The sequence below is a fragment of the Loxodonta africana genome, chromosome 1 (genome assembly GCF_030014295.1).
Source record: "Loxodonta africana isolate mLoxAfr1 chromosome 1, mLoxAfr1.hap2, whole genome shotgun sequence".
Classification (NCBI taxonomy): domain Eukaryota; kingdom Metazoa; phylum Chordata; class Mammalia; order Proboscidea; family Elephantidae; genus Loxodonta; species Loxodonta africana.
The window spans coordinates 9886562-10010000 of NC_087342.1; the positions used below are offsets into that span (position 1 = coordinate 9886562).

The following is a 123439-nucleotide window of genomic DNA, read 5'->3' on the forward strand; positions in this document are numbered from 1 at the left end:
AAACACAGAATGGCCCAGCTAAACCCCATAGTACCTTTTGGCTTAAATAGTTTTGCCGTGATACCCTTCAAAGGAGTCCTGGTAGTGCAGTGGTTCAGAACTGGGCTGCAAACCAAATGTTGGCAGTTCAAATCCACCAGTCGCTCCTTGGAAACTCTACGGGGCAGTTGTACTCTGTCCTATTGAGTCACTATGAGTTGCAATTGACTTAACAGCAATGGGTACCCTTCAGAAAGAGCAGACCACGGAGGAAAGGTAGTATTTCCCTAGTGGTAGAAGCCGCTTCCCTAGAGGCTTAGAGAAGCTGGAGAGTTGGAAAGTGATAAAGTGATAAACCTTTGCATGGCCACCCGGCAGAGCTAAGCTGCCATTTCCCCGTCCATCAGGGCCCCAGGGCAGCGTCTCCGACTTGATGACTAGGCATCATTACAGGAGCTGTCCACCAATCCTGATGGACCACGCCCCTGAACACACCCTGAAGAAAAGCCTACCCCTGATGTGTTTCCTCCCCATATATGCCGCCCCCCCGCCCGCCCCATGCTCATCAGGGAGTCATCTTGGCAACACAGGTCCTGGTGAGCTCCTTTGCTTGGCCAACCAAATGAGGTTCTTTTTCCTCCTCTATTTTTTATTGTCTTACTCATGCCTCAGTGTTGTGCCGAGGAGACCTGGAGGTCCTGTAACGGTGACGAGGAAGTGACAGTCAAAGTGCTGAGGTGGAACAGCAACAGTGTGAGCAGTAGCCAAGAGCCCGGGGACTTTCTTGAGGTACAAAATGGCAAAGAGAACCTTTGAAGTAAGTCTCCAGTCACTAACTCCAGAAGGCAGCGATGGCGTTAGTGAAATTTGCCTGTTACCACGGCCTCACCTACAGGCTAGTGAATACCGGGGAATTTTATAACTTATTTCACTAGTGTCTGCTCTGCTCTTCCCCCTTCCCCAATTCAGGTCCTCCCTCACCCCCGAGTGATTCTGAGGTCATCTTAAGCATACGTTTTTCTGCATGTAGGCTAGAAAGATTGCACAGCCATTTTGGGGGGCTTTCAGGCCTTGGCATTTATCCTTGTGCCTACCCCTGCAGCATCCTGGAGCCAGGGCCACGAGTGGGGGATCTGAATTCTTCACTGAACCTCCACGTGCCAGACACCGTGCTAGGTAGGTCCTGGAGAGACCGAGATGAATAAACGTGTCTCTGACCTAAAAGTAAGTCTACTAAGATCAGGAAATAAACGTGATGCAGTGTAGTAAGCGCTATGATGGGTACTGAGTCTAATCCTGTCTCCCTGACACCGGAGAAATCTTGGTGGCTCTGGCACTCATTTAGCCCCATAATCCTGAATCATCACGTCTCTGGGCCTCATCTATAGAATTTCCGGTTATCAAGTTCCAGAATTTGATTTACTGCAGTTCTACTCTGTCCTATACGGTCGCTATGAGTCGGAATCGACTCGACGGCAGTGGGTTTGGTTTTTTTTTGTTTGTTTTACTAAGGAACGGGGCAATTTATCCACTCTGGTGGCACGTGTTTGCATTCTATCTAAAAAAGAGTATGTTTGATGCCAAGCAAGGATTCAATGAAATTACACAAACCAGTTTTAGATTATTTTAAATGCATGCATATGGATAAAAACGATACTTTGAAACCTAAGTTAGCAGAGACTGTAGTGACTGCTGGGCTATGAAACGCCTGATAGGAACTCCAGAGAACATGCTGCCTTTGGAAAAGCGGCAAGCAGATAAACTAAGGGAAGTGAAATCCACCCTGTGAAGAATTGCCAAAAACTGATTCTTCAAAAGAAAAACGTGTTTTGGAAATGCCGGTGTAACGGCCACCGTGAGCCGCCTTCGATGCCACCCCCGTTTCCGGAAACCGGAACTGACAGAACACAGACGGACGCGCCCGCCTCCCGGAAGGATTCCCGCGCTGTACCAGCGTCCTTCTCTCCCCGTACTGCACTTGCATTGCCTATTGCACTTCTTAACCTTCCTGAGATTTCTGGCGTTTTAAGTACGCTGAATTACTTCAGCCTATGGTCACGCCTCGCCGACTAGAACCCGCCCTAGACCCGGTTTCCGCAGGCCCAGGCGGGGCCTGACGGCGTGGGCGCTCTAGCTCGCACCGCCCATTCACTTCCGGGGGAGAGCCTGGGAAGGCTACGAGCCCCACCCGCCTCCACCAGGAGGTGCTTTCAATTCGGGCTCCGCCTTTGCCCCGCCCCTTGACCTTTGCCATGGTGGGGGCAGGACTTCCTGTCTCGTGTTCCAAGGACTTCCGAAGTCAGGTCGGGCTTTTGAGCATCGAGCCGTGGAGCTCTGTGGCGGTTCGCCCTCCTCCCGAGGCGCCTGCGGGCGACCTTGGGGTCCTGAAACCCCGGTGTGTCTGTCCGCCGGTCCGGAGAGGGCCATGGAGGAGCCTCCGATGGCGCCACAGAGCTGTCTCTGCAGGGCGTTCGGTCTTTTCCCCCGGGTCTTTGCTGCCGGAGCTGGGGTCCCCGACTCCGAGGCTCCCGCAGAGGGACAGCTGTCTCCTTATTTCCCAGAACCCCATGGCCCGGAATCTGGATGGGACCGCCTCCGGAAGCTGTTTGTTAAAGAGTAAAAGTGCCTAGGGTCTGTGGGGAGGGGACGCGAAGGAGGCGTGTTTTAGCCTGGGTAACCCCGGGACAGGGACCCCCGGGTAACCCCGGGACAGGGACCCCCGGGTGGTGTGGTTTATATTATTGAATGGGTTTGAGGTTCTGATATTTGAACCCTGAGCGTGTGTTCTGACATTGCCATTTGGAGGTTGACAAACAGACCGATTTTCAAATAGTAAGGGTCAGACGCGTTAAAAGTAAGACCTTTTGGTGTAGTCTCCTCCTTTTACAGACTAGAAAAGTTGTGCCAAGCTAGTTAGTGGCAGAGTTGACCCTGGAACCCGCCCCTTCCAGTATTATTTCTCGCATTTCAGTTGATCGCAAACTGAGGTTATTTATTGACCTGTAACCGCTCCCCCTCCCCTGCAAAATGAATGTTGGGAAGGGAACAGAGAGGGTGTCAAATTTTTATTTTGCAAATAAGGAGTAAAAAATAGTGGCAACTATTTTCTCGTCATTTTATAAAAAAAAAAAATTAACTGAATTAAAAAATAAGGATATGATTTAAAAATAAAAGATAACCCAATAAATTGAATTAATTCATTTTATCTAATAAAAAACTCAGAATAGTTCATTCATTCATTCATGTATTCATTCATTACTTACTGGTGAGAACTGTGCTCTGGACCAGCGTTCATAAAGTACTTTACCATACTACTCAATTTTCTCAATTGACTAGATTAAAACTGAAGCTTTATTAATGTTGCTGAGATAGTTGAGGGCAGGGGAGCTGGTGGTGTTTCGTTCAATTACTTTAGGTATTTAAGTTTCATCTTTATTTTAAACATAACGAGGCAGCATTTCTCTGGTCTTTCCAATATCTGCGATGCTTGCGAAAGGCCTTGTGTAGTATGTAACCAATGACAGTTATTTTGATCATATGTATAAACCACGGAAGTTGGAGCTTAAAGAAACAAAAGATAATCTAGTGTACCTTCATGCTTTCCTCTATATCGTAGATTAGGAAACCAGGGTCCAGAGAGATTCTGATCTTGGCTGCATGTCACTTAGCAGTGGAGTGACAGAACCAGGGCTACCACCTTATTTTATAGTCTAGATTGTAGCCTAGACTCCATTGCTATGCTGCCTTTTTTTTTCTCCACCATTCACTAGTTGTTTGGACCAACCATGTAACTTCTTAAAGCCTCTTTCTTCATCTGTAAAGTGGAGGTAAATAATTGTTCAGAGGGTGAAAAAGAGGCAAAGTACATACATCTTCTGGTCTATTAAATCTTAAACTTTACATTTGTGAGCCCTACCATCGGTAACAGTTTTAATGTAAATATACTGTCTTATTCATTATATAAAATAGTTCAAATTATAGCTGTTTTTCCTATTGATGTAACTATAAAAATTAGTTTTCTAAGAGATTTTATTTAAATTTCTCTTGTTGCAGAAACTGTACAGACTGATTCTTGTTTCAGAGGTTTTGTGGTTATTGACAATGAGACATGAATAAGCACTTGTACAGTTCTCTGAAGAAAGCAAATTAGTAATTACAAGTAACATTTAGTACTTTACTTACCTAGGAAAGCCATGATTTATAGTAACTTAACACTTAAAATGTAGTGATTTTTTTTTTTAGAGCAATTCTAAGGATATCTTCGGTTCTATTTTCTTATGCTTTTGGGAGCAATAAATTGAATTCAGATTTTTAAACAGCAGCGTTTCCTTGTTTTAAATTGCTCTGTGTTGCCCACTGCGTAGTGAGATTTCTTAATGCTTTTTTACTGCAAACGCTTTTTTTTAAATACCAGGTTTTTATTCTTGCAGACATTGTCCTAAAATCCCATGAATCTGTGGAATTTCTAAAAGTTAGTTTGACATTCAAGAAGGAAAATATTGGTCTCTACATCCAACTCACAAATTCTTCCTGTTTCTAGGGGTGTGGTCTAGGGGTAATAGTCAACAAAGAAGAGCAACTTTTCAAAAATGTTTTTGTTGGAATGTAGTATGCATTTAGAAAAATGTACATACCAGTACTAATCAATGAATTTTCACAGACTGAAAATCGTGTATAGCCAATACCCAGAAAGAAATAAGACTATTACTGGCCTACCAGAAGCTCCCCTTTTCACCCTTCCAGTCACTACCTACCCAAGACTAACCACTCTCCTAGTTTCTAACAGCATAGACTAGTTTTGCCTTAAATTTGAGCTACCTTTAATATAACTGCACTATTGAATTCATCAGAGGGTTTAATAAATTCAACCCGTGATAAAAAAGATATTTATGTGGTGGTGTTAGCATTCGGGATAACACTGATCATTGTGTGTTTTGGAGAGGAATATCCATAAACTAACCCCAAACAACATTGTCTTTTTGGTGTTTTAGTGAATGGCGGAGAGCTGAAGAACTTCAGAGTATTTATAGGGCAGCGATTTCAGCAGGCATCATTGGCTTTGCATATGGGGGAATTCCAGGTTTTATTCATGCTAGACGACGCTACGTTGAGCAGAGCCAAGCAGAAATTTATCATAACCAGCTTGATGCTGTGGTATGTACTGGTAGTTTAATAGTATTTTGGGAACACAGTAATTTAGTTAGCACTTAGCATTTAGTTAGGTCATGGGGTTGAGAGGGCCTGTGTCAGAGTAATAACAATGCAAGTACTAATGCTAAAATGTGTACCTGTGGCTGAGATCCTTTCCATGTCTTTAGAATGGGGCATGTTTGGGATCACCACTATGTCTCTTCTGTGAAATCTATTTCTACTCCCCTCAAAAATCATCAGGGCTCAGCTGTAGCATATTTACCTCGTTCACAAAGCATCCATGGACTATGCTAAACCAAACAAACCAAACCTCTTGTTGTTGAGTCGATTTCAACTCATGGCGACCCCCTGTGTTACAGAGTAGAACTGCTCCATTGGGTTTTCTTGGCTGTAATCATTACAGGTCTTTCTTTTTCAGTGCCACTGGGTGGGTTTGAACCACCAACTTTTTGGTTAGTCCAAAAACCCAAAACCAAACCCAGTGCCGTCGAGTTGATTCTGACTCATAGTGACCCTATAGGACAGGGTAGAACTGCCCCGTAGAGTTTCCAAGGAGAGTGCCTGGTGAATTCGGACTGCTGACCTGTTGATTAGCAGCGGTAGCACTTAACAACCATGCCACCAGGGTTTCCTTTTGGTTAGTAGTAGAGGACAAACTTTGTGGCACCCTAGCTCTCACTAAAACACTAGTTAGCGTTTATGTAAAAATCAGTCTTAAATACAACTGGAGTGCTCCTTAGAAGTGCGAACAGTGAGACTATTTTGCTTACTCTGAACATATTATCAAGAAAGATGAGTCACTAGGGGAGGACATTGTGTTTGGTAATGTAGAGGGTCAGTGAAAATGAGGAAAACTTTCAATGAGATGTATTGACACAGTAGCCTCAACAGTGGGCTCAAACTTATCAAAGATCACGGAGATGGCGAGGGACTGGGTAACTTCATTCTGTTATACATCAGGTCACCGTAAGTCGGAGCTGACTCAGTGGTAACTAATAACAACAACAAGTAGAACTTTATAGTTTATAGATTGCTAACTCATTTGTTATCCAGTCAGACCTGCACATCAACTGTGTTGTATAGGTGAGGAAATCAAAGCTCAGAAGTTTTTTTTTTAATTTTTTCTTTTGAAATTATTTCAAACTTACAGAAAAGTTGCAAGAACAGTAGAAAGAATTCTTATATACCTTTCACTCAAATGATGTGCCGCCAGCTCCCTTGCCTCCAACTATCTCAGCAATATAATAAAGTTTCAATTTTAGGTCTTTGGGTTTAACCACTTGATAACATTTTACCACGTCTGCTTCATCATTCTCCCTCTGTATAATATACACTTATTTTTTCTGAACTGCTCAAGAGTAAGTTGATGCAGTATTTCAATGTGTATTTTTTAAAACTAGGACATTCGCTTACATAAACATAAGCCCAATATAATTGTTAAAAGCAGGAAATTAAACTGATATAGTACTATTAGCTATAGACCTTATGTAAATTTTGCTAGTTGTCCTACTAATATCATTTATAAAAGAGAAAAATAACTTTTTCTGGTCTAGGATCTACTGGACCCCACATTGCATTTGGCTGCTACGACTCGTTAAGCTTAATCTGAAACTGTTGCTATCTCTTTTTTGTCTTTATGACCTTGATATTTTTGAAGAGTGTGGGCCATTTACTTTGTAGAATGTTCTTTAATTTGGGTTTCTCTGATGTTTCGTCATGATTAGTTTCATGTTATTTATTTGGCAGCAGTATGATAGAATTGCCGTTGGGTCCTTCTGAGGTCATCATGTCAGGAAACACGTCCTTTTATTGGTGATATTTACTTTAATCACTTGGCTAAGATGGTCTCTGCCAGGTTTATCTGCTGTAAAGTTATTATTTTCTTCCTTTGTAGTTAATCTTACAGGGAGATACTTTGAAAGTATGTAAATATCCTGTTTTTTCCACCAGATTTCTTTCATCTAGTTTTGGCATTCAGTAATGATTCTTGCTTGAAACAGTTATTACCGTAATGTTGTCAAATGTTCATTTTCTAATTCTGTCATTCTTTCTACAGTTGTTGGTTGTATTTACTGTAAAACCAAAACCAAATCCGTTACTGTCAAGTCAATTCCAACTCATAGTGACCCGGTAGGACAGAGTAGAACTGCCCCACAGGGTTTCGAAGGAGCAACTGGTGTATTCGACTTGCCGGTCCTTTGGCTAGCAGCCGAATTCTTAACCACCATGCCACCAGGGCTTCTTATTCTGCTATAAGGAAGAATTTTTCCTTTTCATTTATTTAATATTAGTATGGACTCGTGGATTCTTATTTTATTTTGAGAGTTATAATCCTTTACTATCATTATTTATTTTGATACTGAAATTGTTCTACATTTGGACGGTTGAAGCCCCTTCAAGTTAGCACCTGTGTCCTTTTGATATGTCCTCATTAATTCTTTGAGCATGTCTTTACTTTCTGGCCCAGCAAGATGTTCCTGGCAAATCTTTTACTTTTCCAGCCTCAGTCCTGAAATTAGCCATTCCTCCAGGGAGCTCTAGTTTTTTAGCGGAGAATGGTATTTAGAAACTAAGACCTGGGTGCTAGACATGCTTATTGCTCCTGAAGTATCCCTGCTTCCAGGACCGAGGCAGACATAGTTAGGAAATGTGTGTGTGTGATGTGTTCATTCATACACATGTCTGTTTATATATCTATCTATTAAAAACCGTGAGTCCATACTGATTCCTCTCAGAGAAGTTTTAACTTGCCCGAGATGCCTAGGTATTCTCTTAGATTCTTTAAAAATCCAGAATTTGCCTTATAATATACCAAACTTGCCTCATGATGGTCTAGTGAAAATGGGCTGTGGAGGCAAACAGACCTACCTTTCAATTCTGACTTTATTCCTTACTGGTTGGGTAATGGTGGTTAGAAATGTCCTCTCTAAGCTTTGGTTAAAACCTGCTTTAAGAGAATGTTGTAAAATTAGATGACATAGTATATAGAGGAGCCTGGTGGTACAGTGGTTAAGAGCTTTTCTGCAAACCAAAAAGTCGGCGGTTCAAATCTAGCAGTTGCTCTTTGGAAACCCTGTGGGGCAGTTCTGCTATAAGTCAGTGTCAGCTCAGTGGCAATGGTTTTTTTGTTTGTTTGTTTTAGTCTGTCAAAATGCCTTTAAAGTAGAAGTTACCAAAAAAATACCAAACCTGTTGCCATTGAGTTGATTCTGACTCATTGTGACCATGTAGGGCAGAGTAGAACTGCCCCATAGGGTTTCCAAGGCTGTAATCTTTATGGAAGCAGACTGCCACATCTTTTCTCTCTTGGAATGGCTGGTGGGTTTGAACCACCAACCTTTTGGTTAGTGACCAAGCACTTAATCACTGTGTCACCAAGGCTCCTTCAGTAAACATTAGTTCCTTTTTCTCAGTTCCTTTCCTGCACATCTATATCACTTTAATCCTTAGCTTTTAATTTAGTACTTAACTAGTTGTTCGTCTTTATTTTATGTTGTTCTCTCTTCCTTCAGTAAATATTAGTTCCTTTTTCTCGGTTCCTTTCCTGCACACCTGTATCCCTTTAATCCTTAGCTTTTAGTTTAGTACTTAACTAGTTGTTTGTCTTTATTTTATGTTGTTCTCTCTTCCCCAGGATTTCTTGGCTATAGAAAGCATGTCTGATACTGGTTTTATATCTGTAATGGTGGTTGGCACATAGATTCTTAATAAATACTTATGAGAATTCTCATAAATTCTCAATAAATACTTTAATTGATGGTTACTTGGTTCCTTTTCTAGCTCCTGGTAGAATTGGATGCACATGGTACTACTGGCTGAGCCTCAATTCTTAAAGAAGGCTATTTCTAGGGATTTCTTTAGTATGCTTGTTATTTCTATCTGTTCGGGTATACCTGCCTAATCCATAGCTGACATTCTGCCTAATCCATAACCGACATTTCTCCACCACAGTTTAAGAATAAGAAAACTGTCATGCTGTGGTAGAATCTCACAGTCTTTTTATTTCCTTTAGCAATCTGCCCATCGTGCTGCCACACGAGGCTTCATTCGGTATGGCTGGCGCTGGGGTTGGAGAACTACAATGTTTGTGACTATATTCAAGTGAGTTTTCTTTGACTCCTGAGAGAGGGTCCTGGTTTTCTTTTAGGAGCACATCTTTTGAGCAAGTGGGATTATAAAAATTGAGCACCCACATTAAAGTGATTCATAACGCCTCTTTCACAGGAACTTTTGTCTATCTATATGGAAGACTATTCAGTTGTAGTTTGGCATCTATTATGGTGATTTACCAGTTAGTCGTTTTTTTGATACAAGGCGTCTAAGTAAGAAAAATTTTGCGAAACTCTTCTTTGCATTTCTATTTCTAAGTGGATATTTATTCCAGAAATTTTATTATTCTTTGGTCCATTCTTCAGCAGAAGGTCTGCCTAGAAAACCCAGAGGCGTATTAGCAATCTGGAGCACATTGAAGGGGCTTAGACTTAGACCAGAGGTTGACCTAGTAGGCTCTTCTAAATTAGTACCTATCACTTTCATGAAAACAGCAGTCAGGAAGGTAAGTAGGTTATGCTTTAAATCTTATGGTCTCCTCCTTCTCCCTTCTTCCCAGCGCAGTGAACACTGGTCTAAACGTCTACCGAAATAAAAATGCCCTAAGCCATTTTGTCGTTGCAGGAGGTAAGATTGATTTGTTCCTGTTTACATTTTTAATGTTTTTAAGTAGAGTTTAGTAAATACATAAGGACTTATAAATCAGAGCAACTAAACTCTTTGGTTGGTTTCTCATTACCCTTTATTCAACATTCTTGTAAAATGTATGTATGGAGAGTATTGTGCTTGGCCCTGGGTGTTCATGGTGAGCAAAATAGAGATGGCCCCTGCCTTCGTAGAATTTTATGGGCAGGGTGAATGGGAAAAACAGGTTACTGTGGTAGAAAGTAACAAATAGATGGGGCAATGGGATCTAAAGTGGTCAGTGAAGGCTTTCCTAGGAAGTAACATTTAAGCTGATACCTGAAGGATGGGAAGGTACCTGAAATCTTGCAAAGACTGGCCCAGACAGAGGGAACATCAAGGATGAAGACACTAAGGCAACAAAGTCCCTCCAAAGCAGATTAGTATGACTGGAACATAGTGAGTGAGGGAAGGGTGACTTGAGATGAGACTGATGAGGTGAGGTAGGAAGGAGCCACATTTTTCTTTGTTAAGAGTTTGGATTTTTTTTTTTTTAAAGTTACCTGCCTCTGGTAGATATGTCGTCTTTAAAATGAGCATTGAATTATTTCTGAAAATGTAAATGAAGTTAACGGCCGTAGACACTCAGTCACTCTCTTAACTCATGTATATTCTCTCACGCACAAAAGCACACATACACATGCCAAACATAACATTTTTTAAAACTTTTCATTTGGAAATAATTTCAACCTTACAAAACGTTGCAAAAATAAAAATAATGCAAGGAACACCATTTGCCCTTTATATACGAAGACTCAGCTGTTAATACTTGACCCCGTTTGCATTAGCACTCGTGCCGTCTTGTTCTTTGGTACGCTCTCTATTTCTCTACGCATATGCATACACACACAGGCAAACACATACATGTACATAATTGGAACTTAACATTTTAATAAAAACATTAAAAAATATAAACTACAAATAGGCATTAACAGCCTTGGGGGGGGAAGAAAACCAGTTGCTGTCGAGCCAATTTCAACTCATGGTGACCCGATGTATTTCAGGGTAGAACTGCCCGCCATAGGGTTTTCGTAGCTGTGACCTTTTGGAAACATTACCAAGTCTTTCTTCCATGATGACTCTGGGTGGGTTTGAACTACCAACCTTTTACTAGTAGCCCAACACTTAACCGTTTGTGCCAGCCACCCAAGGAGCCTCTGATTTTTAACAGCATTGGAGCAGCTAGAATTTGCCTTTTTCTAATTTGCAAACATTTTTGCATGGGTATTTCATAGGCTCGGCTGCCTTTATCCAAACCAAACTTTTGTCTGCTTTCTCCTGTCTCCATACTGTCTCCTGCTGTTACGTTCTCAATCAGCTACCTTGCTAAGTGCTAAAACCACAAACTGGGGAATGATATGGCTCTTTCCAAATTCCTAGTCCTATCAATTCTACTTCTTAAATATACATGGAATCTCCTGTCTCCTCGTGATTCCTACTGCGACCACCAGGTCATCCCTGCGTCTACCCTTGGCCTGCTCCATCTCCACTGTTGCCTTAGTTGCTTCTTTGAAAAATGGATATGATTATACCACTTCTCTGCTTGAAATTCTTTAGTAGGTACCCGTCCCTCTGAAGTCAGGTTTTTTTGTGCTTTAGGTGGAAGTTTCAGTTCATGTTAGTTTCTCATGCAAAAATTAATACACACATTGTTATTTGACCCTAGTTGCTCTCCCTAAGATGTGACAGCCCATGCCTCCTTTCCACCCTGTATTTCCCGTGTCCATTCAGCCAGCTCCTGTCCCTCTCTGCCTTCTCATCTCGCCTCCAGACAGGAGCTGCCCATTTAGTCTCACGTTATTTATTTGAGCTAAGAAGCACACTCTCCCCAAGTATCTTTTAATGTCTTATAGTCTAGTCTGGTCTTTGTCTGAAGAGTTGGCTTCAGGAATGGTTTTAGTTTTGGGTTAACAGAGAGCCCAGGGGCCATGTCTTCAGGCATCCTTCTGGTCCCAGTCAGACCGTTAAGTCTGGTCTTTTTACTAGAATTTGAGTTCTGCACACCACTTTTCTCCTGTTCCAGCAGGGACTCTGTTGTAATCCCTTACAGGGCGGACATTGGTGGTAACCAGGCACCATCTAGTTCTTCTGGTCTTAGGCTGATAAAGTCTCTGGTTTATGTGGCCCTTTCTGTCTCCTGGGCTCATATGTTCCTTGTATCTTTGGTGTTCTTCATTCTCCTTTGCTCCAGGTAGGTAGGGACCGGTTGATGCATCTTAGATGGCCACTTGCTAGCTTTTAAGACCCCAGGTGCCACTCACCAAAGTGGGATGCAGAACATTTTCTCAATACACTTTGTTATGCCAGTTGACCTAGATGTCCCCTGAAACCATGGTCCCCGCTTCTGCTACTCTATTCCTCTAAGTGTTTGATTGTATTCAGGAAACTTCTTAGCTTTTGTTTTAGTCCAGTTGTGCTGACCTCCCCTGTATTGTGTGTTGTTCTTCCCTTCACCTAAGATAATTCTTGTCTATTATCTAGGTAGTAAATTCCCCTCTCCCTCCCTCCTCACCCTCTTAACCATCAAAGAATGTTTTCTACTGTGTTTAAACCTTAACTTGAATTCTTATAACAGTGGTCTCATAGAATATTTGTCCTTTTGCAACTGACCAATTTCACTCAGCATAATGCCTTCCACATTCATCCATGTTATGAGATGTTGTGCGGATTCATTGTTGTTCTTTATCGTTGCATAGTATTCCATTGTGTGAATATACCATAATTTGTTTATCCGTTCATCTGTTGATGGGCACCTAGGTTGTTTCTGTCTATGCTATTGTGAACAGTGTTGCAGTGAACATGGGCCTGCATATATGTATTCGTCTGAGGGCTCTTATTTCTCTAGGATATATTTCAAGGAGTGGAATTGCTGGAACGTATGGTACTTCTATTTCTAGCTTTTTAAGGAGGCACCAAATTGATTTCCAAAGTGGTTGTGCCATTTTGCATTCCTACCAGCAGTGCATAAGTGTTCCAGGCTCTCCACAACTTCTCCAACGTTTATCATTTTGTGTTTTTTGGATTAATGCTAGCCTTGTTGGGGTGAGATGGTATCTCGTTGTAGTTTTGATTTTCACTGCTCTAATGGCTAATGGTCGTGAGCATTTCCTCATGTATCTTAGTGACCTGGATGTCTTCTTTGGTGAAATGCCTGTTTATATTCTTTGCCCATTTTTTAATTGGGTTGTCTTTTTGTTGTTGAGGTTTTGCAGTATCTTGTAGATTTTAGAGATTAGACACTGATTGGATTTGTAGTAGCCAAAAATTTTTTCCCAGTTTGTAGGTTGTCTTTTTACTCTTTTGGTTATCTAGTTTCTCTTATGGTATTTGTGCATTGTTATTTATGGTTTGTATTCTGTTTATGCCAAGTATTAGGACTCCTAGCATTGTCCCTATTTTTTCTTCCAGGATCTTTAATTGTTTTAGATTTTATATTTAGGTCTTTGATCCATTTTATTTATTATGGTTATATCCTCCTGGTATATTGTCCCTTTAATCATTAGTGTGCTTCCTTATCCTTTGTGGTGGATTTTCCTTTAAAATCTATTTTGTCAGAAATTAATATTGCTGCTCCTGTTCTTTTTTGATTGTTGTTTGCACAATATATATTTTTTCCATCCTTTGAGTTTTTGTGTTTTTAAGCCTAACGTGTGTCTCCTGTAGGCATCATATAGACAGATTGTGTTTTTTAATCCATTCTTCCACTCTCTGTCTCTTTACTGGTGCATTTACTCCACTTACATTCAACGTAATATGTACAGGTATGAGTTTAGTGCTGTCATTTTTATGTCTTTTTTTGTGTGTTATTGACAGTTTCTTTGTTCCACTTCATTTTCTGTGCTGAGTCGTTATTCTTTTTGTATTTCCTTTTCATCATTTTCATTCTTGTTGATTTTGTATATGCTGAGTCTTTATGTTTTTCGTGTTTTTTATTTTGGTGTATAGGATTGTTAGTTTCTTTTGTGGTTACCTTAATATTTACCCCTGTTTTTCTAAGTTTAAAAAATCTTTTATTTCTTTGTATCACCTTGACTTCGTCTCCATATGAAAGATCTGTGACTACATTTTTTATTCCCTGTTTTTTGTTTTAATGTTGTCATCTTTTACATAATGACATCTCTGTTTCCCTATTTTCAGTGTTTTAAGCTTTGATTTATTTTTGCAACTTCCCTATGTGGGTTGCTATCTGGTTGCTCTGTACTGTGTTCTAGTCTTGGGTTGTTAATCTGATATTAATGGATTTTCTAACCAGAGGACTCCCTTTAGTATTTCTTAAAATTTTAGTTTGGTTTTTGCAAATTCCCTAAACTTCTCTTTATCTAGAAATGCCCTAATTTCACCATCATATTTGAGAGACAGTTTTGCTGGATATATAAGTTTTGGCTGGCATTATTTTCCTTCAAGGCTTTATATATATGTCATCCATTGCCTTCTTGCCTGCATGGTTCCTGCTGAGTAGTCTGAGTTGAGTCTTATTGACTTTCTTTTGTAGGTGATGTTTCGTTTATCCCTAGCTGCTCTTAAAATTCTCTCTTTATCTTTGGTTTTGGCAAGTTTATCATACTATGTCTTAGTGACTTTCTTTTGAGATCTACCTTATATGGAGTTCAATGAGTGTCTTGGGTAGATATCTTCTTATCTTTCACGATATCAGGGAAGTTTTCTGCCAACAAATCTTCAACAATTCTCACTGTATTTTCTATTATCCCCCCTGTTCTGGTACTTCAGTCACTTGTAGGTTATTCCTCTTGATAGAGTCCCACATAATTTTTAGGGTTTCATCACTTTTTAAAATTCTTTGACCTGATTTTTTCCTCAAATAAGTTGGTATCAAATGCTTTATCTTCAGTCTCAGTAATTCTGACTTCCATTGCTTTGGTTCTGCTCCTGTGACTTTCTATTGAGTTGTCTAATTCTGAAATTTTATTGTTAATCTTCTGGATTTCTGTTTGCTGTCTCTCTATGGATTCTTGCAGTCTGCTAAATTTGTCATTGTGCTCTTCTGTAATCTTCTTAAGTTCCTCTGCTGCTTTGTCTGTGTGTTGCTTGGCTCGTTCTGCATTTTGCCTAATCTCCTTCCCGATCTCTTGAAGAGTTCTGTATATTAATCTTTTGTATTCTACCGCTGGCAATTCCAGGAAATTTTCTTCCTCTGGAAGATTTCTTGATTCTGTGTTCTGGGAGCCTCCTGAAGCCGTCATGGTCTGCCTCTTTATGTGATTTATTATTGGCTGTTGTCTCCAAGCCATCAATAAGTTATTATATTTATTTATTTCATGTTTGCTTACTGTGTCCTAGTTTCTTGTTTTGTTTTGATATGCCCAAATAGGCTGCTCATGAGAGCTAGTTTGATTACGGGCACCTTTGAAGCTCTAATGTCCTATCACCTGGTGGTTAGACCTGTTACTAGGTATGTGAACCCAGGAGTCCATTTGCTTTTCTAGTATGGTTGCAGCTCAGGTACCCAGACTGTCGGTCACTAAGTGTGTGGTACAGGCTGTCACCTACAGCCCTAGATGAGCAAGGGTGTTTGGTGTAGGCACAGGTATCGGGCTGCAGTAGAGGGTCACGTGTTGAGCAAGGCAGGGGGCTGACAGCAGCCCCTGAGTGTCTGGGAGGAAAGCGTGTCCCTGTTCCCTACGGTGCGTAGGTGGGTGGGTTTTGCAGCCAGACTATGGGCACCCAACGCTGTTGGCTGTAAGGACTGGGAGGCACCACTTATTCTTGGACCCATGTCATGGTGGCTAGGTGTCGTACGTGGAGCCACCAGTCCTCAGCCCCCTGATGTTGGTAGGTGAGGACTCTTCTTAATAGGCAGAGCAGTGTCAAATATCATGAACTTGCCTCTCTGCCATATAGGTGATACAGTTGAAGTCAGGCTTCAGGTATATACCATGTTGTACTGTGCTAAAGAGGGCCTACACTGTTGAAATGGGCCCACACAGGTCTATGCAGGGGTGAAAGGCATTCAACGTCCATGAACCCCTTTTGCCTGTGCCTAGGCAAAGGAGCTGTGCCTGCCCTGAGTTCCTGGCTTAGGGGAGCCGGCAGATTATTTTTTCCTGTTTGTTAATTTGTTCTCTCTCTAAGGCTGGGAGAGTGGCTCAGGATGTGTGATAAGTCCTACTTCCGGCCCAGGGGACACAGCAATCTGTGGAGCTGGCTCGAGACCCAGTGTAGAGTGGGGAGGGGTCAGGTAAATGGGAAAGAGGTTTTTCTGAAAGGGGTGTGTTTTGATCTGCATGGTAGGTTAGACACATGTGCTTTTGCTGATTGGGCACTGCTTTTCACTGGTTCTGGAGGCGCGAGGAGACTGTACCACTCAGTCTCCTCTGACGTGGAAAACTCGCCCCAAGCACCACTGCTTGCCTCACCGCACACAGCTGATCTGGCCTACAGGGCGCTGCTTGCTGCTTCTGAACCGTCTCTCCGTCCGCCTGCCGCTCAGTCCAGTTCTTCAACTTTGCCTTTGATGTTCAGGGATCCTAGATTGTCAAATGTAATCGGTTTGCTTGTTTTTTTGGGTCTTTGTTGTAAGAGGGACCGCAGGAAGTGTCTGATTACTCTGCCATCTTGGCCCTGCCTCTGAAGTCAGTTGCTGATCTGGCCCCAGTGTACCTCTCTTTCACTCCAGCCTTAGGAGTCTGCTTGTATTTCCTAAAGTCATCATATTCTTGCTTCCTGTATACTGGTGCCTCTTATTGGACCCACCGTCCCACTCGTGCAAGTAGTTTTGTTTAACTCCGTCTTTATCATTCAAGGTTCAGATCATTTGTCAGCCTCAGCTTCTGCAAGGTGTCCTCCTTAGCCTCCATTTTCCTATCTTTAGGTCTGCTTAAGTGTCTTTCCCCTGTGTTTCCATAAAGGACTATAGTTTTACCAAAACATTCGTAACACTGTATCGCAGTTGTTCACCTGTTTTACTTCCCCACTAGATGACTTTTCTGAATTCAGAAAAAAATGTTTGTTGTTTATATCCCAGGCACTTGGTACATAATAGAGTAGAATAAATGTTTCTTGGTAGAATGTAAAAATAATTAGTAAAATAAGAATAAAAAATATATTGATGCATTATGATTTTTAACTTGAATCCACATCACTTAATGGCGTAACACTAATTTCCCCTGAAGTCAGAATCAGGTCAAGATGTCACCCCTTACCATTATCATTTGGCATTGGTCCGACATTCGTAAAAATATATTCAGTGCCTGAAATGGCTGAATGAAGAGCTTGACAAGTTCTCCCCCGCCCCCTCAAAAAAAAAACTGGACAGAGTTATCAATAACAACTGTCTAAAGATGCTGGAAATTGACCAGAAGCATACACCAAATTGAGAAGCATTTATTCAGGAGTATCTGCTGAATCTTGGTGAGAGCAGTGGTAGTCTGTGGAGTTTTGGCCTGGGGCTTTTCTTACCCTCTAGCCCCCAGGTCCATGGTGCAAAGTGCCACAAGGGCAGGGCAGGCCAGGAGGGCCAGCAGTTCTGCTACTGGAGTGGACTTTATTTAGAGCAAAGCACAGAAAATTCCACATCTAGAGGTGTTACTGGAAGCAGCTAACCTGAGGTTTTAGATGCACAGTGCTTAAGAGGTATGGCTGCTAACCAAAAGGTTGACAGTTTGAATGCACCAGCCACTCCTTGGAAAGCCTGTGGGGCAGTTCTGCCCCGTTTCATAGGGTTGCTCTGAGTCAGAATCAACACAATGGCAATGGGATTTTGGGGGCAAGTAATAAACCGACAGACAAAGCAGAAATGTATCAGGGTATCCAGGTAAGAAGACAGCCAGAGGGGACTTTAATAAGATCCTACCTATCCCTGGCACTCTGGAAGGCTGTGACATGTGTAAGTATTCACACACACTCAAAAAAGACTGGTGAGGGCCTTAGTGAGCTACTTGTCTTTGGCTGAATGTGAGACCTTGCCAGTGCAGAAAATAAAAGCAAGGGAAGACTTGTAAACTGCATGAACTTTGAATGCATTCCCTGAGCCACAGACAGATACACTGGCAAAGGGTGGGAAACCTTACTGGCTTAAGATGTTTAAGCACAATCTCTGATGAATCATTGGCTGATTACTAAGCTAGGACAGTTCTGGGAAGCCAAACATAAAAATAAAAACTGAGTAGAGAGGATTTGCCCGGGCAAATCACTACATAAACAAAACCACAACCACACTGCTGAGGGTTGCAGGGAGGTTGCAACGTCAAAGTTGCTACAGTGTACTATCTAAAACATCCAGTTTTTAACAACAACGGTAACAAAAATTACAAGACATGCAAAAACAGAAAAAAAGCAGTCAGTGGGAACTGTCTTGGAGGGGGCCCATCTATTGGACATAGCAGACAAAAGACTTCCAAACAGGAAACGATGTGTAAAGGTGACAATGACTAAATAGAGAATATTGATATCTTTTTTTTTTAGTTGTACTTTAAATGAAAACTTAAGTTCAAGTTAGTTTCTCCTACAAAAATTTATACACACATTGTTATGTGACCATAGTTGCTCTCCCTGTAATGTGACAGCGTGCTTCTCCTTTCCACTCTGGATTTCTCATGTCCCACCTGGGATTCAACCAGCTCCTGTCCCTTTTTGCCTTCTCATTTCATTTCCAGATAGGAGTTGCCCACTTAGTCTCATGTATCTATTTGAGCTAAGAAGCACTGTCTTCATGAATATCAGTTTATGTCTTATGGTCCACTCTAATCTTTGAAGAATTGACTTTGGGAATGGTTTCAGTTCTGGGGCAACACAGTCCAGGGGCCATGCCTTCTGGGGCCCCTCCAGGCTGAGTCAGACCATTAAGTCTGGGCTTTTTATGTGAATTTGAGCTCTGCACCCCACTTTTCTCCTGCTCAGTTAGGGACTCACTGTTGTGTTCCACGTCAGGGTAGTCATTGGTGGTAGCTGGGCACTATCTAGTTCTTCTGGTCTCAGGCTGATGAAGTCTCTGGTTTATGTGGCCCTTTCTGTCTCTTGGGTTAATATTTTCATTTTGTCTTTGGTGTTCTTCATTCTTCTTTGCTCCAGGTGGGCTGGGACCAATTGATGCATCTTAGATATCCGCTCCCTAGGTTTTAAGACCCCAGACACCACTCACCAAAGTGGGATGCAGAACATTTTCTTAATTAACTTCGTTATGGCCGTTGACCCAGATGTCGCCTGAAACCATGGTCCCCACCCCTGCTGCTCTGTCCCTCTAAGTGTTTGGTTGTATTCAGGAAACTTCTTAACTTTTCTTTTAGTCCAGTTGGGCTGACTTCCCCTGTATTGTGTGTTGTCCTTCCCCTCATCTAAAATAGTTCTTGTGTCTACTATCTAGTTAGTGAGTTCCCCTACCCTCGTAACCATCAAAGAATGTTTTCTTCTGTTAGATGACACATTTCTAAATAACCCATAAGTCGAAGAAGAAATCACAAGGAAAACTAGAAAAGTTTTGAGTTGAATTAATATGAAAGCACAGCATATCCAGATTTATAAATGCAGCCAAAGCAGTACTTCCAAAACAAAAAAACACAAACCCACTGCCATCATGTCAAATCCAGCTCAAAATGACGCTACACGACAGAGTAGAACTGCCCCACGGGGCTTCCGAGACTGTAAATCTTCATGGAGGCAGGCTGCCACATCTTTCTCCCTGGAGCGGCTGGTGGACTTGAACATGTCAACCTTCTGGCTAGCAGCCGAGCGCTCAGCTACTGCGCCACCAGAGCCCCTTAATCAGTACTTGGAAGTTATGGTAAATTATAGTTATAAACCCTTAGAAAAGAAGAAAGATCTCAAACGAGTAATGCACGCTTCCGCCTTAACAAACTAGACAGTGAAGAGTAAACTAAACCCAAAGCTAGCAGAAGGAAGGAGATAATAAAATTAGAGTGGAAAGAGACCATGAAGAGGGCACTTGTTCATAGTAAGAGACCTGCAGTGTCCCTTTATGAGACCAGAGTGTCCCTGTAGTCAGCCTCAGCTGGGAGTGTGTACATCAGGCGACTCGAATTTTTCGCTGCTCTGTGCGTGTCTACGAGTGACGAGGGAAGTGCGCCAAGTATTGATTGTGGGGTTACAGATTCTGGGGAGCAAGTGAGTTCACGAATAATGAGTCTGAATAATGGGACCTACTGTAAGTGAACGCGTAAGTGATCTCTGGGTAGAAAGATATAAATAGATAATATTTTTAAAGTATAAAACTAAACCATAGAGGAAATGGTTAACAGACTTCATGAAATTTTTAAACTTATCCACATCATGAATACCATGTTGTTGTTGTTGTTCGTTGCCCTTGAGTTGATTATGACTCTACACCATTGGAGACACTAAACAATAAGCAACAGAGAAGTAATAATGTGTGCAGGTAACGTGTAAAGTTCCTCACACGTTAGAAAGAGAGGACCCCTCACCTGAACAGTGGACAAAGGACATGAGTTTGTAACTCACAGAAGTGACACAGCTGAGGCTTAAACCTAAAAAACTGCATTTCTGTGCTGATTTAGAGAAATGAAAGTTAAAACTTGATCCCATTTTTGGCCTCTCTAAACAGGAGAGAAAAAATGAGAGGATACAGAAGAACAGGCACTCACATGCTCTCCACGGGCAGCGAGATTTGTCCGCCCTTTTTGGATAGCAGTTCAGTAACAAGTCAAAAGCCTTAAGAGTGTTTATATCCTTTGACCTAGAAATTCCACTTTTATGAGTTCGTCCTAAGGAAACACATTTATAAAAAGATTATATACAGGAATTACCATCACACCCTTACTGAAAACAACCTCAAATACAAAAACCTAAGTGTTGGTCAAAAATTGTGATATATGCATGCAGTGGATCTGTGGGAAAAAGTTTTATGATATGGAATTTAATAACGTGTTTGGTTAAGATAAAAATTCATTATTTACAGCATGGCCCTGATTTGATTTTTAAAAATAATACGTTTGGAAAAAGATGAGATATATACTCAAAATATATTCCTATCTCTAGGTAATGGGATTAAAGATGATTTTTATTGTGATTTTAGAAAGTTAAAAAAATTAATATATGGTATTTTTCATAATAAAAAAACGCAGGCATTATTTTAGAAGATGTTTCCACCTGAGACTGCATTGGTTGCCTTGTATTTGGGTGTAGTAGAAGAGGGTAACTAATGAACGTGAATGCGTGCCCAGTCCCAGTGGGAAGAAAAGAGGGTCTGTGCACCGGCCGCCAGGTGGCAGTGTAGGCCACACGGTACCAGCTGCAGGCCTGCCTGAGAGGTGTAGCGTTGAGCAGTACAGAAAGTGAGAGGCTGGGGGAAGGCCTCGTGAAGATTTTCTTTTTTCATTTAGGGAAAGGCTTTCCTGAAGGAAAGAAAGAGGCGGAAGGGAAGAAATTGCAGATTTTTAAGGAACGTGAGCAAAAACGAAGCCGGATGAGAAGATACTGGATCCATAGAATGTACTGAGGATTTAGCTTTGTAAAAAGGAGCCCTGGTAGCACAGTAGTTAAACACTTGACTGCTAACCGAAAGGTCGGAGCCTGGAACCCGCCAGCTGCTCTGCAGGAGAAAGTTGTGGCAGCCTGCCTCCATAAAGAGTACAGCCTGGTAACTGGATGGGGCAGTTCCACTCTGTCCTGTAGGGTCCCTGTGCACAGGAATGAACATGATGACAGTGAGTAGCTTCGTAAAGGAGCGTTTCTTCGTTTAAGCCTGCAGAGTGAAGGAGAAGCTGGCTGTATGGGCATTTTAGATTCAGGAAATTCAGGTCGTGCTGGCGTGTTAATATCAGGTCCAGAAAGCTGACTTAAGGGTTTTGTCCTTTTTTAGAAGGAATTTTTAAAAATGGAATGCTAGTATTTAAAGATGACTTAATAAGTTAGCTTTTTTGGTTTGTTTTTAAATAGCTGTCACAGGAAGTCTTTTCAGAATAAACTTAGGCCTGCGTGGCCTGGTGGCTGGTGGTATAATTGGAGCCTTGCTGGGGTAAGTATTAACATGGTTTGATTCTAAATTGACACAACTTCCTTAGAGTCTACAAAAATTCTCTAGGCTGGGAAACCCTACGGGGCAGTTCTACTCTGTCCTGTAGGGTCGCTGTAAGTTGGGCTCGACTAGATGGCAACGGTTTTTGTTTTTTTTAAGCCTGGGGTGGCTGTAGCTTTGATTGTCCAATTCTAATTCTACCGCAGTTGTTTATTTTACTTCCAGTTTTCACTGGGTAAAAACTGTTTAAATATCATTAATACCAGGAGCTATTCATAGTGTGAACAAAGGTGCTTAAAGGGAGTAGGGAAAAGGAATAAGAAACAGTTAACAAGCACATTCTGCTAAAAAAACTTTTAAATGAGATTTTGTTTATCTCATTAGCTTTTTAAATTTTTTGTTTTTGTGTTTAGTTTCCCAACTTTTTATTTTGAAAAAATTCAAGCCTACAGAAAAGTTGAGTGAATTAGTACATTGAACACCCACACGCCCGTCAACTAGGTTCACCGGTTGCTACCGTTTTGCCGTGCTTGTTGTAGATCTTTCTGTACATGTGTGTTATGTGTATATAAAGCCCCAGTGCCCTTCTTCCTTTTCCTTTTCCTTTCGGCTGAACCACTTAAGAACTTCTAACACTACCTCTAGATGCATCGGCGTGAATCTCTCTGGATGAAGAACGTTCTCCAGTGAAATCACACTGCAGTTACCATGATAAATAATTTAACAGTGATTCAGTACAGCTGTCTGATATACAGAAGCCCTGGTGGTACAGTGGTTAAAGCACTCGGCTGCTAACCAAAAGGCCAGCAGTTCGGACCCACCAGCCACTCTGTGGTAGAAAGATGAGGCAGTCAGCTTGCTAAAGATTTAAGCCATTACCCCGTTGCTGTCAAGTCGATTCTGACTCACAGTGACCCTATAGGACAGAGTAGAACTGCCGCATACCGTTTCCAAGGAGCTCCTGGTGGATTTGAACTGCCGACCTCTTGGTTAGCAGCTGTAGCTCTTAACCACTACACCACCAGGGTTTACCATAAAGATTGACAGCCTGGGAAACCCTATGCATCAGTTCTACTCTGTCCTGTACGGTTGCTAGAAGTCGGAATTGACTCTACAGCAGTTAGTTTTTGGTTTATGTAATATATGGTCCGTGGTTAAATTTCCTCAGTTATCATGATACTGCCCTTTATCGCATTTTTTTCCTTTATCCAGGATCCAATCGAGTATTTTACGTTGCAATTCGTTGTGATATTTCTTAAGATTCATTTAAGCTAATTAGCCTTTTTCCCCCCAGAATGTTTCTCAGTTTTGTCTGATTATCCCTTCATGATTAGTTTCAGGTTAAATGTTTTTGGCAAGAATACAACACCAGTGAAGTTATGGTTCTTCTCCGTGTACAGCATCAAGAGACATGTCACCCATTCTAAGTGATGTAAAGTTTGATTAGTTGGTGTTTTTGTTTCCATGGCTGTGTGAGGAATTACTGAAGATTTAGCAGCGTAAAGCAACACTCAGTTATTACCTCACAGTTCTCTGTAGGTTTGAAGTCCAGGTGGACTCAGATGGGTTCTCTGCTCAGGGTTTCACAAGACCAAAAGCAGGATGTTGGCCAGACTGGGATCTTCTCTAAAGGATCTGGGGAAGAATCTGCTTCCAGCTTTATTCAGGTTATTGACAAAATCCAGTTCTTTGAGGCCGTAGATCTGAGGTCCCATTTCCTTACTGGTGTCGGCCAGGGACCACGCTTTGGTCCTGGAGGCCACTTGCGTTCCTCCCTGTCCACTTCCATCTTCAGATGAGCAACGGCACATCAACTCCTTCTCATACTTCGAATTTCTCTGGCTTCCCTGCTGCCACTGGCTACAGAAAACTCTGTTGATAAAGGTCTTACCCAGATAATCTCTTCTTTGATTAACTCAAATTCAGCTGATTGGTAACTTTAATTATATCTGCAGTATCCTTTTTGCTTGTAACATAATCACAGGCATAGTAGCCCATCATATTCATAGTTGGAAGGTTAGGGCAGGAAATTTTAGGGGGCCATTTTAGAATTATGTGCTTGTCATGGATTGAATTACATGCCCCAAAAATACGTATATCACTTGGCTAGGCCATGATTCCCCATATTGTGTGATTGTCCACCATTTTGTCCTCTGATGTGGTTTTCCCATATGTTGTAAATCCTATCACTGTGATGTAATGAGGTGGATTAGTGGCAGCTCTGTTGATGACATCTGCAAGATTAGATTGTGTCTTAAGCCAATCTCTTTTGAGATATAAAAGAGAGAAGTGAGCAGAGAGACAGAGGGACCTCATACCACCAAGAAAGCAGTGCCGGGAGCAGAGCGTGTCCTTTGGATGTGGGGTTCCTGTGCTAAGAAGCTCCCTGTCCAGGGAAAGGTTGAGGACAAGGACCTTCCTCCAGAATTGACAGAGAACGCCTTCTCCTGGAGCTGACACCCTGAATTTGGACTTGTGGTATTTGTTATAGCAGCACTAGATGACCAACACATGCCTATTACACTTGATGAAGGTAGTGTTTACCCAGTTTCTCCATTACAAAGATATCTTTTCCCCATTTTAATTAACAAGTAATCTGTACAGTAGGTGTGCAAATATCCTGCTCCGCAGCTATCTTTCACTTAGTAATTTTAGCATTCATTGATGACCCATGCTGCAGGTAGTTTTTAAAAGGTGGTTGTAAAATGTTGATTTGCTCCTTCTGTCTTTCCTTCTGTTTTTATCAATTGTCAATGTTTTAAGTAGAAGAGCTTTCCTCTCCCCTCCAACTACCCACCCCCCCCCCCCTTTTTTTTTGGCGGGGCACCTATGTATAGCCTTACAGATTCTCTCTCTTTTTTTTAATTCAGCAGGTCATATCCATTGCTGACATTATTTTTGTTGTCATATACCAGCAGGATTTGAAGAGAAAAGTTGAAGTTAGCAGCAAAAGTAATCTTTAAAATGAGGCTGCTTTAGTTGTAGCAGAGGGAATTGACATTATATCAGATTCAGGAGTTTGTTCCCTTTGAGAAAACACTGACCAAATCCTCTGCAACACTATAACAACTGTAATCTAAATGAATGTCTCAGTGGGTGACTATTGGCATTTTGGGCACCAGACTGTTGAATTTTAATATTTTGGTGGCCCCACTCCCCAAAATCAGTAGTATCCCTTCCTCGCAAATTAAAAATGCCCTCTACCTTTCCAGCTCCTACCATTCTAAACCATTAATCTCATTTCTGAGAAACCTGCAGTATAGAGCTACTCACTAGAACTTGACATAAATATACGTATTTCCCTTCTTGTCCTTATTTATTTATCATTCATGACTAAAAAAAAAAAAGAGGCCAATTTATAGATCTGTTGTTTATACCAGTTGACTTTAGAGATTTGCAGTGATTGTTGTTCAGACCAGGAGAGAAATTGCCTCAGCATTTTTTCTTTATTTGACAAGGACGCTTTAATTGTCAAATGTTGGCGTAGCTGTTTATGAACAAGTGGCTCAGTGGAGTTGATTGTGCCTTAGCTGGTCTGGTGGCTTTTTTCCTAAGCTTTCCCCTGCTTTCCCCTCAGCACTCCCATAGGAAGCCTGTTGATGGCATTTCAGAAGCACCATGGAGAGAGTGTTCAGGAGAGAAGACAGAAGGACCGACAGGCACTCCACACGCTGAAACTGGATGAGTGGTAAGGGGCATGCTAAGCCTGGGGAATTTGACTGTTCTGGCCTCATATGGTGATGGTCTGTTAACCACAAGTACTTTTAACTGCCACTCATTCAAAGAAGAGTTTATTTTCACCAAGACCTTAAACGGACTTTCTTTGTTGTTTTTAATTGTGCTTTACGTAGAAGTTTACAGCTCAAGTTAATTTTTCATACAAAAATTTACACACACATTGTTATGTGGCACTAGTTGCAATCCCTGTAATGTAACAACACACTCCCCCTTGCCGCCCCGGGTTTCCCATGTGCATCCAACCAGCTCCTGTCCCTTCTTGCCTTCTCATCCTGCCCCCTGACATGAGCTGCCCATTTGGTCTCGTGTATCTGCATGAACTAAGATGCATACTCTTAACGAGTATTATTTTATGTTTTATAATCTAGTCTAATCTTTGACTGAAGAGTGGGCTCCGGGAATGGTTTTAGTTCTAGGTTAACAGAGCATCCAGCCATGCCTTCTGGGGTTCCTCCAATCTCAGTCAGACCATTAAGTCTGGTCTTTTTACATGAATTTGAGTTCTGCACCCCACATTTCTCGTGCTCCATCAGGGTCTCTCTGTGTGTTCCCTATCAGGGCGGTCATCGGTTGTAGCCAGGCACCATCTAGTTCTTCTGGTCTCAGGATGACGTAGTCTCTGATTTGTGTGGCCCTTTCTGTCTCTTGGGCTCATAATCACCTTGTGTCCTTGGTGTTCTTCATTCTCCTTTGCTCCAGGTGTGTTGAGAACAATCGATGCATCTTAGATGGCTGCTTGCTAGCGTTTAAGACCCCAGATGCACTGGCAAGCTTTTAAGTCCCCAAATGCCACTCACTAGAGTAGGATGCAGAACATTTTCTTAATAAACTTTATTATGCCAATTGACCTAGATGTCCTCCATTTTTTTTTTTTAATAGACTTTATTTTTTAGAGCAGTTTTACAGAGTTCCTCCCACACACAGTTTCTCCTATTACCAACATATTATCGTGGTACATTTATTATAATTGATGAGCCAGTATTGAGACACTGTTACTGTTGATTCAATTTCTTTAATAGATAACAGACCTATAAAACCAAAAAACAAAACCCATTGCCGTCAAGTGAATTCTGACTCATAGCGACCGTATACGACAGAGTAGAACTGCCCCATAGAGTTTCCAAGGAGCACCTGGTGGATTTGATCTGCTGACCTCTTGGTTAGCAGCCGTAGCACTTAACCACTATGTCACCAGGGTTTCCATAGACCTATAGGTTTTTTTTTTATATATATAGATTATGTATTTATACTTGTATGAATTTTGTAAGATAGGTCCATTTCATCTAAGTTATCAAGTTTGTGGGCATGTTGTTGTTAGGTGCTGTTGAGTCAGTTCTGACTCAGTTTGTGGGCATAGAGTTGTTCATAATATTCCTTAATTTTCCTTTTAACATTCATGGGATCAATTGTGATAGCCCCTCTTTCATTTCTGATGTTAATAAATTGTGTCTTCTCTCTTATTTTCCTTGGTTAAATTTTATCGATCTTTTCAAAGAGCCAGTTTTGGTTTTGTTGATTTTCTCTATTAATTTCTGGTTTTCAGTTTAATTGATTTCTCTAGTGTTTTTTTTTTTTTTAAACTCCGCTTTGTTTGAATTTAATTTGCTCTTCTTTTTCTAGTTTCCTAAGGTAGAAGCTTAGATTATTGGTTTTAGATCTTTCTTTTTTTCTGATATGTGCATTTAATGCTATAAATTTCCCTCTAAGCATTGCTTTTGCTGCTTCTTACAAATTTTTGTAAGTTGTATTTTTGTTTTCATTTAGTTCAAAATGGTTTTTAGTCTCTAGAATTCTTCTTTGACCTGTAAGTTATCTAGAAGTATGTTTAGTCTCTAAATGCTTGGGGATTTCTATATTTCTGTTATTGATTTCTAGTTTAATTCTATTGTGTTTTGAGAGCATACTTTGTAAGATTTTATTCTTTTACATTTGTTAAGGTTTGTATTATGGCTCAGGACGCAGTCTGTCTTAGTGAATGTTCCCTGTGAGCGTGAGGAGAGTGTGTATCCTGCTGCTGTTGGACGCAGTATTCTGTGTGTGTCAGTTAGATCACATTCATTGATGGTGCTCTTCAGTCCAGCTGTATCCTCACTGGTTTCTACCTGCTCTATCTGTCAGGTGCTGACAGACAGAGGGGTGCTGACGACTCCAGCCATAGTGGTGGACTTATCTGTTTCTTCTTGCGATTCTTTCAGTTTTTACCTCGTGTATTTTGATGCTCTGTTGTTGTTAGGTGTGGAAACTCTGGTGGCGTAGTGGTTAAGTGCTACGGCTGCTAACCAAGAGGCCAGCGGTTCGAATCTGCCAGGCGCTCCTTGGAAACTCTGTGGTGCAGTTCTACTCTGTCCCACAGAGTTGCTATGAGTCGGAATCGACTTGATGGCAGTGGGTTTCATTTTTTTTTTTGGTCGTTAGGTGTATGCACATTCAGGATTGTTATGTCTTTTTGGAGAATTGACCCTATAATCATTATTCGTTCTCCCCCTTTTTCTCTGATGATTTTCCTTGCTTTGAAACCTGCTTTGTCTGAAATTAAAATAGTTATTCCTGCTTTCTTTTGATTAGTGTTAGCATAGTGTATCTTTCTTCGTTCCTTTATTTTCAATTTATCAGTGTCTATATTTAAAGTGGGTTTCTTGTAGACAACATGTAGTCAGGTTTTATTTTTTATCCACTCTGATAGTCTCTGTTCTGTAATTGATGTATTTCGGCCATTCAGATTTAAAGTGATTGTTGATACAGCTGCATTAACATCTACTATATTTCTCAAAGGGCCCTGGTGCTGCAGTGGTTAGTGTTTGGCTGCTAATCAAAAGGTCAGCAGTTCGAATCCACCAGCCACTCCTTCAAGACCCCATGGGGCAGTTCTACTCTGTCAGACAGAATCGACTCTACAGCAGTGGGTTTCTATTTTTAACTGTTTTCTGTTTGTTGCACTTGTTCTTTCTTTTCATTTGGCTTTCACTCTTTTCTGCCTTCTCTGGTTTTAACTGAGCCTTTTATATGATTCTGGGAACCCTGGTGGCACAATGCTTAAGAGCTGTGGCTGCTGACTGAAAAGGCCATCAGTTTGAATCTGACAGGTGCTCCTTGGAAGCCACGTGGGGCATTTCTGCTCTGTTCTGTAGGGTCACTATGAGTCAGAATTGACTCGATGGCAACGAGTTTGTTTTTTTTTTTCCTTTATGTAGACCCAGCGTTTAAGCGCTAGGCTACAAACCAGGAGGTTACCGGTTTGAACCTACCAGCTGCTCCCCAAGAGACAGATACGGCAATCTGCTCCTGTAAAGATTTACAGCCTTGGAAACCCCGTGAGGCAGTTGGAGTCTCTGACCTATGTTACTTTCCTTCTTTCTGAGGAACTTCTTTTAACAATTCTTGAAGGGCAAGTCTGCTGGCAACGAATTTCTTCAACTTTTATTTGTCTGAGACGGTGTTTCACTTTCATTTTGAAGGATAATTTTGTTGGATACAGAATAGGCTGGTGGGTATTTTTCTGCAGCACTTTAAATATTTTGCTTCACTCTCTTCTTCTTGCTCTTCTATAGGTATGGTGTTTTTTTCCTTCTGATGTGTTTGAAGATTTTCTATTTTTGATTTTCCACAGTTTGAATATGATTTGCCTACATGTAGATTTTTAAAAATATGTGTCTTGCTTGGTGTCTTCTGAGCTTCCTGGATCTATGGTTTGGTATCTGTCAACAGTTCTGGAAAATTCTCAGTCATTCTTACTTCAAATATTTTTGCTGTTCCTTTCTTCTTTCTTACAGTATTTCTATTATGCACAGGTCACACGTTTTGTAATTGCCCCGTGGTTCTTGGCTATTCTGTTTAGCTTTTTCATTGTTTTTTTTTTCCTTTTCAGTTGGGGAAGTTTCTATTGACGTATCTTCAAGTTCACTGATTCTTCTCTGGGCAGTGTCCAATCTAGTGATGGGCCCATTAAAGGCATTCATCATTTCTGCTGCAGTGTTTTTCATTTCTGACTTTTTCTTTTGATTCTTTCTTAGAGTTTCCTTCTCTTTGTTTACATTACTTGTCTGTTCTTGCATGTTGTTTACTTTTTTTAATTCGAACCCTTAGCATAATTAATAATAGTTATTTTAAATTCCTAGCCTGGAAATTCATTAATCTCCATCATATCTGAGTCTGGTTCTAGTGCTTGCCCTCTTGTCACACTGTATTTTTTTGCCCTTTAGTATGCCTTGTAATTTTTTTTCTTGAAAGCAGGGCATGTTTTTTACTTGTCGCTTTTTTTTTTTTTTTTTTTGCCTGAGCTAAATAGGCCTCTGGTGTGAAGTTTTATGTTTATCTACCTAGAAGTTAGGTTGTATCTTTTGTTTGCTGTAGCCATCAGAGGCTAAAGTTTCCTCTGGTATTCTTGTTTTTGTCTCCCCTGTTGTCCTGTAGAGCCCTGGTGGCACAGAGGTTAGGAGCTTGGTTGCTAACCAAAAAGTCGGCCATTCGACTGGTGGCAGCCATTCCTTGGAAACCTTATGGTAGCAGTTCCACTGTGTCCTGTAGGGTCACTATGAGTCAGAATCGACTTGATGGCAGTGGGTTTGGTGGTTTTTTTTATTGTCTTTGGGTTTCCCCAGGGATGACTTTTTAAGTAAGACCTGAATCTCACAGTTCTCTCAGTTGTAATCCTGTTATGCAGGATCCCTGTTGATGTGGGAGTAAGGCATGGAGGGTCGGAAGACTATAATCCTGTGACGAGGGTTCAGCTCTTGGCGAGCCGCAGTCCCTGGGGTGTGGTCTTCATAGTGCTTCTAAGCTTTTATTTAATCACTCCTTAGGTGTGAGACAAAGGCTGGAGAGGACAGGAATCGGTATTTCCCTTCCCTCGCATTAATGGGTAGATGGGACTGAGCTGGGTATTTCCCTTCCCCCATTCCCCCATGTCAGTTTGGTTCTGGTAAAACCCAGGTTGATCAGACTCTGGTAAAATAGCCATTGTTAAGGAGAACAGAGTGGTCTGGGCATTTCAAAATGATTACTTTTCCCCTCTCATTGCCGAAATAAGGGGATTTTTCTCAGATCTTCAGAGCCTGGTGGGGTGCCAGCAGATGACATCTGCTGCCGCCTTGGTAGTTAAATTGATGAGCAGTCATTTTTTCCAGCGTTTTTATCTGAAATGTCCACTTGTGCTAAACACACACACACACACACTCTCTCTCAGGAAATTCCTTAGTGTCTGTAGGCCTGCTGTCCAAGGACCCAAGGTCTACAGGAGAAAGAGCATTGATTTTGGAGCAAATGACGCCTTAAAATTTGGCTTTAAATCCCAGCTATGCTATTAATTCTCTGACCTTAGATATTTTCCTTAACTTTAAACTTTCCGTTTTCTTAGCCACTCTAAGGGAAACACTGGTGGTGTAGTGGCTAAGTGCTATGGCTGTTAGCCAAAGGTTTGGCAGTTCGAGTCCGCCAGGCACTCCTTGAAACTCTATGGTGCAGTTCTACTCTGTCCTACAGGGTCGCTATGAGTTGGAATCGACTCGATGACAATGGGTTTGGTTTGTTTTTGTTTGCCACTCTAAGGGCAGAATGGTACCGCAGCACTCAATGTATGCTTGTTTCATTCTTCATCTGCATGGTCAGAGGGTAAGTGGGGTATGCAGATATCTAGATTGTAGGATGAAGCACTTAAAACGCTTAATGCCAGCATAAATTTGTTATTATGGAGAATTCAGTTCATGAAGGCATTAGCATATTCCTGGTTCTCCGGGTGACATAAGAGACTTTTAAAAAGGAAGTTTTGAGAAAGGGCTTGGAAGAATACAGAAAACATACTGGATATTTGAATGTGATGTAGGAAGTAAAGGAAGAATTAGCATTTGGGAAAATACAAGTAATAACTGTATTTCAGTTAAAAAGAATAGGAAGTCAGAAAAACTAAAAAAGCTGATCAGTTATTTAGAAATGGAAAACCTTGAGAATGGGCAAGAACAATAACTTGAATTATAATAATGAAAGAATACTTTGGTTGGCAGAAGGAAATAGTGTCAGGAATGTAATATGTGTGTGTGTGTCTGTGTGATATTGCTGAGGTTAGTTAATTCAATAATTAGTAATTCTATGTCTGCTTCTTTGCTTAGGAATAACTAAGGAAATCAAACAAAACGAGAGTCTTAAAAATTGCCTCATTGAGTAGAAAATATAGAGAACTAGCAGTAGAGATATAGAAGAAGAAACGTCAAATCTAGTTGTGAGGAATTGAGAAGAAAGTTATATATGACCCCTTTTAAAGAAACCAAACCCGTTGCCGTTGAGTTGATCACGATTCTTCGTGACCCTATAGGATAGAGTAGAACTGCGCCATGGGTTTTCCAAGGAGCAGCTGGTGGATTCCAACTGTCGACCTTTTGGTTAGTACCTTTAGCTCTTAACCACTGTGCCACAAATGCTAATACTGTAGAAAAAGAACCGATCTATTATTTGGAGGGACCAGTCCCTGGAAAAGGACATCATGCTTGGTGACATAAAGCATCTGCGAAAAAGAGGAAGACCCTCAACGAGATGGATTGACATAGTGGCTGCAACAATATGATCAAACATAGCAATGATTATGAGGACAACGTAGGACGAGGCAGTGTTTCATTCTGTTGCACGTAGGGTCACTATGAGTCAGAGCTGACTTGACCGCACCTAACAACATTAGGTTGTCAGCAACATTATTTGGAATTATATTTTAACTCTTCATTAATACAGTATACATCTGTACTGCTGTCCTATTTATCTCTTTCCTACCTATATTACCATTTTTATAGCCTTTGTCCAGTTCCTACAAGGACTGGCAACAGAAAGTTTTACAGAGAGGCAGTGTGGTCACATTCCCCTGGCCCTGAGGCAAGAGAAAACCAGGCAGTGAGGCTCACACCTCAGTGCAGGGTGCTTTAGCTCCCTCACATCACTCATAACTCTAGGACCCAGCATTCTGGGGTATCTTAGGGATCAGAGCTAGAACAGGTTAGGAGAGAGAAGAAAGTCAAGTTTTTAAAGTACAGATAGCAGTGTTTACTTCTGAGTTCTCCTACCGAAGCAGGGAGAGTAACAATACTGTTTTTTTGTTTCTTTTTTTAAATCTCTGTGGGAACTAAAGAAATGGAATGGTACTTGATATATCCTTTTTGTCCTTTGATTACAGGAAAACCAGACTACAAATGACTGAGTTCATCCCTGAAGAGATTGAAAGTAGCTTACAGAAAAATCGATCTGAGGATGATGCTAAGAAAATTGAAGCACTATTAAACCTTCCTAGAAACCCTTCATCAACAGATAGAGAAGACAAGGCCTAAAAACGTTCTGGACTTGAAAGCCACTGGAGAGTTGAAGGGAACTGTGTTCTCCTGTGCGCTGGCACCAGTGGTCGGGCCGCGACCCTGTCTAGTAAACGCTGGTACCTGTAGCAGCAGTGACTTAACTTTTTTTTTTCAACCAAGAATTGGGCTGTTGTACCCTCACTTTACTTAGCCTTAAATTTAAATACATATTTATATCTAACCAATAGGGATGTAAATATGTATCTAAATTTAAGGCTAAATAAAGTGAGGGTAATATATATTAATACGTATGTTAGTGTATGCCTCTTTTCAGTGGATTTTACAAAAGTAAATAAAACATTTCCCAAAATATCCAAGTTGAATTGTGCATGAATGTATTTATCCATGTTGCCCTTTAAATGGTGTTCTGGGAGTCCCTAGGAGGAGGAGAGGAAAGAGGCAGGTAAGGCAAACGACCTGCGAAACCCTTTTGACCTTGAGACCTGAAAGCAGTGTACGCTAAATGTATAACAGTGTTCAATTTCGTTTTATTAGAAATCGAAGATGCTTCCTGTGCCATTTGAAATAAAATACAAAGTTAACAAAAAGGAGGTAGATAAGCATTATTAAAGAAACAGCAGGACTTTGTTTCCTCTTAGTTAATTTATTATTAATATGGCTGACCAGCCATCTACCCTGTAGTATGCAGGAGTTACTTAGAAGAGATACACAGCCTCTACACTCCAGGAGCTTGCTGCATAAGAAGGAAGCTGTCCTGCAGATTGTAACTTTTACTAAAAGGGAAGAAAAAAAATTATCGAACTAAAATAAGTGTATCGAGTAGGAGAAAACTGCTAGTATTTTGTTTTGGTGTTAGAGTCTGTGGTGGTTAAGGTTGTGTGTCAATTTGGCTGGGCCATGATCTTTAGTGGCTTGGCAGTTATGATGTGGTCCGTCAGCTTTTTAATGACGTAATTAATCACCTCCATGATGAAATCTGTTGTGAACAGCCAATCAGTCGGAAGGGAGCTTCCTTGGGGATGTGGCATGCATCCGATATAGGTGGACTTTCCACCAAGGCTAGCTGGCTTTTGCTTGCTCTGGATCGTGCAGCTGGCTCCTGTTCATTTGACCTCCAGTTCTTGGAACTTGAGCTAACAGCTTACCTGCGTCTTACTGCCGATCTTGGGATTCATCGGCCTACACTGCCTGTGAGCCAGAGACCTCTTGTCTGACCTTCTGATCTTGGATTCATCAGCCCCTGTGGCTACATGAGTCAAGAAAAACCTCCAGCCTGACCCAGGAGCTTGGGACTTTCCAGCCACTACAACTGCGTGAGCCATTTCCTTGATACAAATCTCTCTCTATATGTATTTATACACTGCATTGCTTTTGCTTCTCTGGAGAACCCAGCCTGAGACAGACCCCTTTGTTCCTACTCAGAGGATACCGTTGTTCCACAGCAGCAAGATTTGTGAAGCAGTGTAGTGTAATGGCTAAAACTAGGGCTCTGGAGATATACTAGGGGCTGTAGTTGCAGCCGTGTGGCTTAGTCACCATGTGACCTATGGCAAAGCCATTTTCCTTTAAGTGTCAGTTTTCTCACCTGTGAAGTGAAGTAGTACCTGCCTCTGAGTGGGTATTAAATGAAATGATGCATTTAAAGCCTTGAGCACAATGCCCTGGCACACAGGAAAACAGTTAATAAATATTGGTGGTTATAAGGATTTGGGAACCTCTGCACTAGGATATTGTCATGATTTGCACGTTACCACCACACTGCATAGGTATGTTTTTCTTAATTATAGTATTCATAAATTGCTGACAAATTAGCCTGCTCATTGTTTTATTTACACCCATATGTAGCTTAAATCCTTCAACTAGAAATAAAATTAGATGGTTACTTTTCAGAATTGTTTTCATAAAAACAGTTTATCAGAAAATAAAAGTAAAATATAACTTTTTAGAAAAGTAGTATTAACACATTTATCAAATATGATAAGCAGTAATTTCATGTAAGCCACCTAAAATTTGAGACGTGATTAGGTTGTTCCCTAAGTTTGTCCTCTTTGGTGGCGATTTACTTGGTGAAGTCTTTTTTGGATCATGTCTTGAGGATTATGAATCTTAACTAAATGCATCAATTCCTATTATCTTGTTTGTTTATTTAGGGCTTTAGAGCCCACTACTGTTATTATCTCCAGTGGGTTTAGTGCTGGGGACAACTGTTCACGACCATGTTTCTGCTCCTCAGACTGTATGGCAGAATCTGCCCTTTTACAGCAGCCAAAATTAAACATTTTAAATTGAGCCACATTGGAGAAACTTGGTCAGCTCTTGATGTCTAACTCTAAATTTTCAGATGAAAATGTCTGATCGGCCCAGCTTAAGTCAGATCAACTCCTGTTCCAATGAAGTGTGAAGAGCAGCTTCAGAGAGGGAGGAGTCATGAGGAACATTGTAGGAACAACGGTTGGCCACTTCTTTCTTTTTAATTCTCTGCCGATGTCAGAAGGATTCAGAAATGCCAAAGAAGAAAAGCACTTTGGGGATGAAAGGAAGCCATATGGAATCCTATTGTCAGTTTTCTATAAACAGAGTTGTCTTAGTTATCTAACAGTGCTATAATAGAAATACTACAAGTCGAGGGCTTTAAAAAACAGAAATTTATTCCCTCACAGTTTAGGAGGCTAGAAGTCTGAATTCAGGGTACAGCTCTAGGGGAAGATTTTCTCCCTCTGTCAGCCCTGGAGGAAGGTCCTCATCTCTTCTGAGCTTCTGCTCCCGGACAGTGACGTGGCTTGGCATGTCTCTTCCCCTATCTTGGCTTCCTAGCTTACTTACTTAATCTTTTTATATCTCAAAAGAGGTTGACTCAGGATACACCCTGCACTAATGCTGCCTCAATACCAGAACAAAGGCAGCCCATTGCCAAATAAGGTTATAGCCACTGGCATAGAAGTTAAGAATGACTTATTTTGGGGGAAACTGTTCAATCTATAGGAATAGTTTACTGTTTAGTACCTACACAGTAAAAACAGTCTCATTTTAAATGAGAACTTTCTCATAAAAATATTTTAAAAATAAGTTTAAACTAGCATAAAGCTATTCAAAGAGATTATCAGTCCAATATGAACCAGTAGAGTGTGAATCTTTAAACCAAACTATCCCTCTCCAACCTACTGCTTTGAGATGCATATATAAGTTGTTCACCGTACGTGTCAGAGGAAATCAGGTTTGGATAGCTCTACTTTCTTATGAACCTAATGGAGAAGTGGGAGAGCAAAGAGGGGAACACGATGAAAAAATGAAATATGGCTAAATGCCAGTAATATTCCATTATCCTCTTATATAGGTGTACATACCAACACACTTCCCATACATTAGGCTCATTTTAAAGGCAACATGACATATCTTTCCAGGATCGTATCAGGAAATCAAATCAAGTCTCTAAAGTTGACCTGATACTGGACAAATTCTATTTCCAGAAGCACGCAGAAAGTTTGGCGGTTCAAACTCAACCAATGGCTTCTCGGGAGAAGACTTGGTGATCTGCTCCCATAAGGATTACAGCCTTGAACACCAGAGCCAGGAGATCTGGGCTCTGACTCTGGCTCTGGCCTTCACAAGTCAGGTCACCTCCCTAGGCCTTGGTGTCCTCGTTATTAATGAGACTAGTATTCGCTAATATCCCTCCCAGGACTGAATAACTATATTCCTAAACCCATTTGATCAAGGTCACCAGAGCTACTTCTGTTCCTCCTGTACTCCTCTAGTCACTTCCTGAAATACTGCTGAAGTGAAGAGACTTCTAGAGAGCAGTTATATGAAAGGCCAGGTGGGCAGTCCTGCCATTTGAGGAAGCTCCAAGAAGAGGTCAATCACAGATGCAGGTGGGACCTGAGGAAACAAACAAGTACTTCAAAACCCTAAATTCACAAGGGAGGACAACATTTAAAAATTTTATATTTTCTATCTCGAGATCAAGAGTTTCCCCAATTTGAGGTAACATTGTAGATGTTAATCTTGATGACTAAAGAATATAAAAACCCACTGCCATTGAGCCGATTCTGACTGAGAAGGAGCCCTCGTCGTGCAGTGGTTAAGCACTCAGCTGCTAACTGAAAGGTTGGCGGTTGGAACCCACCAGCCACCCTGTGGGAGAAAGATGTGGCAGTTTGTTTACGTAAAGATTACAGCTTTGGGAACCCTATTGGGCAATTCTACTCTGTCCTACGGGGCCACTAGGGTCAAAATCAACTCAAGGGCAATGGGTTTTTTTTTTTTCTTTTAAATTATGGGAGAACTTGGAACTACCCACATAGTTTTTACTAGATGAAATCTCTATCAAACAAAGTTTATTAAGGATGTGCTCTCAGAAAATAATCAAACATTATTTATTCAGGCACTCTTCGACATGTGTGAGACAAACAATAACGTATAAGGCACGGTTGCTCTTCCCAATAAGCCTGCCATATCATAAAGAATGTAAGACATGACACATGAAAATAAACTCAGGGTGGTATGTGGTGTGGTAGAGAGAGTATATGCTACTGAAACGAGGAGGTCAAAGTGCTTGAACTGGATAAGATGGCCACAGAGGCTTCATGTAGAAGGCTGGAGATGTGGCTTCATTGTGTAGTATCGGCAGAATGAACAGAAGAACTTTTGGAGGGAAATTCCAGGTAATCACAGAACTCAGGGAGACATCCTAGGAAGGGAGTGCTGAGGAGTAATAAAGTTGAAATGAAAAAAGCAGGACAGGAAGTTGGGAGATTGTTTCGAGGAACATATGTATAGGCTGCTGTGGTGGAACGAGTGGGTGTCCTGAGCTTGATGTCCAGCTTGAGTCCTGTTTGGCTCCTTATCTGCATGACCTCAAGCAAATCCCTCAACCTCTGGGAGCCTCAGGTTTCTCTCCTATAAAATGGAGATAGGAAGATCTTGCTCATAGATTATAAGATTAAAATAGATAATGCTTTTGTAAAATGTAAACTGTTGCGTAAATCTTAGGTATCATTTTTTTCCTTTTCCTTCGTATTTAAAGGCAGCTATGCTCGTTCTGGTGTCACCCCAACCTTCAAAAGTCAGAACTGAACCCTTTATGGAGGCGACAACCACGCTGGGCCTCTCATCAGTTTCTTGGATTCCAATGTTTCAATGCTTCTCTTATGTGGAAGCACCTGGTGATTTTAGAACACAAAGTTGATATAAGTTAACAGTATGGTTATGACAAAAGCTAATGCTATGTAAGGCTGCTTTAACAGAAAGAACATTCTAGATCCCAGGAAGTAGTTATGCCTTTGTTTGCTGAGTCAGACCAAATCTAAAGCCTTGGACTCCAATTTGTTGACATCTAGTGTGTTTATATGTGACATCTGGCAACCAGGCCATGTGAAGAACAATTAAAGAACTGAGGATGTTTAGACTGAAGAGATGAGCTGGAATGTGGAAAGTTACAGCTTGAAAAATTTTCCTGTAGGCATTACAGTCCCTTCTCAGTTTTTGAGTGGAAAAATGACATGACAAATGTAATACTCTGTGAAATTTGACTCTGGGTTTGGGATGGTAGGATGACTCTGTGGGCAGGAAGTAGAGAGACTGAGAAGGATGTTACAGTGTTAGTACCCAGTGACCCATAAGCAACCATAATCTGTCCCCATCAGTCCCGGGGGATACACAGAAAAAGAAACGATTGGATAAGGAGTTAGCCTTGGAAGATTCCTTCAAGATGAACTCAGAGTTTTATGGATAATGAAAGACACTGAACTGGCTGACAAGAGGAGAACATTTCAAGATGGCAGAATGGCACAGCAAAGGAAGAGATTGCAATAAGCAAATTGTATGTGGGGAGAAAGGAGAGGAATACCAAGCACCGTGTATCTGTTTGGAGTAATCTGAACGAGGTTTTTTGAGAAGGTGGGGTAGGGGGTCAAAGTTTTAAATTTGGTACTGAAAGGAAGAGAAGATTGTGCCTCAGGCTCCACACAATCCCACTTATCTTTCACATTGATAGACAAGGAGGCGGGAGGAGACTACCTTCAGATGCTCCCTCTACGTCTTGTGGCAGGTCTTCTGAGATAAACGCAAACTAAAATAAAAATGATAGGTGAGTTTTCTTTAAATCATGCCCATATATTTCAGCAAGCCTTTAGACTGGCTTAGAATAGGTTAGAATCTAGAATTAGAGGTTTAATTCGGGGCGATTTACCCCCAGGGAACATTTAACAATAGGGCCCTAGTGGCTCAGTGGCTAAGCTGTTGGCTGCTGACCAAAAGGTTGGCAGTTCGAATCCACCAACTGCTCCTTGGAAACCCTATGGGGCAGTTCTACTCTGTCCTATAGGGTCGCTATGAGTCCAAGTTGACTCGACAGCAACAAGTTTGGTTTTTTGATTTGGTTTGGAGAGACATTTTCGATTATCACAACTGGGACAGGGTGCTACTGACATTCAGTGGGTAGAAGCTAAAAAAAAAAAAAAATTTTTTTTTTTTTTTGCTGCAAAACATCCTACAATGCACAGAACAGCTCCCTAAAATGAAGAGTTACTCTGCTCAAAATGTCAATAGTGCTAAGGTTGAGAAACCCAGAACTAGAGGGTCAAGGCTGGACAGTCCGAATTAGAAACATCTTTGAGCCCACCAAACCCCTTCATCCTACCACGAAGGTGAATTGTTCACAGCAAAGCGTCTCTAGTGCCTTCACTGAGCTTTGATTTTTTGTTTGCTGAAGGTTGAGGAGTTACAAATGTTGGTCTCCCATTTTCATTTGCTCAGTGTATGTGATTTCTACTCCAAGAAGGGTTGGTGTACCTTCACAGCGATTTTGGCCTTACCTCTGGCCTAGCAGTTCTACTTCCACTTTAATTGCAGAAATCCAAGTTAGCATACGTCCGAGTCCACGGATTTAAATTCATAAGGAAAGACATCCTACAAATCTCTCCTCTCCTCAACCACTCCTGATCTCTCATTCAAAGAAATGAGAAAACCATGTAGTTTCTCAACTTCATTAGTGCATCTTAGTCCCTTCAAATAAAATCATTCTTGCTCTCCATACCTTGTCATTCTATCTTTTTTCCAACCCCAAATCAAAGGTTAGAATATCTCTTAGCATCGGAAATGTCTTCAAATCAGTTAGTAATGCTCAGTGTCTCCAGGAAAATATTATAAAGCTAGGGGAATATAAATCGACAAAACTAGAATGTGTCTCGAGGGTAGTGACGCCCCATCTTTGCGACTCCAGTGCCTAGTAGAGGGCCAGGCACGTAGCAGGTGTCCAAGAAAGGTTTGTTCAGTGAACGAACAGAGCCTGCTGAGACGAGTGAAGGGAGACACTAAAGTTTCCGTAGACGTTGCTTCAAACATGAGAACAGAATCGGCTAAAACTGCAGAGAGAGGCTGAACTATAGCGATAGGAGTTTGGCTTCCAGAACGTGAGATTGTGGTCATAGCACAATAGTACTTACTGTGGTTCCGGCAGCACATGATTGATACAATGATCCCACAAATCCCAATGATTGTGATGAGGATAATGACCCAGAGTGGGAATGGTTCAACAGGAGGAGAAGGCGTGGCTGTGGAGGGAAAAAGAATAGTGTCAGCTCTCATGTGTTTCCGACTGCCTGATACCCATTCTGTGCTGTAGCTCTTAACCACTATGCCACCAAGGTTTCCACAGTAAAGTTAGTCTAGTAATATTATAGCCACGCCTTTGTACGGTGACCTTAATAAGACTCAACAGCACTTTAGTATCATTTTATTTTGGGGTCTAAAAATGCTATCAGAGTCAATGCACACAAGTCTAAAATCTATCTGGCTAAGTTAGTTTCTTCTTAGATTCTATACAGTAGAAACTTTGTCACTTACGTATTATCCAGGGGAAGGTCTGTGATACTTCTTGGTCTCCATACTTGATAAGACAAACAAAGGTATGGTTTCTTGTCAGATTGAAATGAAGTTCACTGCTGATAGCATAGAGTTCAGTTTCGGGATCTTGGGAAACTGTAAGGTTCATCCCATTTAATTCTTCTCCATTTTCTAACCAGGAGAGGTGAGGCTCTGGAAAACCTCCAGAGGTTGAACAAAGTATCTTTTTAATGCCAGCAGATGGGCTTCCCAAGTCAGTTATAATAGGATCGTGGAAGTCGGCTGAAGAAAGAACAAGAATATTTTAACGTATAGTTGCATATCTGTGTGTACATATACCTACTCCTCACTTATCAACTATCTCATTATCAGACATTTTGCATTTATGACAATAACAAAAAAACTACTATCCAACTATTTTGCACATTAACAATGTACGTCTGGCAGTAACAAATGCCAAGGTTCAAGGCAAGAGTAACACTGGCTGTGGTGGTTAAGGTTATGTGTTGACTTGGCTGGGCCATGTTTCTCAGTGGTTGGGCAGTTATATAATGATGTTATTTGGTAGTTATGTAATGGTGTAATTTGGTGGTTATGTAATGATGTAGTCATCCTCTGTTTTGTGATCTGATGTGGTCATCCACCATTTCCTTATAACACTGATTTTCGTATAATGACCTGGTCTTTGGAATCCAGCCATGTTGCTAAGTGAGGACTGGGTGTACACACATATAAACACACACACACATATTTGGGTTCATATTTGTAATAACTTATCTGATAAGAATGATAAAATGAGATATAATTTTCGTTTTCCCAGAAGTCATTAGTGTTGTTGTTGTTAGGTACCATCAAATTGGTTCCAACTCATAGCGACCCTGTGTACAACAGAACGAAACACTGCCTGGTCCTGTGCTATCCTCACAGTTGTTGCTATGTTTGAGTTCCTTGTTGCAGCCACTGTGTGAATCCATCTCGTTGAGAGACTTCCTCTTTTTGATTCTCCTTTACCAAGCATGATGTCCTTCTCCAGAGACTGTCCTACCTGATAATGTGTCCAGAGTACATGAGACGGAGTTTTGCCATCCTCCCTTCTAAGGAGCATTCTAGCTGTACTTCTTCCAAGACAGATTTGTTCTTCTTGCAGTCCATGGTACGTTCAGTATTCTTTACCAACATCGTAATACAAGTGCATCAATTCTTCTTTGGTCTTCCTTACTCATTGTCCAGCTTTTGTATGCATATGAGATGATTGAAAATACCATGGCTTGGGTCAGGCACACCTTAGTCCTTGTCTTAGTTATCTAGTGCTGCTATAACAGAAATACCACAAGTAGATGGCTTTAACAGACAGAAATTTATTCTCTCACAGTTTAGGACCCTAGAGTCCAAATTCAGGGTGCCAGCTCTAGGGAAAGGCTTTCTCTCTCTGTAGGCTCTGGGGGAAAGCGCTTGTCTCTTTTCTTCATCTGTGGGCCTGGCATTCCTTGGAGATCTCCATATGTCTTGGCATCAGTTTTCCCCAGGGTCTAGAAGGGTTTCAGCTCAGGACACGAAGTACGCTCCAGGCTATTCTTCCCTGGTGGTAGGAGATCCCTCCATCTTTGCTTGATTTTCTCTCCATTTATCTCTTGTAAGATAAAAGGCGATGCAGGCCACATTCCAGGGGAACTCCCCTTACACCAGATTAGGACTGTGACTTGAATAAGGGTGGTGACTTAAGTAAGGTCGATGCATCCCACCCTAATGCTGCTTCATTAGCATAACAAACATAACCTGATCCTCTCTAAGTACCTCATCCTGCCTCATTGAAGGGCAGAGGTTAGGGTTTACAGCACATCACAAGATGGAGGATAATCACACAATACTGGAAATCTTGGCCATGACGCATATTTTGGGGAGACACGATTCGATCCATGACAATCCTCAAGGTGATATCTTTGCTTTTTAACACTTTAAAGAGGTCTTTTGCAGTAGATCTGCCAAATGCAATAGTCGTTTGATTTCTTGACTGCTGCTTCCATGGGTGTTGATTGTGGATCCAAGTAAAATGAAATCCGTGACAACTTCAATATTTTCTCCATTTATCATGATGTTGCTTATTGGTCTAGTTGGGAGGATTTTTGTTTTCTCTCTGTTGAGGTGTAATCCGTACTGAAGGCTATAGTCTCTGATTTTCATCAGTAAGTCCTTTAAGTCCTCTTCACTTTCAGCAAGCAAGGTTGTATCATCTGCATATTGCAGGTTGTTAATGAGTCTTCCTCTAATCTTGATGCTACCTTCTTCATATAGTCCAGCTTCTCAAATTATTTGCTCAGCATACAGATTGAAGAAGTATGGTGAAAGGATACAACCCTGATACACACCTTTCTTGATTTTAAGCCATGCAGTATCCCCTTGTTTCTTGTTCTGTTTGAACGACTGTCTCTTGGTCTATGTGCAGGTTCCACATGAGCACAATTTAGTGTTCTGGAATTTCCATTCTTCACAATGTTATCCATAATTTCTTATGATCCACACAGTTGAATGCCTTTGCATGGTCAATAAAACATAGGTAAGCATCTTTCTGGTATTGTCTGCTTTCAGCCAGGAATCACCTGACGTCAGCAATGATATCCCTCATTCCATGTCTTCTTCTGAATCCAACTTGAATTTCTGGCAGTTCCCTGTTGATATACTGCTGCAACCATTTTTCAATTATCTTCGGCATACTTTTACTTGCATGTGATATTAATGATATTGTTTGACAATTTCTGCATTCTGTTGGATCGCCTTTCTTTGGTATAGGCACATATATGGATCTCTTCCAGCCAGTTAGCCAGGTAGCTTTCTTCCAAATTTCTTAGCATAGATGAGTGAACACTTCTAGCATTTCATCAATTTGTTGAAACATCTCAAGTGGTATTACATCAATTCCTGAAGGCTTATTTTTCGTCAGTGCCTTCAGTGCAGCTTGATCAATTTTAGACTGCAGAAGTTGGTAAAAATCTTCAATTTCTTCATCTTCATTGGCCCTTGAGCACATGCTACCTCCTAAAATGGCTGAACATCGACCAGTTCTTTTCTGTACAGTGACTCTGTGTACTCCTTACATCTTGTATCTTCTTTTGATGCTTCCTACATCATTCTATTTTTTGCCCGTAGAATCCTTCAGTATTTCAACTGAAAGCTTGAATTTTTTCTTCAGTTCTTTTAGCTTGAGAAATGCTGAGCATTTTCTTCCCTTTTGGTTTTCTAACTCCAGGTCTTTGCACATTTCATTATGGTACTTTGTCTTCTCAAGCTACCCTTTGAAATCTCCTGTTCAGCTTTTACTTCATCAGTTCTCCCTTTTGCTTGGCTACTCTAAGTTCAAGGGCAAATTTCAGAGTCTCTTCTGACATTTGTTTTGGTACTTTTTTTTCTTTTCTGTCTTTCTAATGACCGTTTGCTTTCTTCATGTGTGGCGTCCTTAATGCCATCCCACAACTCGTCTGGTCTCCTGTCTTTAGTGTTAAATGTATCAAATCTATTCTTAAGATGGTCTCTAAATTCACGTGGAATATACTCAAGGTCGTACTTTGGCTCTCATGGACTTGTTTTAATTTTCTTCAGCTTCTGCTTGAACTTGCATATGAGCAATTGATGGACTGTTCTTCGGTTTTCTCCTGGCCTTGTTCTGACTGATGATATACCCAGTCTTCACTTATCAATATGGTTAATTTCCAAAAACCAGGTCGTTATGAGAAAATCAGCATTATGAGGAAATAGAGGGTGACCACATCAGATCACGAAATGGAAGATGACTATATTATTACACAACTGCCGAATTCCATCGGTATATAACAGCCAAACCACTGAGAATCATGGCCCAGTCAGTTGACACATAACCTTAACCGTCACAGCCAGCGTTACTCTCACCTTGCACCTTGGTGTTCGTTACTGCCAGCCATGTGTTTTTAACCAGCAAAAGAGTTGGATAGTGGATTTTTTACTATTGTCTTAAATATGAAATGTTGGATAACCAGATAGTTGATAAGTGAGGGATAGGTGTATTGAGCTTCTCCAATTTCCATAGATTTAGTCAATTTGATTCCTGTGTATTCCATCCAGTGGGGTCCACGTGTACAGTCACTGTTTATGTTATTGAAAAATGGTATTTCCAATGAAGAAGTCATTGGTATTGCACAATTCTATCATGCAATCTCCCGTGTCATTTCTATCGCCAAGGCCCTGTTTTCCAACTACTGATTCTTCTTTTTTGTTCCCAACTTTCCCATTCCAATCACCAATGCTGTATTTTTATGCAAGTAATGCAGCCCTTCTACATTTGTTTGCCAACTTCACCCTCTCCCTTCAAAGTATTTTCATAAGCGGGCTGTGCTAAATTTTTTTTACACCAACATGTAAAAAAAAAAAAATGGCATAGTGGCTCTTACAAAAATACCTCACGTGGGAGGGTGCAGTTGGCAAACAAACGTAGAAGGCAGGTGTTATTTTTGTAAAAATATGGTAATAATCAATGCTTCCTGATTGCATGTTTGATCAATTTCAGACTGCAGAAACTGGTAAAAATCTTCAATTTCTTCATCTTTGGCATTAGTGGTTGGTGTGTAAATTTGAATAATAGCTATATTCAGTGGTATTCCTCGTAGGCGTATGGATATTATCCTATCACTGACAGTGTTATACTTAAGGATAGATCTCGAAATGTTCTTTTTAACAATGAATGTGATGCCGTTCATCTTCAATTTATCTTTCTTGGTACGGTAGACCCTATGATTGTTTGATTCAGAATGGCCGGTACCAGTCCATTTCAGCTCACTAATGCCTAGGATATCCATCTTCAAGTGTTCCATTTCATTTTTGACAACTAGCAGTTTTCCTTGGTTCATACTTCATACCTTCCACATTCTGATTATTAATGGATGTTTGCAGCTGTATTCTACTCTGTCCTATAGGGTCCTTATGAGTCGGAATCGACTCGACGGCACTGGGTTTGTTTTTTTTTTACAGCTATATTTCTTATTAATACTAATTTACAGTGCAAAGACTAACGAATTTACAGTACAAAGACTAAATGTAAATGGGTTATGTAAATCTCTTCCCACTTTTGATGGAGATAAGAGGGCCACCTTTTACAGAAAGCTGAAGAAGGAGGTTCATGAGAATAAATGTTGGCATATACTTGCATTTGTAAGTGGTAGAAAGAAAAATAATAGGTAACATTTATTGAGCTCTTTCTATCTGTTAGGCCTGGATGTTACCTCATTTATCTTCACAGCAATCCTAGGAGGTAGATTGTGGATCGAAAAAGGTCAAATATCCTTCCTACCTACAATTAGAAAGACTTGCCCAAACGGGGCTTTGAGTCATGAATTTGTTTTCTTCCTTGGGGCAGGCATAAATTATGCAGCCAGTTCTGACAGGTGAAAGCTGCAAATATACAATAAATTATCAATTTGAAAATATCAGAATATAGTAATACAGTAGCCATAGTAACAGGCAGTCAAATACTATTTGGGAAGTATTTATGCCTGCATTTCTCTTATCCCTTTCAACCTACTTTCACAGGAATCTATTACTAGATCATATGTAGTTGATAGTCCAGCTGCATCAAGTCAGATGTGTCCTCTTGTGATTCAGAAGGCACTTCAGGGCATTACAGCGCCTCAGCATGATCATCACGGACTTGGACTGTCAAAGTGCAAGAAATGTGCAATAACATACTTCCAGGGTATTTGGAGAAATCAATTCGGGCTTACGTGAAACTAGAATCTTACTCACCCTAGAAAATGAATTGCAATACGTTGCTCTTTGGTAAAATTTCCACCCAACTCAATGGGAACATGTCTTTAAGGGCATTAAGAGTCTGCCAACCTAGAATAAATCAAAACGCTTCACCAACCTCTGATGGATAACTTCACCAAAGCTAGATGTTCCCGCCTGTAAACGCCATTGTCAGTCTTCTGAACGATGCAGGTGTACGTGCCCTTGTCCGACAGGCGCAGAGCCAGGATGACGACGGAAAGGTTATTGGAGATGTCCACCAAGGTCCGGTTCTTGTACTTGGGCCACACCGATACCTTCCCGGATATGATAGTAAGTACCACTTCATTATTCTTTTGCCAGTAAATTCGAAAATTCGTCAGCTGAGGAGTGGGAATGTTGTAATCACAAGACAGCACTGCCATTTCCTTCACTGCCTTGGTCACCTGGCTGTCACCTAAGGGGAGGCAAATAGGACAAGGTTTCATACAGAACTCAGAACCTTGTGCCTAGGGACTACACATGATAAGAGCATCCAGTCTTCTCAGTTCCTAGTGCTTTTTAAATGTTTTAGAAGTCATCTTTTAGAAAACTGAATATGATTGCTGAAAAGTAAATTTGCTTTCTCAAATAATTAAGACACATTGCTAAAAACACACTCATGGACCAATAAGTATACTGTAACCCATGTACTTCCTTTTTTTTGAGGATTTTCCAAAGACATGCGGGATTTGGAATCAGTATGAGCCCCCCTCACACAAGGTAATTTTTAGGCCTATTACTTCATATTCGACTCGACGGCACTGGGTTTATTACTTCATATTTCCTTTACCCAATATAACACCACCTCCAAGAGAAGTCAGCTCTGACCAGGATGCTGGGGAGCGTTATGGTGGAGGAGAAGGCATTCCTGCCCATCTCTGTCAGGAACTCCTATGTTGAATCACCCTTCATACTGTCTGTTCGTCACTTGCTTTGTTTTTCTTCCTCTGTGTCTCTTCTCGGGATTCCAGAGTGTCACATATTGTTAAGTGCTTGACTACTAGCCAAAAGGTTGGTGATTTGAACCCACCCAGGGGCACCATGAAAGACAGGCCTGGCAATCTGCTTCTGAAAGATCGCAGCCTTGAAAACCCAACGGAGCAGTTCTGCTGTGCACACATGGGGTTGCCATGAGTCAAAATCGACTCGATGGCAACTAACAACAACAACATGGCTCCTCTACGGAGGAGAACAGTACTATTTCATTTAATCCCCCTTTAATAGCCGTATGAGATACATATAAGCATCCCATTTTACAGATGAGGCAACCGAGGCTCTGAGAGGTTCAGGAAGCCTAGGACAGGGCAGGTAAGTCTAAGATTACTTGTGCCTGTGAACAGGTTCATTTTAAATGCACAACTGCCTTTAACTGTGGGAGAAGCTGGGGGTAGATTTTTGGTGGAGTAAACCAAAACCGAACTCTTCGCTGTTATGTTGATTCTGACTCATAGTGGCTCCACCTGTTACAGACTAGAACTGCTCCACAGGGTTTTCTTGGCTGTAATACTAACAGAAGCAGACTGCCAGGCCTTTCTTCTGTGACACTGCTGGGTGGGTTCAAACTGCCAACCTTTAGGTTTGTAGTTGGGTGTAAACTGTTTGCTAAAAACACTCAGCCTCATGCGACTTCAATGAGGCTGAGGAGTAAAGTCTGACCTGTTTCGTTAACATACACCCTGATTCACCCTCCTTTCACTTGTCTGACGTAGAATTTGTAAGTTCTGAGGACTGGGTAATATCTTCTTTTTCTTTTTACTGTGCTTTAGGTGAAAGTTTACACCTCAAGTTAATGTCTCATTCAAAAATTTATACGCATATCATTTTGTGACATTGGTAGCAGTTCTCACCATGGGACAGCACACTCCTTTCCACTCAAGGTTCCCTGTTTCCATTCAACCAGTTCCTGTCCCTTCCTGCCTTCTCATCCTGCTTTTAGACGGGAGGTGCCCATTTGGTCTCGTATATCTGCTTGAACTAAGAAGCACACTCCTCACGTGTATTATTTTTTATTTTGTAGTCCTGTCTAATCTTTGTCTGAAGGGAACAGTTTCAGTTCTTGGTTAACAGTGCATCTGGGAGTCCTAGTTTCCTGGGAACCTCCAGTCTCTGTCAGGCCATTAAGCCTGGTCTTTTTACGTGAACTTGACTTCTGTTCTACATTTTTATCCTGTTCTGCCCGGACTGTCTGTTGTGTTCCCTGTTAGGGAGGTCATTGGTGGTGGCAGGGCACCATCTTTCTTCTGGTCTCAGGCTGGTGGAGTCTCTGGTTCATTTGGTCCTTTTGTCCTTTGGGCTAGTATTTTCCTTGTGTCTTTGTTTTTTTTTTCATTCTCCTTTGCTCCACCTTGGATGGGACCAGTTGATGTATCTTATATGGACACTTTTTTTTTTTTTTTAAGATGGCCACTTGCATGCTTCTGAGACCACAGGCCAAAGTGAGATCAGAACATTTTCTTTATAATCTATATTATGCCAGTTGACCTAGATGTCCCCTGAAACTATGGTCCCCAGGCCCCAGCCTCAGCTGCTTTGTCCCTCAAAGTGTTTGGATGTGTCCAGGAAATTTCTTAGCTTTTGCTTTGGTCCATTGTGCTGACTTCCCCTGTATTGTGTGTTGTCCTTCCCTTCACGGAAGTTGATCCTTGGCTACTATCTAGTTGGTGATTTCCTGTCCCTCTCCCTCCCCACTCTCATAACCATTGAAGAATGCTTTTTTCTGTGTTTAAACCTTTTCTTGAGTTCTTATAATAGCAGTCTCATACAATATTTGTCCCTTTGTGACTGACTTATTTCACTCAGCATAATGCCCTCCAGATTCATCCATGTTGTGAGACATTTTGCAGATTCAGCGTTGTTCTTTATAATTGCATAGTGTTCCATTGTGTGTATGTACCATAATTTGTTTATCCATCTGTGATGATGGGCATTTAGGTTGTTTTCATCTTTTTGCTATAGTGCTACAATGAACATGGGTGTGCATATTTATTCTTGTGACGGCTCTTATTTCTCTCAGGTTGTTCCTAGGAGCGGGAATTCTGTATTGTATAGTACTTCTATTTCTAGCTTTTTAAAGAAGTGCCATATCGTTTTCCAAAGTCATTTTTACAATCCCACCAGGAGTCCTTAAGAATTCCAGTCTCTCCACAACCTCTCCAACATTTGTTATTTTGTGTTTTTTGGATTAGTGCCAGCCTTGCTGGGGTGAGATGGTATCTCAATGTAGTTTTGACGTGGCATTTCTCTGATGGCTAATGATCATAGGCATTTCCTCATGTATCTATTAGCCACCTGAATGTCTCCTTTGTTGAAGTGCCTGTTCATATCCTTTGTCCATTTTTTAAACTGGATTATTTGCCTTTTTGTTTTTGAAGTGTTGCAGCATTTGTAGATTTTAGAGATTAGACCCTTATCGATGTATCGTAGCCAAATTTTTTTTCCTGGACTGTAGTCTCTCTTTTCACTTTTTTGGTGAAGTCTTTTGATGAACGTAAGTGTTCGATTTTTAGAAGCTCCCAGTTACCTAGTTTCCCTTCTGGTATTTGTGCATTGTCAGTTAGGGTTTGAATATTGTTTATGCCATGGATTAGGGCCCCTAGTTTTTTTTTTTTTAGTGTTATACCTATTTTTTTTAATAATCTTTATCATTTTAGATTTTATATTTAGGTCTTTGATCCAATTTGAGTTAGTTTTTGAGTATTGTGTGAGATATGGGTCCTGTTTCATTTTTTTACAGATGGATATCCACCATTTGTTAAAGAGACTGTCTTTTCCCCATATAATGAACTTTGGGCCTTTGTCAAATATCAGCTGCTGGTAGATTTACACCTGGGTTCTCTGTTCTGTCCCATTAGTCTATGTGTCTGTTGTTGTACTAGTACCACACTTTTTTGACTACCATGGAGGTAGGTTCTAAAATCAGGTAGTGTGAGGCCTCCCACTTTGTTCTTCTTCAGTAATGCTTTACTTACCTGGGGCCTGTTCCCTTTCCATATGAAGTTGGTGATTTGTTTCTCCATCTTGTTAAAAAATGTCTTTGGGATTTGAATCAGGGTTGCATTTAGATTGCTTTGGGTATAATTGACATTTTCAGAATGTTGAGGCTTCCTATCTATGAGCGTGATACGTTTTTGCACCGATGTAGGTCTCTTGGTTTCTTGCAGTAGTGTTTTGTAGTTTTCTTTGTGTAGGTGTTTTACGTCTCTGGTTAGATTTATTTCTAAGTACTTTATCTTCTTGGGGGCTGTTGTAAAGAGTATTGCTTTGGCGATTTCCTTTTCAAAGTTCTCTTTGTCGGTGTAGAGGAATCCAACTGATTTTTGTATGTTTTTCTGATATCCTGATACTCTGCTGAACTCTTCTATTAGTTTCAGTAGTTTTCTTGAGGATTCTTTAGGGTTTTCTGTGTTTAAGATCATGCCGTCTGCAAATAGAGATACTTTTACTTCTTCCTTACCAATCTGGATGCACTTTATTTCTTTTTCTTGCCTTATTGCTCTGGCTAGGACCTCCTGCACATGTTGAATAAGGGCGGTGTTAAAGGGCATCCTTGTCTGGTTCCCGTTCTCCAGGGGAATACTTTCAGTCTCTCTCCATTTAGAAAGATGTTGGCTATTGGCTTTGTATAAATGCCCTTTATTATGTCGAGGAATTTCCACTCTATTGCTATTTTGCTGAGAGTTTTTATCATGAATGGGTGTTGGACTTTGTCAAATGCCTTTTTTGCATTGATTAATAGAATCATGTGGTTCTTATATTTGCTTTATTTATGTGATGGATTATGTTGATTGAATTTCTAATGTTAAACCATCCCTGCATACCTGGTGTGAATTCCAGTTGGTCGTGATGAATTATTTTTTTGATATGCTGTTGAATTCTACCGGCTACAATTTTGTCAAGGGTTTTTGTGTTCATGTTCATGAGGGATATTGGTCAGCAATTTTCTTTTTTTGTGGTGTCTTTGCCTGGTTTTGATATCAGGGTTATGCTGGCTTCGTAGAATGAGCTTGGGAGTACTGCTTCCTTTACTAAGCTCTGAAATATAATTAGTAGTACTGGTGTTAACTCTTCTCTGAAAGTTTGGTTGAATTCTCTAGGGAAGCCGTCTGGGCCAGGGCTTTTTTTGTTGGGAGTTTTTTTTATCACCTCTTCAATCTCTTCCTTTGTTATGGCCTTATTTAGTTGTCCTACCTCAGTTTGCATTAGTCTAGGTAGGTAGTGTGTTTCTAGAAATTTTTCCATTTCCTCTAGGTTTTCAAATTTGTTGGAGAACAATTTTTCGTAGTATTCTGTTATGATCCCTTTTATTTCAGTTGGGTCTATTGTGATATCACCCATTTCATTTCATATTGGGGTTATTTGCTTCCTCTCCTGTTTTTCATTTGTCAGTTTGGCCAGTGGTTTGTCAATTTTATCGTTTCAAGGAAACAACTTTTGGTCTTGTTGACTCTATTAATTGTTTTCTATTCTCTATTTCATTTATTTCTGCTCTAATCTTTATTATTTCCTTTCTTCTGTTGTCTAAGGGCTTCTTTTGCAGTTCTCTTCCTATTTGTTCCGGTTGTAAGGTTAATGTTTTGATTTTGGCCCTTTCTTCTTTTTGGATATATGCATTTATTGCTTTAAATTGACCTCTAAGCACTGCTTTTGCTGTGTCCCAAAGGTTTTGTAAGATGTGTTTTCATTTGCATTTGATTCTATGAATTTCTTTATTCCATCCTTGATTTCTTCTATAACCTGTTAGCTTTTGAGCAAGGCATTGCTCAGTTTCCGTGTATTTGATTTTTCTTCCTTGCTGTTTATGTTATTGATTTCTATCTTTATGACTTTACAGTCAGAAAAGATGCTTTGTAATATTTCTATGTTTTGGAGTCTGTTAAGGCTTGCTTTGTGGCCTAAAATGTGGTCTGTTCTGAAGAATGTTCCATGTGCTTTGGAAAAGCAAGTATACTTTTCTGCTGTTGGGTGGAGTGTTCTGTATATGTCTTTGAGGTCAGGTTGATTCATTGTGGCATTTAGATTTTCCGTATCTTTATTGAGTTTCTTTCTAGATGTTTGGTACTTAACCGAAAATGGTGTGTTGAAGTCTCCTACTATTATTGTGGAGCTATTTCTCTTTTCAGTGCTGTTAGAGTTTTTTTTTTTTTTTTTTTTAATGTATTTTGGAGTCCTGTCATTGGGTGTGTATATATTTATTATGGTTATATCCTCCTGGTGTGTTGACCCTTTAATCATTATATAGTGTCTCCTTATCCTTTTTGGTGGATTTTGCTTTAAAGTCTGTTTTATCAGAGATTGATATTGCTACTCCTGCTCTTTTTTTGATTGGTGTTTGCTTGATATATTTTTTTCCATCCTTTGAGTTTTAGTTTGTTAGTGTTTTTATGTCTAAGGTGTGTCTCTCGTAGACAGCATATAGATGGATTGTGGTTTTTTTACCCATTCTGCCACTCTCTGTCTCTTTTTTGGTTAATTCAGTCCATTTACCTTCAGTCTAATTATTGGTAGGTATGAATTTACTGCTGTCATTTTGAGTTTTTTTTTTTTGGTGGTGGTGACAGTTTTTGTTCCACTTAATTTTCTGTGATGAATCCTTCTTCTTTTCATCTTTTTCATTATTGTTGATTTTGTGTTTGCTGAGTCTTCATGTTTTTCTTCTTTTTTACTTTGATGGGTAGGTTTGTTAACTTCCTTTGTGGTTACCTTGAAATTTATCTCTATTTTTCTAAGTTTAAACCAATCTTTTATTTCTTGATATCCCCTTAGCTTCCTCTCTGTATGGAAGTTCTATGAATACACTGTTTATGCTTTCTTCTTTGTTTTGATATTGTCATCTTTTACATATTGAAGTCTCTGGTTCTCTGTTTTCAGTCTTTTAGTTTTGATTCGTTTTTGTGAATCTTCTCTCTGGGTTGATAACTGGTTGATCTGTCCTGTTCTAGTGTTGGATTGTTGTCTGATATTGTTGGTTCTTTAGCCAGAGGACTCCCTTTAATATTTCTTGTAATTTTAGCTTGGTTTCTACAAATTTCCTTAACTTCTTTTTACCTGGGAATGACCTAATTTCTCCATCGTATTTGAGAAACAGTTTTGCTGGATGTATAATTCTTGGCTGGCAATTTTTTTTTCCTTCAAGCCTTTTTATGTATCATCCCATTGCCTTCTTGCCTCATTGTTTCTGCTGAGGAGTGAGAGCTTAATCTTATTGGTTCTCTTTTGTAGGTGACTTTTTGTTTATCCTTAGCCACTCTCAGGATTCTTTGTCTTTGGTTTCGTCAAGTCTGGTTATGATATATCTTGGTGACTTTCTTTTGTGGTCTGCCTTGTACAGGCTTCGTTGAGCTTCTTGCGTAGATATCGTCTCACCTTTCATGATCTCAGGGAAGTTTTCTGCCTTGAAATCTTGAACAATTCTCTCTGTGTTTTCTGTTACCCCCTCGTGTTTTGGTACTCCAGTCACACTTAAGTTTTTTCTCTTGGTAGTGCCCTGCATAATTCTTAGGCTCTCTTCATTTTTTTAATTCTTTTTTTCTGATTTTTCCTCAAATAAATTGGTGTCAAAGGATTTATCATCAGTCTCACTAATTCTGACTTCCATTTTCTCAATTCTGCTCCTATGACCTTCTATTTCTGAAATTTTATTGTTAATCTTTTGGATTTCTAGTTGCTTTCTCTGTGTGGTTTTTATCAGCCTATAAATTTTTTTTTACTGTGCTTTAGTTGAAAGTTTACAGCGCAAGTTAATTTCTCATAGAAAACTTTATGCACATGTTGTTATGTGACATTAGTTGCATTCCCTACAATGTGACAGCACACTCCCCTTTTCTACCCCAGATTTGTTGTATCCATTCAACCAGTTCCTGTCCCTTCCTGTGTTCTCATTCTGCCTCTGGACAGGAGCCACCCATTTGGTTTCATGTATCTGATTGAACTAAGAAGCACAATCCTCACATGTATTTTGTTTTATAGTTCTGGGTTATCAGAGCATCTGGGTGCCATCGTCTTGGAGGTTCCTCCAGTCTCTGAAAGACCCTTAAGCCTGGTCTTTTTATGTGAATTTGAGTTCTGCCCTGTACTTTTCTCCTGTTTCGTCTGGGATGCCCTTTTATGTTCTCTATCAGGGCGATCATTGGTGCTAGTCAGGCACCATCTAGTTCTTCTGGCCTCAGGCTGGTGGAGTCTCTGGTTTATGTGGACCTTTTATCTCTTGGGCTAATATTTTCCTCGTGTCTTTGGTTTTCTTTAACCTCCTTTGCTCCAAGTGGGTTGAGACCAATTGATACATCTTAGATGGCTGCTCGCAAGCTTTTAATACCCCAGATGCTACTCACCGAAGTGGAATGTAGAACATTTTCTTAATAAACTTTGTCACGCCAGTTGACCTAGCTGTCCCCTGAAACTATGGTCCCCAGGCCCCAACCCAGTTACTCTGTCCCTTAAACTGTTTGGATGTATTCAGGAAACTTCTTAGCTTTTGCTTTAGTCCAGTTGTGCTGACTTACCCTGTGTTGTGTGTTGTCCTTCCTTTCATCAGCCTGTTAATTTTGTCATTCTCATACTGTTTTCGTGAATTCCTTTATTGCCTTTCCTGTGTGTTCCTTGGCTTGGTCTGAATTTTCCCTGATCTCTTGGAGGAATCCATGGCTTGGTCTGAATTTTCCCTGATCTCTTGGAGGAATCCATATATTAGTTTCTTTAATTCTTTCTCAGGTAGTTCCATTACCTTATCTTCTTCTGGAAGGCTTCCTCGTTCTTTATTTTGGTCACTTACTACTTCTTTATGTGATTTGATACTGTTGTTTCCCAGGCTTCAATGTTGTTGTTGTTGTTAGGGGCCTTCGAGTCAGTTCTGAGTCATAGTGACCCTATGTACCACAGGATGAAACACTACCCAGCCCTGTGCCATCCTCACAATCATCATTATGCTTAAGCCCATTGTTGCAGCCACTGTGTCAATCCATCTTGTTGAGCAGGTCTTCCTCTTTTTGGCTGACCCTCTACTTTACCAAGCGTGATGTCCTTCTGCAGGGACTGATCCCTCCTGATAACATGTCCAAAGTATTTGAGACATAGTCTCACCATCCTTGCTTCTAAGGAGCATTCTGGTCATACTTCTTCTGAGACAGATTTGTTTGTTCTTCTGGCAGTCCACGGTATATTCAACATTATTTGTCAACACCACAATTCAAAGGCACCAATTCTTCTTCAGCCTTCCTTATTCATCATCCAGCTTTCACATGCATAGGAGGCAATCGAAAACGCCATGGCTTGGGTCAGACGCACCATAGTTTTCAAACTAACATCTTTGCCTTTCAACACTTTAAAGAAGCCTTTTGCAGCAGATTTGCCCAATGCATTGTGTCTTGATTTCTTGACTGCTCCTTCCATGGGTGTTAATTGTGGATCCAGGTAAAATGAAATCCTTGACAACTTCAATATTTTACCCATTTATCATGCTGTTGCTTCTTGGTCCAGTTGTGAGGATTTTTGTTTTCTTTATGTTGAGGTGTAATCCATACTGGAGGATATGGTTTTTGATCTTCATCAGTAAGTGCTTCAAGTCCTTTTCACTTCCAGTAAGTGGGGTTGTTTCATCTGCATAACGCAGGTTGTTAATGAGTCTTCCTCCAATCCTGATGCTCCATTCTTCTTCAGTAGTTCAGTTTAGCAGATTATTTGCTCAGCATACAGATCAAATAGGTATGGTGAAAGGATACAACCCTGACGTATATCTTTCCCGACTTTAAACTACACAGTCTCCCCTTGTTCTGTTTGAACCACTGCCTCTTGATCTATGTACAGGTTCATCATGCATACAATTAAGTGTTCTGAATTTCCCATTCTTCACAATGTTATCCATAATTTGTTATGATCCACACAGTTAGTTGCCTTCACATAGTCAAAACACAGGTAAACATCTTTCTGGTATTCCCTGCTTTCAGCCAGGATCCATCTGACATCAGCGATGATATCCCTCGTTCCACATCCTCTTCTGAATCCAGCTTGAATTTCTGGCAGCTCCCTCTTGTTATACTGCTGCAACCACTTTTTAATTATCTTCAGCAAAATTTTACTTGCATGTAATATTAATAATATTGTTCGATAATTTCTGCATTCTGTTGGATCACCTTTCTTGGGAATAGGCATGAATATGGATCTCTTCCAGTTGGTTGGCCTGGTAGTTGTATTCAAATTTCCTGACGTAGATGAGTGAGCACTTCCAGCATTTCATCCATTTCTTGAAACATCCCAATTGATATTCTGTCAATTCCTGGAGCCTAGTTTTTTGCCAGCATCTCAATGCAGCTTGGATTTCTTCCTTCAGTACCATCAGTTCCTGATCGTATGCTACCTCCTGAAATGGCTGAACATCAACCAATTCTTTTTGGTATAGTAACTCTGTGTATTCCTTCTATCTTCTTTTGATGCTTCCTGTGTCATTTAATTTTTTCCTCGTAGAATCCTTCGATATTGTAGCTCTAGGCTTGAATTTTTTCTTCAGCTGTTTCAGCTTGAGAAATGCTGAGAGTGTTCTTGCCTTCTGGTTTTCTATCTCCAGGTCTTTGCACATGTCATTATAATACTTTACTTTGTTTTCTCAAGCCACCCTTTGAAATCTTCTGTTCAGACCTTTTATCATTTCTTCCTTTTGCTTTCGCCACTTGATGTTCAAAAACAAGTTTCAGAGTCTCTTCTGACATCCATTTTTGTCCTTTCTTTCCTGTCTTTTTATGACCTCTTGTTTTCATCACGTATGATGTCCTTGATGTCATTCCACAGCTTGCCTGCTCTTCGGTCATGAGTGCTCAGTGTGTCAAACCTATTCTTAAGATGGTTCTAAGTTCAGGTGGAATATACTCAAAGTTGTACTTTGGCTCCCATGGACTTGTTCTAATTTTCTTCAATTTCAACTTGAACATGCACGTCCATGCATCTGTCAGTTTCTTATACTGTGGGGGCTTTTGTGCTGTTGTGATGCTAGAAGCCATGCCACCAGTATTCAAATACCAGCAGGGTCACCCAGACTAAGACAGACTAGGATGAAGGACCAGGCAGTCTACTTCTGAAAAGAATTAGCCAGTGAAAACCTTATGGACAGCAGCGGAACATTGTCTGATATAGTGCTGGAAGATGAGCCCCTCAGGTTGGAAGGCACTCAGAATATGACTGGGCAAGAGCTGCCTCCTCAGAGTAGAGTCGACCTTAATGATGTGGATGGAGTCAAGCTTCTGGGACCTTCATTTGTTGCTGTGGCACGACTCAAAATGAGAAAAACAGCTGCAAATACACATTAATAACCAGAACATGGAACGTACAAAGAATGAATCTAGGAAAATTGGAAATTGTCAAAAATGCAATGGAATGCATAAACATCGATATCCTAGGCGTTAGTGAGCTGAAATGAATGGTTATTGGCCATTTTGAATTGGATAATCATGTGGTCTACTATGTCAGGAATGACAAATTGAAGACGAATGGTGGTACGTTTATCATCAAAAAGAACATTTCAAGGTCTATCCTGAAGTATAACGCTGTCAGCAATAGGATAATATCCATACGCCTACAAGGAAGATCAGCTAATACAACTATTATTCAAATTTACACACCAACCACTAATGCCACAGATGAAGAAATTGAAGATTTTTACCAACTTCTGTAGTCTGAAATTGGTCAAACATGCAATCAAGAAGCATTGAATTACTTTGGTTGTTGGCATCTTTGAAGCTCTCACTTCTTGTTTCCAGGTGGACCGAGCAGCTAGTAGGATTGTGAGCCCAGGAGTCTGTTCATCTTTCTTGTCGGGGTGCGGCACAGGTGTCCAGGGTGTTGGTCACTGAGTATGTGGTGCAGACTCTCACCTACAGTCCTAGATGGACAAGGCTGCACAGGGGTGTTCGGAGTAGGCACAGGTATTTGGCTGCAGTAGGGGGCTATGTGTGGGGCAAGGCCAGGGGCTGATGGCTGCCCCTGGGTTCTTGGGTGGAGGAGGCGTCCCTGTCCCCTAGAGTGTGTAGTGGTGGGAGGTATTACAGCTGGCCCTTGGACACCCAGTGCTGTTGGCTGGAGGGACTGGGAGGCACCACCTATTCCCAGCCCCCTGTCATAGGCGACTAGATGGAGTAGGTGGGTGGGTGAAGCCCTTGTTTTAGGGGCAGGGTGGTGTCAAATGTCACAAATATGCAGCTCCCCCTTGGCTGCTGCAGTTGAAAATGGGCTTCAGGTGTATGTCCTGCTGTCTTATGCTAATGAGGCCCTGCGGCATGAGACTGGCCTGCACAGGCCTGTGCAGGGATGAAGGGCACTGCAAGTTCGTGGACCCCTTATGCCAGTGGTAAGTGAAGTGGCTGTGAGACTGATGTGGAAGCAGAGAGCCCTGAGTTCAGGAATGGGTAATAAAGAGAATAAGGAGTGAGTGCCCTCTGCTAACACCCTTGCCTAGAGGGCACTTGTTGGTGTGGAAAGAACATGGGCTTTTTAAAGTTTAGTAAACTTCACAGTAGCTGTGTGACCTTAAGCAAATTGCTTAACCTCTCTGAACCCCAGTCTTCTCACTGGTTCTTAATGAAGATTGAATGAGAGGATTTATGGCAAGCATGTAATTCAGTACCTAGGCACTCACCAAATATGAGTCCCATTCACCTTTCTCCAAGGGAGGAGGAATTCACTAACTTCTAAGGCTGTGAATTCCATCTTTGGACTGTTTGATTTAAGAAGCTTGGCTTTGAGTTGAAGTCTGTTTTCCTCTGGCTTCTACATGCGAGGGCCTTTTAGAACACATTGTGTCCTTTTTACATAGCAAGACCTGCAGACACTTGAGGACAGTGATATCCTCACTCAGATTGCTCTCGTGTAGTTTCCACCACCTGTCCCTAACTGACTGGCCTTTGAGTACTCTCATTTTCTTAGTCACACAATTTAGTTTGTATATATTCCTTCGAGGTCCACGGGTGGCACAGACAGTTTACATGCAACTGCTAACCTAAAGGTTGGCGATTCGAACCCACCCAGTCGTGCTGCGGAAAAAAGACCTGGTGATCTGCTTTCATTAAGATTACAGCCAAGGAAACCCTAGGGAGCAGTTTGACTCTAACATACGGGGTCGCCATGAGTTGGAATTAATGTGATGGCAACTAACAACAACAACATATCACTTTGCAAGAGCAAAGCCGACTAAATCTAACATTCCAGACATGTGACTGGCTCAGAGCAGAGCTGGGTTGTCACCTCCTCCTTTATCTAAAGCTGCTATATATGCAGCCTGAAGTCGAATTCAATGCTTCAGCAGCCACCTTACACCTTTGATACCTTTTAACTGTGTTAACAACTGAAACCCTTTATTTTTCTACCCATACATGCCGCTAAACCCTACCCCCATGTCCAGTCCAACACGCCACTGAATGGCTGAATCGTTCCCCGTGATGTCACCTACAAAGAATTATCCAGCCTCTTCCTCTTCCCTGCAGTTCCATGTGATGGCACGTCTGAGCATTCAGGAATATAGAAAGGCACTTGTCTTATTTACGTAGCCAGAAACCTATGGGCCAGAAGTCAGGGGCAGAGACAGGGATACCCAGTGAGGGAGACGGTCCACTAGTCCCACAAGAAGGTAGACGATGGATTAAACAGAAAACTCAAGGGACATGAAGTGGCAGTTAAAGAATGTGAAATCTGGAAGGAACCTCCATGATCATTCATTTTGGTGGCCTAATTTTACAGGTGAGGAACCTGGGCTGAGGAAAGTAACCTGCCCACATTTCGCAGTTTTTCTTTCTGACCCAGGCTTTTAGGGCCACTTTTCTTGTTTTCTAAAGCCCCGCTACCCCACCAAAAAAAAAAAAAAAAATCCACACCCATTGCCACCGAGTCAGTTTCCATCTATGGCAACCCCACATGTGATAGAGTATAATTGCTCCATAGGGTCTTCTCGGCTGTAATCTTTAAGGAAGCAGGTAGCCAGGCCTTTCTTCTGTGGAGTGGCTGAGTAGGTTTCAACCACCAACTTTTTGGTTGTCAAGCACAAACTATTTGTGCCGTCCAGGAATCTCCTTGTTTACTAGTTCCTCCAATTTTAGGCCACTTCTGTAGACTGGGATCCCTGGTTTGGCAGTGTTGTTAAGAGCTTGGCCTCTAACCAAAAGATCGGCACTGCGAATCCACCAGCTACCCCTTGAAAACCCTATGGGGTAGTTCTACTCTGTCCTATAGGGTCACTGTGAGTTGGAATTGACTCAATGGCAACAGGTTATTTATTTTCCAGGTTATGGATTGAATTGTGTCTCCCAAAAATGTGTGTCAAGGCTAGGCCATGATTCCTAGTGTTGTGTGGCTGTCTTCCATTTTGTGATCTGATGTAATTTTCCTATGTGTTGTAAATCCTAACCTCTATAATACTAATAAGGCAGGATTAGAGACAGTGATATTAACAAGGCAGGGCACTATCTAGAGGATTAGGTATCTTGAGTCAATCTCTTTTGAGATATAAAAGACAGAAGCAGGCAGAGAGAGAGAGGGACCTCATTACAACCAAGAAAGAAGAGCTAGGAGCAGAGTGCATCCTTTGGACCCAGGGTCCCTGTGCTGAGCAGCTCCTACCTAGACCAGGGGAAGACTGATGGTAAGGACTTTCCCCCAGAGCCGATAGAGAGAGAGAAAGGCTTCCCCTAGAGGTGGCACCCTCAATTTGGACTTCTAGCCTACTAAACTGTGAGAGGATAAATTTCCGTTTGTTGAAGCCATCTACTTGCGGTATTTCTGCTATAGCAGTGCTAGATAACTAAGACAGAATTGAATTTGGTGCTGAGAGTGGGGTGCTGTTCTAACAGATACCTACAACATGGAAATGGTTTTGGAATTGAATAATGGGTAGAGGCTGGAAGTTTTTTTTTTTTTAATTGTTGTTTAAGTGAAAGTTTACAGCTCAAGTTAGTTTCTCATACAAAAATTTATACACACGTTATTACGTGACCCTAGTTGCTATCTCTGCAATGTGACAGCACACTCCTCCTTTCCACCCCGGATTTCCTGCGTCCATTCAACCAGCTCCCATCCCTTTCTACTTTCTCATCTTGCCTCCAGACAGGAGCTGCACATTTAATCTCATATATCTAATTGAACTAAGAAGCACACTCTTCATGAGGATTATTTTATGTCTTATAGTACCATCTAATCTTTGTCTGAGGAGTTGGTTTTGGGAACGGTTTTAGTTTTGGGTTAACAGAGTCCAGGGGCCATGTCTTCTGGGGTCCCTCCAGTCTCAGTCAGACCATTAACTCTGGTCTTTTTATGTGAATTTGAATTCGGCACCCCACTTTTCTCCTGCTCTGTCAGGGACTCTCTGTTGTGTTCCCTGTCAGGGCTGTCATGTCATTGGTGGTAGCCAGGCACCATATAGTTCTTCTGGTCTCAGGCTGATGGAGTCTCTGGTTTATGTGGCCCTTTTTGTCTCTTGGGCTAATATTTCCTTGTGTCTTTGGTGTTCTTCATTCTCATTTACTTCAGAGGCTGGAAGTGTTAAAATGCCTAATAGTAAAAGCCTAGATTGCCTTGAAGAGACTGTTGGTGGAATTATGGACATCGAAGGGAATTCTGGTGAGGGTTCAGAATGAAGTAAGGAGAGCTATTACACTGGCACGCAGACAGAAGCAGCAGCAGAGAAACAACAGCAGCAGAACCAGAAGAGTGCAGGAGCTGACCCACAGAGCAAGAGAGCTGAGTGCCTTCAGGAAGGAGGTTTCCTTGTGAACTGGGGTACCTCTGTGCACTTATCGGTGGATCTAGGCTTGCTGACCCACAGAGCAAGAAAGCTGAGTGCCTTCCAGGCGAGGTTTACTGGCAGAGTAGGGTGCCTCCATGCACTCATCAGTGGAGCTAAAGAGCTTTGTAACACTTGCCAGAGCAGGGCATACACTGCTCCGGCCTGGGTGGAACCAGGAAGCAGAAGCTGAAGAGACAATGAGCACAGAAAGCAGAGCTGCCTTGGTTTCAAAGAGTAGGCCCATGACCTCTGGGGCCTCAAAGGGTGGAACCACGGTGTGCTGGGTCTCAGAGAGTAGGGCCATGGCCTCCTAGGTTTCAAAGAGTCCAATCTTTACCAACTCAGTTCTGGAGTGTAGGGCTGCCATTCACAAGTGCCAGTGGGATGGGGCCAGATCCACTGCCCAAAGCTAAGGGGATGGGTCTTCTCTGCCCCAGGGACAGAAGAACAGGGCCTGCCTGGGCAGAGGGTGTAGGGTCACCACTCGGATTAGAAGAATAGGGCCATCCAAACACGAAGGAGCAGAGTTGCCATCCCAGTAGGCCTGGAAGACTGAGCTGAAGCCCAGGGCTGAGAGGCCTCCACCCAGAATCTGGAGAATGTGGCCAGCACACAGAGTCTAGAGGGCAGGGGCATTGCCTAAATAGTTTCAGAGAACAGAAGATTGTTTTCAAGGCTTTAGAGCTAATGTAATGTGTTCTGCTGACTTGCTCGGTGCCTGTTATCCCTTTTCCTCTAATTTCTCCCATTTGTAATGAAAATGTTCGCCTTGTGTCTGTTCCACCATTGTACTTTGGAAGCTTGTATTCTAGATTTTGCAACTTGTGTTCTAGATTTCACGGATGAGAAGAAATTTTGCCCCAGGATGGAATTTGAACTCGGACTTGATTTAGGACTTTTGGGATGATATGATGGAGTGGCTGTGTTTTACATGTGGCAAAGACATGAATTTTGGGGGGCCAAAGGGTGGAATGTTATGGATTGAATTGTGTCCCCCAAAATGTTTGTTAACTTGGTTAGGCTATGATTCCCAGTATTGTGTGGTTGTCCTCCATCTTGTAATCTGGTGTAATTTTTCTATGTGTTGTAAATCCTAACCTCTATGATGGAACCCTGTGACATAGTGGTTAAGAGTTTGGCTGCTAACCAAAAGGCCAGCAGTTTGAATCTACCAGCTATTCCTTGGAAACCCTATGGGAGAGTTCTGCTCTGTCCAATAGGGCAGCTATGAGTAGGAATTGACTCCACAGCAACAGGTTTGGTTTTGGCTTTCGATATGATGTTAATGAGGCAGGATTACAGGCAGTTTTATTAATGAGGCAGACACAATCTGCAAGATTAGGTATCTGGAGTCAATCTCTTTGGAGATATAAAAGAGAAAAGTGAGCAGAGAGAGAGAGTGGGAACTCATTACCACAAGAAAGAAGAGCCCGGAGCGGAGTGTGTCCTTTGGACCTGGAGTCCTTGTGCTGAGTTGTTCCTAGGCCAGGGGAAGACTGATGACAAGGACCTTCCCCCAGAGCTGACAGAAAAAGTCTTCCCCTAGAGGTGGCAACCTGAATTTGGACTTCTAGCTTCCTAAACTGTGAGAGAATAAGTTTCTTTTTGTTAAAGTCATCCACTTGTGGTATCTCTGTTATAGCAGCACTAGATAGCTAAGACATCCACTCTTCTAGGATAAGTACCCCAACACTGACCCTACCCCATTCCAGCCCCACTTCTGAACTCCTTTGCTTTGAGAAATAGAGTCCTTTTCTGTCCAGGCCTGGATTAACTCCATGGCTTCAGGCTGAAATGACTGTCCTTACTTCCACCCAGACAAGGCCTTGGTAGCATCCCTGGACTACCCAGCTACCCAAATGGATCCTACATCCCAGCTTCTGTATCTTTCCTGTCCACCTGTAATCCAAGCACACAGTTGCCCTATAGCCTGGGTTTGCTAAGAGGGACCCCATTTAGAACATTCTGCCAATTTGCCATCAGCACATCCTAGGAATATCAACATTTCAGCTTCCAAACTCCATCTCCTTGTTAGGGTCTAGCACCCATAAACAGCACCACCATCCCTTGTCAGACTCTGTTTTCTGATTTTTTTTTTTTGTCCAGAAGGCACTCTTCCTATGCAGTGCTAGACCTAAAAACTGTGTCTCTCTAAGACCCAAGCTCTTTCACAACTGGGTACCCCTCACTGAGTGCTACCAACTTGAGTCCTTCACACCCTGTATCCTGGAGCCACACAGACCCTCTTGGGGAGGCCCATGTCTAGGGATCTCATTTCTGGATCCTCACTCTTCATGGATGACAGGATTATGGGGCACTAGCATTTCTCCATTCTCACAGGCCATTCTTCAGGACTCAATCAGACTGAATAAGGCCCCATAAGAGAACTTAGGAAGAGGGTTTTGTGATGGTTGATCTTTTCATAGCAGGGTGAGGTGACTCACAACAATCGTAGGAACCCCTTTTGGCAATTGTGCTGAACATTGCCAGTCTCTACTTTAGGGAATATGACTGAAAAGGGGGAAGAAATGAAAAGATAGACTGGACCTGATCTGAACTTCCTTTAAAAAGAGATACAACAAAAGCCAAGTTATATGTGAAAGGATCATGGATGATAGATTCCCACTGACTTGGATTCTAGTCCCAGCTTGGCCACTTGCTGATCAATTTCAGTTTGCTTATCTGTAAAATGGGTATGTTACCTACTCCTCAGGATTATTGTGAAATTAAAATTGATTAAATGATAAAAATAGAAAAACTCTCTAGTATATAGCAGGTCTTCTGTAAAAGTTTCCTTTTCTCTTCTCCCTCCTCCTGCCCCACCGCTACCTCCCTGGGGCCTTCCATTTCACTCAGGGGGTTTGTTGGGTATATAGGACTGTGGTCTTGCTATGAGCCAAACAGATAATATGACAGAATATAGCTCAGTCATCCAGGATTTCTAATTGATTTTGACATGTGGTGCCATGTCAAAAAGAAATCATAACTGAAAGTTAAGCAATCTAATTTCAGTGATGATTCCTAAGGAGTTTTTGTCCAGACATCTAGGGAGAAGTGTAGGTGTCTCTCTAAAGGTCAGTTGTGACACACGATTCAATGGGCTGCTTGAGGCTTCTGTCTGAGGCCGCCTCACAAATATGCTGATGGTGAGGAAGAACCAAACTGAAAAGAGGAACCAAAAATCTTCTAGTTGATTTGGAAATTCCCACTGGGACTCAGCTTCCATACTCAGGGACCCCATAACATGCAGACAGTAATAAAAATAACAGTTGAAAATCTTCAGAAGACTATTGTTCGCTTCAGTGACTTTGGGGAAGAGGGGGGCAGTTGGATTCATGAAATCTCAGCATTACCACTTAAGACCACTACCTGCCTGTCAGTTTGTTATACTGTGGTGGCTTGCATGTTGCTATGATGCTGGAATCTATACCACCAGCATTGCAAATGCCTGCAGGGTCATCCATGGTAGACAGGTTCAGTGGAGCTTCCAGACTCAGATAGACTACAAAGAAAGGCCTTTTCAGACTCTCCCTGAACAGCACCATCCTCCATGATCCCATCCTTCCTTCTACTCTTTATTCCCATATCCTAATTTATTTCTCTTCAAGACACTTGTCTCTAGCTGATGTATATTTATATATCTAGTTCCTTATTGAGCCCTAAGAGCAGGGGCTTTGTCTATTTTCTTCACTGCCATAACCACAGTATCTAGAAGAGTACCTGGCCCGTAGTAGGTGCTCAATAAATACTTGCTGAATACAAGTTAGTGTATATTCACAGCAGGCAAAGGACTTGAATAGGTAGTTCACCAGAGAGGATATACAAATGGCCGGTGAGCACATGAAAAGATGCTCAGCATCATTAGCCATTAGGGAAATGCATGGTTAGACATTAGGAAGTGAGGTCTGGTCCTACCCACAGCATTTTAGAAGCACAAACTTGAACCAGTTGGTTAACCTCTTTGGGCCTCAGGTTCTGTTTCTGTAATGGATATGATAAGACATCCCCTGCTTACTTCACATAATTACCATGGGAAACTCAGATGGGAAAGTGCTTTCTTAGCTGAAATGCTATTCAGATTAAGGTGTTATTTTTAAACAAGGCTGTTCCTGTCATTCTCAGCAGCCTGACTTGTTGAACCACGCCCTGGATGGCATGGGCATAAGCACAGTAACTGGTGGATGTTTGGACTGAGTTGAGTGCCCACAAGTGGGTGAAATGCCCATCAGCCACCTCTACCCAGCAGCAGTCAGGAAGGGACAGAGGCTATGAGAGGGGAGAAGGAGGGAAGACAAGATAGATAGGGAAGGCAACTCTGCTCACCTCTCGTGGTGGAGGTCTGTGATCTGCCCCACTGGTATGGTACATTGGGGACCCCCAACAGTGCTAACCCCCAGCCCTGCCTTTCCTCACTGTTTTGCCACCTTGCTGCCCAGACCACTTCAATTCCCCAACACAGCTCATTAGGAGGAGAAGCTATTTGCCAACAAGTGTGGAGGCCACTATTTTTACACAAACGATGCACCTCTCATGAACTCAATCTGCATCATAAATATTCCATAAGAAAGAATGAAGTACTGATACATGCTACAACATGGATGAAATCTGAAAACATGCTAAGTGAAAGAACCCAGATACAAAAGGCCATATATTGTGTTAATCCATTTATTTGAAAAGTCCAGAATAGGCAAATCCATAGATACAGAAAGTAGATTTGTGGTTGCCAGGGACTGTGGAGGGGAGAGAATAGGGTGTGGCTGCTAATGAATATGGGGTTTCTTTTTGAGGTGATAGAAATTTTCTGTAATTAGACAGTTGTGATGGTTGTGCAACACTGTGAATATACTAAAAACCACTGAAGTGTCCACTTAAAATGGTGAATTTTATGTATTGCAAACAATGCAGAGAAAATTGGGAGGTATAGATAAGTAAATAATAAAATTTCATGAATAACTTAAAACTCAGACTAGAAAGATGAGTTGTCGTTGTTGTTATCTGCCATTAAGTCGATTCCAACTCACGGCAACTCAATGTGTGCAGAGTAGAGCTGCTCCATCGAGTTTTCAAGGCTGTGATCTTTCAGAAGCAGACATGTCTACCAAGGCACCTCTGTTGCTGTTGTTAGGTCCCATCAAGTCATTTCTGACTCATAGTGACCGTATGTACAACAGAATGAAACACTCTTGATCGTGCACCGTCCTCACAATCCTTGTCATGCTTGAGCCCATTGTTGCAGCCACTGTGTCAATCCATCTTGAGAAGGATCTTTCTTTTTTTTCACTGACCTTCTACTTTACCAAACATGATGTCATTATCCAGGGACTGATCCCTCCTGATAACGTGCCGGAAGTGTGTGAGACAAAGTCTCACCATCCTTACTTATAAGGAGCGCTCTGGCTGTACTTCTTCCAAGACAGGTTTGTTCGTTCTCCTGGCAGTCCATGGTATATTCAGTACTCTTTGCCAACACCATAATTCAAAGGCATAGATTTTTCTTTGGTCTTCCTTATTCATTGTCCAGCTTTCACATGCTCACGAGGGGATTGAAAATACCATGGCGTGGGTTGGGCATACTTCAGTCCTCAAAGAGACATCTTTTCTTTTGAACACATTAAAGAGGTCTTTTGCAGCAAATTTGCACAATGCAGTATGTCATTTGATTTCTTGACTACTGCTTTCATGGGCATTGATTGTGAATCCAAGTAAAATGAAAGCCTTGACAACGTCAATCTTTTCTTCATTTATCAGGATGTTGCTTATTGGTCCAGTTGTGCGGATTTTTGTTTTATGTTAAGGCATACGCCATACTGAAGGCTGTAGTCTTTGATGTTCATCGTTAAGTGCTTCAAGTCCTCTTTACTTTCAGCATGCAAGGTTGAGTTATCTGCATATCACAGGTTGTTAATGAGTCTTCCTCCAATCCTGATGCTGTATTCTTCATACAGTCAAGCTTCTCAGGTTATTTGCTCAGCATACAGATTGAATAAGTATGGTGAAAGAGTATGATCCAAAAGCACACCTTTCCTGATTTTAAACCACACGATGTCCCCTTGTTCTGTCCAAATGATTGCCTCTTGGTCTATGTACATGTTCTCCGTGAGCACAGTTACGTGTTCTGGAATTCCCATTCTTCCCAATGTTATTCATAATTTGCTATGATCCACACAGTCAAATGCCTTTACATAGTCAATAAAACACAGGTAAACATCTTTCTGGTATTCCATGCTTTCAGCTAAGGTCCATCTGACATCAACAATGATATCCCTTGTTCCACGTCCTCTTCTGAATCTGGCTTGAATTTCTGGCAGTTCTCTGTCAATGTACTGCTGCAGCTCTTTTTTTCATTATCTTCAGCAAAGTTTTACTTGCATGTGATATTAATGATATCGTTCAATAATTTCCACATTCTGTTGGATCACCTTTCTTTGCACTGGGCATGAATACGGATCTCTTCCAGTCAGTTGGCCAGGTAGCTCTCTTCCAAACTTCTTAGCATAGATGATTAAGTGCTTCCAGTGTTGTATCCGTTGGTTGCAACATCTCAGTTGGTATTCCATCAGTTCCTGGAGCCTAGTTTTTCACCAAGGCCTTCAGTGCAGCTGGGACTTCTTCCTTCAGTACCGTTGGTTCTTGATCATGTGCTACCTCCTGAGATGGTTGAATGTCAACAAATTCTTTTTGATTCAGTGACTCTGTGTATCCCCTCCATCTTCTTTTGATGCTTCCTGAATCGTTCAATATTCTACTCATAGAGTCCTACAAAATTGCATCTTGAGGCTTGAATTTTTTCTTCAGTTCTTTCAGCTTGAGAAGTGCTGAGTGTGTTCTTCCTTTTTGGTTTTCTAACTCTTTGCACATTTCATTATAATACTTTACTTTGTCTTCTAGAGCTACCCTTTGAAATCTTCTGTTCATCTATTTTACTTCATCATTTCTTCCATTCACTTTGGCTGCTCTATGTTCAAGAGAAAGTTTTAGAGTCTCTTCTGACATCCATTTTTGTTTTTTTCTTTCTTGTCTTTTTAATGACCTTTTGCTTTCTTCATGTATGATGTCCTTGATGTCATCCCACAACTCAACTGGTCTTTGGTCATTAGTGTTCAGTCTGTCAACTCTATTCTTGAGATGGTCTCTAAATTCAGGTGGAATATACTCAAGGTTGTACTTTGGCTCTTGTGGATGTGTTTTAATTTTCTTCAGCTTAAACTTGAACTTGCATATGAGCAACTGATGGTCTGTACTGCAGTCGGCTCCAAGCCTGTTCTGAGTGATGATATGGGGCTTCTCTATCATATCTTCAGAAACTCTAGTGGTGTAGTGGTTACGTGCTACAGCTGCTAACTACAAGTATGCCAGTTCAGATCCACCAGGCGGTCCTGGGAAACTCTATGGGGCAGTTCTACTCTGACCTATAGGATCGCTTTGAGTCAACATCGACTCGACGGCAACAGGTTTGGTTTGTCTTGTTTATCATATCTTTTCACAGATGTAGTATGTTTGATTCCTGTGTATCCCATCCAGTGAGGTCCACGTGTATAGTTGCTGTTTATGTTGTTGAAAAAGTTATTTCCAGTGGCTAGTTCGTTGGTCTTGTAAAGTTCTATTATGTGATCTCTGGCATTGTTTCTTTCACTAAGGCCACATTTTCCAAATACTTATCCTTCTTTTTTGTTTCCAAATTTGCATTCCAGTTATCAGTAATTATCAGCATATCTTGATTGCATATTTGATCAATTTCAGATTGCAGGAATCAGTAAAAGTCTTTAATTTTTTCGTCTTTGGCAGTAGTGGTTGATGGGTAAATTTGAATAATAGTTGTATTAACTAGTCTTCCGTGTAGTCGTGTGGTTATTATCCTATCACTGACAGTGTTATATTTCAGGATAGATCTTGAAATGTTCATTTTGACAGTGAATGTGACGCCATTCCTCTTCAAGTTGTCATTCCCGGCATGGTAGACCATATGATTGTTTGATTCAAAATGGCCAATACCAGTCCATTTCACCTCACTAATGCCTAGGATATCAATCTTCAAGTGTTCCATTTCATTCTTGACAACGTCTAATTTTTCTTGATTCTTACTCTGTAGATTCCATGTTCCTGTTATTAATGGATGTTTTTAGCTGTTTCTTTTCATTTTGAGTCATGCCACATCAGCAAATGAAGGTCCCATAAATTTTACTCCATCCACATCATTAAGTTTGACTCTACTTTGAGGAGGCAGCTCTTCCGCAGTCATATTTTAAGTGCCTTCCAACCTGAGGGGCTCATTTTCAGGTAGTATATCAGACAATGTTTCACTGCCATCCAGAAGGTTTTCACTGACCAATTTTTTCAAAAGTAGATCCCTAGGTCCTCTTCCAAGTCTGCCTTAGTCTGGAAACTCTGCTGAAGTCTGTCCACCATGGGTGACCCTGCTGGTATTTGAATACCAGTGGCATAGCTTCCAGCATCACAGCAACATGTAAGCTGCCACAGTAGGAAAAATTGATAGATGAGTGGTAGAAGGCACCTTTAGATAGGTTCAGACCTCCAACCTTTCAGCTAGCAGTTGAGCGCTTAACTGTTTCACCATGCAGGAATTCTTTGGGAAGATGAAAATTTTCCCTAACCCATCCATGCAAGAGAGATTCCACGTGGCCCAGCAGCCTGGCCACCAGTTTCCTTTCAGTGAGTTTAGCCAGAGAAGCTGCTCTGACAGCAAAGGTCCTCAGGGGCAGATGTGGACACTGCGTCACCACTTCTCCTAATGGAAAAGAGAAGGAAGTGGCTGGGCACTGCATTTTAAAATGCGTGCAGCGCCGTGACGTACATTATCTTGCTTAGCGCTTAAGTGTGCTTTTGAAATACTTTTCCTGACTTTAAGCCACATCCATTTTAGAAAGAGTGGAAAATACAGAAAAGCATAAAAAGTCACCTATAATCTCACCGTCCAGAGATTTTGCTGTTAGTGGTTTGCGCATGTCCTTTCAATGGAAGTGTCTTTTTCGGACACCTTTCTAAGTGCCTTTGATGTAGTGAGGAGGCCTTGGGTAGTGCAAACAGTTAATGTGCTCTGCCTCAGACCTAAAGGTTAGCAGTTCGAGTCCACACAGAGATACCTCAGAAAAACGCCTGGCGATCTACTTCCAAAAAATCAACCATTAAAAACTCTAAGGAGCATAGTTCTACTCTGACACACATGGAATCGCCATGAGTCAGCATTGATTTGATGGCAACTAGTGGTTTTTTTTTGTTTTGTTTTATTTTCCAATTGAGCTTTAGGTGAAAGTTTATAGTGAAAATTAGTTTCTCATTAAACAATACACAGATTGTTTTATGATATTGGTTGCCAACCCCACAATGTGTCAACACTCTTTCTTTATTGACCTAGGATTCCCCATTTCCATTTGTCCAGTTTTCCCGTCCCTTCCTGCCTTCTCCTCTTTGCTTTTGGTCTGGTGTGTCCATTTAGTCTCCTATCCGTGGTTGAATTATGTATGTTATTGTTTGTTTTATGGGCCTGTGTAATCTTTGGCTGAAAGGTGAACTTCACGTGTGACTTCAGTACTGAGTTAAAAGGGCATCTGGGGGCCATACTCTTGGGGTTTCTTATGGTTTTTTGGGTCTTGATGCAATGAACTAGCATTGAGAGGACATGTGCCGGAGCTGGGCTGGGTGCTGGGAACATGAAAGGATGAGACATCCGCCCTTCAGCAGCTCAGACTTGTCTCCTGAGGAAGTCAGACCTGTTTTTACATTGCTCCTGACTTTCTTTCCCTTGAGACCCAGCCTGTACACTCTGTAAATCTGACCCTTACGTTGTGTATGTGTGTGTCTCTAAACAGTGTTTATACCTTAAAAATGCTTATGGACTTGAAGAGTTGATGTCAGGGTGGTAATAACAAAACCGTCACTCATGGGACCCCTTGGCTAACAGCATTCTGGCAGTCACACTGGGGCTTCTGGTGGTGGCCCTGTTAATGGTGGCACTTTGGGGGTGTTTACTTTTTTCCTAGTTCAGTGGCCCTTATGCCATAGTCTTATTTACCAGTCAAGTCGATTCCTATTCATAGTGACCCCACTTGTGTCAGAGTAGAACTGTGCTCCATAGGGTTTTCAGTGGCTAATTTTTCAGAAGCAGATTGTTAGGCCTTTCTTTTGAGGTGCCTCTGGGTAAACGTGAACCTCCAACCTTTTGGTTAGCAACCAAGCACATTAATTACCCTTTTTTTTTTTTTTTTTTTTTGCCATATAGGCCAATACTTTTCCTGCATCCCTGGCCTACTCCTGCAATAGGCCTATCCCCTCCCTTACCGCTGTACCTTCCTCAAAGAACCCCAGCTCTGAAGGAGCTGCCCATCTTGGCCCCTCTAGGAGCTGCCCTGTTAGACCCCCTAGCCTTACAGCCACAAGTTTCTGAAGAACCCAAGTCAGGTATTTTTGCCTCCATGGAGAGTGCCTGCCAAACCAGGGGTGGAGAGAAGCTCAGCTGGTCCCCCGGTCCAAGAAGAGAGGGGTCACCTGCCCTGGGCAGCAATGGCTGGGGAGGTGGAGAGGGTGAGCACTTCTGCCAAAGGTTCAAGGCTTCCTGACCCAGGCAGAAGAAGAAGGTCTAATATGTAAATCCTCTGCTGTGAATGAAAACCAAAACCAAAACCCAAACCCACTGCCGTTGAGTCGTAGTGCATTTTAGTATGTTCATAGCGTTGTCCTACCATCGTCACTATCTAATTTCAGAAAATTCTGACTCACAGTGACCCTACTGGACAGGGTAGAACTGCCCCATATGGTCTCTAAGACTGTAGTCTTTACAGAAGCAGATCGCCATGTCTTTCTCCCGCAGAGCAGCTGGTGGGTTCAAACTGCTGAACTGTTGGTTTGCGGCTGAATTCTTAACCACTGCACCACCAGGGCTTCTCCCCTGAATCAAAAGCCAAAAAAAAAAAAAAAAAAAAACCCCAAAACAAACAAACAAAACCAACCAAACCCATTGCTGTTAAGTCAATTCCTACTCATAGCGACCCTGTAGGACACAGTAGAACTGCATCATAGGGTTTCCAAGAAGAAGTTGGTGGATTTGAACTGCTGACCTCTTGGTTAGGAGCCGAGCTCTTAAGCACTGTGCCACCAGGGCTCCTACTCCTCTCTATTCACTCAGGCTTGTCTCCCACTGAGACAATGTGGTAGCAACTCACATCTTCGCTCCACACTGGCAAAGCCCCACCATCATACACATCCATCCAGTCTATCCATTTCCCTCCAGCTCCATTCTTTTAATCAAAGCTGCCTCATGTACAGTCCCTGGGTGGTGAAAATGGTTAACATGCTTGGCTGCTAACTGAAGTGTCAGCAGTTTGAGTCCACTCACAAGAAATTTAGAAGAAAGGCCTGGTGATTGACTTGCAAAAAATCAGCCATTGAAAAACTTACGGGGAGTCACCAACCAGGAGACGGAATTGACTCCACAGCAGTTGGGTGTTTTGTTTTGTTTTATCCTCCTGTCATGTAAGCTACTCAAATTGCCTCCTATAGGTTTTGACAACCACCCTGGCTGCCATAAAAGCCACTCTTTACACTTCAGCAACACCGGGTCTTTTAAATTGTCCTTTAGAGCTTTACTATTCAAGGAAAAGCATGGGCATCACCTGGGAGCTTGTTAAAAAGGCAGACTCTTAGCCCACATCCCAGACCCACCCAAGCGGAATCTGGATTTTTAATGGGACCCCCAGGTGATTCATATGTATAATGAAAGTGTGAGGAGCACTGCTGGAGTTTCTGTCACTGCCTTCTCCCGGTGGTTTCCAGGGCTCTCTGAATAAAACCCAAACCCTAGCTGTGGCCCAGAAGCCCTGTGGGATCTGGTTCCTGCCTCCCTCTGCAGTCTCAACCTGGCTGGCCTCCGTTTCTGGATCACTCTGTGTCTCCTTGCATGCTGTCCCTTCCACTCCTCTCCTGTTCACTCTCATCCTTCCCTCCTGCCTCCTCACAGAGCCCAGGTACCTTTCCTTCCAAGCATTTCCCTCTGTTTCTTGAGCACGCATTCTTTTGAGTGATTATTTGATTAATTTTCATGACTATAAATCCCATAAAAAAAAAAAATTTTTTTTTTTTTTTATAAATCCCATGAGGGCAAAAACCATGACAATTTTGCTCACAATTTGTCCCTAGGATCTAGAAAAGTACCTTGTATGTGGGAGATGCCCAGTGTTTGCTGAATTAGTAAATGATTAACCAAATGAATGAATGTTTGAGCCGGACTCACCCCCATCTCTGTGGCTTTGTCCGTGCTGAGCCGTGCCCAGTTCTCTCTCTCCCACCTGTCCTCTGCCAAAGGGGCTGCTCCAGCCCACTAAGGAGGGTCCTTCCCCCCCAGATCCTGGGCTCCGATGGTCAGACCCAGGCACTTCACCATTCTTCCTTGTTTCGTGTGAGTTGGTTTTACCTTCCCCAACTAGCATACTCAAACCTCGCTGAAGGCAGGAATCAGCCGTTATGGCCCACCCAGCGCATAGTAGGTGCTCAGACATAAGAAACCTGTGAATTGGTTTGTTGACTCAGTGATGAAAACAAACAAACAAAAACAAATGGTTGCCATTGAGTCAATTCTGACTCATAGCGACCCCATAGGACAGATTAGAACTGCCCCCAGGGTTTCCAAGGAGGGGCTGGTGGATTCGAACTGCTGACCATTTCTGTATGTAGCTGTAGACCGAGGTGCTTTCCTGAACCTCCTTTCTTTAGCTGAAAGGTCACCTCCTTCCACATACCTCTGATTCTTATTTTCTTGGTGCAATTGCTGAAGACTTGGTTTTATTTTTTGTTTTCTCCTTTTCTCTCTCTCTCTTGTTTTGTTTCATTTCTAGGAAGCCTGTATACATTTCCTTCTAAATATTTTGAACTTATTCACATTCCCCAGAGAACTCTAATTTGGGAGCCCCTCTCCAACTTCCCAGAAGAAAATTATAACTGTTGGAAATGTAATTGTCAAGTACATACAAAATCTGACATGTAAACTGTGAGACTTAAGTCATGGTTCTCTTGGTTCTGCAGTGGAGTAAAATAGCAAATTTAACAATTCAGGATAGGAAATTAAAAAAAAAAAACAAAACCTGCCGTCATTGAAGTCCCCAACCCCCACCCCCACTCCTCTTCCCTTCCCTCAATTCCCCTCCCCCACACCCCGGTCATTCCGGGCCATGCCTGTGCTCAGTCATGTTTAAAGTAAGCAGCGTTTAAGACAAGGACTGTTGCTAGTTGGGTCTTTGCAGACTGGCAAACCCGTGCAGGAGTCAAAGGCCCCCTCTTTATTTTGAGGAAACCTGGAGTCATGCAGCTCTATAGAATCAGACCTTTTGCTTTCCCGACATTAAAAAAGAATACCAGCCTACCTCAGGGGGCAGTGAGTTTATGTTAATGGAAGGGTGAAAATGGTTGCACAACGCAAAGAATGTAATCAATGTCACTGAATTTTATATGGAGAAACCATTGGAAGGGTGTATGTTTTGCTGTGTATACCCTCAACAATTTCAGATTCTCAACAATAGCAACAACAAAATAAACAAAATTTAATAATAATAAAAAAAGAACACCATCCTGCCAGCAAGGCGCCCCACCCTCCCTGAGAGTCCACTAAGTCCAGCACCCTTAAGACTACCAGAGCTGGAACAGAAGCCTCTAGAAGGGAAGGTGTTCTTTGCAGGACACACCCGAATTACCCATGTAATAAACTAAAAATCACTGGAAATAGAGTTTTGTGCTCAATCTGATACCACTTGATGTCAGAAGCCAGTACTGACAAAGGACATCAGCAACCAAAGCATAGAAGCAAATATTAAGAGAAAAGCTTAACATGAAAAAAATTATATTCAGAAAGCACTGTGACTAAATGCTAATAACTAGCGCATCTGGGTGAAGTTTCACGGACTATTCTTTCAACTTCACTGTTGGTTTGAAATTTTTCGAAATAAAAATTTGAGAGTGATAGCTAAAAAAAAAAAAATTGTATTCCACAGTTACTCTCTTTTTTCCTTCAATTTAGAAAGAAGACCATCATTGTTCAATGTTACAGGCAGAACACTCTAGCTGAGCTGCTCCATAGATACAATTTGAGAATCATAGAGCCCTAGACCTACACACTTGTCGTGTGCCCTAGAGTTGATTGCGACCCATAGGCTTTCCAAGGCTGCTTCTTTACGGAAGCAGACTGCCACAACTTTCTCTCACGGAGTGGCTGGTGGGTTCAAACCACCAATCTTTCAGTAAGTGGCCAAGCACTTAACCACTATATCACCAACGCCCTTAGCACATTGCAAATATAAGTGAGCACCTAGTTTCCCCAGAAGAAAGCACAACTTTCTGCTGACTTCTGTATCCATTTTATGAGTTTGTTAAAAATAACATTGGCCTGACCTGTCTTTAAGATCTGGGTTCTTGGACTAATTTGGCCTCTAACTTGCTGTGCAACCACGAACAGGTACTGTAGCCTCCCTGGGCCTCAAATTTCTCATCCTTAAATTGGACTAGAAACACTATGAAGACAGTGATATCACTAGGGTTGGTGGTACCCAGTGAGGTAACTCATGGCATCAGCCCGCCTCCTCCGTGGACCTCCTCCCGTACCAGACCATACAGAATCCTTAATAATGCTTTTTGCACTAATATTAGTCATAAATCATAATTCCCAGATATCACTGAATGTAATGACAGCATGAGTGACACAAACAACTACCTGTTAAAACCTGTTGCCATCGAGTCAATTGTGAGTCCTGAACAGCTAGCAAAGTTACAATTATGCCTTTAAATCACGGTATCATAGAAAAATCATACAGCTTAAATGTATTTACATTTACATACTTTCATGTCATTAAAGTGAAAATTCAGTAAGAAAACAATAGATTTCGAGTAAAAATGTTTAAGAATTACATCAAAATTGTGTTTGTTTTAACGTTAAGCTTTACCATCACATGAAATACATTAATGAATTAGGCTTGCATAATCAATAATGGCCCAAATAATGTAGAAGTTGTAGACAAATGCAAATGGAAACATATTCATAAGTGAAATAATACCATAAACTAAACAGGAACAAACATACAAGCATTTCTGCACTTAGTAAACGTCTCCACTAAGTCAGCACTTTTCTCTCCTGGCCTTCAAAGCTGCCAACCTATGAATGACTTCATGAAAATCAATGCCTTTGCCAACTCATTCTTTAAAGTGTCGCTATTTTTGTAAACCATAATTCAAACTTAAACCCTGAAAATTTCATTGAAGTCAGATATACATTTGCAAGATGTTTTTAAAGAAAATTTTAAGGAGACTAAAATTTTTAAAAAACTGAATATTTAACTTATATTTCTAAACATGTATCAAGAAACAGCGTTTCTCCCACCTCATGTTTTAAACTGTTTTTTTTTCTAGTTATCAAAGAGTTACATAATCAATAGTTGTTATACATGTGTTTGTTATCAACTTTAATCATAGAATAATAGGTGGTAGAGTTATAAATTGCTTAAATGTAATATTTCTTAGATGAGGACTAACAACGAAACTGTTTTATAAAATCTACACTGAATTACATACAACGTTATTAGTAACTGAATGGAAACCTTTTTTGATTTTTCTCCTTGTTTTCCTGTAATTGCCACTGTATTCTCAAAAAAGTTATAGATATAAGTTCCCAAATACTAATTACCACAATATTGTAGATAAAACACCAGAAAATTGGACAAAATCAGAGACTATAAAAACAGTGGCAGCAACAGAAACAAAGCTTGCTTGTAGTGTGTGCAGACAAAACCACGTGCTTCAAAGCGTCATTGTAATTGAGTAATGAAAACAGCTCTGACCAGATTGTATTAGAAAGTTCAAAAGCAAATGAGCGTAGGGTTTTAGCCTTGTAGGTATATTGATACATATAAGCTGGGCTTAAGAAAAAAATTTGTTATAATTAACTACAGGGATATTCCAATAAAAAAATAATAAATTTCTGCTGAAACACTGCACAAAAATTTAATAGGTGGTCATTGTGGTGTCACCCCCTCTGACAGTGTCATCAGGTGTGGTTTGCATCTCCCACCCCTCTAGTGACACCTCTGCCTCAAGATCCCTTTCAGCTCATAGGGTGACAGAAGCAGGCGGCACACGGAACTCCAGCTCCTTTCTCTTAGCCCCTTCACAGTGGACTCAGGTAAATTCCTGAAAGTTGCTTACCTAAACAGAAGTGAAAAAGGCCAGTCAACACTAAGAGCCGAAAGAGCTTGAACTGTGGCCACTGGGCTGGTGGTGTTCCTCGCATCAGTGTGTGACCCATGGCTTCAGATGCTTAGGAGAGAAAGGAAAGCAAATCAATTAGAGTCGAATAAGACCTGGGCACCTTCTACGCCTCCCACCCCAGGGAGGGGCAGAGGAAAACTCAATTTTCTCCTATCAAAGGTTCTCCAGTGATGTTTGAAAAATACACAGATTAGTGGTTGGATGGTGTATCTGAGTCTCCAAACTCCCCCATATAAAAGGTTGTGGATTTTTTTTAATACCCGAGACAGAAAGAGAAAAAAAAAAAAAAAAGAAGTATATATGTATACATGTATAAAAGCCCCCAGGAAGGAAAGTCTGCCAACCAAAGGTTGTATATCTCCCTAGTTGCCTTCCTGAAATGAGTAGGTGACCTTAACCTGAGAGACCATGAAACCAGAATATGACAATGAGGGAAAAGCAAAGATGGGCTAAACTCTTTGGGAGGTAGCCCTGCCTTGTGGCATTGGGAGAACCAGCGACAACTCTTCCATGGAATGTCTTTCGTTCGAGTTCAGATCCTCTTTAGAACAAACAGAGAAGCACAGAGCAACCGGGGTGGACATATTCAGTACAAGATAGGGCTTAAGCGAGGAAACAACTTCTTTTTTAACATATTAACATAGGAAGTCAAGTGTCTCAATTCTTAAATGGCACTTAGCATCTTAAACATAGACAATCTCAATCAACAGAAAAAGCGTATCGGTAAAAGGAGAAGAAAAGGACACACTCTGCGAAATTATTTATTTATATTATGTTCTATAATGTGAGGTAGCTGATTTTTTTTTCCAGAAAATATATGAAAATTTAGAAAGAAAACGATTCCTCCAAAATGGTTCTGTCTGGCTGCTACTACAGATTTAGTCCCATGGTGCTGCCCAGAAAGTGTTCTCAGCGTTTCTTTGGGAACCCCCTTCCCCGAGAGCTACTTGTCCAGCCACACCAAATTACTTTATTAGTCAGACGCTCTTATAACTAAGATTAGCTTGACCACACTTTTTCACCAGAACTTTAGTGGCTTAAAAAAACTCAAATTCAAAGTACAAAATGAATATCTGTCAGCATCTAGGAAATTTGAAAGGATGAGTCACAACTCTAATAGTGATTCTTCAAATGTTTTGGGAAGCTGTAACCTCCCTAGAAATAAGAGACCCTGGGAAGACTCCTTTCAGGGCAAGTATTTGTCTGGGGGTGGGGGAAGGGGGGCAGTGGCTGGCTCAGTGGTAGAATTCTCACCCTCCATGCAGGAGACCTGAGTTTGATTCCTGGCCAACACATCTCATGCACGGCCACCACCCATCTGTCAGTGGAGGCTTCCATGTTGCTATGATGCTGGGAACAGGTTTCAGTGGACCTTCCAGACTAAGATGAACTAGGCAGAAGGCCTGGTGATCTACTTTTGAAAAATCAGCCAATTAACACTCTATGAATCACAATGGTCCGATTTGTTGTGCATGGGGTGGCAGCTAACAACAACATGCCTCTCAGAGGTAGTAGTGAAGATATGCTACTTTAAAAAGCAGTCAGCTTATTGGTAACAAGTTATGCCAAGTTGTCTGATATTAAAATAATAGTAGATGTACTTACGGTACTTGCTGAAGAAAAATTTCTTTTTTTCTTTTGTGGTAAAAACCAAAGGGTGAGGCCTCTCTTCTGAGATGTTCCTTTCTTGCTGTCTCCAAAATAATGCAAACCACTCAGATTTTCAGGGACTAATATGTCATGGAGGTGTCATTTCCCCTTCCAACTTCCTTTTTATTTGATAGAGGATCTGAGTCTTCTTCACCCAGAAAATACATAAGTCAAAGCAGGGTGGCCTTGGTGTTTTAAGTGTGTGGCTTGAGGAAGCTCCCTCTGCCTACCCATTTCTGTCAGTCACCTCCTTAGAGGGTGTGGTCTGTGGAAACCACACCTGCATTCCTCCCTTATCACCATGCATGAACAAGCAAACATCACAGGCAGTCCGCATTGGGCAGCAGAGAGGGAGGGCAGAACGGTGCCTCAGAAGTGGGAGGTGCAGCTTCATTGGCTATGCCTGGGGTTAGTATGTAAGCTTTACATTTCCAGCCGGCTTTTTTGGTGTTGGTTTCCTTTTGTTTTAGCACCAGAGTTACTCTCCTTCGTCATGTTCCTCCACTACTGGAGTAGACCATAGATCCCACAGGGAGTGGGCACTTTTTGGAGACTGCTCAGCTCACAAGGACACCCTTACCTGCACTCTCCACTTCTCTACCCCTACCACCTTCACAGGGTGGGCTCCTGGCAGCAATGCTGGGCATGTGTCCCAGTCACCCTAACCACAGAAGAGTGGACCCCAGGTGAGCACAATGATAGCGCCAAGGGGTGGGGTTGGGAAAATTGTATTCCCCTCACTCCATAATCTCCATCACATACCTCCAAGCCACTACAGTCAAACACAGGTCTAAAATAAATCCTCTCGTCCTCTATCCCCCACATTTCCGACCAGCCCACCATCCCTGTGCCCCTCCTGTATAGAACAATTCTGAGTACCCCATGGGTGAGCACTGACACAAGCTGGACCAGTCGACCAGTTTTGCACAGGTGTGCAAAACAGGTGTGGCCCCAGGGTTGCTCTGTTGCCTTGGCATGAGATCCACTTGGAAGCACTGAAGGATGTGCGACCTGGACATGTGGGGAAGTTAATGCCCATGGGGCTACCCTTGGCTAACTTGTCCGGAAGTTGATGCAAGAATCTTTTTTCTCCCAGGGAGAGAGTTCTGAGACACATTTCACAATTTTCTCCCCCTACTGAAAAAAAAAAAAAGGTCCAGTGGGATCAAGTACCAGTTCTCTTTAGCAGTGGCCAACTTGTTTAGGTGTCCTTGTATTGGTCTTCCCCCCTTCCCTGTTTCACAACCCCTGCCCTGCACCCTTGGATTCACATTCTCAAATAACCTATTTCACTCACGATTTTGTCTCTGTCTCTGCTTTACAGGGAATCCTGGCCTAATACCAGGGATAATCAATATAGTAGGCATACAATAGTTTTCATTTTGAAATAAATTTGTAGAAGTAGAAAGGTGAGTCAATTAAGAGGGAAAAAAATAATCGACTTGGTGTATGAGTGTGGCAAACACTGTGTCTATGGCATAGAAAAGTCTGCAATATTGGTTTATGGCTATTAGAAAGTAGATTTTCCCAGCAAAGATCTACTTTAAACTGCTCTGCAACCAAGACACTGAGATCTCTTTAAGTAAGAAGCTGAGGAGGCCAAGAGAGCGGAATAGTCACACACTACCTGTGGTCTCTCTTACAACAAAGACCCGAAAAAAAAAAAAAAAAACCAGGTGAATCAATTATACATGACAATCTAGGAGCCCTGAACATCAAAGACAAAGTCGAGGAGTCAGACTGAGTGGGAGGGGAGGGAGAAACCGTTCAGAAGTAGCGAAGATTTCCCAGACCTGACCTGGTCGGCACCCTGCAGGCTGGATCAGCTGGCCCATGTGGGCTGAGACAAGAAGTAGTGCTTGGGACACATTTTCCACATCAGGAGAAACCAAGCGGTGAAGAGTCTGTGCAAGCCTCCAGAGCCAGGGGGAAGCAGCACTGGATTTGTGAAAGTTAAGTGCAAGTGTCTAACCCACCATGCAGGATCAAAATAACACTTCCCCCTCTGGAAAGTGCCTCTTTTCCCCTCACCTGCCCCTCCCTGCTCTGCTCTGGTTCCAGTACAGCTTCAGTGATTCCTGTATCCCCTAGGTCAGAAGTGGTACTCTTTGCATGCCCAAGGTAGTCTCCTGGCTTTGGAGAGGGAACAAATGAACAAACAGGAAAAAAGAATCTTCCAGATCCCCTAAGCTGGGACTTTAGGGCAGGCACTGCCTCTTTGCCTAGGCACAGACCTAAGGGGTCCATGGGCTTTGAGTGCCTTTAACTCCTGCCTAGACCTGTGTGGGCCCATTTCAACAGTGTAGGCCCTCATTAAAGTAGTAGAACAGGGTATATACTTGAAGCCTATTTTCAACTGCAACAGCTAAGAGGCAGTGGCAGATTCGTGACATTTGACACTGCCCTCCCCATTAAACAGAGTTCTCACCTACCCATATCAGGAGCCTGAGGACTGGTGGCTCCACCCACTCCACCTCACCACCCAAGACAGGGTTCTGAGAATAAGCAGTGCCTCCCAGTCCTTACAGCCAACAGCATTGAGTGCCTAAAGTCCAGCTGCAAAACCCACTCAGCTATGTGCTCTAGGGAACACAGACATGCCTTCCAATGGGGCACTCAGGGGCAGACATCAGCCCCCTACCTTGCTTAACACATAAACCCCTACTGCAGCCAGATACCTGTGCCTGCTCCAATCACCCCTACATAACCCTGCCCATCTAGGACTGTAGGTAAGAGCCTGCACCACACACTCAGTGACTGATAACCTGGACACCTGAGCTGAATCCACACAAGGAAAGTAAACAGACTTCTGGGCTCACATACCTTGTAGCAGCTATAACCACCTGGAGCAGGATGTGAGAGCTTCAAAGACACCAATAATCAAAGTAGCTCACATGACCAACCTATTTGGGCATATAAAAACAAAAGAATAAGCTAGGACACAGCAAACATAAAGTAAATAAATATAATAACTTATTGATGGCTCAGAGACAACAATCAATATCAAATAGCATAAAGAGGCAGACCATGATGGCTCTGGCAAGTGACCAAAACAAAGAACCAGGAAACTTCCCGGAGGAAGAGAAGATCTTAGAATAACTGGAGGTAGAATTCAAAAGATTAAAATACAGAGCTCTTCAAGAGATCAGCAAGGAGATCAGGCAAAACGCAGACCAAGCCAGGGAGCACATAGACAAATCAATAGAGGAATTTAGGGAGGCTATACTAGAGCAAAATGACAAATTTAACAGGCTGCTATAATCCATAGACAAACAGAAAATAGAAATCCAAAAGATTAACAACAAAATTTCAAAATTAGATGACTCAATAGAAAGTCATAGGAGCAGAACTGAGGCAATAAAAGTCAGAATTAGTGAGATTGAAGATAAAGCACTTGACACCAATTTATTTGTAGACAAATCAGATAAAAGAATTTTAAAAAATGAAGAAACTCTAAGAATTACGTGAGACTCTATCAAAAGGAATAACCTACAAGTGATTGGAGTATCAGGACAGTGGGTGGATAATAAAAAATACAGAGAGAATTGTTGAAGATTTGTTGGCAGAAAACTTCCCTGGTATCATGAAAGACAAAAAGCTATCTATCTGAGAAGCTCATTGAGCCCCACACAGGATAGATCCCAAAAGAAAGTCACCAAGACATATTATGATTAAACTTGCCAAAACCAGATAAAGAGAGAATTTTAAGAGTGGCTAGGGAAAAAACAAAAAGTCACTGACAAAGGAGAGTGGGTAAGACTACACTGGGATTACTCGGTAGAAACCATGCGGGCAAGAAGGCAATGGGATGACATATATAAAGCCCTGAAGGAAAAAAATTGCCAGCCAAGAATTATATATCCAGCCAAACTGTCACTCAAATATGAAGGTGAAATTAGAGCATTTCCACATAAACAGAAATTAAAGGAATTTGTGAAAACCAAACCAAAACTACAAGAAATACCAAACGGAGCCCTCCAGTTAGAGAATCAATAATATTAGATAACAACCTAAGAGCAGAACCCGGGACAGAACAACCAGATGTCAACTGAGATAGGGAAGTTGCAAAAATAAGTCAAAGCTAAAACACTGAAAATAGGGAAACAGAGAGGTCAATATGTAAAAGATGACATTAAAAAAAAAGAGGGACTAAATAGTGTAGTCATAGAACTTCCACATGGAGAGGAAGTTAAGACAATATCAAGAAATAAAAGATTGGTTTAAACTTGAAAAACAGAGGTGAATTCTAAGGTAACCACAAAGGAAACTAGCAAACTTATACATCAAAATAAAAAAGAAGAAAAACGTAAAGACTCAGCAAATACAAAATCAACAATGAAAAAGATTAAAAGAAAATACATAAAAACGACTCAGCACAGAAAATTAAATACAACAAAGAACCTGCCAACACAACAACAACAACAAAATACATCAAAATGACAGCACTAAACTCATACCTATCAATAACTATGCTGAATGTAAATGGACTAAATGCACCAATAAAGTGACAGAAAGTGGCAGAATGGGTAAAAACAAACAAACAAACAAAAAAAACATGATCTGGCTATATGCTGCCTACAAGAGACAAACCTTAGATTAAACTCAAAAATACAAACAAACTAAAACTCAAAGGATGGAAAAAAAATATATCAAGCAAACAACAATCAAAAAAGAGCAGGAGTGGTAATATTAATCCCTGACAAAATAGATTTTAAAGCAAAATTCACCACAAAGGATAAGGAAGGATACTATATAATGATTAAAGGGTCATTGCACCAGGACAATATAACCATAAGAAATATTTATGCACCCAACAACAGGGCCCCAAAATACATTAAAAAACTCTAACAACATTGAAAAAAGAAATACACAGTTCCACAATAGCAGTAGGAGACTTCAACACACCACTTTCGGTGAAGGGCAGAACAACTAGAAAGAAGCTCAATAAAGACACGGACGATCTGAATGCCACAATTAACCAACTTGATCTCATAGACATATGAAGAACACTCGACCCAACAGCAGCCAAGTATACTTTCTTTTCCAATGCACATGGAATATTCTTCAGAAGAGACCACATATTAGGCCACAAAGCAAGCCTTAACAGAATCTAAAACATCGAAATATTACAAGGCACTTTTTCTGACCATAAAAGTAGAAATCAATAACATAAACAGTAAGGAAAAAAATCAAATACATGGAAACTGAACAACACCTTGCTCAAAAACTACTGGGTTACAGAAGAAATCAAGGACAGAATAAAGAAATTCATAGAATCAGAGAAGAATGAAAACACATCCTATCAGAATCTTTGGGACACAGCAAAAGCAGTTCTCAGAGGTGAATTTATAGCAATAAAAGCACACATCTAAAAAGAAGAAAGGGCCAAAATCAAAATATTTACTCTACAACTCACACAAATAGAAAGACAGCATCAAAAGGAGTCCCTGGGCACCAGAAGAAAGCAAATAATAAAAAATTACAGCAGAAATAAATGAAATAGAGAATAGAAAAACAACTGAAAGAGTTGACAAGACCAAAAGCTGTTTTTTTGAAAAGATAAACAAAATCGATAAACCATTGGCCAAACAGACAAAAGAAAAACAGGAGAGGAAGCAAATAAACCGAGTAAGAAATGAGACAGGCGATATCACAATAGATCCAACTGAATTAAAAGAATCATAACTGAATACTATGAAAAATTGTACTCCAACAGATTTGAAAACCTAGAGGGGATGGAAAAATTTCTAGAAACACACTACTTACCTAAACTAACACAAACAGAGGTAGAACAACTAAATAAACCCACAACAAAAGAAGAGATTGAAGAGGTAATAAAAAAACAAAAACTCCCAACAAAAAAAAAGAAGTCCTGGCCCGAATGGCTTCACCAGAGAATTCTACCAAACTTTCAGAGAATAGTTAACACCAGTACTACTAAATGTATTTCAGAGCATAGAAAAGGGTAGAATGCTTTGGAACTCATTCTATGAAGCCAGCACAACCCTGATACCAAAACCACGTAAAGGTACCGCAAAGAAAGAAAATTACTGACCAATATCTCTCAAGAACATGGACATGAAAATCCTCAACAAAATTCTAGCCAATAGAATTCAACAACATATCAAAAAAATAATTCACCAAGACCCAAGTGGGATTCATGCCAGGTATGCAGGGATGGGAAACCCTGGTGGCGTAGTGATTAAGTGCTACAGCTGCTAACCAAAGGGTCAGCAGTTCAAATCCACCAGGTGCGCCTTGGAAACTCTATGGGGCAGTTCTACTCTGTCCTATAGGGTCACTATGAGTCGGAATCGACGGCACTGGGTTTGGTTTTTTGGGGTATGCAGGGATGGTTCCACATTAGAATTAACAATCAAAATAATCCATCATATAAATAAAACAAAAGACAAGAACCGCATAATCTTATCAATTGATGCAGAAAGGCTTTTGACAAAGCCTAACACCCATTCATGACAAAAACTCTCAGCAAAATGGGAATAGAAGGGAAATTCCTTGACATAATAAAGGACACTTATACAAAGCCAACAGCCAACATCATCCTAAATGGAGAGAGTCTGAAAGCATTCCCCTTGAGATCGGGAACCAGACAAGGATGCCCTTTATCACCACTCTTATTCAACATTGCCAGAGCAATTAGGCAAGTAAAAGAAATAAAGGGCATCCGAACTGGTAAGGAAGAAGTAAAATTATCCCTATTTGCAGAAAACCACAAAGAATCCACAAGAAAACTACTGTCACTAATAGAAGATTTCAGCAAAATATCAAGATACAAGATGCTGTTGTTATTAGATGCCATCGAGTTGGTTCTGATTCATAGTGACCCTGTGCACCACAGAACGAAATACTGCCCGCTCCTGGACCATGCTCATAATCATTGTTATGCTTGAGCCCATTGTTGCAGCTGCTGTGTCAATCCATCTCATTGAGAGTCTTCGTCTTTTCTGCTGACCTTCTACAAGATACAACATAAATGTTAAAAAATCAGATGGATTCCTCTACATCCACAAAGAGAATTTTAAAAAGGGAATCACCAAATCAATACCATTTACAATAGCCCCCAAGAAGATAAAATGTTTAGGAATAAATCTAACAAGAGGTATAAAAAACCTGTACAAAGAAAACTACAAGACACTACTGCAAGGAACCAAAAGAGAGATACTTAAGTGGAAAAACATACCTTGCTCATGGTTAGGACATTGTGAAAATGTCAATTCTACTCAAAGCGATCTACGGATACAATGCAATCTCAATCCAAATTCCAATGACATCTTTTAATGAGCTGGAGAAACAAATCACCAACTTCATATGGAAAGGGAAGAGGCTCCGGAAAAGTAAAACATTACTGAAAAAGAACAAAGTGGCAGGCTTCACACTACCTGATTTTACAGCCTATTATACAGCCATGGTAGTCAAAACAGCCTGGTACTGGTGCAAAAACAAATACATAGATCAATGGAACAGAATTGAGAATCCAGACGTAAATCCGTCCACCTTTGAGCAGCTGATATTTAACAAAGGCCCAAAGTCCATTAAATGGGGAAAAGACAGTCTCTTTAACAAATGGTGCTGGCGTAACTGGATATCCATCTGCAAAAAAATGAAACAAGACCCATACCTCACACCATGTACAAAAACTAACTCAAAATAGATCAAAGACCTAAATATAAAATCTAAAGTGATAAAGATCATGGAAGAAAAAGTAGGGACAATGCTAGGAGCCCTAATACATGGCGTAAACAGAATACAAACCATAATTAACAATGCACAAACACCAGAAGAGAACCTATATAGTGGGAGCTCTTAAAAATCAAACACTTATGCTCATCCAAAGACTTCACCAAAAGAGTAAAAAGACAACCTACAGACTGGGAAAAAAAAATTTGGCTACAGCGTATCCTATCAGGGTCTAATCTCTAAAATCTACGAGATGCTACAAAACCTCAACAACAAAAAGACAAATAACCCAATCAAAAAATGGGCAAAGAATTTGAACAGACACTTCACCAAAGAAGGCATTCACGTGGCTAACAGATACATGAGGAAATGCTCACAGTCATTAGCCATTAGACAAATGCAAATCAAGGCCACAATGAGATACCATGGTATACCAACAAGGCTGGCACTAATCCAAAAAACACAAAATAATAAATGTTGGAGCAATTGTGGAGAGACTGGAACACTTATACACTGCTAGTGGGAATGTAAAATGGTACAGCCACTTTGGAAATCAATTTGGCGCTTCCTTAAAAAGCTATATATAGAAATACCATATGATCCAGCAATTCCACTCCTTGGAATATATCCTAGAGAAATTAGAGCTGTCACAGAAATGGATATATGCACACCCATGTTCATTGCAGCACTGTTAACAATAGCAAAAAGATGGAAACAACCTAGGTGCCCATCAACACACTTATGGATAAACAAATTGTGGTACATACACACAATGGAATACTATGCAATGATAAAGAATGATGATGAATCTGCAAAACATCTCACAACATGGATGAACCTGGATGGCATTATGCTGAGTAAAGGTAGTCACAAAAGGACCACTATTATAAGAACTCAAGAAAAGGTTTAAATACAGAAGAAAACATTCTTTCATGATTACAAGGGTGGAGAGGGAGGGAGGGGGAATTCACTAGGTAGTAGACAAGAATCATCTTTTAGGTGAAGGGAAGGATAACACACAACACAGGGGAAGTCAGCACAACAGGAGGAAACCAAAGGTAAGAAGTTTCCTGAACACAGCTAAACACTTTGCGAGGCAGAGTAGCAGGGGCTGGGGTCTGGGGACCACGTTTTGGGGAGACATATAGGTCAATTGCCGTAATAAATTTTATTAAGAAAACATTCTGCATTCTACTTTCGTGAGTGGCATCTGGGGTCTTAAAAACTTGCGATCAGCCATCTAAGATGTATCAGTTGGTCCCAACCTACTTGGAGCAAAGGAGAATGAACACAATCAAAGACACAAGGAAAATATTAGCCCAAGAGACAAAAGAACCATATAAACCAGAGACTCCATCATCCTGACAGCAGAAGAGTAGGTGGTGCCCAGCTACAACCAGTGACCTCCCTGACAGGGAGCACAATAGAGAGTCCCTGACGGAGCTGGAGAAAAGTGTGGTGTACCACTCAAATTCAGGTAAAAAGACCAGACTTAATGGTCTGACTGAGATCGGAAGAACACTTGAAGCCATGCCCCTCACCCTCACGCTGTTAACTCAGAACTAAAATCATTCCTGAAGCCCACTCTTCAGACAAAGAGAAGACAAAGTAAATTATTATAATGACATGTGCAAAGTGCTGGAGATAGAAAACCAAAACGGAAGAACACTTTGGGCATTTATGAAGCTGAAAGAACTAAAGAAAAAATGCAAGCCTCGAGTTACTACCTTGAAGGATTTTATGGGGAAAATATTAAACAATGCAGGAAGCGTCAAAAGAAGATGGAAGTAATACACAGAGTCACTATAGCAAAAAGAACTGTTGGTTGATGTCCAACCATTTCAAAAGGTAGCATATGATCAGGAACTGATGATATTGAAGGAAGAAAGGCATTGGCAAAAAACAAGGCTCCAGGAATTGACAGAATATCAACTGAGATGTTTCAACAAACAGATGCAGCACTGGAGGTGCTCACTTGTTTATACCAACAAATTTGGAAGACAGCTACCTGGCCAACTGACTGAAAGAGATCCATATTTATGTCTATTCCCAAGGGAGGTGATCCAACTGAATGTGGAAATTATTGAACAATATCACACGCAAGTAAATTTTTGCTGAAGATCGTTCAAAAGCGGCTGCAGCAGTATATCGACTGGGCACTGCCTGGATTCAGAAGAGGATGTGGAACCAGGGATGTCATTGCTGATGTCAGATGAATCCTGGCTGAGAGCAGAGAATACCAGAAAGATACTTACCTGTGTTTTATTGACTATGCAAAGGTATTAGACTGTGTGGATCATAATAAATTATGGATAATATTTCGAAGAATGAGAATTCCAGAACACTTAAGTGTGCTCATAAGGAGCCTGTACATAGGTCAAGAGACAGTTGTTCGGATACAACAAGAAGATAACTGCATGGTTTAAAGTCAGAAAAGGTGTGCCTCAGGGTTGTATCCTCTCACCATACTTAGTCAATCTGTATGCTGAGCAAATAGTTGGAGAAGCTGGACTACATGAAGAAGAACACAGTTATCGGGATTGGAGGAAGATTCATTAACAACCTGTGTTACGCAGATGACACAACATTGCTTGCTGAAAGTGAAGAGGACCTGAAGCACTTACTGTTGAGGATCGAAGACCACAGCCTTCAGTATGGATTACACTTCAATATAAAGAAAACAAAAATCCCCACAACTGAACCAATAAGCAACATGATGTTAAATGGGGAAAAGATTGAAGTTGTCAAGGATTTCATTTTATTTGGATCCACAATCAACACCCATGGAGGCAATGTGTCAAAAGACACATTGCACTGGGCAAATCTGCTGCAAAAGACCTGTGTTTAAAGTATTGAAAAGTGAGGATGTCACCTTGAAGACTAAGGAGCGCCTGAAGTAAGCCATGGTGTTTTCAATCGCATTATATGCGTGGAAAAGCTGAACAATGAATAAGGAAGACCAAAGAAGAATTGATGCCTTTGAAATGTGGTGTGGGCGAAGACTATTGAATGAACAAATCTGTCTTGGAAGAAGTACAACCAGGATGTTCCTTAGAAGCAAGGATGGTGAGACTGCGTCTTACATACTTTGGACATGTTATCAGGAGGGATCAGTCCTTGGAGAAGGAGAACATGCTTAAAGTAGAGGGTCAGCAAAAAAAGGGAAGAGCCTCAATGAGATGGATTGACACAGTGGCTGCAACAATGGGCTCAAGCATAACAAAGATTGTGAGCATGGCACAGGAGCCGGCAGTGTTTTGTTCTGTGGTACATAGGGTTGCTATGAGTCAGAACGAACTCAACGGCACCTAACAACAACAACATAAAACATAAAATAACACGAAGAGTGTGCTTCTTAGTTCAAGCAGATACAGGAGATCAAATGGGGGACTCCTGTCCAGAGGCAAGATGAGAAGGTAGGAAGGGACAGGAACTGGTTGGACTGACACGGGAAATGAGGGGTGGAAAGGGAGAGTGTGCTGTCACATTATAGGGATTCCAACTAGGGTCACATAACAATATGTGTAGAAATTTTTGTATGAAAAATTCACTTGAGCTGCAAACTTTCACCTAAAGCACAATAAAAAAAAAAGCTAGTAGGGAAGGATGACAGTATGAGTCCTGTGGTCATCCCAGAGTGGGGAGAAATGAAAGAGAGGAAGGCATAAGGGTTTTTCTCATTGCATGATTTTGCTTATGCTGTGATCAGGCCTGTAGTATGTCAGACACAGGCCAGGGCCCTTACTAGAGGGAATATGCCCCAAAGGTCAGCCAATTCTGCCTCAGAAAATCCTTGAATGCATTTGAGACACGTTTATGGTCAGAGTTAGTGAGTGGCAGTGCCCACTCCTAGGATACTGCTCCTACTAGCATCCCACAATGCTTTCACTTCCCCACCAGAAGAGGCATTTATTTGGGCTAATGTGGGGTCTTCAAACTGAGGTACCTGTACCCCCAACAGCACCTGAAGAATTTCTAAGGGCATGTGGGCACTTACAGTTTTAAGAGAATTAATTTTCAGATCTTCAGTTCCTAAAACTTACCAGCAGTGAGAAGGATCTTGCCTTCCTCCATATTTAAAAAGAAAGGCTTGCCTCTCCCCTAACCTAAATCTTACTGTGGTTCAGTGTTCTAGAAAGTAAAAAAGCTTCAGGCTGCCAAGTGAAGAGACAATTTGAAAGAAAAGTTCTTTGATCAAGGTTGCCGCCTTAAATCAAGACAATAAGCCCAACTTAGTGCTTTGCACACTTCTTGTTTTAGACACATTTCTACTAAAATAGAAATGTGGCATAAGGGCTGGGTGGGGGGTGGGGTGGCAGGAGTGATGATAGTTTTTCAGTAATGAACTTTGCCTCTTCTAAATCCTGTCTATGGTCAAACCCACCATCTCTCCTAAGGCAGAGTCCAGGAAAGAGGGCGAAGGGAGTATAGGTGAGAAATACCACAGGCAGCAGCACAGTGCTTCATTCCAGAAGCAAGGTCATGGCAGGGCTCCGTGGGGGACTTCTCTGTCCATCTTAGATTTACAATCACTGAGCTTTGTAAAGCATGCCAGGAAAGACTTGGTGCGACAGGAGCCCTTTCCATTTTCATCATTCTGAATTACGAGAACGAGCTTGGTGAGTGCTCTCTGGTCTAGGTCTCAGATGCATATTTTGAATATTTGCAAGAAGAAGGATGTGACAACTTCCACTTTTACCACTATTAGATCAACATTATACTTTCAAGTAAAAGGGCCAGACATCAGGGGTAAGTTCATGTTTTGTGTCTTCTTGAACATTTACTTAGATTTTAGGAGGAATCTTTTCACTGATTTTTGCTAGTGGGTTATTGGATGCTGTCAATTCACATTAATTACTTACTTGGGCCCAAGGTTCCTGCTTCCGCCACTCTTCAGCCACTTGTTTGCTCATTAATTCATGTCTTCTGGGTGTATGACTATATTTAGATTAACCTAATGGGGATGTGTGGTAGACTCTACTGTAAATAGTACATTTAACAAAAATTAGAATTCCATCCTTAGTAGTTAAAAAAGGTGATCTCCAATGTCATTTCTATGACCAAGGCCATGTTTTCCAACTACTGATCCTTCTTCTTTGTTTCCAACTTGTGCACTCCAATCACCAGTAGTTGTCAGTGCATCTTGATTGCATGTTTCATCAATTTTAGACTGCATAAGTTGATAAAAAAATCTTCAAAATGAGGAGAAACATCTGCAAACACCCATTAATGATCAGAATGTGGAATGTACAACATATGAATTTAGAAAAGTGTTAGAATTTTGCATGACCAACAACTTATTCATTGGAAATACCTTTTTTCAATAATATAAATGGCGACTATTCATGTGGACCTCACCAGATGGAATACAAACCTGTGGAAAGAGACGATGGATACGCTCAATATCATCACTCAGAACACTGCCAGGGGCCAACTGCAGAACAGACCATCAATTGTACCTATGCAAGTTCAAGTTGAAGCTAAAGAAAATTAAAACACATCCGCAAGAGCCAAACTACCAGCTTGAGTATATCCCATCTGAATTTAGAGACCATTTCAAGAATAGATTTGATACATTGAACAGTAATGATCGAAGGCCAAATGAGTTCCGAGATGACATCAAAGACATCATACATGAAGGAAGTAAAAGTTCATTAAAAAGACAGGAAAGAAAGAAAAGATCAAAGTGGATGTCGGAAGAGACTCTGAAACTTGTTCTTGAATGCAGAGCAGCCAAAGTGAATGGAAGAAATGATGAACTAAAAGAGCTAACCAGAAGATCTCAAAGGGTGGCTCGAGAACACAAAGTAAAGTATTATAATGAAATGTGCAAAGACCTCGAGTTAGAAAACTAAAAGGGAAGAACACACTCAGCATTTCTCATACTGAAAGAACTGAAGAAAAAATTCAAGCTTTGAGTTGCAATACTGAAGATTTCTATGGGCAAAAAATCAAATGATGGAGGAAGCATCAAAAGAAGATGGAAGGAATACACAGTGACTGTACCAAAAAGAAATGATCAGTGTTCAACCATTCCAGGAGGTAGCATATGATCAAGAACTGATGTTACTGAAGGAAGAAGTCCAAGCAGCAGTGAAGGCATTGGTGAAAAACAAGGCTCCAGGAATTTTGATGGAATACCACTTAAGATGTTTCAATAAATGGATGCAATGCTGGAAGTGCTCATTTGTGTATGCCAGGAAAATTGGAAGACAGCTACCTGGCCAACTGTCTGGAAGAGATCCATATTCCTGCCCATTCCAAGGAAAGGTGATCCAACAGAACACAGAAATTATCAAACAATATCATTAATATCACATGCAAGTAATATCTTGCTGAAGATAATTCAAAAATGATTGCATCAGTATAGAACTGTCAGAAATTCAAGTTGGATTCAGAAGAGGACATGGAATGAGGGATATCATTGCTGATGTCAGATGAATCTTGGGTGAAAGCAGAAAATACCAGAAAGATGTTTACCTGTGTTTTATTGACTATGCAAAGGCATTCGACTGTGCGAATCATAAAAAATCATGGATAACATTGTAAAAAAAAAAAAAAAAAACATTGTGGTGAACGGAAATTCCTGAACACTTAATTGTGCTCATGTGGAACCTGTACATAGAGCAAGAGGCAGTTGTTTGAACAGAACAAGGGGATACTTTGGGCTTAAAATCAGAAAAGGTGTGTTTCTCAGGGTTGTATCCTTTCACTGCAAGAACGAACAAGTCTGTATTGGAAGACTGCTTAGAAGCGAGGATGGTGAGACTTGGTTTCTCATACTTTGGAATGTTATCAGGAGGGACCAGTCTCTGGAGAAAGACACCATGTTTGGTCAAATAGATGGTTAGTGAAAAAGAGGAAGACCCTCAAGGAAATGGATTGACACAGTGGCTTCAATGATGGGCTCAAATACAGCAGTGATAGTGAGGATGGCACAGGACCAGGCAGAGTTTCATTCTGTTGTAAGTAAATAGGGTCACTGTGAGTTGGAACTGACTCAGCAACACCTAGCAACAGTAACAGATGTGTTTTCCCTTCTTTTTTCCTCAAACTCCATTGAAATAATAGCCAAATGTTTTATTTATTTATTTTTTTAAAGTATGCCCACAATTACAATGAAAATAGGAGAAGCACGATCTTCTGGAGTAAATTTCTGAAGACTCGAAAGTGAATGGAGGTGATTGATGAAATAGGACTGAAGAAGCCAATGCTAGAGAACTTTTATTACTGGAAGGAAATACCAATTAAAAGAGTTTAAAGGAGTTTAATCTGGGGGGGAAGCCAGGGTTGGAGAGGAAAAGAGCAGGGGGCTACAATTTCTTGGTGTAAGTTCTTCCGTGCAACTTGATTTTTTTTTTTTAATCCCAATATAGTTCTACTTTAATAAAAATGAAAGGATTTATTTTCAAAATTTATTTTTGTTGTTGGGAATATAGACAGCAAAACACATACACCAATTCAAGTTTCTACATGTGCATTTCAGTGACCTCAATTACATTCTTTGAGTTGTGCAACCATTCTCACCCTCATTTTTCCAAGTTGTTCATCCCCCATTAACATAAACTCACTGCCCCCAAAGTTTTCTTCCTAATCTTTCAAGTTGCTATAGTCAGTTTGGTCCCATATAGATAGTTCTTAAAAGAGCATAATCCTCAAGGCTGACATTTTTTATTAGTGAAGCTAAACTATGTTTGGAAAAGAATTTATTTTTAAAAGTCTTGTGTGATAAAGAAAAATCATAAACTTATTAAAGAATATTTTTATAATCTTAGAGTGAGGGAACAAGACACACAAATGGCAAGCCACAAAGAAAAGATACACGGATTTGACTTCACACAAATTTAGAACATGTGTTCAATGAAAGGTACCATAAATGAAATGAAAACACAAGAAATGAAAATGACAAGTCATTGAGGACCCTGTAGGAAAGTCTGAGTAGAGGAAAATGCAATCTTGATTCTCAGAAGCCATGTAGGACCAGGAGGCCTTGCAGTTTGCTTCGTTGTCTGAACAGGGTGATCTTTATGGAAAGGATGACTCAATCTTTCCTCTTTTGACCTTAGAGCTGTTTAACTCTGCTGCTTGGCTCAAACTTTCTCCCTTTCCTTCTTGAGCCCATAGGGGAGGTCTGGGCTGAACCGTGTCCTCAGATCCATGTAAATTTTGCTGTACATATTGAATTTGCAGAGTTCAGGGTGCTGGGGCAACGTGGGTACTGGGAAAACCCCTTTCCCACAGTGGGTTCACTCTTGCCTAGGAAAGAAAACCCACTATTGCATTGAAAAAAATTGTCAGGAAAGCTTTTTGTTTGTTCATTTGGAAGTTCATTTTCGGGTGGTCTCAGCAGAAAGAGTCACAAGAAGCTTTCTGACCTCTGTTCCAGGACAATTCTACAGGGCACCCCCCCGGCACCAGCAAGATGATTTCTGCAAGGGACTGTGGTCACAGTATCCTTTAGCCTCTCAGTGGAGGACCTGAAATCTTTCCCTGGCTCCTTTCCTTGCTTTGTCCAACCACATTTACAATGCCTGAACCACGCATAGCACAACTACACCTAGGCCCTAAGAGCATGGCATGTCCAAGTAGTGCCACAGTCTGTAAAAGCTGGTGGAAAATGTCATCATTGTCAGAGTGGTCACCTCTTCCTTTTAGAAAGCTGTCACACTCTTTCTGGTTCTCTGAGGCAGAAATTACGGGAATGCTTAAAATGAAAAAAGAAGTGGATATTCAGAGCTAACCCTTGTCCAAATTGAGGGCCCTTTCCATACTATCCACTGCCTACCCTTCCTCCTACACCTGGCAATATACTCTCCATGCCTGCAAATCTTGGCAACTTCCTGGACTGTGTTTCCTCATCCTCTTGGCCCACTCAAAGATCATTCTTTCTTAAAGATCCAGAGACCAAATGCCACCCCCTCATCTGACTCTTCAGTCCGCCATCTGCTGTTTCCCTTCTCTGAGCTCCTAACACCTGTACCACTCATTTGGCATGTCAATTCAATTCCCCTCAAATTTGAGTGCTTACTATATGTCTGGGGATGCAAAGATGAATAGACCCGTAGAGGTAAGAATAAGGTTAAAAAAAAAAAAAGAACCCCAAAAAACTAAACCTGTTGCTGTCGAGTTGATTCTGACTCATAGTATCCCTGTAGGACAGAGTAAACTGCTCCCTAGGGTTTCCAAGGCTGTAATCTTTACAGAAGCAGTCTGCCACATTTTTCTCTCACAGAGCAGCTGGTGGGTTAGAACCACTGACCTTTCATTCAGCAGTCGAGTGCTTAACCACTGTGCCACCAGATCTACCTCAAGACTTAAGTAAAACAAAAACTAAACCTGTTGCCATCAAGTTGATTCCAACCCATAACGTCTCTACAGGACAGAGGAGAACTGTCCCATAGGGTTTCCAAGGAGCACCTGGTGGATTCGAAATGGTGGCCTTTTTTGGTTAGCAGCCAAGCTCTTGGACCACTGTGCCACCAGGGCAGTAGGCCTTACAAAAAGGAAACAAGTCAAGGCTAGGTACAAAAAGACCAGGGCAACTCACTGAAAGTAAGTCTGCAGTACAATGAAAATGCCAACATGATATTGTGGGGTATGAATGGAAATATGATATACTATGACCAGGAATTATCTTACCGAATTCCTTCTACACAAGTCTTGGATCCTTGTTGAAATGTACACCTAGTTTCAAACTAAATGTAGAAAATGGAGAGGACCCAGGAAACAGTAACAAATAATAATAAAAAGGATGCAAAACTGGGCACCTTTGAGAAAAGAGAAAGGGAGAGCTGAGTTATGTATTTATTTTCTCCTGGCCTAGAAGTTCTAAAATCGCCTCATAGGCATGTGAAAGCCAGACAACAAAAAAGGTAGATCAAAGGAGAATTGATGCACTTGAATTGTGGTGTTGGTGAGGAGTGTTGAATATACAGTGGACTACCAGAAGAGTGACCAAATCAGTCTTGGAGGAAGTACAGCCAGAATGCTCCTTAGACGTGATGATGGGAAGACTTCAGACATGTTACCAGGAGGGACCCATTCTGTTTGTAAAATCAAAGAGAAATTGCATATTTCACAAAACCTTCCCAGGTAGGGAAACACTGTAAACACACCTTCCATGCACACATTAAACTGCCATTTCAATAAAACAGTTTGAGGCCTCTACAGAAGGCCTGATTTATAAAAATACCACACCATTAAGAACAGAATTTCATAGAGTGAAGAACCTGAAAACACTCTCGAATTGAATCTCTTCTTGAGCCTTGCACTGGGATGTTGAGTGGCTTCCCAGTGGATCCAGACACTACTAGGAAAGCCACCTGAACAGGCCACCATTGTGAAATCATTGGTTGTCCTCCATTTAGATACCCCACCCAGATTTTTTTTTTTTACGCAGAGTTGTAACTAAGGTATGGCAGGTGGAGCAACTGTGCTGGGTGCTGCTTGAGGAGGGGCACTAACGAGCAGTTTCTATTGGCCATAGCAGTTTCCATGGAGAGAGTATTAAGCAATTTAAAACGAATTGCCATAGGTGCTATTTTCAGTAGATAGGCCCCTGGCCCCACCCCAAGTTTCTGGAAGTCTCTTCAAAGAGCAATTTTAGGAATGAACATCCAAGACCACGGTAAGTGAGCTGACACCTCATCCAAGGGAGGAGAAGCCTGGAAAGGTGAGAGCAACTAAATACCCCCCAACTAGATTTTTCTTTACTGGAAGTCTCTAGGATTCATTTAGGAACAAATGAGAGCGGAGGTTTGCCCAAGTTGCCTCTAATAGAGGATTGTGGGGCAGAGACTGTGGCTGAGCAACTTAACCTCAGCAAGGCTCCCCAGGTTTTTGTTTAAGAAATAGTTACTTTGCATTTTCTGGAAGATGTATTTTCATCCGTGAGAGCTAAGTGAGCAGTGAAGTCTGTTTGGGTGGGGCTGAAGGCCCCGCCCACACCAGGGAAGGGGAGCTTGGGACTATACAGGGCAGCTGAGAAATCCCAGAAGACCAGAAGGAGGGGAGCAGTACGGGTCATTACTAGGAAATGTACCAGGTCAGATTTCAAAGTCTACTGGTGGATCCCCAGATCAAAGGTTGGGAACCCCTGACCTACAGAAGCAAGCTACTGCACTGGGGGGAGGAGGGCAGTAAGTCGTATTTCCCCCATGTTTCTTTCTGTTCTGCATAGAAGGCAAGAAGCAACTCCCAGTTTTTAAACACTAATTTTTTATACTTATCCTCTTAGTACCTCTTCATACAGTGTCCCCACCCTCACTTCCTGCCACATTTGATGGTTGCCTTTTTTTTTTTTTAAGAATTATTACATACATTAGTTGTTTTTTTTTTTTAATACATTTACCCTGTTATCTAGTAGAGACTCAAGCCTCTTTTTGAAGGGCATAGAACATTTTGAAAATCAGACCCAGGAGGTTTATAACTTCAATGAAATCAGTGTTTAGTCTATCATGTCGTTTCAGATTTTTTCTAAGTGGCAACATAAAGAATGTCTTCGACTAGGAGTTCCAAACCATGGGTGTTTGTGTGACACTGAGTAATTTTCTTTACTTCACGGGGCCTCAGTTTCCTTGCTGTAAAACAAGCGGTTGTGCAGGTATCCTTTTTGGCACTAATATTTCATTATTTAAACTCTGCCTTTATGTACATATGTGTCCTATCAAAAATTTTTTACCTCAGGAAATGTGGCCAAAGAGTCCATTTTCTAAGTCTTTTTCTTAGTCTTCTTTTAAAGCCACCAGGAGGATCTTTGATTTCCGTTGTGTAAATCTGTTATTCAGTCTTACAGCTGAGTAAACTTACAGACAGTAATCTTACAGATGAAAGGACTGAGTGAGAAAGGAAAGCAGAATGGCTATGCTCATAACTCAGTGAGCAGACTGGACTGGGAGTATGAACTCAGGCCTCAACACTGAGGTGGAGCTGAACAACTGTGCAGCGTTCAGGGAACAGATGCTAACCTAAGCCTGCAGCTTTGCTTTTTTTTACTTTTTTGTTTGTTTTCTTTTGTTTCTCATGCCCAGTAGCTGTTTTGATTATTTCTGGGCTTCTGACAATTTTAGTTTCTCTGGGGTTGGCTCCTAATTACTCTTCAAAAATCAACCTACAGTGTCACTGAACTGCACATGTAGAAGTGGTTGAGATGACATACATTTTGTTATGTTGTTATGTATATATACATACACAAAAAAATCAACCGGGATATGATTTTCTCCGAACACCATGGCTGAATCAGTCATGTTGTCTCTCTCTCTCTTCGTTTGCCAACTCTGCACCTTGTGCCTTCTCCTCATAGTCTAATGTCACTGTGTTCCACAAAGTCTCCTCTGTTTGTGTGGTTTTTGCCTTACCTCTCTAACTGCCAGGAGCACCTAACAAAGTGCTTGGCACATTTTAGATGCTCAAAAAGTCTCCTTGAATTGAATCAGTGGAGCAAGGTGTATGAGCAGCTGCTTTTGTTTTCCTGGTTCTTCTAAAAAGCCTCTATCTCATTTTTCCCCCCACTTGATTTCATTTTAACAAATATATATTTAGGTCCCATTCTGTGGTATGTTTTCCTTTGAGCCTGTTTTTATGTTTGTGTCTGCTAGTAACAGAATCGACTCAATGACAGTTAACAACAACAGTGAGTCCAAGTGGCCCTGCCTATGAACCATTTTCTGTTAGCTATTCTTATTTAACCAGGCAGCTATGATGTTACACATTCAGGCCCATGGAGTGGCAGAGGTTTGTTTCAGCTCGTATTTTTCGATGATCTCTTTTCCTTGCATTAACCCAGATATTCAAGCTTAACCAAGGTGTGGTTGGAGAGCAACTGAGCCCCAAGAACCTGTATTTCTTTGTGTTGACCTGGAAAGGAGTTTATTCTAAGGGCATTACCTTATCTGCACTTTTGGAATTGATTATAGTAATAATACTGTTGAAGGTTGATTTGTGTCCCCCAAAAGTATGTGTTGTAAATCCTAACCCGTATACCAGTAGATGTAATCCCATAGACAAATAGGGTTTTCTTTGTTGGGTTAATGAGGTCATATCAGTGTGGGGTATGTTTTAAGCCAATCACTTTTGAGATATATAAAGAGCAGATGAGACACAGAAACAAGCAAGCATGAATGGGAGAAAGAGAAGTTCCACACGGAGATCTCAAAGTAACACTGAGAAGAACCCTGCAGAGGCTGAGACAAGAATTTCCCCTGAGTGGACAAAGAGAGGCTTCCCCTAAAGCTGGTGCCCTGAATTCAGACTTTGAGTCCCCTAAATGTGAGCAAATAAATTTCTGTTGATGAAAGCCACCCACTTGTGGTATTTCTGTTATAGCAGCACTAAAAACTAAAAAAAAAAAAAAAATTAAAAAAAAAAGACTAAGGCAAATACTTATTATAAATAACAGAGAGAAATGTTTACTATGTAAAACTAAATGGTTAAATAAAAAAGGGCATAAAATTATATATACAAATGATCCAAATTTTTCAAAAAATATGTGCATAAAGACTGTAAGTGTATATAGTCTGACTGGTAGAATGTGTGTGGTTTCTAATTTTTTCTGTGTTTTCTAAAATTTCTTTATACATACAATACATAAAAATTCTTATTGTAAAAGATTAAAAATTTCCTCTTATCTCTTTCCCTACTCCCAGCAAACCCTCCCTTTCCCCTTTGAGAGGTAATCATTATAATCATTAATAACCATTTGATGTGTGTCCTCCCAGCCATTTTATATGCATGTACTCACACACACAGCTTTCTCTCTTTTAACATAAATAAGACTGTATAATATTCATCATTCTAAACTGTGATTTTTTTACTTAACAAAATGTCTCCAAGCTCCTTCCATGTGAGCACATCCATGTCTACCTCATAGTTTTGCACAATTCCATTGTATGCCATAATTGAGGGGAAGGAAACTCATATTCCCTTTAGAGGGATATTCAGGTTATTTCCAATTTTGTGCTATTAGAAACAATTTTTCTAAGAACATCAAGGAACATTTGTCTTTCTGAACATTTATGGGTATTATTTCAGGAGCAATTCCTGGAAGCTTTCCTAACATTTCTACCAAATGGGCTTATTATTATCAAAAAAGACATGTAAACATTTTAAAATAAAACTAATATGAAAAGCCAGCAGCCTAACATGAGACCAGACTCAGCTGGGTCTACTCTGTGACCGCAGAGAGTATGTTAGGGCCTAGCATTTGCCAGGGGGTACACAACCAAAACCCATTGGCGTTAAGTCAATTCCAACTCATAGCAACCCTATAGGAAAGAGTAGAACTGCTGCATTGGGTTTCCAGGGAGCGGTTGGTGGATTCAAACTGCTAACCTTTTGGTTAGCAGCCTGAGCTCTTAACCATTGTGCCATCAGGTCTCCACTAGGTACAGAGTAGGTGTTTAATGTCTACTGAATAAATATAAATAATTTAATGCTTCATACATCATAGCATCTGTGTAAGAAAGTGATAATTATTCCCAATTTACAGGAGAGGTACCTGAGGCATCTCAGAGATCAGCTCTGAGCCCTGAGTTTGTTTCTCAATACGAGCCTCACTGTAAAAAGTGATATGTATTTATCATACATGAAGAAAGGAAAAGGTTATTAAAAAGACAGGAAAGAAAGAAAAGACCAAAATGGTTGTCAGTAGAGGTGTACTCTTGAAAGTACAGTAGCTAAAGGGAACGGAAGAAATGATGACATGAAAGAGCTGAGCAGAATGTTTCAAAAAGCAGCTCTAGAAGTAAAGTAAAATATTATAATGAAATGTGCAAAGACCTGGAGTTAGAAAACCAAAAGGGAAGAACACGCTCAGCGTTTCTCAAGCTGAAAGAACTGAAGAAAAAACTCAAGCCTCAAATTGCAATACTGAAGATTCCATGGGCAAAAAAGTGAAGGACACAGGAAGCATCAAAAGAAGATGGAAGGAATACACATAGTAACTGTACCAAAAAGAATTGGTCGATGTTCAACCATTTCAGGAGGTAGCATATGATCAAGAACCAAAGGTACTGAAGGAAGAAGTCCAAGCCACAGTGAATGCATTGGAGAAAAACAAGGCCCCAGAAATTGATGGAATACCAACTGAGACGTTTCAACAAATGAATGCAACACTGGAAGTGTTCACTCGTCTGTGCCAAGAAATTTGGAAGGCAGCTTCCTGGCCAACCAGCTGGAAGAGATTCATATTTCTGCCCATTCCAAAGAAAGGTGATCCAACAGAATGCAGAAATTATCAAACAATATCATTAATATCACATACAAGTTAAGTTTTGCTGAAGGTAATTAAAAAATGGTTGCAGCAGTGCATTGACAGAGAACTGTCAGAAATTCAAGCCAGATTCAGAGGAGGACGTGGAATGAGGGATATCATTGCTGATGTTGTTGCTGGGTGGAAACCCCAGGTTCTGGTAGGCGTGGGTTGTTACAGCCAATAAACAAGAGACCGAGGTGGGAGAGAAGAAAGTACCTTTATTTCGTTGTGCAAGGAAAGGAACAATTGGGGTTGTAGCCTCCAAGGCTGCTCGCAGGCAGCTTGGGGAAGTGGGCTTTCACAAAGAGCAGACAAGGAAATGCAAATTCATCATGAATATTCAGGACTGACCTTCACACAGGTGCTGAGGACTTGGGAATGACTATGCATTTTCTATAGACAAGGGTTCGATTCTCCAGGTTGGAGGAAGAGGTCAATTTTCCTTCATTAGCATGTTAAGTGTCCCCCCAGAGGTGGGGTACTTGTATGCATTTTTCACTTAATGAGTTAATAGGTCACCTGCAGTATTAAAATGGCATAGAAAACCTGCTAAAACTCATACAGGTCCCCTATGCTATGGCTCGTCTTGTGGTTATCTTGTCAAGAATAATCTCAGAATAATGAGCAGTGTATTCTGCTCAGTATAGGAGGATAAGCCAGACCAGGTGTCTCTTAGAAGGGTTGAGCTCTGAGGCTGTCTGCTTCAATGTCAGATGGCTCTTGGCTAAAAGCAGAGAATACCAGAGAGATGTTTACCTGTGTCGTATTGACTATGCAAAGGTACTCTGCTGTGCGAATCATAACAAATTACAGATAACATTGAGAATCATAACAAAATATAGATAACATTATAGATAACTTCTCAATGTTATGTATTCTAATGTTATCTAGAATTCCAGAACACTTAATTGTGCTCACGCAGAATCTGTACATAGAACAAGAGGCAGTCGTTCAACTAGAACAAGGGGATACTGCAGGTTTAAAATCAGGAAAGGTGTGTCTGGGTTGTGTTCTTTTACCACACTTATTAAATCTTTATGCTGAGGAAATAATCCAAGAAGCTGGACTATATGAAGAAGAACACAGCATCAGGATTGGAGGAAGACTCATTAACAACTATGATATACAGATGACACAACCTTGTCTGCTGAAAGTGAAGAGAACTTGAAGCACTTCCTGATGAAGATCAAAGACCACAGCCTTCAACATAAAGAAAACAAAAATCTTCACAACCGAACCAATAAGCAACATCATGATAAGTGGTGAAAAGATTGAAGTTGTCAAGGATTTCATTTTATTTGGATCTACAGTCAGTGCCCACAGAAGCGGCAGTCAGGAAATCAAATGACATACTGCATTGAGCAAGTCTGCTGCAAAAAACCTCTTTAAAGGGTTAAAAAGCAAAGATGTCACTTTGAGGACTAAGGTGTGCCTGACCACACCATGGTATTTTCGTCTCATATGCCTTCGAAAGCTGGACAATAAATAAGGAAGATGGAAGAAGAATTGATGCCTTTTAATTATGGTGTTGGCAAAGAGTTTTGAATATGCCATGGACTGCCAAATGAAGGAACAATATGTCTTGGAAGAAGTACAGCCAAAATGATCCTTAGACATGAGGATGGCGACTTTGTCTCACATACTTTGGACATGTTCTCAGGAAGGACCAGTCCCTGGAGAAGGACATCATGCTTGATAAATTAGAGGGTCAGCGAAAAAGAGGAAGATCCTCAATGAGACGGATTGACACAGTGGCTACAACAATGGGTTCAAGTGTAAAAAGAATAGTGAGGATGGTGAAAGACTGGACAGTGTTTCGTTCTGTTGTACATAGGGTCGCTATGAGTTGGAATGGACTTAATGGCACCCAACTACAACAACAACATTTGTGAGTAATGAACATGCCTGGTAAGCAATGAAGGTGTGCCTTCCTCAGTAAAATTGGGGGCAGGGAGTTAAGTCTTCATCGTTTTTGTGTTCCCAGCCTCTACACTAATCCCTAAGCTCTTGGCGTTGAGTTGACTCCAACTCAGGACACCCACATGTGTGTCAGAGTAGAACTGTGCTCCAAAGGGTTTTCAAGGGCCGATTTTTCAGAAGTAGGTCAGCAGGTCTTCTGAAGTGCCTCTGGGTGAACTTGAACCTCTAACCTTTTGGTTAGCAGCTGAGTGCATTAATCATTTATACCAATGGGACTCATCATTAGTGCCTAGTACCTGATAAAATGCCAAACAAATATTTGTTCTTCTTGGCAGAACAACAAACCCATTGCTGTCAAGTTGATTCGGACTCGTAGTAACCCCGTAGAACAGAGTAATGTTTACGGAAGCAAATAGCCACATCTTTCTCCCACGTTGCAGCTAATGGGTTCAAACCACGGACCTTTCAGTTAGCAGGTGAGCGCTTAACCGCTGTGCCACCAGGACTCCTTTGGCTATGTCCCAGATGTCCCCAAAACAGTTTCCAATGTTTGTCCAAGTAGAAAGGATGTCATTGGCAGTTGCTATTGGGAAAAGAAGGTAGGATGGCTCGTGTGATAGTGAGAAGTGGGTATACAGGGAGATGCAGTAATAACTTTTATTGCCAATAAGCAAGAGATGAGTTATCTCATGCAATCCTCAGAACAACTCTATGAGGTAACTACGATTATTTTCCCTATTTTAGAAAAGTGGAAAATTAAGCTTAGCAAGGTGGAGCGACTTACCCAAGCTAGAATGTGCTGTTGCCGGAGATTGAAATCAGGTAGCGTGAATGAGGCAGGAGTCTATGCTGTTGACAGCAAGGTTCCTAAGCACCATTAAGTGAAAGCTAACTAATTTCGCCCCAGGTTATTCTTTACATTCAGGCCAAAGAAAAACTTCTTCCAAGGCTTCTTACAAAAAAGGGCCACTATGTGGTAAGAATGATCTCCTCAACAGACATCTTTAGCTGAAACAGTGATTTTATAAGGGTTGTTGATTATTTAAAATGTTCCTCACTAGAGAACTTTCTTTGACTATATTCACAGAGGTTGAAAATCTTTGAAGATGAACCTGATTTTTATAAACTCTCAAAAGTCACTTAGGCCAGGGCCAGGGATGGTGGTGGGAGATGAACTGGGCAAGGGCACCAGGGGATTTCCTGGAGTGGTGGAAACATTTTGTACGCATTGTGATGGTTGTAACCCAGGTGTACACATTTATCAAAAGGTACTGAACAGCACACAGAAAAGGTGCACTACATGTAACATGTAAATTATACCTCAATAAAGCTTTTTTTTTTTTTTTTTTTTTTAAGCTCTTAGGTCAAGTATGGACCCCTGGTGCTCAGTGGTTAAGGGCTTGGCTGCTAACCAAAAGGTCGGCAGTTCAAATCCACCAGCTGCTCTTGGAAATCCTATGGGGCGTTTCTACTCTGTCCTATAGGGTTGCTGTGGGTCGGAATCCACTCTAGGGCAGTGAGTTTGGTTTGGCGGTTATGCCAAGTCTGGGTCATTACAGCATGAAAGATAGGTCTGTTGTTCGCTGCCGTCTAGCCAGCTCGGCCTCATAGAGACCTTACGTATAACAGAAAGATACCTGTTTCTGCGCCTTCCTCACCGTTATTGCTCTGCTCGAGCCCACAGTTGCAGCCATTTTTTTCTTATACAAAGTAAAAATTTGCACAAGTATATAGACTACATACATGTAGTAATTCTAATTCTCCTTAAAAGAGACATTATTCGTTGATTTAGGAAAAAAAAAAGTTCTTAGTTTTCCGTTGCTTTTATTTACAGCCAGCATGAAAAAATTCCCTACTGCTGCCAAATAAGTAGTGAGTTCAAATTAGTTCATTTAATTCTTACACCACCTAAGACTCCCACTAATAGCGATCCTATATGACTGAATAGAACCCTATAGGGTTTCCTAGGCTGAGATCTTCATCTGCTGGTAGGTTCCAATCTCCGACCTTTCCGTTAGCAGCCAAGCCAGCGCTTAATCCCTGCGCCACCAGGGCTCCGCCCTAAGAGGCAAGTACTATTTCTCTCCCGTTTGTATGGATGAGGGGCCCAGGATCCGGCAAAGGCCTCTCACTCAGCGCCCTCTTCCAGGAATCTGGGGACCCACTGGCTCGCTGTAGCCCAGGAAAGCTGGGCAGGAAGAATGGCCCAGGCGTCAGTCAGGAGCCAACATGAGTCACTGCCAGGCAGAGCCGGGGCCAACCCCAAGGCCGCGACCCCAGCGCCCTCCCGAGCCTCCGGTGACGAAATCCGGTCGGCCCCGCGGGGAGCAGAAGGGCGCGGCGCTGCGGAAAACCGCTCTAGAGGCCGGGCCCTCCGCGCCAGGGTGGGCCCAGCCGGAGATTCGGTCGCCGCCCCCCAGGCTCGCCAGGCCCGATCCCTCGCGCACCTGCCCCGCGGCATCCGCCCGCGCCCTCCGCAGACCCGGTGCAGCCAGGCCTCTCCCCGAGGATCCGCCCGCGACCCCCGCAGACCCGGTGCAGCCAGGCCTCTCCCGGCCGTGTGCGCCCTGCGCCTCCGCAGACCCGGTGCAGCCAGGCCTCTCCCGGCCGTGTGCGCCCTGCGCCTCCGCAGACCCGGTGCAGCCAGGCCTCTCCCGGCCGTGTGCGCCTTGGGCCCCGCAGACCCGGTGCAGCCAGGCCTCTCCCCGCTCCCGAGCTCCCGGTCCCGCGGCGACCAGGTAACTCCCCCTCCCTGCCCCGGAGCGTGGACCTGGGGAGGCTCCGCCGCCCAGGAGTTGCGGTGTCATCTACAGCCAGATCTTCAGCCAGGCAAACGCTAACTCTCCAACGTTGTTTCAGTTTAAAAAAAAAAAAAAAAAGGCCCGCCATTCCCGGCGTGTCCTCAAAGTGACAGGGCCCCCAGGACTTCCTGGTGCGTCGGCGAGCGGCACTGTTCTGCAAATTGTGTGTGTGAGTGTGTGCTGGTGTGGGTGCGTGGTGTACAGTTCGGGTGTGAGAATGTGAACTGAAGGTTCGGAGGAGTTGAAGGAACGCAAGAAAGCGCTCTGAAAGCGGGAGGTAGAGCGGTACTGGTGAAATGAAAAGGAATCTCTGATAGAAAAGATGTTGGTTAGCCTACCCCCACCTCACTCCCTACCCTAGCCACCTGCAATAGACAAAACACACCCACGGGGTGGACTCAGAAGGAATTAGCAGAAAGAAAACCGAGGTGATGGTACAGTGGGCAACAAGTCATCAGAAACCAACTAAACTTGACCTCTGAAGATCTTGGCATAGGGACCTCAGTCAGTACCTCCTGATCTCCACTTTTACAAACCCCCCACCCCTGAATTTACAGGTGCTCTGGGATGGACGGCTTGTCCGTAGCATAGCTGGAACTCCAGTTCCTAGTCATCAGTTTTAGTTAATAAAATATGTACATAATGTTTTATAAATATCCTTTGTGAGCCAAGAAAGTCAGCATGACAGTAACTGGGTGTTGGTGTGTCCAGTCTTCATCGAGTCCTCCTCCCTGTCCAGGTGCTCCTGGAGTCTGCATTCCACAGGAGTGCAGCTGGAGAAGGGAGGACTTCTGCCGGGGCAGGACTTTAACTCAACTCTCAGCTACATTTAGGTAAGTGGGGGGGAGGGGGGACATCCTGTGTTGGTGAGGTAAGTTAGGTAAGTGGGGGGGGGGCATCCTGAGTGGGTGAGGTAAGTTAGGTAAGTGGGGGGGGCATCCTGAGTGGGTAAGGTAAGTTAGGTAAGTGGGGGGGGCATCCTGAGTGGGTAAGGTAAGTTAGGTAAGTGGGGGGAGGACATCCTTGGTGGGTAAGGTAAGTTAGGTAGGTGGGGGGAGGGCATCCTGGGTGTATAAGTTAGGTAAGTGGGGAGGGCATCCTAGGTGGGTAAGGTAAGTTAGGTAAGTGGGGGGAGAGGGCATCCTGGGTGGGTAAGGTAAGTTAGGTAAGTGGGGGGAGAGGGCATCCTGGGTGGGTAAGGTAAGTTAGGTAGGTGGGGGGGAGGGCATCCTGGGTGGGGGAAGAAGTTGGGCTGACATGAGAATGAGCTTGTCCACCAGACCCCTAAAAGGGCCACAGCAATGGACTCAAACATACCAACCAAGGATCAGGAAGATGACATGGGACCTGGCAACGTTTCCTTCTGTTATACATAAGGTCATGTGTCATACATGTTATGTAACAGTCAGAGCCAACCTGATGGCAGCGGCAAAGCCAGTGCAGATGGGCTAGATGGATAGGGGGGGCAGGTGGATGCTTTGCACCTGGATGCCACAGGCAATAGGACACCAGTGGGAAATTGACTGAAGGAGGGGACATTTAGGAAATGCACCCGCCGAGACCCAATGCTGTAGCATGGGTTAAAATCATGGAGGATGGATTAGCTGAGCTCCCGGTACTCCAGAAGTTAATACTTTAGAAGAAAAACAAAATGTAAATATGGATACGGGAGGGAAGGTTATGGGGAGAAAGCATTCTAGTTCAATAAATAGAAAATCTTTTTCCTCGGTTGTGTATGAATAATGAAAATAAAAGCAAAAAATAGTGCTTGCTACGTGCCAGGCACTGTTCTAAGGGTTTTACCCGAATGAACTCATTTACTCCCCACAGCAAATCCATGAGGTAGTTGCTATTTTTATTATCACCCCATTAGAGATGTGGAGGCTGAGGCACAGAAGAGTTAAGTCCGTCTAGACTGAGATGGAGGGATCATGTCAAGCATCCTGGCCCAGAATCAGGAAATTTGGGTCCCAGAGCCTCCACTCCATGGTTGTGTGAACTTAGTCTATCTGACCCTCGGTTTTCTTATCATGGAATGCGTACTGTAACCCCTCCCTACCAGGTGAGATGGTGAAGGTGCAGGTGCGGTGGTCACCTGTGCATTGTGATACCAGTAGAAGGTATTATTGAAGTTAAGAAGGGATAACTTCCAAGGTTAAATGGAAAATGAAAAGAGCAAATGGCTAGCTTGATTTGACTTGCAGAGTTTAGTGGGCTTGCCCCTCACAAAGAGGCGAAAAGGAGTGGTAGTTAAAAGCTTGGGCTTTGGAATCAGATTGGTCTCAGTTTGAATCCCAGCCTGCCACTTACTGGCTGTATGACCTGAGACAAGTCAGATAACATTTCTGGATGATTGCTGTGATTCCCAGTTTATTCCTATGTAAAATGGGCCTAATAATTTTTCATAGAGCAGCTGTCAGGATTAAATGAGAGAATGTATGTAAAGCACCCACTACAGAGTCCCTGGGTGGTATGAACCGTTAACGTGCTCAGTTACTAACCAAAAGGTTGGAAATTCAGGCCCCCCAGAGGCACCTCAGAAGAAAGGCCTAGCAGTGTACTTCTGGTTTTACAGAGCCTGCAAATAGTAAGTGCTCGATAAAATGTAGATGGGGCTATTATTTTTTTCTAACTCTTCTTCCTCTTCACCTTCCTTCATGTGCTGTAGTTTCTGCCCAGAGACAGCCTCTCAGAGCCCGCCATGTGTGGGAAGCTGATAGAGAGGTACGTGGCTGCCATGGTACTGAGTGCAGCTGGAGATACCCTGGGGTACTACAATGGAAAGTGGGAGTTCCTCCGGGATGGAGAAAAGATTCACCGGCAGCTGGCCCAGCTTGGGGGCTTGGACGCCATAGACGTGGAGAGGTGGAGAGTCAGCGATGACACAGTGATGCACCTGGCTACAGCGGAAGCCCTCATAGAGGCTGGGAAAGCTGGGGACTTGGCTCAACAGTATTCCCTCCTTGCTAAGCATTACCAAAACTGCATGGAAGATATGGACGGCCGAGCGCCAGGTAAGTGCCACCAGTGTAGGTCCTGGGAGGGCAGAAGGTAAAACAGGCGCGAGGGAATCACTAAGAATGTTGGTAGAGATTTATGTCCAGGAGACGGTACTGTTTGTAGTTAGGATAAAAATAGAAACAATCTTTGTCGTTGCTGTTAGTTGCCATCGAGTTGGTTCCGACTCATGGTGACCTTATGTGTGCAGAGTAAAACTGCTCCACAGGATTTATAAGGGTGTGACCTTTCAAAAGCAGATTGCCAGGCTTATCTTCTGAGGCCTCTGGGTGGATTCGAATTGCCGACCTTTCAGCCAGTAGTGAGTGGAGTGCTGAACCCTTTGTGCCACCCAGGGACCTAGAAACAACCTAAATTCACCTCAGTAAATTATGGTGGCACACTTACTGCCATTCAAAATTATGCAAATGAATATTTCCTGTTATATTAAAAAAAAAAACAAAACAATTCCTGTCAAGTCTGTTCTGACTCACGGCAACCCCATAGGTGTCAGAGAACTGCACTCCACTGGGCTTTCACTTCTTCTTTACTTTCACTGCCCTTGTGGGCAGTGATAATTGGTGGTGGTGGTGCTACTTGCCATCGAGCCGATTCTAACTCAGGGTGACCCCGTGTGTGCAGAGTAGAGCTGCTCCAGAAGGTCTTCAAGGCTGTGACCTTTTGGAAGCAGATAACCAGGCCTTACTCCCGAGGCACCTCTGGGCGGGTTTGGACTGCCAACCTTTTTTTTTTTTTTTAATTTTTATTGAGCTTCAAGTGAACGTTTACAAATCAAGTCAGTCTGTCACATGTAAGTTTATATACACCTTACTCCGTACTCCCACTTGCTCTCCCCCTAATGAGTCAGCCCTTCCAGTCTCCCTTTTCGTGACAATTTTGCCAGCTTCCAACCCTCTCTACCCACCCATCCCCCCTCCAGACAGGAGATGCCAACACAGTCTCAAGTGTCCACCTGATACAAGTAGCTCACTCTTCATCAGCATCTCTCTCCTACCCATTGTCCAGTCCCTTCCATGTCTGATGAGTTGTCTTCGGGAATGGTTCCTGTCCTGGGCCAACAGAAGTTTTGGGGACCATGACTGCCGGGATTCCTCTAGTCTCAGTCAGACCATTAAGTCTGGTCTTTTTGTGAGAATTTGGGGTCTGCATCCCACTGACCGCCTGCTCCCTCAGGGGTTCTCTGTTGTGCTCCCTGTCAGGGCAGTCATCAATTGTGGCCGGGCACCATCTAGTTCTTCTGGTCTCAGGATGATGTAAGTCTCTGGTTCATGTGGCCCTTTCTGTCTCTTGGGCTCATAGTTATCGTGTGACCTTGGTGTTCTTCATTCTCCTTTGATCCAGGTGGGTTGAGACCACTGCCAACCTTTTGGCTAGTAGTTGAGCACTTAACCATTTGCGCCACCTAGGGACTCCATCATACAGCTTTCAATGGCTGATTTTTTAGAAATAGATTACCAGCCCTTTCTTCCAAGGTGTCTCTCGGTGGACTTGAACCTCCAAACTTTCCGATGGCAGCATTAACTATTTAACTACCTAGGGGTTCCGTTTACTGAAACGGAAAGGTACTATTATATATTAAGTGAAAGAAAGGTAGGTTATAAAACAGTGTGTATTTTATGAACCCATTGTCATTAAAAGTATATATCTGTATTAGGGGAGGTCTGCAAGAATATACACAAAGACGTTAGTTATATCTGAGTATGGGAATATATTTTTGTGGGAATTTTTATAGTTTGTTTTGCTTATTTGTATTTTCCAATTTTTCTGTAATGAGCAAGTCTAAAGAAAAAAATAGACATTTTAAAAGAAGAATGAGGAGGGTCTTGTGGAGACGACTCCTCTGGTCCCAGACCTCACCAGTAGTTCTTACCCACGCTGGGAGCGTGTTACAACCAGCTGGCCCACCAGTCCTCCTGATGAAAAGCCGGCCTCCCCACTTCATTCAGGAGCCTCTGGTGAGCCCAGGTATTGCCCGTAGACGTCTGGAAGCCAGCCCGGGTTCATCTTTTCTCAACGAGTCATAGTGCTGCATGGCAAGGCGAAAGTTTTCTTTGTCCACCTATGCCATGGACGTTGTTGTGAATGAACTGACCAATAAGGGAGCAACAGTACCTCAGCACTGCTTGGCTTACGTGTGTATTCACAGCTCCCCAGTAAGATGGGTCGATGGGACAGGCCTGATCATAGCACTCTCACAGGGAAGACCAAGGTCCAGACTCTGGTGTGGTGACACAACCTGTTCTTCTGGATCCATGGCTCCTCATCTAAGCCCAGTGCTCTTCACTCTAGAATTTGTGGCCTTTTTTGGATACAGACAGCCCCAGGGTTTTGAACATCTGAGTACGGACAACTTATACTTGCCCTTTAATGTTGCATGAATTTGTCCTCGCTTTGAAATGATTGATCCAGCCCCTGAACCAAAAAAAAACAAAACCAAAAAAAACCCCAAACCCATTGCTGTGGAGTCGGTTCTGACACAGCGCCCCAATAGGACAGAGCAGAATTGCCCCATAGGGTTTCCAAGGAGCAGCCTTTGGTTTACGAACTGTAGACCTTTTGGTTAGCAGCCAAGCTCTTAACCACTGTGCCCCCAGGACTCCCAATAAATGATAGCTATCTATTAACATCCTATAAAGACAGTATTAGCAACCCTATAGGGCAGAGTAGAACTGCCCCATAGGGTTTCCAAGGAGGGCCTGGTGGATTTGAACTGCTGACCTTTTGGTTAACAACCATAGTTCTTAACCACTAATACCACCAGGGTTTCTGACCCCGTCCAGGGTCAGGGTTTCTTGCACTAAAGTAAAGCTAAATAAGAGCCGTATGCACCTCTCCTGACTTACCTACAAACTCAACTTAAAGACACAGTTAAGAGCGGATCTCGTTCACGACCCAGGGACTGCCTGTGTTCAGGAACTTCAACTGTCAGGTTCTTATTAGACCATTTAAGGGCTTGGGCTTTGAAGTCGGATGGCTTGGCTGAGCGACTCATTAGCTGCTCATGTGATTTTGAACAAGTTTCTTAAATTCTGAGCCTTACTCATTTCACAAAATTAATAATACTTTACGACTACCTTTTTGAGTTGTGGTGATCATATAATAACTGGTAAAGATTCAAAGGCTGTCTATATGAATCTTCTCCTTTTATCATTAATGTTATCATGCTAAGGATTATATAAAGTAAGGCAGTGTAGAGATGGGGGTTGAGATTGGGGTTTGGAGTTTGATACATTTATCATATTTTCTTGGCTTTCCCTTTCCATTGAAGAAACTTGGAGACAGAGTTTGGGTCTCTCCTTCTGCTGGGGCCTTTGCTTTGGTTACACTGACCCACATGCCCTACCCAACTCTTCCCCAGGTGGAGCCTCAGTGCAGAACGCCATGCAGCTGGAGCCGCACAAGGCCAATGGCTGGAGGATTCCCTTCAACAACCACGAGGGTGGCTGTGGGGCTGCCATGCGGGCCATGTGCATCGGTCTCAGGTTCCCTCACCAAAGCCAGAGGGACATGTTGATCCAAGTGAGCATCGAGAGTGGCCGGATGACCCACCACCACCCCACAGGCTACCTGGGTGCCCTTGTGTCTGCTCTTTTTACAGCCTATGCTGTGAATGGCAAACCACCCCAGGAATGGGGAAAAGGTCTGATGGAGGTGCTACCAGAAGCTAAAAAGTACATTGTCCAATCAGGCTACTTTGTGGAGGAGAATCTTCAGCACTGGTAAGCGTGTCACTGCATGTGCTGGCTAAAATGTTCTTGGATCTGGGTGTGTACATGTACCTGCTTGCATGTTCTTCCACTTTATCCAGCTCCCTCACTGCCTACCTGCTAAGGATTTCAAGTTAACCTCCAACAGTCGTTGCCATGAAGTAGCCAAATGGATGCCTCAGTGAGTTGTTGTTGTTGTTGTTAGGTGTCATTTAGTTGGTTCTGACTCATAGTGACCCTGTGTACAACAGAACAAAACGCTGCCTGGTCCTGAGTCATTCTCATAATTGTTGTTATGCTTAAGCCCATTGTTGCAGCCACTGTGTCAGTCCATCTCATTGAGGATCTTCCTCTTCTTCACAGACCCTCTACTTTACCAAGCATGATGTCCTTCTCCAGGGACTGATTCCTTCTGGTAACATGTCCAAAATATGTGAGATGAAGTCTTGCCATCCTCGCTTCTTTGTTTAGTGATCGTGCTTTATATGAATGTTTACAGGGGAAACTAGCTTCTCATTAAACAATTAGTACACATATTGTCTTGTGACACTGGTTGGCAACCCCCAACATGTTAACATTCTCCCTTCTTGACCTTGTGTTCCCTAGTACCAGCTTTCCTGTCCCCTCCTGACTTCTAGTCCTTGCCCCTGGTCTGGTGTGCCCCTTTAGTCTGGGTTTGTTTTATGGTCCTGTCTAATCTTTGGCTGAAGGGTGAACCTTAGGAGTGGCTTCATTACTGAGCTGAAAACATGTCCAGGGGCCATACTTTTGGGGTTTCTCCAGTCTCTGTCAGGCCAGTAAGTCTGGTCTTTTTTGTGAGTTAGAATTTTGTTCTACACTGTTCCCCAGCTCTGTCCGGCACCCTGTATTGTGATGCCTGTCAGAACAGTCAGTGGTGGTAACTGGGCATCATCTAGTTGTCCTGGACTCAGTCTGGTGGAGGCTATCTTAGTTGTGGTCCATTAGTCCTTTGGACTAATCTTCCCCTTGTGTCTTTAGTTTTCTTTATTCTCCTTAGCTCCCAATGGGGTAAGACCGGTGAAGTATCTTAGATGGCTGCTCACAAGCTTTTAAGACCCCAGACGCTACTCACCGTAGTAGAAAGTAGAACATTTTATAAACTATGTAATGCCGATTGAGCTAGGTATTCCCCAAGACCGTAGTCCCTACAGCCCTGAGTTCAGTAATTCGGTCCCTCAGGGAGTCTGGATGTATCTATGGAGCTTCCATGACCTTGCCTTGGACAATTTGTGCTGGCTTCCCCAGTACTATATACTGTCTTACCCTTCACCAAAGTTACTACTTATCTATTGTCTATTTAGTGTTTTTCCATCCCCACCTCTCCCCTCCCTCGTAACCATCAAAGATTGCTTTTTTGTGTGTGTAAACCTTTTCATGAGTTTTTATAGTAGTGGTCTCATACAATATTTGTCCTTTTGTGACTGACTTATTTCACGCAGCATATGCCCTCCAGATTCCTCCATGTTGTGAGATTCACAATCCTTGCTCACTTCTAAGGAGCATTCTGGCTGTGCTTCTTCCAAGACAGATTTGTTCATTCTTCTGGCAGTCCGTGGTATAGTCAATATGATTCACCAACACCATAATTCAAAGGCATCAATTCTTCAGTCTTCCTTATTCATTGTCCAGCTTTCACATGCATATAAAGCAATTGAAAACATAATGGCTTGGGCCAGGCACGCCTTAGTTCTCAAATATGTGGTGCGTAGTTAATGCTTCCCTCTGTATAACAATCTTGCTCTGTAGTCCAGCTTTCTCCAGTTTTTGTGGTTCTATTTTTACTCTGCTGAGGTGAGCTTTTCTGCTTATCTCCTAGTTCCACAGAACTTGTTTCTTCAGTATTATTTTGACTGACTAATAATATTTTGAAATCCTTGGTTAGAATGCCCAAGAGATAGGTTTTTCCACTAGTGAATTAATAGGTTTTTTTTTTTTAAGACCGCATCTTCCCTTTTTTGTGAATTCACTTCATATTAAACTTTCTTAAAATAAAAAGGTCCAGAGGCTGTCTGCTGAAGTTGCCTGTGGTCATGATATTCTAAAGCTCTCCCTTGAAAGGTAAAACTTAACATTACTCTCAGCTCAGAAAAAAAATAAACCTTTATTTTCTACTCTTTAACTTGATTTATATCTTCTTTATTTAGCAACAGATGCCAGTTCCTTGTTTCTGTAGATCCTTAGTGAAAATTTATTGAATGAATGCTGCTTGGAGCTACTTTTGATTTTGTGTGTAGGTTACGATATTAGTACCAGAAATTGAAGTCATCTTGAATTTTCCCCATTTGCACATCCATCTGGTACCTTTCCTTCTGATTTTCCTTTTTCGGTTGATGTAGACTTTTTTCCTTCCTGCAGGTCCTACTTCCAAGACCAATGGGAAAAGTATCTAAAACTCAGAGGGATTCGGGATGGCAGATCAGCCCCTACCTTCCCGAAGTCCTTTGATGTGAAAGAGAGAGATCAGTTCTACACTTCTGTGAGCTACTCTGGTTGGGGCGGCAGTAGTGGGCACGATGCCCCCATGATTGCCTATGATGCCATCCTTGCTGCAGGTGACTCCTGGAAGGAGCTTGCCCATCGAGCCTTTTTCCATGGTGGAGACAGCGATTCCACGGCTGCCATTGCCGGCTGCTGGTGGGGAGTTATGTATGGTTTTAAAGGAGTGAGTCCTTCTAACTATGAGAAACTAGAATACAGAAACCGACTGGAAGAGACAGCGAGGGCTTTATACTCTCTTGGTTCAAAGGAAGATACTGTAATTGCCCTCTAGGGACATGTGGTGTTCGTTTCTGGTGGTTTCTTCTTTTGTGAGGAGCCGTCATCCGTTTTCTGCTCTGTTTCTTTTCACTTTTTCTGAAGTCAAGTGTCATAACCTTGGATTCAAGGAATTTTGAGGTCCCAAGTCTCTTGGGCACCTTAAACTCAATATTTCCAAACCCATCCTTTTCTTCTCAACTCTATCCCCCCCGCCTCCTTTTTTTTTAAATACTAAAGAGGCATTATCTCAATTGTTGGGGTCAGCATCTCCCAAGCTAGCAATCTCATAGCTTCCTGCTTGACTCTTCATATTTATCATTTACTTTTTTACAGTTTTGCGTGTTCATCTCAGGTTCCTCCCAAAGTGGACTCCTACACAAAGACTTGAGTGCAAGTAGCTTATTTGGGAGGCAATTCCAGGAAGCACTGGTAGAATGCAGAAGTGAGACAGAAGGGAAGGGAGCCGGAACAGGGTGCATTAATGAGCAGGTTACCACCGTGGGCAACTGACCCAATCTGTGTGAACTGAGGTGACTCACCTGAGGACAAGGAAACCTGGGGTATTTATTCACCAACTCCATTCCCACAAGGATCTTGGGTTGCTTCCAGGGATGTTAACTCCTGGTACTTCTTGACCTACCTCTTGAGCAAGCCAAGCACAAATGCCAAGGTACTTGTGGTGGCAAGCTGTAAGGTGCATGGGAAGAGTGAGGGTCATGGATGGGGCCCAAACAGCATCTGCTAGAGTATTCTACCTTTCAAGTATCCTTTAAACCTACTCACCTCTTTTACCCTCTTTCACTGAGTATTTCTCTGCTGAATTTCTACAATCCAGGCTACTCAAGTCTGGGGAGATACTTTCTGTACTTTCCTCATTATGGCATTTAATGTGTTACCAGTTTTGTTTTTGCCTTTTTGCTTGTCTGTATTTGCCCTAGGCAGAACCTAGCATAATACCTGGGCACACTGTATGTACTTCATCACTATGTATTCGATGAATTGTTGTTAATTAGCCTCCTTTCTAAGGAGCGCTGATGACTCAATGGTTAAGCACTCAGATTCTAACTGAAAGGTTGGCAGTTTGAACCCACCCAGTGGCTCCACAAGAGAAAAACATGGTAGTTGATCTGTTCCCATAAAGATTACAGCCTAGGGGACCATGGTCTCGGGGAACATCTAGTTCAATTGGCATAACTTTGTAAAGAAAATATTCTACATTCTACATTGGTGAGTAGTGTCTTGGGTCTTATAAGCCTGTGAGTGGCCACCTAGGATACTCCACTGGTCTCACCTCTTCGGGAGCAAGTAATAATGAAGAAAACTAAAGGTAAAAGGGAAAGATTAGTCCAAAGGACTAATGGACCACATCTACCACGGCCTCCACCAGACTGAGTCCAGTACAACTAGATGGTGCCTGGCTACCACCACTGACTGCTCTGACAGGGATCACAATAGAGGGCCCTGGGCAGAGCTGGAGAAAAGTGTAGAAAAAAATTCTAACTCAAAAAGAAAGACCAGACTTACTGGCCTTACAGAGACTGGAGAAACCCTGAGAATATGGCCCCCGGACACCCTTTTCAGTAATGAAGTCACTCCTGAGGTTCACCCTTCAGCCAAAGATTGGACAGGCCCATAATGGGACACACCAGCCCAGAGGCAAGGGCTAGTAGGCAGGAGGGAACAGAAAAGCTGGTAATAGGGAATCCAAGTTTGAGAAGGGAAAGTGTTGACATGTCGTAGGGTTGTTAACCAATGTCATAAAACAATACTTGTACTGTTTAATGAGAAACTAGTTCTGTAAACCTTCATCTAAGGTACAATAAAAATAAAGATTACAGCCTAGAAAATCCTATGGGGCAGTTCTGCTTTGTCACATGGGGTAGCTATGGGTGGAACTTGATTCAACAGCACCTAGCAACAACAACATCCTCCTATCTGGTGCTTCTAACTCCGGTCGTACTTCTTTCTTTGTCCTCCAGAATTATCTTTACAGATAGCAAATTGATTATACTGAACTTTAAACCATTTCCGATATGTAAATATATCACCCCCTTTCTTGATTTCCTTAGACGCTCTTCCCTCTCCTTTTCTACCCAGTAAATTCTTACTCATCCTTCAAGACCTAGCTTAAATAGAACCTTGTGGGTGAAACCTGCCCCAGTTGACTTGTCCACTTCCACCTCACCGCCAGCAGCCTTCTGTCCCTAGCCCTGTTACTGCACTGTTCCTATCGTGTGGTGATGGTGTGTCTCCTGGGTCAGTCTCAGCCTCCTTGTGAGCGATTGTGTCTCATTCCTCTTTGTGGCCTCACTCACTGCCTGGCCCATGAGAGACAATAAATATATATCCTGCAAGTTCATCAAGCTGTGTTGATGTGAATGTTTTCAATGCGCAGTTCCACATCTATTTCATATGGCCTCTGCGTTTCTGACGGCCAGGAATGACCTGACCGAGATGCACTGCGAGTGATAGAGAAGTTGATGCTTTGTCAACACCCGTGTGCTGGTGGTACAGTGGTTAAGAGCTTGGCTGCTAACCAAAGGTTGGCAGTTCAAGTCCACTAGCTGCTCCTTGGAAACCCTATGGAATAGTTCTACTCTGTCCTATAGTGTTGCTATGAGCCGTAATCAACTTGATAACAATGAGTTTGTTTTTTTGTTTTGTTTTTGTTTTTGATGTGCTAAATTAAATGAGACAAAAACTCTCAACTCTGTATGTGAAGAAGGACTCCAGCAGAGGCATCGGATTTATAATTCTTTTATACATAATGGGAGAGGGAAATTTCAAAGCTCTTTCTCTGGCTTAAAGAACTCTTATATGTATGTGTATGTTTCAGAAAACAGATGTCATTTTAAATATTACAACTAGTCAAAAAAATTATTAAGTGGGACAACCAATCAGAATTGCAGGCCGTTAGGCGTGGTGGGTAACAGTTCACAGAATATAGTACCAACCTCTTAAATTCAGGTGTCTTAAAAGACTCTTGTACAAATACATTTGAGGACAGTTTTGGAGTAAAAGAAGACAGATAAAGAGCGTACATTTTCACACAAGATTCCCGGGCAGAAGATTAAAATGGAGACTTTCATGATTGTTTTCAATTCCTCACTTGATTAGAGCTGACTTGATGATGCTGAGTAGGGTAGGCTTTTCTGTTGCTGTAGGAGAAGAGGAAATATTTTTTTCCTTGTCTTTCTGAGATTTCTTTCACCAGATGTTAGGAGAGCCTGCAGTTTCTAGACTGAAATCTAGAATTCTGTTAGCGCTGACCAAAACCCAACATACCCAGATACTTAATATCTTACAATATAGAAAAGGGCAGAAGAGTATTTTAACAGATGGAGTATGAGGCATGACCTGTTTTACATCAATGTAACTGGTTCGGTGAATGGTCTGAATTCAGTGAGAAGTGAACAAAATGATTTTATTTTTCAAACTACTTCATACATACTCCATTGAAGCTTCTGCTTTTCCTGTTCCTTAAAACCAACTTGGGTAAATCCCACAGTTTTACAGTTTTGGGGACAGGGGCTGGGTGGAGGGCGGGGGGTTGGGGATGTTAAAAATTCCATCCAGTCCATCCCAGTTCAGTTGAATCGGTTTTGAAAGTAATGTCACAGCCTTGTTTCTCCACACCACCAGTCAGGCCTGGGCCTGAGCCTGAGGGACTTAGAGGGCAGATGGGAGCACAGACGCCCTTTCCATCCCTCCTTTCCTCTTCTGGGGTTCCTGTTCCTCCCCAGAGCTGCCCTGCACACTCTCTTCATGAAAGGAGGACCGGTAGGAAAGGCTCAAGCCAGCCATCTTCCTAGGGGTCCACTCAGCCCGCGGGAAACTCATCCTTCCTGGTTACGTCCAACGGTGAGAGTGCAGGCTACTCCACCTTCAGCCTTCTCTACATCCCCACCCCCTGAAATAGACCCCAAGGACAGATCAGGCTGCCCAGCAGACATCCAGCCAGGAAACAAGATGCCATTGTCACTCATGTGGGCACCCTCAATCTCAGCCAGGAGGCCCTCCCTCATTTGGCTTGTTGCAGGGTTAAGGAAGAGCACCTCTTTACCTCCTTTTTCAGGAGTGGAAGTAGAAAATGCAGAAAGATGACTGGTGACTTCTTCGAATTCTTGATTTTCTTGTGGGGGAAGTAAGGGAATGAAGTATGATAGCAGCAGTCCTGCTACTTCTAGTAAGTTCTTTGGGATGTACCTCCCACTCATTCCAGTCTCTTTAGAACATATGTGTGTTTGTATATGGGGCCGTGGGGCGGGGGCGGTGGTATCTGGTATTTTCCTGTGTAGGACTTTAGTCATAATTGCAGACAACACAAGACCCTTTAGAGATCCCATTACGTGTGCTTTGCAAAATCTTACTGTTTATTGCAGGCATACCTCAGAAAGAGAGTTCATACTCCTTTCTCTCATACCTCCAACCCTCCTCCTTACACCTCACTCTCAGTTGGAGACCTTGCTTCCTATTTCTCTGAGAAAATAGGCAATCAGAAATGAGCACTCACTCTCCCACCACCACATCTGCCCACCCACCTACCTCTGTCTTGACTGTGAGTACTAGAGTAGTTGTGTGTGAGAGAGAGAGAGAGGAGGGAGGGTGAGAATGAATGAGGGAAAGAGGTGATAATTCATAATGTTATGTTGGGTCTTTATGTTGTTGTTAGGTGCCATCAAGTTGGTTCCAACACACAGCCACCCCATGTACAACAGAATGAAACACTGCCTGGTCCTGCACCATCCTCATAATCGTTGTTATGCTTGAGCCCAGTGTTACAGCCACTGTGTCAATTCATCTTGTTGAGAGTCTTCCTCCTTTTCACTGGCCCTCTATATAATGTTACAGTAAATCAATAAAAATGATCTCATACATAGTATGAATTTGTCATACTTATTGAATTAATGCATACGTAGCAAAAAATGAAATAGGTCAAATATAACATTACAGGGATTAATATGTTTTTGATCTGCTATATGACGATGCTTTCTTTGTTACCCAAGATTGCTAGATGTTGTCTCGAGAAGTCTTGGCAATAAATTCTCAAAATCTGCAAAATTGGCTGCATCCACCTTTTTCTAAGCTTCCTCAACCACCATGTTCTCCATTTACTCTTCCTTCTGTACCACTCCAGGGCAAGTAAACACATCTTTTTTTTTTAACAGCCACGGAGTTGCTGGGGCAGTTGGGGAGAAAAGGAGACTCTGATGACTTCATAACTCAGTCAGCTTACCATATTAAGACTCCTCAAGGAATTTGGTTGTGTGGGGTTTGGTCAAGTATGATCCAGGGGTCATTGAAGACAAGGGCTGGGGTAGCTTTGTCATCATTTTTTTTCCTCTTTGGAGTTTAAAAAGAAAACCACAAAAATCCATTGCTGTCCAGTCAATTCTGGCTCAGCGACCCTATAAGACAGAGTAAAACTGCCCCATAGGGTTTCCAAGGAGTAGCTGGTGAATTCAAACTGCCAACCTTTTGGTTAGCAGCCTGAGCTCTTAACCACTGGACTGCCAGGGATTCCCTCTGGAGTTTAGGGGTTGGGAAAAAAGACACTACTATTTCCATTCCATCCTTGACCAAGGATGGAGTGATTGAAATCCTTCCCATTTGGAGAAGGAAAAGAAAGGGGAAGAAGAGAACATTACCATGTGACATGGACTGAATTTTGTCCTGGCAGAAATATGTGTCATCTTGGCTAGGTCATGATCCCCAGTATTGTTTGTTGTCCACCATTTTGTGGTTTGATGTAATTTTCCTATGTGTTGTAAATCCTAATCTCTGCTTGTGGTTAAAGAGGCAAGATTAGGTTACGTTAAAGAGGATTAGGGTGGGATGCAACACCGTTACTCAGGTCACATCCCTGATAAGATGTCAGGGGAGTTTCTTTGGGTGTGGCCTGCATCACCTTTTATTTTACAAGAGATAAAAGGAGAGAGAAGAGAGCAGAGAGATAGGGACCTCATACCACCAAGAAAGAAGTGCAAAGAGAATAACGCATACTTTGGACCTAGGATCTCTGTGCTGAGAAGCTCCTAGACCAGGGGAAGATTGACGACAAGAGCCGACAGAGAAAGAAAGCCTTCCCCTGGAGCTGGCAACCTGAATTCAGATTTCTAGCCTCCTAGACTGTGAGAGA

General features: G+C 41.9%; 3 protein-coding genes across 5 annotated transcripts; 2 read left to right on the forward strand and 1 right to left on the reverse strand.

Annotated features, from left to right (window-relative positions):
- Positions 1–2265: 2265 nt before the first annotated feature.
- On the forward strand, positions 2266–32850 carry TIMMDC1 (translocase of inner mitochondrial membrane domain containing 1). Of its 2 annotated transcripts, none has more exons than XR_010321995.1 (7): positions 2266–2595; positions 4971–5133; positions 9143–9231; positions 9740–9807; positions 21733–21811; positions 23146–23478; positions 25389–25484. XR_010321995.1 is itself a non-coding variant. In XM_003412845.4 (7 exons), the coding sequence occupies exons 1-7, from the start codon at positions 2405–2407 to the stop codon at positions 32848–32850; spliced, it is 852 nt and encodes a 283-aa protein (XP_003412893.1). In that variant the 5' UTR covers positions 2266–2404. The 2 variants fall into 2 exon arrangements, 1 of the variants encoding a protein (XP_003412893.1); XM_003412845.4 differs by lacking the exon at positions 23146–23478 and adding an exon at positions 32700–32850 and having other exon boundaries at positions 25389–25499.
- Positions 25148–80344, reverse strand: CD80 (CD80 molecule). The gene is made up of 7 exons (XM_023551759.2): positions 80084–80344; positions 78416–78526; positions 46568–46885; positions 40681–40962; positions 40281–40388; positions 38854–38905; positions 25148–36714 (listed from the first exon to the last, which is right to left on the reverse strand). The coding sequence occupies exons 2-6, from the start codon at positions 78513–78515 to the stop codon at positions 38856–38858; spliced, it is 858 nt and encodes a 285-aa protein (XP_023407527.1). The 5' UTR covers positions 78516–78526; positions 80084–80344; the 3' UTR covers positions 25148–36714; positions 38854–38855.
- Positions 80345–107571: 27227 nt separating this feature from the next.
- On the forward strand, positions 107572–119147 carry ADPRH (ADP-ribosylarginine hydrolase). Of its 2 annotated transcripts, none has more exons than XM_003412843.4 (5): positions 107572–107734; positions 108537–108630; positions 110466–110811; positions 114174–114534; positions 116899–119147. In XM_003412843.4, the coding sequence occupies exons 3-5, from the start codon at positions 110499–110501 to the stop codon at positions 117311–117313; spliced, it is 1089 nt and encodes a 362-aa protein (XP_003412891.1). In that variant the 5' UTR covers positions 107572–107734; positions 108537–108630; positions 110466–110498; the 3' UTR covers positions 117314–119147. The 2 variants fall into 2 exon arrangements, with proteins under 2 accessions (XP_003412891.1, XP_023407526.1); XM_023551758.2 differs by lacking the exon at positions 107572–107734 and adding an exon at positions 107834–108074.
- Positions 119148–123439: the final 4292 nt, after the last annotated feature.

Coding starts and splice junctions, on each gene's coding strand:
- CD80 (XM_023551759.2), bottom strand. CDS start 78,515: ATGGGTCACACACTGATGCGAGGAACACCACCAGCCCAGTGGCCACAG. Junction 40,389..40,680: donor GACCTTCCCCTGGATAATAC/GTAAGTGACAAA, acceptor TTCCCTCCACAG/CCACGCCTTCTCCTCCTGTT. Junction 38,906..40,280: donor CATGTGCTGCCGGAACCACA/GTAAGTACTATT, acceptor TTTTTATTTTAG/TTTGCGTTTATCTCAGAAGA.
- ADPRH (XM_003412843.4), top strand. CDS start 110,499: ATGTGTGGGAAGCTGATAGAGAGGTACGTGGCTGCCATGGTACTGAGT. Junction 110,812..114,173: donor TATGGACGGCCGAGCGCCAG/GTAAGTGCCACC, acceptor ACTCTTCCCCAG/GTGGAGCCTCAGTGCAGAAC. Junction 114,535..116,898: donor GAGGAGAATCTTCAGCACTG/GTAAGCGTGTCA, acceptor TCCTTCCTGCAG/GTCCTACTTCCAAGACCAAT.
- TIMMDC1 (XM_003412845.4), top strand. CDS start 2,405: ATGGAGGAGCCTCCGATGGCGCCACAGAGCTGTCTCTGCAGGGCGTTC. Junction 5,134..9,142: donor ATAACCAGCTTGATGCTGTG/GTATGTACTGGT, acceptor TATTTCCTTTAG/CAATCTGCCCATCGTGCTGC. Junction 25,500..32,699: donor ACGCTGAAACTGGATGAGTG/GTAAGGGGCATG, acceptor CTTTGATTACAG/GAAAACCAGACTACAAATGA.